This window comes from Choristoneura fumiferana, chromosome 29 (genome assembly GCF_025370935.1).
Source record: "Choristoneura fumiferana chromosome 29, NRCan_CFum_1, whole genome shotgun sequence".
In the NCBI taxonomy this organism is placed as follows: Eukaryota; Metazoa; Arthropoda; class Insecta; order Lepidoptera; family Tortricidae; genus Choristoneura; species Choristoneura fumiferana.
In genome coordinates, this window is record NC_133500.1 from 3,757,653 (window position 1) to 3,901,831 (window position 144,179).

The 144,179-nt window shown below is 39.4% G+C and overlaps 3 protein-coding genes across 6 annotated transcripts in view; all 3 read right to left on the reverse strand.

The window, feature by feature from the left end:
- Nucleotides 1-8,935: 8,935 nt before the first annotated feature.
- On the reverse strand, nucleotides 8,936-15,999 carry LOC141444143 (uncharacterized). The gene is made up of 5 exons (XM_074109584.1): nucleotides 15,901-15,999; nucleotides 14,341-14,508; nucleotides 11,169-11,309; nucleotides 10,755-10,831; nucleotides 8,936-9,026 (listed from the first exon to the last, which is right to left on the reverse strand). The coding sequence occupies exons 1-5, from the start codon at nucleotides 15,952-15,954 to the stop codon at nucleotides 8,942-8,944; spliced, it is 525 nt and encodes a 174-aa protein (XP_073965685.1). The 5' UTR covers nucleotides 15,955-15,999; the 3' UTR covers nucleotides 8,936-8,941.
- Nucleotides 16,000-52,552: 36,553 nt separating this feature from the next.
- On the reverse strand, nucleotides 52,553-108,963 carry LOC141444063 (uncharacterized). Its single transcript, XM_074109498.1, has 6 exons — nucleotides 108,459-108,963; nucleotides 105,848-108,135; nucleotides 55,994-56,152; nucleotides 54,691-54,834; nucleotides 53,750-53,829; nucleotides 52,553-52,634 (listed from the first exon to the last, which is right to left on the reverse strand). The coding sequence occupies exons 1-6, from the start codon at nucleotides 108,961-108,963 to the stop codon at nucleotides 52,553-52,555; spliced, it is 3,258 nt and encodes a 1,085-aa protein (XP_073965599.1).
- A 20,168-nt stretch (nucleotides 108,964-129,131) lies between these two features.
- The window catches only part of sns (nephrin adhesion molecule sticks and stones), a 382,036-nt gene continuing 366,988 nt past the window's right edge, over nucleotides 129,132-144,179 (reverse strand). For 2 of the 4 annotated variants that reach the window (XM_074109579.1, XM_074109580.1), the window contains exons 21-29: nucleotides 143,766-143,874; nucleotides 143,280-143,449; nucleotides 141,707-141,877; nucleotides 139,073-139,269; nucleotides 137,865-138,030; nucleotides 137,253-137,374; nucleotides 136,320-136,443; nucleotides 135,402-135,511; nucleotides 129,133-133,747 (exon numbers count right to left, since the gene is read on the reverse strand). In XM_074109579.1, coding sequence (XP_073965680.1) covers nucleotides 133,490-133,747; nucleotides 135,402-135,511; nucleotides 136,320-136,443; nucleotides 137,253-137,374; nucleotides 137,865-138,030; nucleotides 139,073-139,269; nucleotides 141,707-141,877; nucleotides 143,280-143,449; nucleotides 143,766-143,874 — 1,427 coding nt within the window. In that variant the 3' untranslated portion in view covers nucleotides 129,133-133,489. Of the gene's footprint in view, nucleotides 133,748-135,401; nucleotides 135,512-136,319; nucleotides 136,444-137,252; nucleotides 137,375-137,864; nucleotides 138,031-139,072; nucleotides 139,270-141,706; nucleotides 141,878-142,375; nucleotides 142,541-143,279; nucleotides 143,450-143,765; nucleotides 143,875-144,179 lie in introns of all 4 variants that reach the window. The other 2 variants (XM_074109582.1, XM_074109581.1) reach the window with 2 other exon arrangements.

Genomic DNA, 144,179 nt, shown 5'->3' on the forward strand with positions numbered 1-144,179 from the left:
TTTTGAATTAGACCTTTTGGGGTTCACTTACATCCTGTGTGAATATCTGACGAGCTGGAATTAATTGCTGTTTTTTTGTATTTGCTACCCCTTCTAACTATAGGTATGGCATGGTGTGGCCACCCCCACCACGCAGGTCGGCAGACAAACACTTTCAGTATCAGAGACATGCTGGGGCTGGGGCATACTTGAGATGTTAACTTAAATTAAGCATTTCCACGTATTTTTTTTATATCTTTAAAAATCCATAGACGCTTCCCCCACCTCTGGAACGGGAGACATCATACTGGTATAACCTTTTATTCTTGCTATCAACTAATCTACTAAATCTAATAGGTCTCCACGACGCTCGAGTAAATCCCCAATTAGCATGATGGCTCCCCTACTATTAACAGAAATCAGAATAGCATGATATAGGGCGAGATGTAGGGCTAAGTGGAACCCATATACCTAACTACTTAGGTACAATCAGCCAAATAATAAAGCCAAGTTGATAATCGTTTGCATTTCATAAAACAATAATGCCAATAGACGTGTCTGTCAACTTGAAAGTTCGACTTTAGCGACATGTTCATTTGATAGGAACTTGTTTAAAAATTGATAGACCAATTATTTGGCTGATGTGTACCTATTTAAAGCCATCTCTATACTTCATCATCCCAGCCTATATACGTCCCACTGCTGGGCACAGGCCTCCTAACAGAACAAGAGGGCTTGGGCCATAGTTCCCACGCGGGCCCAGTGCGGATTGGAAACTTCACACGCACCATTGAATTGCTTCGCAGGTTTGTGTAGGTGATCTCTATACTTATAATATATTTTTCCTGGCAGCCGCCTGTAAGAGCCACGCCGCAGCGCCGGGCACACTCGACCCACTTCCCTCCGAATAAGTATTCCCAATAAATATTTAAGTCGAGCCCAAGCTGGCCAGCCCTTTGAAAGCCTTCTAGAAACGTAATTAAATTGATTTAGAAAGGACCGAGTCCTAGATGGGTTTAGTTTTTCGGTAAAAAAAGTCTCAGCAGGTCTGGGGGGCGGTCAATATCGCCGATTTAGGTTAAGAAAACTAAATTCAAATGTATGGAAAATTTGGCAAAATTAATGCAAGACTTTTATCTATCAGGATGTGTAGGTTATAGAGCAAAGTTAAATTTTATCCACTCTCCCCCCTCTCCGGGGTGAGCTTCACCCCCCACCCCTCGAATATGTCCCGGACCGCGGTATTTTCTATTTTAAAAGAAAACCGTACACGATACATAAAAAGTGTGTATGAACGAAATAATCCTAGATAAATTTACTATAAACCTTTCATACATACAAAAGCGATACCACTTACAGTTTCAGCGCAATCTGGCACCAAATACGAACATTTTTATTAATTTATCCAGTTTTTTTTGTTAATCGTTTAGTTTTTTCAATTATTTCACACTTTACCGCCAAGATATGTATGACTAAAGTAAAGAATAGGATATGCTCTTTATAAAAAGGTATAATTCATTTCTACACTCATTCATTTGACGCTGCTATGCTATTTTGAAAATTCACCATCATCAGCTACTCTCGTCGATTAATTTGAACTTTGAAAGAGCTGGGCGGTGGTCGCCGCCGCGCGGTCAGTGCGCTTGTTCCCTTGTTCCCCACTTCCCCACCCCTACCCCGCCCGCTCTGCACGGCCACAGTAAAAGAGACCAAGTAGGTTAACTACGAACAAAAGTATATCGCGCGGCTTAAATGTGTGCGCTTCGCGAAATGATCACCTTTTACGTTCGCGTACTCGTACTTACGTATTTTAGGGTTCCGTACCCAAAGAGTGCCAACGGAACCCTATTACTGAGACTCCGCTGTCTGTCTGTCTGTCTGTCTGTCTGTCCGTCCGTCTGTCACAGGGCTCTATCTTTTGAGCCGTAATAGCTAGGCACTTAAAATTTTCAGAAATTATGTATTACTGTGGCCACTATTTTAACAACAAATACTAAAAATAGAATAAAATGAATATTTAAGGGAGGCTCCCATACAACAAACGTGATTTATTTGGAGTTTTTTGATTTTACGATGTTCCACGACGTGCAAAAATTGTAGAGGCCAGAGTTGCGTGAACGTATTCGAATGCGACATTGAAGAAGATTAGAATAATGCTGTTTTTTGAAGTAAATGTTATAATAGTTAATAAATAAATAATAATATTGTTAGTAAATACTTCTAAAAAATAAACGTAAGTTTAAAATAAGCTGGTTTTATTTGCAATTGGCAATCTCTCTCAGGCCCAGTAGCTGTAGGTAGCGAATTTTCAATAGGAAAGAAGTAATCTAAACAATAAATTCATCAAAGAACTCTCCAGACCACACTTGGACACACCATTCACCACGTATCATACTTAGTTCCATTTCGGGGTACATTTTTGGAGCTTTTTAAGGTTCCGTACCTCAAAAATAAAAACTGAACCATTATAGGATCACTCGTGTATCTGTGTCTGTCCGTCCGTATGTCATAGCCAATTTGCTCCGAAACTACTTGACCGATTGAATTGAAATTTGGTTCACCTATGTAAATTGATGACCCAAACGCACCATTGAATTGCTTCGCAGGTTTGTGTAGGTGATCTCTATACTTATAATATATTTTTCCTGGCAGCCGCCTGTAAGAGCCACGCCGCAGCGCCGGGCACACTCGACCCACTTCCCTCCGAGTAAGTATTCCCAATAAATATTTAAGTCGAGCCCAAGCTGGCCAGCCCTTTGAAAGCCTTCTAGAAACGTAATTAAATTGATTTAGAAAGGACCGAGTCCTAGATGGGTTTAGTTTTTCGGTAAAAAAAGTCTCAGCAGGTCTGGGGGGCGGTCAATATCGCCGATTGGAGCCGAGTAACTTAGCCGACGGCGGAGGAGCCTTCAGGAGGGTTATAAGTAATAATCTTCTTCTTCGCCGAAAAGGTGTCCGCTCACCGGGTGTTTCAAGTACAGGAACTATAATTATAATTATCCTTAGTAGGTAATTCTTTATTAACATTACAAATGAATTGAATTGAATTGAATTGAAAATTGTCTGTCTGTTGACGCTTAAACTGCCCTTATGTCTAAGTCTTAGATAATTAAAGACGTCTAAGTAAATCTTGATTACTAAAGATAAGATTTGAATGAAAGGTTTGAAGATCGGTACTTTGAAAGCCTGGGAAGGACATAAGAAAGAAAGAAATAAAGAAAGAAAGAAGACATTTATTCACTAACACAGAAGACACACATATACAGCAAAATTAACACAAATAAAATAGAAATAAAATAAATTACAGAAAAAAAACACATGAAAATAGTAAATACAATAACACAATGTTGTGTGTCCCCGCGAAAGTGAAACGGCCGCTGACTCAGCATTATGCTGAAGCGTTAGACGCCTGCAGCGCTAATTTTCTGCCAGAACCGTACGTAAGATAGTTTTCACACCTCTCCTTCAGAAAAGTAACTTTTCCTCCCTGACGAGAGGGAGCAAAGTGCAACATTTCTGTTCAAGGCTTTTCTAAGCGTTTTATTGCAAATGCCATTTTTTTAAGTTGATAATTGTAAAGCCACGCCATTTTCTATGCTGGTTGTTCTTTAATAATATTTAGATTTTTCTTTTTCAAGTTTCTTAATGCTCGGTGTGAAAAGTTGTATGAGCCACTCGGGAGCAAAATTATTTTCATCTTGGGCGTTAACACTTGAATCCCTCATTACGCTCAGGATTCTACTTTAGAATCCCTCGCTACGCTCAGGATTCTATTGCAGAATCCTTCGCTACATTCTGGATTCAATGTACGCCCTCGCCGTAAATACACCATTTTGCTCCCTTGTGACACAAATAACTATTTCATCCCGGAAAATTGCATAGTTCCCGCGGGATAGCGATTAGTGAACGTAGCCGATGGAGTCGCGGGCAAAAGCTAGACTTAGTGAACGTAGCCGATGAATACATGCCATCCTACGTAAGTTCAACCTATTAAACCGTGAATTGTTGGAAGTACGTTTTTTTTGGTAACGCCAGAGACAATTTTGGTAACGCAGGAGGAGGTTTGGGGGGGGGGGGTCTAACAGAACAGGGCGACACATAATATGTACCTATACCTGCCAATGTATAATTCAATCCATGTTCCATCCATCCATGCAGTGAATAAATGAAATGAAACTCGGACCGCTTCGTCATCGTAGTGTTCGGAGCGTTTAACAACAAGAGCGACGAGACAAAGGGCGGCTGCGGCTGTTAGCGACTCAGCGGAACAAGGCCGGTATATAATTGAACCGCGCGTAAATAAGGGACACTTATAAACAAAAAATAATGAAAGCAGAAGGAGGCATAATAAATAAATAGGGGGAAAGAAATAAAGTAATTTGTCTTCGCCTGCTCGCTGCGCGCCGCGCCCCGCGCCCGCTGCGGACTTAGGACATTTTTGCTGCGACTATTTTATTAACCGCCGACGCAAAAGAGAGGTCAAAGTCAAAGTCAAAATATCTTTATTCAATTTAGGCTATAACAAGCACTTATGGAAAAACCTCTGCTGAGAAGAATCCAAGAATCCGGCAAGAAATTCAACGAGGTGTTATAAGTTTGACCGCTATGTGTGTCTGTCTGTGGCACCGTAGCTCTTAAACGGGTGGACAGATTTGAATGCGGTTTTTTGATTTTAAATCAGGTTTTCTAGCGATGGTTCTTAGACATGTTTTATCAAAATCAGTTCAGACGTTTTTGAGATATTGAACTTTGAAGTGGCAAAGGCGGGAGTTTCCCAACTTGTTATTGGTTAGGTTAGTTTATAATATCTCTAGTGTTTCCCAGCGGTTTCGCGCGCGTAAATCATTTTTAAACGAAAATATCGGGATTTTAGTAAATTCCCAAGGGAATTCCCAAAAGTTAGATAAGTACCTAGACGTGTTCAGTACCTACCTAGACGAATTGCACTAAACTTGACGTTGCACTGCCAAATAGGTACGAGTATCTTGACTTTAAACCCAGCGGTTGAGATTTTAAGATTATTTTATCCCTATCCCGTGAAAGTATCAGGATAAAAGTAGACTATATTATTTCAGGTGTCCAGCTATCTAAGTAGGTAAATACTAAATTTCATTTTAATCCGTGAATCCGAACCATGGTGTTAGTGAAGCACTTAAAATTATACTGTTAATAATAGTTATTTGTGTCACAAGGGAGCAAAATGGTGTATTTACGGCGAGGGCGTAGGTACATTGAATTCAGAATGTAGCGAAGGATTCTCTCAGGATTGTAAAGAATAATCCTAAGCGTAATGAGGGATTCAAGTGTTAACGCCCAAGATGAAAATAATTTTGCTCCCGAGTGGCTCATACAACTTTTCACACCGAGCATTAAGAAACGAAAAAAAAACAAATTCTTAATATTATTAAAGAACAACCAGCATAGAAAATGGCGTGGCTTTACAATTATCAACTTCAAAAATGGCATTTGCAATAAAATACTTAGAAAAGCCTTGAACAGAAAAGTTGCACTTTGCTCCCTCTCGTCAGGGAGGAAACGTTACTTTTCTGAAGGAGAGGTGTGAAAAATAAAATCCATCTTGCTCGCTAATCCTGCCGTGAAGCAGGAGTGCTTGCACTGTTGTGTTTCGGCGTGGAGAGTAAGACAGCTGGTCAAATTACTGGCACTTGAGGTATCCCATCTTAGGCCTCTAGGTTGGCAACGCATCTGCAATACCCCTGGTGTTGCAAATGTTTATGGGCGGTGGTGATCTCTTACCATCAGGAGACTCCCTTGCCATCCAGTCGAATGAAAAAAAAACTAAATTCAGAATAATACATACTTACCTACTTCATCATCCCAGCCTATATACGTCACACTGCTGGGCACAGGCCTCCTCTCAGAATGAGAGGGCTTGGGCAGTAGTTCCCACGCGGGCCCAGTGCGTATTGGGAACTTCACACACACCGTTGAATTGCTTCGCAGGTTTGTGCAGGTTTCCTCACGCTGTTTACCTTCACCGTAAAGCTCGTGGTAAATTTCAAATGAAATTCCGCACATGAATTTCGAAAAACTCAGAGGTGCGAGCCGGGGTTTGAACCCGCGATCCTCTGCTTGCTGCTTGCTGCTCTGAGGCCATAAGGTCAAACCACTCGGCCCACTTGCTCGTTTGCCGTCCAGTCGAATAAAAAAAACTAAATTCATAATAATACATACTTACTTACTCACTTTATAAAATAATAATTACAAATAGATACATCAAATTTAAACACATATATTAATACATACCGAATAATACCAATACAATACATGTAAACAATAACACTAGCTGGCACAGGCCTCTTCTCAGAATGAGAGGGCTTGGGCCGTAGTTCCCACACTAAGAGCTATTTATTGTGCACAAGCGTTTTTGCAGGCGGTTTCTCGGCGGAGCGGGTATGCGGCGAGCACGCTGCGGTACCTCTGCGATTATTCGCCGCCTGCGAGCCGTCGCGGTGCCGTCGCGTGGACGCGGCCATTAAGCCACGTACGGTCAAATACGCTCCGCGTCACTGCGGCGGCACGCTGGCGGTAAATAATCGCGGAGGTACCTACCGCAGAAAGAAGCCGCTAGAAACCGCCGGCAAAAACGCCAGCGTGTACGCTAGTGTGTCTTACTACACTCTTACCATAGAATTGCTTCGCAGGTGCAAAGGTGCAGGTTTCATTGCGATGTTTTACTTCATCGTAAACCTCGTAGTTATTTAAATTCGCACTACTATTTCTCTTATTTAGTTTTGACGGAAGAAGCCCCGTAATGGCCCAAGTCCGCAGTCGCCGCGCGCCCGAATACCAGTAACAAATGACTCAAGACGGCCATTGTGAAAATATTAATTAATTCTGCTAAAATTGGGGCACACACTGTTGGTTTGCATTAACTCCGGCGGCCCTCCCCCCCCTCCCCTCCGCTCCGCCGCGCTGCTACCCCTGCAACTACAACGTGGTTTTAATTAACCTCCGACGCAAAAAGAGGGGTGTTATAAGTTTGACCGCTATGTGTGTCATTGTGTGTGTCTGTCTGTGGCACCTTAGCTCTTAAACGGGTGAACCGATTTGAACGCGGTTTTTTTGTTGCGGGAAAACAGGTTTCCACAGGGTTAGTTCTTAGACATGTTTCATCAAAATCGGTTAGGCCGTTCTTGAGATATTGAACTTTGAAGTGACAAAGTCGGGGCTTTCTAATTTTTTGTTGGTCAGGTTGGGTTATTTTTAGGGTTATTTGTACTGAGCAGAGGCGAATTAAGGTATAACCTAGCCAACAAAAAGTTGGAAAGCCCCGACTTTGTCACTTCAAATTACAATATCTCAAGAACGGCCAAACCGATTTTGATGAAACAGTCTAAGAACCATCGCTAGGAAACCTGATTTCAAATAAAAAAACAGCATTCAAATCGGTCCACCCGTTTAAGAGCTACTGTGTGTGCACACAGACACACATAGCGGTCAAACTTATAACACCCCTCTTTTTGCGTCGGGGGTTAAAAAAACACGTTCATCGCAACACATCCTCGCACGCACGTCTCTAGTGGAAACGGAGGCTTAGCGGAGAAGCAAGATAAAAGCAGATTTTGATATGGACCTCCGTAGAGTAATGGTGAGTCGACACTGGAATCAGTCAACTATTTATTTTGATATGGACCTCCGCAGAGTTACGGTGAGGCGACACACTGGAATCAGTCAACTATTTATAGTTACGGTAAGGCGACACACTGGAATCAGTCAACTATTTATAGTTACGGTGAGGCGACACACTGGAATCAGTCAACTATTTATAGTTACGTAAGGCGACACACTGGAATCAGTCAACTATTTATAGTTACGGTGAGGCGACACACTGGAATCAGTCAACTATTTATAGTTACGGTAAGGCGACACACTGGAATCAGTCAACTATTTATAGTTACGGTGAGGCGACACACTGGAATCAGTCAACTATTTATAGTTACGGTAAGGCGACACACTGGAATCAGTCAACTATTTATAGTTACGGTGAGGCGACACACTGGAATCAGTCAACTATTTATTTTGATATGGACCTCCGCAGAGTTACGGTGAGGCGACACACTGGAATCAGTCAACTATTTATAGTTACGGTAAGGCGACACACTGGAATCAGTCAACTATTTATAGTTACGGTGAGGCGACACACTGGAATCAGTCAACTATTTATAGTTACGGTAAGGCGACACACTGGAATCAGTCAACTATTTATAGTTACGGTGAGGCGACACACTGGAATCAGTCAACTATTTATAGTTACGGTAAGGCGACACACTGGAATCAGTCAACTATTTATAGTTACGGTGAGGCGACACACTGGAATCAGTCAACTATTTATTTTGATATGGACCTCCGCAGAGTTACGGTGAGGCGACACACTGGAATCAGTCAACTATTTATAGTTACGGTAAGGCGACACACTGGAATCAGTCAACTATTTATAGTTACGGTGAGGCGACACACTGGAATCAGTCAACTATTTATAGTTACGGTAAGGCGACACACTGGAATCAGTCAACTATTTATAGTTACGGTGAGGCGACACACTGGAATCAGTCAACTATTTATAGTTACGGTAAGGCGACACACTGGAATCAGTCAACTATTTATAGTTACGGTGAGGCGACACACTGGAATCAGTCAACTATTTATTTTGATATGGACCTCCGCAGAGTTACGGTGAGGCGACACACTGGAATCAGTCAACTATTTATTTTGATATGGACCTCCGCAGAGTTACGGTGAGGCGACACACTGGAATCAGTCAACTATTTATAGTTACGGTAAGGCGACACACTGGAATCAGTCAACTATTTATAGTTACGGTGAGGCGACACACTGGAATCAGTCAACTATTTATTTTTATAAGGTTTATAAGCTTTACAGTGTAGTGTAACTTTTTGGAATAAGGAAAAAAAATGTATTGTGTGTTGGTCTTGACAGTTCATTTCGTTTCGAGGATGTCGCACATGATGGTCGTGCAGAGCGCGATGCCCTTGCTGGTGCCGAACTCCAGGTTGTACTCGTATCTGAAATCAGCAAAATAAAGTCACATGTCTAGTTTAATCATCATCAGCTGGAAGACGTCCACTGCTGAACAAGGTCTCCCACCTTAGAACGCCACAATGAACGACTTGCCAACCAACGGTTCGTCTTCCGGTTCGCGGTCGCCACTCGAGGACTTCTCTCCCCCAACGGTTATCTGTCCTTCGAGCGATGTGGCCCGCCCATTGCCACTTCAACTTGCACTTTTACAGCCATGTCGGTGACTTCAGTTCTTTGACGAATTTCCGTATTCCGGATTCTATCGCGCAAAGAAACTCCAAGCATAGCTCTCTTCTCTATATACGTAGGCGGGATGATAAGTAACTGGCCTTTGCAATTTAAAATTAAAAAAATTAAAAAAAAACTATACTATTTTTTAAAAGCGTGTCTCTGGCTATCTGCGTTCTAAATTTGAATTGGGTGGTGTGACAATTTAATCGATTTGTTGTCATTTGAAAATATATTCTGTCGATTGATTTCAAAATGGATAGATTTGAACAACGAGCGGTAATTAAGTTTCTGTTTATGAAGAGGATGAAGGGGACAGAAATTTATGAAGAGTTAAACAATGTGTTGGGTGAATGTGCTCTATCTTATGCCGCGGTAAAAAACTGGGTGGCCGAATTTAAACGCGGCCGTACATGTGTCCAAGATGAAGTCCGCACCGGACGTCCTAAAAGTGTTACGACTCCAGAAATGGTGACCAAAGTGCATGATTTGGTTTTGGCCGATCGACGATTGAAGTTATCTAAAATAGCTGACACTATAGGTATCTCGAAAGAACGGGTACATCATATCCTAAGTGAAGAATTGCATATGAAGAAGTTATCCGCCCGTTGGGTGCCGCGATTGCTTACGCAAGATCAAAAAAAGGATTCGGGAGCAAAACTCGAAAGATTGTTTGAACCGTTTTTGAGCGTAATAAAGCTGATTTTTTGCGTCGATTTGTAACAACTGATGAAACATGGGTTCACCATTACACACCAGAATCAAAAATACAATCAAAGCAATGGACCGAATCTGGGTGTTCGGCTCCTAAAAAAGCTATGGCTGTAAAATCAGCGGGGAAGGTGATGGCTTCAGTTTTTTGGGATGCTAGTGGATTTTGATGATAGATTACCTTCCTAAAGGTCAAACAATTACTGGAGAATATTACGCTAATCTTTTAGATAAACTGCATCAATGCATTCAGGAAAAACGACCAAGTTTAGCGAAAAAAAAATCATCTTCCATCAAGATAACGCTCGAGTTCACACGTGTGTTAAAGCTATGGCAAAAATCAACGAATTAAGTTTGATTTGCTGCCACACCCACCTTATTCGCCTGATCTAGCACCATCAGACTTCCATCTGTTCCCTAAGCTGAAAACTTTTTTGGGTGGACAGAAATTTGCCACAAATGATGAAGTTATAGCCGCTGTAGAGGAGTATTTTGCAGGCCTTGAGAAAAGTCATTTTATGGAGGGCATTAAAGCTTTAGAACGAAGATGGAATAAATGCATAGAACTACACGGAGACTATGTCGAAAAATAAAATCAGATTTATCACGAAAACATTAGTATTTTTTCATAAGGCTAGTTACTTATCATCCCGCCCTCGTACTTAGCTCGTTTCGTTTGTAGCTCGCAACTTGCAAGTAAAAGTAGGTAAATGTTTTTATCAAATTAGTTTTTATTATCAATATGCAGAACGAAGTCTATGATTTCAACTCACTTGCCTGGCGTCACCATCACCTTGCTGAGGATCCACGCGAAGTCCTGAAGGTTGATGTTGTCAGTCACGTAGGAACCCTGCCACAATAAACACGTGGGAAAATTTTTCGGAGTTTGGATTTCTAAAATTATTTTATGAACTAGGACTTTTGCGGCAAAGGAAAATATCGCGAGGGAAAATGCACACCTTCACCCGCGAAATTATCCAGTGGTGTGTGAAGTTTCCAATTCGCAATAGGCCCGTGTGTGCATTTGCACACATATCCTGTCCTACTTTCTACAATATTATATAAGTAGGTATGTGAAAGTTTGTGAAGATATTTTGTCTTTGATTTGAAAGGAACTGGAAAGGTTCCGCCAGTGGCGTCCTGCGGCCTGCGCCTGCTACGAGGATGAGGATGGTGTGGGTGCTCACGGGCTGCGCGTAGCAGTCGTTGTCGAGGGTGAGGTGCAGGACGCGCACGAGCTGGTAGGTGAGCGGGCTGCGGCAGTCCAGGCGCGCCAGCTCGAACGACAGCGCGCGCCGCGGGGACAGCTGGTAGATGCGGAAGTTCATCTGAGGACAACAAACAGTGCTGTTCATTGGGAACACGATAACAGAGCGCGCATTGTTATTTTTAACATATTATCTTGTAATATAAGAGCATAGAATTTTACTGGACTTAGGGCTAATATCTCACTATTTCTCCTAAGATTACCCACTAACAGGATTTTAGACGCTTTTCAGGATTATGACCGGATTTCGGATTTAGAGCATAGGTAATACGCGAGCCTCTACCACCGACGCGGACGCCTCAATGTGACCACGACCGCTCTGCCAAGAGCGACACGACAAAGATGAAGAAGAATACGCGAGGGTGTCAACAAGGGTGCCGCCGTACTGCTTACATATTGTACAGTCACGTCTAAAAGTATGTATACACAAAAAAAAATGAAAAATATGTAGCCACACATTTTCATCATAAATATGTATCTATTACTGACACCAAAAAATTGTATTCATTAAACTGTTTCAGTATTATGTAATCACAAAATGCTTCAGAAAGTTGCATACTTAAATAAATTCCATTTAAATGTATCCACCTCGTAGGCAAAAATAAGTATACATGAATGGGTTCCATATACATATAACCACACCAATTTGGCAAATATTTGTATACGCCGTTTGATTCATAAATATGTATCCAGACTGCAACAACAAACCTTGTCTGACTGGCATAGAATCGTAAGTTGTATATTTAACTGATTTGACAATTCACGAAAACAGTGCGGACTTGTCACTGCATACGTCTATCTCACGATTATTCTATGACGCACTTGACAGTCCTTAGATTGAATTGACTGGTAAATATTGAGTATTTCAGTTTAGGGTCATTCTCAGAAAGGTGCACTAAGCATTTTTTTGTTTTTATTTTAATTATATTGTTAATTGTTAGTGGTAGAGCCCCACTGTAGCCAGTTCTTTCTTTCTCGGTTTCGACGTGATACCGGAACAGACAGAGTTACTTTCAATTCATCACTCCATAGTATAAAACAAAGTCGCTTTTTTTGTCTGTACGCTTAGATCTTTCAAACTACGCAACGGATTTTGATGCGGTTTTCACAAATAAGTAGTGTGATTCACGGTGTCTATGTATACCGTAACCGTGTTGTGCCGGAACGGGTCACCAGTATATAATATTATTTTAATGGAGTATGGATTCGTAGTATGTATGTCCCTGCCCGCATGCAGGTTACGAAAGAGACAGACATGTAATCTTAACAAAACAATAATTCTTCAAAACGAATCAAAATATCAAATCGTGTTTACATATTTATGAATCAAACGGCGTATACAAATATTTGCCAAATTGGTGTGGTTATATGTATATGGAACCCATTCATGTATACTTATTTTTGCCTACGAGGTGGATACATTTAAATGGAATTTATTTAAGTATGCAACTTTCTGAAGCATTTTGTGATTACATAATACTGAAAAACTTTAATGAATACAATTTTTTGGTGTCAGTAATAGATAAATATTTTTGATACAATGTATGACTACATATTTATGCAACCTTGTTTTTGTATACATATTTTAGACGTGACTGTACAGTCAAGAGGACGTTGAAGTTTTCACTTGCTTCTTAAGCTCTCGACTGTACATAGGCAGGATACTTTTCCCGTCCTCTGTACTTCTACTAGACCTCTCCTTGACCATCGGCTGTTCACAAGGTTGTCATTGTCAGCTGAAAGACGTCCACTGCTGGATATACCTACGCCTCTCCAAAAGAAAGTCCGATGACTAGTCTCGCGCTGCCCGCCTCCATCAGTTGTCCATCGTATCTTCGTTGTCTTCAGTGGGTTATTCCCACCTGTTAACACCAATTTGATATCAGTGGTAACAGGTGGGAATTAAAATTCCCATCTGTTAAATACCACCACTAAACTAATTGGTGGTAACAACTTGGATTTTTTTCCCCAGTGGTTACCACCAATTTCTTTAGTCGGTATGAGATGGAAAAAAACAATAAGTTACCACCACATTCATTTTAATTTTCAGCAGTTTATTGTCAACATATTAAAAAACCGGCCAAGATTTAAGCGGGTCGGACATGCCCAAGATAGGGTTCCGTAGCCATTACGAAAAAAATCAAGTAATATTATGTGCGTTATAACACAATTAAAACACTTACTACAGTCTTAAAATCTATTACCAAAAATATGATGCGAGTTAAAAAAAAAACAACTTCTGTTACGTGTTTGGTTGGAGTGCCCCCTCTATAAATATTTATTTTTGTAATTTAACTACAAAACTAAATAGCGGCTTTGACAAGACATCTGTACTCCAAATTTCATTGATATACATCTTGTAGTTTTCAAGTAAAACGCCTGTGACATACGGACGGACGGACAGACAGACAGACAGACGGACTTGACGAAACTATAAGGGTTCAGTTTTTGCCATTTTGGCTCCGGAATCCTAAAAAGGTTCTATTCTATTCAATATTTATGGAGTTATTTTATCTTTCTATCTCTGTTTTATATTTTAAGTAATTGGTGGTATTTAACTACTCGGTTTTTTTCCAGTAGTTACCACGTACTTTAACTAGTGGTAAAAGATGGGAAAATAAATCCCAGCTGTTACCGCTGGTAAAAATTGGTGGTAACAGGTGGGAATAACCCTCTTCAGTCCATTGTATCCGTCAGCCTACTTTGTTAGTGAGTTTAGCCTCACGTGTGCCTCTCTTGTTCTGGAGCGATCGCGAATCGGAAGACGAAGCGTTGGCAGCCCTCCCACTGGACGGACGACATCGTGAGAGTTACGGGCAATGCAAGATGCAAGTGGCGAGTCGTTCATTGTTGCATTCTAAGAGCCTCGCCACATCACCACGACGCGGCGTCGCAATGCGATACGGCGCGGTGCCAGCAGCGCCGAGCGTTCGACACACCCTATTATCCGAATCTTATGGCGCACCATGACGGCAACGTGCCGCACTCCGGTGCCACGCCATGGTAATACGGCCAGGCCCTAAAGTGGAGGTGTTCAGCAGTGGCCGTCTTCCGGCTGATGATGGTGTTATTGTGTACTCGCAGGTACTGACCAGCACGGGCCCGACGGCGCGGCGCACCGTGAAGTTGGCCCGGATGACGCTGGTGCGGCGGTCGAGCCGCCGCGCCGCCGCCTCGTACAGCACGGGCTCGCTCGCGTCCAACGTCTCCGCTGGCAGAGGACACTTGCCCACCGATATTAGCTTCACTTTGTATTTTTTCTGAAAACAAACACGGTCTTTCCTCGAAAATCTTAAACACAGCTCAAATAGCGCACAGGTTCGTTGAACCGTGTTCGTAAACCGTTATAGCTAGACAGTTGAAATTTTCACAGATGATGTATTTCTGTTGCTGCGATAACAACAGATCCTAAAAACAGAATAATATTAATATTTAAGAGAGAGAGAGAGAGAGAGAGAGAGAGAGAGAGAAACATTTATTTACACATATTCGATACACATAAAAATACATTAGATGGAGAGAAAAAAAATAACATCGAATAGTATAAAGTGTGTGTGTATTTAAGGGGGGCTCCCATACAAAAAACGTGTTTTTTTTGGCATTTTTTGCTTGATATTAAAAACGGCAACAGCTTAAACTTACGCTTAAAATATTCACAGAATATTGAGTTGTTATATTCAATTTAAAAATAAATAATTAAATTGAAATAAAATAAATATTTAAGGAGGCTCCCAGACAACAAAAGTTATTTTGTCGTTTTTTGTCTAATGCTGTATAGATAATGGTATCGTGCGCGAGTCCGACTCGCACTTGGCCGGTTTTTATTATAACAAGCTTTTATTTAGTTTCACCTGTCCCGTTGTCGGTCTGTCTGTCTGTCTTTCTGTCTGTCTGTCTGTCTGTCTGTAGTCAAATCTTGCAAGTTAATTTTGATCTACTTTCAGATTGACTTGAAATTTGTAATACTTATGTAAATCGCTTGACAATACAATAATATAGTAGTGACATCCTGGTAGTCCAGCCAGGATCGTCTCCGCAGGATGGAACTCTGCAGCATCGACTTGAAATTTGGTATGCAAATGTAGTTTGGGTGACAATGCAAGTACAGTCAACAAAAAGTACAGTCAGCAAAAAAAGCTTGTATTAAAATTGTTTTAATTAATTGTAAAACAATTCTAGAGAACGAAATATGACAGGTAATGGTGGATCAACGATGACAGATGAAGTCCTTGCAGGGAATCATGGTTTAACTAAACAAAATCCACTGAGCGCTTTAAGCGATCTGTCATGCACATGTCGGCATGTCTGACATGACATGACATGGCGTAGTTGGAAAATTTGGAATGAACTGGCAGCTGGGTCGTTTGGGCATGAGCTGTGGTGATCATTTAGCATACTGAAAATATGTTTTTTTGTCAGCTTTTGTATTCAAGGTACTTATAGTTCAGGAAATATTAATTGGTAACCTGTCATGAAATTAGTGAAGCTTACAGATGATCATTACATTAGAATTTTCTGGACTATACCTACCTATCTTAAGATTAATTTAGAACATTTCAACGGATGGTTGATAAGCTTCACTGAATACGAAAAAGGATTTTCATAGAATTTTTTTATTCAAAAGCTAGTCAAATTAAATTAAATTATCGTACCGCCTCCAAAAAGTTCAGAGCGCACAATAAAGCGAAGCACACTCCGGGCTTCATCGCTGCGCGCGCGCCGCCGCCGGACGAGGGACGACTGGCGACGCGTGAGATGCTAAATATCTGATAGTGCGACAATTATTGGATGTTGCAAACGTAAGTACTGTCGAACAGATTGAACCATGTATCAGGGTGGAACCTTTGGGCCGTGTTTGTGCCACTAATCCCTAAATCATTGTGAAATTGATTAATTTATAAAGATTCCGCCAGAACGACTGGTACCAGTTGAATCAGTTTGTACGACTGTACACAGAGTAGGTATTTATCATCATAAACTAGCCGACTCCGTCTGCGTAGAATTCGTTCATCACTCCCTCACATCCCGCGGTAACTATATGCCATTTACCGGAATCAAAACCCGTCCCGAGAATGCAAACTATCTGTACCGAGTTTCATCTAAATCGGTTCAGCGGTTTAAGCGTGATTAGGTAACAAACAAACAGACTCAGAAACAAACTTTTGCATTTGTAATATTAGTGGGACGTAAGGTAGGACGTAAGTACACTGAGCATTACACATAATTTTTTGAGTTAATTTAAAAGAAAAAGGGAGGAAGATAAGGTTTTTAAGATTCCGTATCTCAGTCGGCAAGAGCTGAACCCTTATGGTAGAGGTCCCTAAAGTGGTCCAGTTGGACCCCCAGGGGTTTACGGGAGACCACACGGGGGTCCACGTTGGCATAAAAAAGGGGGTTTTAGGAATAAATACATACATATACTAGAAATCCAGCAGCAGGGGGTCTACCGAAAACACTAAAACTTTGAAAGTGATACGAGGAAAAAAGTTTAAGAACCTCTGCCTTGTAAGATCACCTTTCATCGCTCGTCTGCCAAGACTCTAACTCAATGAACACGCGTATAACCTGAAACGATTTTGTCCCGTTCGGTGTTGAGACCCCTGGTCTGTGGGGTCCTAGCGCCAAACATGAAATTTTGTGTGAACCTTCACAGCTTGTGGTTGTTGTGCTGTAATTAAGCTCACAGCAGTGTGAAGCTGTGAGCGTTTACAGCACATCACAACCAATAAGAAAGTTCTGAAAATCCTATTTTTTTGTCTATTTGTTTATGTCAGTAACCAGTCTAAAAAGACTCCACAGTGTGTTAATTTTTCTGGTATTTTTTGGTGGGAACTAGATACCTGATTGCAGTATTGCTATTGTTCCTAATTTAAAGCAACGGTATTTTACGGATGGAAATTAACCGCGAATCGTTAAACGGTGGAGCAGGCCGAGGCAGTCCGCAAGTATTCAAAATGTTTCATCTTTTCCACATCGGCATTAACAAATATTTCTTTTGTAAAATTCCTGAATCGAAATTGTAAACTTGTTTGACAGATTTTTTCATCGTTGTTTGGCATTTTGTCGGTATCCCAAATGAAATAAAATAATTTACTGGCCGTTTATACAAAGGTCACGGTCTCGAGTTATAAAGAGTTGACGTCCCTCGAAACATCTGTTTAAAAAGTTTCCAACAAGACCATAAAGTTTCAGGTTGGCGCAGATATTTGAATTTCGAACATCTAAATTTGGAACACGACTCGACGGTTCGTTTGCGAGTATCTAAGTAGTAAAATAATTATTTGGGCACGGAATTGAATTTTTAGATAACTTCGAAAGAAAATGAACTTTCTAGTATTTGTTTTTGACTCGGGCACCATTGCAGTCATTAATCGAGTCGGTCCCTGACAGGCCAAGCAATGGGTATTGTTGCTAACCGTAAGCGACCGGTTGCCAAAAACAAAAAAGTTGAAGTTAGATGTTTACAATACCTTAATTTTAGTGGTAACAATGACAAGTCAATATATTAACTGCTTTCAGAAAAAGTGTATGGTACATTAGGTACAGCTGACCGACCAAATCTCTATTTTTGTATTTAGTTTTAAATTTCAATGTTCTGACCGAAATCATATTACCTACTTACTTATAATAAATTTGCGGTAGTAAAAACTTTTTTCTTAAAACATATTTTCGCCGATGAAACGTTTCTTTCTGCTACAAAACTTAAACAATTAAAAAAATCAGTCTCAAATTCTGAGTCATTCCATCATTCATTCACCTATATTAAATATAATGACCCGGATAACTCACGTCTTAAATCGAGTTTTAGCTCGACATGTTTCGGGCTAATCCGTAGCCCTTCGTCTTCGGAGCAACGCGACTCAGCGGCTACTGCAACACGCGCACTGCGCGCCGCCGCTCTGCTCGCGCGACTACCCGACGAAACTGACACCGGCACACAACTACCCGCGTTTTCATCATCATTACAACTGTCAAATGTAGGGTAGCACACAACACTAACAACATCGCTCTGTAAAGGTACGTTCACACACACCGATGACGCAGCACGAGTATTTAACACCGTTTTCCAACTCGGAGGTACCTCCAACCACTATCCCGGTTGAAATTCGGTCGACGACTAATCTCGATGGCTTCACGCACTTTCCGCGGAATGAAAAATTTCTCTCTCGCAAGTACAGATACCTTATCAAATCTGATATAGTGCGTCGAATCCGAGTTCATTGAGTGCTCGGCCACAGCAGACCCCTTGTCGTCCTGTTTCCTCATACTGCGTATGTGCTCCGATACCCTTGTGGAAACGTTTCGTCCAGTCTCTCCAATATAGCTCTTGCCACAGGCACAGGGAATCATATATACCCCGGGGCCACTCAGGGGCTCCTTATCCTTCGGCGAACGTACCAACTGTCTGAGCTGCATATGAGGACGGAAATCGACTTGATGCTATATCTTCGGCGTAACAAGTGTCCGATTTTATCCGTCACCCCTTTTATAAACGGTAAATATACCGGAACCCTCTCAGCTCCCACCGGTCTTTGACGAGTCGACACGTTCACCACACGGTTGCACTGCCTCCAGTTGTACCCATTGCTTTCCAAAACCCGTCTCACGTGACTCAGTTCACGATCCACAAATTTTGGATCACAAATATTCAAGGCTCGATTTATCAACGTTCTAGGCAAAGAAGACAAATGACAAGGATGGTGGTGTGAATCTGCCCTCAAGTATCGATCCGTATGAGTTGGCTTACGATAAACTGTAGTTTCCAATTTACCACAGGGTCCCCGCATAACCAAAACATCTAAAAACGGCAACTGCCCATCATTCTCAATCTCCACCGTGAACTTAACCTTATCGTGCAAAGTGTTAAGGTAGTCCGAAAACTGCGACAAACTATCCCTGGACACAATCGCAAAAACGTCATCCACGTACCGCCACCAATATCTGGGAACAACGGGAGCGTTGTTTAAAGCTCTTCCCTCCAACCACTCCATAAAAATATTGGCGGTGACCGGAGCAATCGGTGAACCCATGCATGGCCACTCCATCAACTTGCAAAAAGTAATCACCGCGCCAAACCAAATAGCCGCTCTTCAAACACAACTCAATTCCCTCCATATACGCGGTAGGTAAATCAGTGACACAAAATAGGTCAGATATTATCTTTAAAGTCTCATCTACCGGCACATTGGTGAAAAGAGAAGTAACGTCAAAGCTAACCATCAGTTCATCCTCACGCATATGGACATCATTCAACAAGGCAACGAAGTGTTTTGAATCTCTAATAAAACTCGACGACTTCCCCGTAAACCCCAATAGCACAGACGACAGGTAACGGGCTAGCTTATACGTCGGCGAATCAATTTGACTCACTATGGGTCTCAGAGGCCAATTCGTTTTGTGTATTTTTGGCAAGCCATAGATTTTCGGCGTAGTAGGGTTCTGTGGACGCAGCTTTGCAACTAAATTCTTGTCGGGTAGACGCTGCAAAAACTTGTTTACCTTGGTCGTCACTCTGGCAGTTGGATTATAAGCCACTTTTTTGTAAGTACCCTCAACAGCAAGTAACTGACACATTTTGTCCTGATATACCAAAGTGTCGACGATAACCGTTGCATTACCCTTATCCGCTGGTAACACCAACACATCCGAATTATTACGCAACTCACGCAACGCCCTCAGCTCCCCGCATGGTATGTTGGATTTCGGTAGACGAGCCCTACGTAATAAAGAAGCGATGTCTTGTCTCATACACTCAGCATCCACGGAAGGAATCCTGTTCCGCATGATGACATTTTCCAGGCTAGTAATAATCATCTCGGTAGGTATTCGACCCGGAGTAGGAGCAAAATTAAGTCCCCGTGCTAATGCACGCTTAGCCAAACCATCCACACTCCTTGAAGATAAATTTATGACATTATCAGTGCCCGTTATCTCAGAAACAACATTCTCCACTGATAGTTTCCCGTTGATTAAACCTGATAATTTTTCCTATGCCTACTCGAACTAACTCGATTTAAGACGTGAGTTATCCGGGTCATTATATTTAATATGAGTGAGTCTCACGGTAGTTTTCATGTTCAAAATTCATTCACCTGTTCATTCAGTAAATTGTCGACCGATTAAATTCGTCCAGCACTGATTTGACGTTTGACTAATGACTCTAGTTGTCACTGGAAGCAAATTGTTTTTTAAATACACCGGAAGCTGGGGTTGGCATTTGGGCTTTTTACAAGGGCCTTTATTGTGTAATTTGTTCGATTTGCGGTCGAAATGTTATGCTAGTGATCGCAATTATGAAATTGTCTATTTAATATCAGTGCTTATTATAAATTGATTGGAAAGCAAGTATGTCTTTTGGCTAAGCCTGATCTAAATCTGTTTTGTCATTTATTACTATGTGCAGTGCAGTACGGGTTTCTAAGATTAAAAAACACGACGTACCAAACGTACTCTCTTTCTCATAATAAAAAAAATCTCACATATTGTACATAATTCTTAAAGTCCTTTATTTTCCAATACTGTTGAACAGCTTGCAACGTTACTTTTTGTAGCATGAGTGCACCAAAAGGAAATTTCGCAACTCATTAAAACTTCAAATATTTTCATTAAAATTTAAATCGCAAAAAATATTTCGGGACGTCAAAAAACTCGACTCAAACAACGCCAACATGGCGGCGAAAAATGGCTGCCATTTTACTTTTCCCGCGCATTAGTTACGCTCAAAATGCAGGTGTAAGAATACTTATATAATTTCAAACTCCACTTAGAGATTCAGAGCGAGGCAGAACTTTTCAACAATTTTCTTTGCATTACAGATTTTTTATATAACCATCTCGGGGGATTTTGCGCACAAAACTTGTTCCTTACGCATGTATAATTTCCACTCATTTCGGTAACTTGATACTTTTGTTTTTTCTTCACTAACAATCAAGAGGCAGAACCTTTGCCTTGTTTTCTTTTTTTTAAGTTCGTTACGTTTGAGCCAATCAAGTACAGGCCCGTTGATTGTAAGTCTTTGTAAGTTTCCTTTTCTGTTTATTGTGTTGGTGCGCCTGGAGCGGGAGCAAAATAGTTAAGTTGTAGGTAAAGGAAGCTAGGATAGTGCTCACCGCTGTTGCAGCGCAGCGGGCCGGGGCGAAGTTCATTGGAATTATGTTTTGCTGAGTGCTTAGTTGGGGAATTTAGTCGACAACTTGTACCTATACCTCCCTGCTATCGCAAGGCGAATTAGTTTAAAGAACATTCTATTTAGACTAACATTTTAGACATTTCTCCTGTCCGTAGACGGAGCTTAATGAGTCATAACTCGCACATGAGTATTGCAAAGTGTAGGCTGAGCTGTCTTGCTGCGAAATCGTCAATCTCTTCAACAATACAATACAATACAATAACTCTTTATTGCAGACCAACACAGTAAGCAGTACAGAAAACACAGGTATATACATTCAATGAGTGTTATGAAAACCTTACATATCTACAAGTACAGATCGTGTCAAGAGAGTCATCATCATCACGTCAGCCGAAAGACGTGGTCCACTGCTGGACATAGGCCTCCCCCAAGGCTCTCCACTCAGACCGGTCTTGTGCTTTCCGCATCCACCGCGATCCCGCGATCGAGTGTAGATCGCTTCAAGATAGTGGAGACTTGTAATTTGTTAAACGAAACTAATCTTTCTCTTCTAAGTTCCCGCACTGTTGAAGAGTGGTCCTTGTCGTCGTGCCTTATTGTGAACCTTTGACGACTGTCTTGGGAAAATAGTGTAATGGTTACCCCTTGCCTTGCACACCGCAACTGGAGTCCGGTCCAGAGCTCGTGGAGTAAGCCCACTCTCACATCAGCTCGTGGAGTACTGCCCACTCTCACATCAGGTCGTGTTGCTGCTGCCCACTCTCACATATGGTCGTGGAGCTGCTGCCCACTCTCACATCTGGTCGTGGAGCTGCTGCCCACTCTCACATCAGCTCGTGGAGCTGCTGCCCACTCTCACATCAGGTCGTGTTATCGTGTTGCTGCTGCCCACTCTCACATCAGGTCCTTTAGGCGCCTTTTACGACAACCACGGGGAGAGATGGGTCCCTCCTGTTCTGTAATTTGCTCAACCTGGGGCCTTGCTGGGCTCGTATTTATGACTTTTTCGTAATGTATCTGCGAAATCAGTAAAGGAATTCTGTATCTCACCGCGAAGCAAACAAACCGTCAGTTATGTAAAATGAGTATGAGTATGAGGATAGTTTTATTTTTCAAAAATGACAAGAGGTTAACCGCGTCAACGTTTGATAGCGGGGGCCCGAGACGTTACGTCTATACATGTATAACCTAATCAACAAAAACTTGTAAAACCCCGACATTGACACTTTAAAGTTCAATATCTCAAAAACATTTCAGAGCTAAGGTGCCACAGACAGACTCACATAGCGGTCAAACTTATAACACCCCTTTTTTGCGTCGGGGGTTACACACTAAGTCACACGGAAATTTAACGGGCCATATTTTAATTATTTGTTTCACCCTGAACTTGGCAGCATAATCTAAAGCGCTCAGTTTTTTTATGCGATAAACGACGCACATCAATTTTGCGTCAGATAATCTTTTTACCAAACATTGCCTTACGCTACGCGGCGAGCGCAGCCGAGCGGCAAGCGCATACATTATTTGATACAAAATTGATGTGCGTCAAATGCATTGCGTTTGACGCAGGTTTTATCGCATAAAACAACCGAGCGCTTAATAAGATAATACTCGTATATATTCTTACTTTCATCTTTTTGTATTTTTTTTAAAGTTATTTTTGTTAGCTCTTCAAGATCGAAAATACAAACTGAGACATGACAATGAAATGAAATGAGACAATTTTTCCTATGGATACATATCTCAGTTGCTTATTTCTACTATGCTACTTAAGCAGCAGCAGTACTAGCGACATCTATGTTTCGTCGGCAGACGTCACACTCTTTCGGAACTAACCGCTCACCCAGACAAGAGAGGTCGCTACTAAGCAATCAAATTATGATTGGTTTTTTGGAGTCATTGTATTATTTTTTTTGCTGAGGACCTGGGTTCGATTCCCAGTGCTGGTCTCTTTTTCTCAATCCATCCACGTCTCAGTTTGTATTTTCGATATAGTTTCACGGGATACCCGTAAAAGTAACAAATTTGGAGATGAAATAAAAAATACAAAAATACTCCAAAAAACCAATCATAGCTCTACAAGAATCCAACGAGGCTTGAATTGCGGGCTCTTGTCTTGGCGGGGCTTGTGTCTTGTGTCTTGCCAAGTTTATTGTTAAAAAAAAAGAAAACCGCGTACATTAATATTATATTTTTCTTGGTATCTAGCTTATTCCTATGAGAAGCGACCCTTGCCAGCCGCTACCAAACACTAGGACTCGTTTAGTGTTGGTGTTGTCTCGTCCTGATTTCAGGTAAACATGTTGCGCGGAGCGAGTTGCGGTATCGGCGTTGTTGGATTATTAGTTCTGCCAAGTTGAAGCACGTCCAAGTTCCAGCCATGGACTGACTCCCTGGTTAGCGCGATCTCATAATGCGGTGATAGCACAAAGTCTAGCAATCACGAGTCGGGTTTTATATAAACTGTTATGAGAGTCAAGCGAGTCTGCTGGTCGGGAACTAGAGTGGTACTTACTTCGTTCAGACATGGATTATACGCTAATTCTAGCGTGAATTCAATTCATCATTCTAGTCGCAATGGATTGGAGAATATAAGATCCCATCAAAACATAAATGTGAAATGAGAGCCAAGTTCAATATTATGATTTATGCCTTGTTTGTTGACTTTAACGACAAAGAAGTGAGATCTAAATGGGTGCCAAGTGCCAAAGTGCCAAGTTCAATGTTCAGTCCTGAAATTTATTTATAACAATATAAAATATTTTATAACAACTTAAAATATCATTTCTTCTTATAACTTAGGATAATATATTGAAGCCTAAGGTCTGACTTGGCTAGTTCTCATTTAAGAATTATTATTAAGTACCTACTAAAACAGTCACGGAAGAGCCTTGTTCGTTGGCTAGTTTCTAGAACTTACAGCTTTAAAACTTGCGAAGGCTATAATATAATATAATTCGTCATAATACTGGTAATGACCGCGATAGTCTAAAATATTGCGTCTAGACTATCAGTCCGTCAGTCCGAGAGTAAATTCTCTCATCATTCTAACCAGAATGTTAGACGGAACGCCAGTATACACGTATAGTCGACGTCTTAGAGAGGGTGATAGAAACAGGAAACATCATTAATTAACACACAGACAAACAACACAGAGCTCAAAGAACAACAAAAATTAACACAAATATTAATATAAAATTAGCGTTAGTAATAATAATATTTTTTGAATTTAGAACCTCGTGTGTTGAGAATAAATTAAGCTAGCTAAGATGAGGGCACTACAGAAATCTGTAGCAAAACTCTATTTAAGGGAAGCGAGGCGGCCTTATCGCTTCAGATCGATCTCTATATTTAATGTTTATATTAGAATCCTGTTTACCTACCTGCAGAAGAATTATCAATGTTATTCGGAAGTCAACTCGGCCTCGTACAAAAGCAACAACAAACTTGAAAATCGCTCGCGAGCTTTAATCGGGAGCCCGATAAAGCGAAGGATAAATAAACTCCGATTAATTCCGGAGTTATAAAAATTGATTCGTCGAAATTGAAATGGACGGCGATGAAACTTTATCGAGGTCTTTTATAGGGGACGGACTGGCAGGTGCCACGCATTGTCCTTAGGACTCGGTTTATTATTTAAAAAAGCGATAAAGTTAGTTTGAATTTGTTTTGACTTTGTGACGGTCGTTTTGAGTAGACAACTAAAGCTGATTGAAGAAAAATTACGTTAACATTAAAGTCTCAACTTTCTCATTTGACATACTCGTTTTGTTTGTGGTTTTTAGCTTATTTTTGTACTTACAAAGAATTAATTTATTCCCTTTCAAACTTTTTTTGATACTTAAGTTGAGAGTCGTCGAAACTTTCCGCCGAATAAGGTAAAACCTGTGACCAAAGAGTACGACGTAATTATTGCAATCGGATTTACGTCCAGATGAAATGATCGACCATTCGTCTGACCAGATAAATGGTGCATGGTTAGGCACTTATTAACTACGAAAGTTGAGGTCCCGTTCGATCCCCGCCGGCGCTGACTCATAATATCTGCATACATTGTACAAGTATATGGCAGTCATTAAATCATCAACAACAAAGATTATCGAAAAATATGAACGGTTATAGGTACAACTACCCTACTTTACTACCTTGTCGCTGTTATGGCATGGCATACTGCGACACGATACTAACTGTATACAAGAGTATACAGTCAAAGTAAAAGATATCTTTACACTTTAGTACCTACCTTGTCGCAGTATACCATCTGACAATTTTACACAAAAGTTCAAACATGAAGTGACAGCGAAAAGGTATTAAAGTAGGGTAGTTGAACCTTACTGGGGGAGCGCGTCGCGTTTTATGTATGCCTGCCGCTTGGCTCAACTGAGTTGAGATTTCAGGGGGGCTGCTATATACGAAATTCGAAAATCGAAGTTCGTATCGTACGGTCCCTTTCACTCTCGTATTAAATAATACTAGCGTCAGTAGGACGGTACGCTACGATCATAGATTTTCGAATTTCGTAGTATTATCCCCTCTGTTCGGGACCATTCGCCGAACGCGACGTGTTCGCGCGTTCCGCCATTGAAGATGAGACGCACGTTTGCTTTGAAACCTTTTATATTTATTTAAGTGCGCGAATGTCATAGACATGTAGTAAAAGGTCGTTGAACGAAGTAGACTGTTGTGTGCTAGCAGAGGGCGACGGCCGCGTGATAAAGACAAAGCCGGCGGCGACAATCAGCGGGCGATTGGCGGCGGGGGCGGGCGCGGGGGCGGCGCAGCGCGGCCAATCAAACTGATGCATTTGGAAAAACCGTTAGCTAATTAAATTTTGAAATAAGAACAGTTATTCGGCATACAGATGAATCTGGTGACGCCAGGACCAACCAACTCGATTAAGTATTAATAAGGTTAGTGTTTTTTTTTTCGTTGTGTGAGATGTGGGTTAGCCCAGTCTCCAAAAATGTTCATTTTATAACCTAACCAACATACATAGAAATCTAAAAGTTTAAAGGTGGTTTTCCACCGGCAAGGCGAGACGAGACGAGGCGAGACGAGAATTGAAATTTGTATGGCAGTGAAGTAGGTTGAGGGAGATCGAGGAGTTCAAGTAAAATCACTCATAGTATCAGAGATGTTGTATTCTCGATAGTCTAAGTATAAGCACGGACTTAAAGATTAATTACACATAATATTTATTAGCTAATTAGTGCTTACTAGCTATTACTCAATTACGTGCGTCACATGTTGTAGGGAGTAATGTTAAATTGCGGTTATTGTGTGAATTTATAGCCGTATAGCACAGCAGCGGCCGCGGCGGCTCGCGGCGGGCGCGCGAGAATGCATACAAATTTCAATTCTCGTCTCGCCTCGTCTCGTCTCGCCTCGCCGGGGAAAATCACTATAATATATGTCTTAAAAGCAGCTGAACCGATTTTTTCCCAGTTATGAACCACTGGAAGGAAACTTTCACGTTGAAAAAACCGCATCGAAATCTGCCCATCCGCTTCAGAGCTATGATGTCACAGACAGACATTATACTCGTATAGCGTTAAATTTATGACACACTTCTTTTTGAGTTTGTTTTAAAAAGAATAGGCCGAAAGTAACTTGGCATTTTTTTTTCAACTGATGGTAAGTATCAGTTATCCTTCATACTTATTACCTACTCGGAGACACTACAGCACAGCACCCGCAAGAAACGGTACACTCGCCCAGCACCAATGTCGTCGCCTGTAGGAAAATCCAGCCACCGGTCGATTCCAAATTTTCACTTTGTTTTAATTTCGCAGCAGAGCTCAGGGGACGTCACTTTTTCTTCCAAAAGCATCCGTCTCGCTCACACCGTGGCGCAATTTGTAAACCGCGCAAATATATTCGTCCCGTGATTTACACCGTTTAATATAGTGCCGTGTTTTTGCCCGTGCCTGACGTATGACGGACATTAAATTTGCATCTCTCATCGTGCGCGGTGTTGGTGTATTACATGATAAATTGGGCTTTTTAAGTTGGACGCTTTCAGACCGACGCGTAATTTGGGAGGAGTCCACTAAGTATTCTGATTTGTCATAATTTGTTCTTAAAAAGTTGTTGCTAGCATATTTTTGATAGTGTCAATAATATGCTAGCAACAATGCAGCCTTACCCGGCTCTAAAGTAAAATTATTACGCTGTGGGACGGGCGCAGGCTGAAAATCAGCGCTGCAAGTTTCGTTTGCTCGCAGCTTATGCTGAGCCTGAGCCCATTGCCACCTGCTTATGTGTTTTTTAAAAAAAAATTATAACCTGTCTTATTTTCAGTGGCAATAAATGATTTTATTATTATAATCATTAGTTACTTTACAAACTACTTCCATCTATTTTCCATCTATTGTCCGCCATCCAACCCGCTATAGACGCTATTCCAGCATGTGTCAACGGGGGCAGGCTGAAACCAGCGCTGGAAGCTTCTGCGTAGGCGCAGCATTAGCTGCGTCTGCTCCTTTTGCCGCAGGGCAGACTACTTATAAAGTTAAACAATTTTTTTACTCTTATTTTTAATCTGTGCTATTGTATTTTTATTTTGTATTGTTTTATTGTTACTGTTGGCAAATAAATATTTTCTCTCTTTCTTTTCTTTCTTTCTTTACTTTCCGCTGGCGTTCGTGTCGGCAGACTGGGTGTGTGTGTGTATCTTTATGTATACTTACTCGTATGGGTCTAGTTTTGAATGGGTCCCGCTGAAAAACAGCATTGCGACAGCAAAGCGTGCAATAAATATCTGATACGACTCTATTTCTAGGGCCGGAAGGACGTGTCAGATATTTTTTGCAGGCTCGGCTGTGACAGATATTATTTACTTAGGGGACTGTACAAGCAGACTAGCACTGCCTGCTGAAATATTCCAGATTAGGTTAAAGCACCAAGTAAAGTTCCATCTATCGTGTCTATCGCTTTGGTGTAGCAAAGAACAGTCATGTTTAAACTTTCCAAATTCCATTGTTTCTCGGATTGCTACGGTTACTTTATTTCATCATTATCATCATCATATCAGCCGTGGGGTGTGCACTGTTAGACACAGGCCTCCCCCATAGACCTCCAGTTGCTTTGGTTGGCAGCGGCCTGCATCCACCGACAGACGTCCTCTGCGCTTGCCAACCCGCGGTCGCCATTCGAGCACTTTCCATACTTTGTCTGCTTTACTTGGCAAAATCAGTTTGTGCTGGGTGTTACCACGGTGTGACGGCGGGCCGAGCGCTCGCGTTTTTTTGTCGGCCAATAAAAAACAATTGGGCCCGATGCAGCGCAAAATCAACCCCTTGTTTGTTTTACGAATTTCATGAGAGGACTACGCAGTTCCCGGCTCTTGTAAAAACGGCTATTTCAATTCGTGCTTTACCGACGGAGAGAAGTGGCTTGTTATGGTTTTAAGCTTCGGCCTCGGCTCGGTTAAGTTTATGCTGCTGTAGTTTCGTAGCTCTGGATTGGTGAATAGATTTGGACGTGGTCTTTGATTTTTAACCGACTTCCAAAAAAGGAGGAGGTTCTATGTTCCAATGTTTGTATTTTAGTTGAAAGATTGCTACCACTATCTTGCTCGCTAATCCAGCCGTGTAGTGTTTCGGCGTGTAGAGTAAGACAGCCGGTGAAATTACTGGCACTTGAGGTATCCCATCTTAGGCCTCTAGGTTGGCAACGCATCTGCAATCCCCTGGTGTTGCAGGTGTTTATGGGCGGTGGTGATCTCTTACCACCAGGAGACGTACTTGCTCGTTTGCCATCCATTCTAATAAAAAAAATAAGCAAAGTTTGAAGTACAAATAATTATTAAAATTTACCTCGTTGGAGGCCTGCTAATGCTTCGTCTTCCGGTTCGTGGTCGCCACTTGAGGACTTTTCTCCCCCAACGTTTATCCACTAGGTGAATTGGCGACATCATAAAAGTGGGTGACATTATTTACCGGCACGGATAATACCGACATGGAAATACCGACCCGATATTTCGTGTACACGCCCATACAAACTGGTGTCAAACTGACAAGAGTTTCTGTGGGCGTGTCACAAAATATCATGTCGGTATTGTACTTCCGGTAAATAGTGTCACCCATAAAAGTTGCTGGCAACGGGTGTTCTAAGGGAGAGGCTTTTGTTCAGCGGTGGGATACCTTCCGGCTGATGATGATAATCATCATCATCAACATCATCCCAGCCTATACACGTCCCACTGCTGGGCACAGGCCTCCTCTCGGAAAGAGAGGGTTTGGGCCGTAGTTCCCACGCGGGCCCAGTGCGGATTGGGAACTTCACACACACCATTGAATTGCTTCGCAGGTTTGTGCAGGTTTCCTCACAATGTTTTCCTTCACCGTAAAGCTCGTGGTAAATTTCATATGTGATTTCGCACATGATGATGATAATAATGATGATTAAAATTTAGAAAATGTGTCTGTTGAAATTCGTAAGTTTACGCTATCAAAATACAATGGAGTGAAAACTTAAAAGGTACTTCCCGTTGATATATGTTGGTAAGAGGGGGCAAACTAGAATGAAGGCACCTGATGGGAAGCAATAAGCACTAGAGGGGTACCGCAGGTGCTTTGCCGCTTTTTGCCAGATTTTTAAGCTCCTTTTACAAAGATCCCTAAGTTGTACCGCTCCGGGTATGACATCCCAGGAAGCTGGTTATAGATCCTGTAAAAACTATCGATCTTTGAAACTGCAATGCGGGAATCGAAGCCAAGTAATAAAACTGTAGAACGGCTTGTTGGCGGAAATATGATATGATATTTGTTATAACAAACGACGCGTCCAACAGATCGGCGGAGGGCGCGCGGCGCGCGGCGCGCGGCGGGCTTCGCGGACCCTACCACGGTAAATTAAATGAAAAGTTTATTCGAGACACACACAAATAATACAAAAGGGGTAGAAATACAAAATAATATAAAATACATACATCACCATGTCACCGGAAAGCATCCACTGCTGGACATGTTCCCCCCCAAGGCTCTCCACTCAGACCGATCTTGTGCTTTCTGCATCCACCGCGATCCCGCGAAAATACATAGGTACCTATTTTCCATATTTATGTAAATAACATAAAAAATTACGAGTGTGCACGAAATGCTCCCGGCTCGGCATAAATGCGAGAGACTGGATTACACGTACACGCACACACACACACACACACAAACAAAAAATTGTCCACATTTATAATATTACTAGTGCTTCCCCTTTGGGTTCGTGAATTATTAGATCCAACAGTCGAATTGAGCAGTCGGTAGAGTATGAGATTCTAAATCTCAGGGTCGTGCGTTCGTGACCCACGTTGGGCGAGAAATAAAAAATCACCCCCACTTTAAGTCAATCTATGGGAGGGAGGTACCCTAAAAAAATGATTTTTGTTTTTTTATTTTACCACACCAGCGTGACTGATAATGTATATTCATGCCAAATTACAGCTTTTTAGTACTAACGGTCTCTGAGCATAGCCGCGGACATACAGATAGACAGTCAGACGGACAGACATGGCGAAACTATAAGGGTTCCTAGTTGACTACGAAATCCTAAAAAGGCGTGTGGTTACAAAAGAAAAATAAAACACAAAAGAAAATTATATACAATTATTTCAGTCAGCCAGCACTGCTCTTGCAGAGTTCTAGACCACTAGATTTATTTTCTTCCTTTTAGTTTTTAAGGCAGACGGGTTTTTGAATTTTTTAATTTAATGTTTTATTTTATTTTCAATAAATTACCAAATATCGGCTTAGTCCTTGCCAAAATAGTAGAGCCAATGACAGGAAATAACAATAGAGTATCAATCATTTAAATTTAGAATTTTGTTTTTCAGCAAGCTGCCAGTTGCGCGCCGCGGAGGTTTGCCATGTTACAATTTTTTAAATTTGAAAATTTATATAAAATGTTGCAATAAATAAATTCTGAATATTCAGGGATTGAAAATACAAACTGAAATACAGATGCAATACCGCTACACCACTGGTGGTCAGTCTGGTGACCATCAGTGGTGTAGCGGTATAGCACGTGGTACGTATTACCGAGGACCTGGGTTCGATTCCCAGTGATGGTCTTATTTTTCTGTTTTTTCTGTGCATCTGTATTTCAGTTTGTATTTTCAATTTAGGTTTTTATGGGATGACCGTAAAAGTAAAAATTTTGGGATTGAAATAAAAAATACAAAAAGATACCAAAAAACCAATCTTAATTCAGGGATTTTTCTAATTTCCCCTGGGAATTCCCAGAAAATGTATTGTGGCCTTCATTGACGTTGCATGTCGAGTTCCGCAACACTAGTAGCGCGCCCCGGCTGCGGCCATTACTCGCCGGCTTACGAGCCGATGGATAAATGATTGCATCTGGAGATCCTCGCGACTCAAATATCAGTTAGCTGGAGAGGCCAGGGGTTGGACCCTGTGTTCAGAAGAGGTTTCAAACAAGTCATAAACCCATTTTGATGAAACATGTCTAAGAAACATAGCTAGAAAAAAAATATTTCAAATAAAAAAAACCGCATTCAAATCGGTCCACCCGTTTAAGAGCTACGGTGCCACAGACGGACACACAGACACACGTAGCGGTCTTAAACTTATAACACCCCTCTTTTTGCGTCGGGGGTTAAAAAAGCAATACAATAAAATAACTCTTTAATTGCATATCATAAGAAACAGATCAGAGCAATACGAGTAGTGCAAAGATAGTAGTCGACACGCAAGGAGAACCTAAAATCATATTTCCCTCTCGCTCGTTTGAGAAAAATGTGAGCAAGAGTAGACACGACTCTATTGTTAACGGTGTAAAAGCGTGTTCAGATATTTTTGATCTTGCTCAGAAGTTTACAAACGATCGACTGCACGCGAAGAATCGCGATGGAAGTTACTCGTAATTTGTTTTATTTCATTGACACGGATTTCCACAAAGTAACGCCTGATTCAATAAATTATTACTACTTACTACTAAATACTTTGAAGTTGGCTGATTTTTCCATGTTGCCACGAATATACATTTACTTCCTTTCTTTCAATGATCGGGCTTAAGGTATATGAGAAATGGGCCACAAATTCTTCACAGAGAAAGTAGTAACACCTAAAATACACCATGATAGTAGAAGATCCGAACTTGAAAAGATCTTTACTGGTCTGATAATAGAATTAAATGTATTTTATAATAAATTTAGTATATTAAGTAGAAATGGTTTTGCTAAAAAAATCCTGGACATGCTATTTTTTAAAATATTTTTTAATGATTTTTAATTAAATGCAGACAACCCTACACACAATAAAGCAGCGCTTACGTTGATATACAATTTGTTCTATTATCTAATCAAGTGAAAGTAATTGGCATCGACATAACTGTTTAAATTTATACCTGGCAACCCAGTAGTTCGTCCAGGTAAACAATAGCAAACCCAACGTCTACATAATTCTATAGATTTTATACTTATATAAAACTTTCTTCTCGATGATGCAACAAAAAAATATTAAAAAGTTTTTTTTTTTAGTTAAATAATTAAAAATATTATGTCTAGATTTTTTTTAGCAAATACATTTCTAATATATTCTCTATTATACGTACTAAATTTATTATAAAATAGGTTTCATTCTGTTATCACACCGGTGAAGAACTTTTCAAGTTGGGATCTTAGACCAGGATCTTATCAAAGGGTCATGAAACAGGCTCCGCGTCATAAATCGCGCTGCAGCCGCTCATTAGGGCATGTCCCGGATCTAATCAGGGGCCGGCATTAGCTGGATCGCCACTCGTTCGCCGTAGGGATGTTGCGGATGCTGAAGTTTTGACATCCACTGATGCGGATGCGGGTTTTACAAGTCTCACATCTGCGAATGTGGATGTAAGACTTGTTAAATAAAAAAAACATGAAATATTGCTTTTTAGGTATTTTTAGGGTTCCGTACCTCGAAAGGAAAAAACGGAACCCTTATAGGATCACTTTGTTGTGCGTCCGTCCGTCTGTCAAGACCCTTTTTTTCAGGAACGCGAGGAGGTATCAAGCTGAAATTTATATCAAATACTCAGGTTTACTGTCCCTTGGAGCTGTGAAAAAATCAAACTTCTAAGCCAACGAAATCAAAAGATACAGCCGCAAATTTCCGCAAATTTTCGAAACTCGCAAGGGAATCAAAACCTACAGGGGTACTTCCCTTGAACTCAGAATCTTGAAATATGGTACAAAGCACGTCTTATAGCACAGATAAAGGAAAAATTGCGAAAAGCATAAATTTTTAGTTACATCATATAATAAAAATATTTGTATTAAATATAATGACCCGGATAACTCACGTCTTAAATCGAGTTTAGCTCGACATGTTTCGGGCTAATCCGTAGCCCTTCGCTCCGAAGACGAAGGGCTACGGATTAGCCCGAAACATGTCGAACTAAACTCGATTTAAGACGCGAGTTATCCGGGTCATTATATTTAATATGAGTGAGTCTCACGGTAGTTTCATGTTCAAAAATATTTGTGCGCGACTCGCACTTGGCCGGTTTTTAGTTGCAGATGCGGATATCGGCAACACCCCCGGTTCGCCGGATGACGGACACGGGATATTGCCCAGATCCCTCATGCCCGATATTGCCGGTGAAAAATGGCGGGTGTTTATTTGGCGGTTTAAGAGGCGTGGGAATGTGTGAGATGTTTCAGCCACAACGTATCGGCTTCGTCGGGAGTAGATTGAAGTGTATGAATTAAGTGCGTAAGGCTCGCAATGTAATGCAACTTGCACGATTTTTCTTGTGGGTCTAAACCGGGACTCAAGTCGTCTTTTATGACACTCACAGGGACGGCCGTCCTATTCCATAACCAGCGCAGCACCAGCTTCGATCAATCACCAGTCTTCAAAACCTCAAAACCAATTGGAATGTTCCTAAAACGAACCATTAAGCATGCGCCCGCGCCGCGTCACTCACTGCGAATTTATCGCGTCGACAATAGACAGCTTACCGACGCTAAAACAGAATTGGACTACACTGTGTTTGGTTAAAATAAAAGTTGCATTCACGCGCTGTTGTAGGCCTGTGACACAAAAGGGTCAATGGATTTGGTGCAAAGAACATCTGTTATTGGAGTTTTATACTAAGTACTAGTTTTTATTTACCTGTGGCTTCGGGATTGCATGGACCATTTGAAATCTGACAGTTGAAAATTTAGCAATTTTAGGAATTGCCAAAAATCACTATTGCGCAAAGAACACCCGAGCAAAATATCATGTCGTTTTGACATGAAATTTTTGTGATATTGTAATGCCTTTATCTCAATCCCGTGAGAGTACCGGAATAAAAAAAAATATAACATTAAATTGAACCGACTACAAAAAAACATGAAAATAATTTTCTACCAGTTTGAAGTCGGTGCCTCAGCAGGAGTGGACCTATAGTCGTCTACCTCACCTACATACTATAACTATATATATTGGGCTTAAATCACTCCTGCTGGCTCGTGCTGAGGCATCGACTTCAAACAAGTAGAAAATTATTTTTATGGTATTTTGTAGTCGGTTTAATTTTTTGTTAAGTATTAATTTTTTTTCACGCTTTTTAGTGTAAATAATGTAAGATACAATAGTTTCATGTCAACTGCTGGTCATCTTTCACAAAAGATTGTTTTTCCCGATGCAGAGACGTTCATTACCAGGACGGTGCTTCACCACCCGTTCCATTTCACCATATTATTATGCATTACGATGAGCATAAATTGCTTAACAACTGTATTAAAGTAATTGAAATTCAACCCTTGAAGTACTAGTTAGGTACTGAGTACCCGTAGTAACTCCGATGATCAACTGTGGTCTTCATAATCAGTTCCACTTCACCAAATGATGATTTTCAAAAGCTAATGCACGAGTTAATACCAAATATATCCAAATTACCATAGGTGTCCCTACAATAATTGAAGAGTTCCCTCGATTTCCCTAGGATCCAATCATCAGATCCTGATTTAGTGCTTATGGGACCTATTTGAAGGTAATACGAACGAAAAAAAATTTTTTTACAAGTCTGTTCTCAAATGACGGAGTTGTGAGGTAACAAACATAAAAAAAATAATGATGACAAAAAAATACAACCGAATAGATAACCTCCTCCTTTTTTTCAAGTCGGTCAAAAGTAAGCTATTCATACCTTTTATTCAAATCTGTCCAGCTGTTTGAAAATAAACTAGTAAGAAACGAACACACTAATTTCTTTTTCACTTCTCATGCTCGTAAAGTTCGTGTTTATTGTGGATCTAGGCGACATATAATACTCGGCTCGAGTGGCTATATGAACGTCTCGGGTAAAATGGCTTGTTTTATGCTCTTGTTATACAATCTACTATTATAATTATTTGTGGGTTTCATATAGATAGGTAGTAGGCGTAACAGCATCTTGATTCCCACCGGGTTGCCTACATTTTTTACGTGATATCTGTAGGTGATGACACGTGTGGCAAAGCTTGTGTACACTAAATACGAAGTGTAACAACCGAAGACTTATCCCGGCACCGGTTCAAACAGCCTGGAGCGGCAAACGACCCGCTCTCGGATGATAGATTCCGTAGTATTTTCCATCTAAATAATACTGATAGAACTATTTCTGCCTTGTTTGCTCTTTTTATTTACGTTTTGGAATAGAAAAGGATGTTTTTTATAATAGTGGCGAAAACACGTGAACCAAAATGCTCACTCAAAGCTACTGTCATCCTAATCATGGCTTGTGTTTCCATAAAATCAAACTGACGCTCGACTTCGATTTTCAAATTTCGTAGTAGCCCTGCAGGACTCAAACAGTGCCCTCGGAAGTAAATAAAGTGAGTTGCACAGTTGACTCGATCCGTAACGAGGTTACGGGCAACCAGCCGCGGCGGAAAACTCCGGCAACCTTATTTTTCGCTTTGTCGCGGAGGTCCTACGCTGGTCCCGAGTTGTACTTTGAAGGGCAACCAATTAAAACTAAATTATACATTAGAAAGTACAGTCGAACATAGGTACTTTAAAACTGGTTGTGATGTGTGTTTTTCTAAATTCCACTTTTTCTGTGCCCAGTCTAAAAGTTACACATGCTATTTAGGCCTATCTATATGTTACGTGTGCATAATCTGACCACTATCAACACACACTGATTGCGTCTTTAGGCACTGAGGAATCTTGGACGAAAATACGTTGCGTAGGTTCCCAAAGGACAGCGTTTGAGAAACTCCGCAACGTCATTTCGTCCACCCGAGTTGGATTCGACAATTGACCTCCTTCTCGGAGTTGGACTGCTGCATGCTATAACAAAATACACAGGATAATATTTGTATTCTTGCTATTAAGTGTGGGCCATAATTCCTTGGGACTTTTTATGTAGATGTATGCTCCAATTCAATAGAATCTGACAATCCTGTAGACACTTCCAGCCTACTAATATAAACACCGGGCTGCCTAAGGCTTTGTGATGTGACTATTATTCTTTTTTGATTCCTTTTAGATAATAATCAAGTATGCCCACGATAGGGTGTCTTAAATATGTAGAAAATGGACAGATTCTATTGAATTGTACTTTAAGTGTAAGTGTGAAGCCGGAACTAAGATCACTCTGCGGCTGTAAATTCGACTCCGGCACTTATGCACCTTTATGTGCCCTTTCAATATGGTTAAAAGCTTTCGCGCATTCGGTCTCGTTTTCTCATATTTTTGTTACGTAATGCTGAGAAAGATGCAAGAATAAATGCTGTCAGATGCGTAAAGTGCTAAATAAACGTACGAGAGAGCCGTTAGAGGGGCTGGTTCAATCATTTCCCCAAAATCTTTATTTCCTAGTAGGTAAATTTCCATTCGCGTTTATTCCCAAATGCTTTTCTTCCCAATATAATTTTTTACTGAAGCTTATTTTCACAATCGCGTTTTTTCCCAAATTAAATTGATACAGAAGCATAGGTAAGTACATTTAGGTTATGTTAAGTTAGCATCGGCCCGAAGGAACAAAGTCACACAAAAGTAGGAGCTCCGCGCAAGCGCAGCTCCTTTGACACTGTTGTTTCTGTGTCGATTAAAATTGGGAAAAAACGCGATTGTGAAAACAAGCTTCAGTAAAAAAGCATATTATTATTGGGAAAAAGGCATTTGGGAAAAGAAGCTAATGTAAAATCTTCTTCTAGGAAACAACGATTTTAGGCAAATGATCTAACCAGTCTCCGTTCATGCAACTCGTTCACTATTTCCAATTCCCCTCACTCCCGAGTGTCCCGTCTGTCAGCATGTTCTAGTCTTGAGCATACGTTCCGGTCTAGTGTCTACTTCCGGTATTCGCGTGGCATTGTTTTACGATTACGACCGCCCGCGGGCGGGGCAAGACTACTTTTTGTCTGTTACATAATAATATGTATACCATAAACACTTGTCCCCCACCAAATTTTATATTTGCCAACTGTTTGACTAGATGTATAAGTGTATAACTTATTTACTATTACTACCCGTTACTCGCGACTCCGTCCGCGCAGAATTCGTTTATCGCTATCCCGAGGGGATAAAAACTATCCTATGTCCTTCCCCGGGACTTAAACTATCTGTATACCGAATTTCATCTAAATCGGTTCAATGGTTTAGACGTGATGAAGTAACAAGCAGACTTACAAACTTTCGCGTTTATAATATTAGTGGGATTATATAGTCATCATCATCATACCTACTTATCACCTGTAGGACGTCCACTGTTAGACGTGGGCTCCTTGTAAAGTGACAATGGAATGTTTTGTTCGTTTCTTACCGGTTTCTTCTCAACAGAAGTTGTTTCGGGTTGAGTTCGGACTCGTGGTGAATTTTTCCAAGATCGTAAGATTATAAATTACATTTATTTATTTCCTCTTGAAAATAAACAGTCATAATTTATCGGCAGTAAACCGCAGAGTGAATTAGCACCAAGATACTTTTACTTTGACTTTGGCCCAAAACACGATGCTCTATTGTCGGTTACGAACTTTTAAAATTTCAAAGGACTTTCTCTCAACTGTGACTACGACAAAGCGCCTGCTTCTATGTGTGTGTAAAACTTAAATCTAACGTGAAACTTTAGTTCAGCAATAAACCTTGCATTTGCATGCAGCCGACGAGTTGGGCGACCGGTCGGCCGACCGCGGTAATCGGCCAACAACTCGCTCAGCACACGGAGAAGTTCTAAGACAAATCCGATTTCACGGTATGCACTTTGATGCCTTTGGTACAACAGGTTTATTACCATCAGTGGATCTATATGTCGGCGGCCGATCGTAAAATCCGCCAGATCACGAAATTCCTATATAGGCATATAGTGAAATGGCGCCATTTAATGATATGCCTCAAAGTTGACCAGGCATATCACGATGTGCCTGAGAAACAATACGGCAGATCGATTAGAGCAACGCATTCATCGATATTCCTAGCTCTATACACACATCAGCATATCGTGAAAAAAAGAAAAAAAAGGTACGAAGAGCGAAGCGAGGAGTGGTTAGTATGAATTGTGACCACAACGCACGAGTCGAGCGAGCGAAGCGAGCATGCCACAGCAGCGGCCAGCGAAGTGCCAGAAAAACGATATGGCGGCGTTTCATTAATGCCTAGGAATTTCATAATATATCTAAACTGGCCAAATCATGAAATGGCGCCATTTCACGATATGCCTAGAAATGTCATGATCTGGCGATATACACCAAGTTAGTTACGCAGTCGTTTATTGATAGCGTAGCGACTAATACAAAGGTGAACCATAAACAATAACTTTGCTCACCCGCGATCTTACGATAGCTACTTCTATGCTACAAATGCGTGAACATGCAGCTCCTCCAACCCTTAGAGTCCACTTCGTGCTGTCTTCAGTATCGTGTCTTTGTTTCACGGTGGGGGGTAGTATTCGCATGGTATGTTTTGAGCCACTGTTGGCGGTAGCACCACTGCGCTTGCAACTACGCTGGGCGCCTTCAAAGTGTACCTTTGTGGAGTTAGCGCTGCAATAACAGTGGCTTAAATAGGTACCTCTCGCAAACAACACGTGTAGTCACCCGCTGCCTCGACTGCTGACGAGTCGTGTTACAGACTTGTTAGACCAAATGTTAGACCCATTCGATGTGCAGCGGTGATTGCATTGTTTTGGTGATTCAGGGTATTCTAGTTAGAGGGGAAATGCAGCGAGCGTTCTGGGGATTAAAGTGGTAAGGAGAACGGGAGCCTCGGACGTAGCCAAGCGGAATAGATCGTAACTGGCAATGGGCAGACCAGCACGGCTGTTGAGGCCGAAAACTTCTCGAATGGAAATTTTGGAACAGTAAAAGATGGACGAATGACCTGGTTAAAGCCGCGGGTCCATGATGGATTCTGGCCGCTTCCAACCGAAACTACTGGAGATAAATAAATTGAATAAGCTCATAGTTAATTTTAAATTATAATATAATAATAATATTTATTTCAACCAACATAGGATCATAGTGTTAGTAATACTTAAAGCTTTAATCTAGTGTTAGTGACGCTACACCTTAGTCAGTACATGAGCCATACTGCAATGATTCATGTACTGTGATAGTCGAACCTCTGCGCGAAAGTAGTTAGGATGCTAAACTAAAAAATTAAAATAAGCTAAAATAACTAAATAAATAAATGTTTTGTTCTATTTTTCGAAATAAATTCCCTATTTACTTAATTAATTGCTCTTCTCTACCACTCAAAGGTTGACTGGCCCCCTTCAGATTTTTTACGTGTACCTTTTTGTACAATAAAGAATATAAACAAACAAACAAAATGTTGTTAAGTTAATAACAGAATGAAAGTTGTGATTTTGTTATTTGGGGGTTGTTTGAAGCGAGTTCCTCCCCACCTGCAATATACTGCTCTTCATACAACGCCAACAGTAACATTCCGAAATAAGAATAAGAATAAGAATAATTTTTATTTCTCTAAAAATGACCACTATTACAATATACCAGATATATCTGGTGAGTACCAAACTAGGCTGAGCCTGTATCTTGGCACTCAACTGAGTCGGTTTACAAATTTACCAATTTTCTTTGTTACACTATGGCTTATAGGTTTTAAACTTACTTACAAAAATGTAAATAACAACCAAACTGCCAAACCAAATGTTTCAAGCCGATGAAACCACAGGTAAAGACAGATCCTTAGTCATTGAATCTCCTAACGTCCAAGAACAGCGGTTTGTGGTGCTCGTTACACTGACGCTGTGACCAGCCTCTTGATTGACAGTGGGTGGCGGGCTGGTGACATCATTACGAGATCAATACGGTAGATAATAACAACAGTCAATAGGGAATATACAAAGGACAATTTGTTTACATAACCTAACGAACTCGAGATTGGTTTTTGGAGTCTTTTTATATTTTTTATTTCAACTCCAAATTTTGTTACTTTTACCTACGAGTTTTACGGTCATCCCGTAAAATCCACATCGAAAATACCTACATACAGTGTCGCTGCTTAAGTGAGTAAATAAGAAACAAACTATCTGATGTGGTGCATAGGAGAAATTCGTGTCTGTACTCCTGTCCAGTGGTGGTGTAGCGGTATAGCACGCAACACGGAATTCTGAGGACCTGGGTTCGATTCCCAGCGCTGGTCTCTTTTTCTGGTTTTCAGTTTGTATTTTCTAAAGAACTTGGAAAAAAGTTCGATATTTTATAACCTTACCGACAAAAAGTTGGAAAATCCCCGACATTATCACTCAAAGTTCAATATCTCAAAAACGGCTGAACCGATTCTGATAAAACATGCCTAAGAACTATCACTAGAAACCCTGCTTTCAAATAAAAACCGCATTCAAATCGGTTCACCCGTTTAAGAGTTACGGTGCCACAGACAGACACACAGGCACACATAGCGGTCAAACTTATAACACTCCTGTTTTTGGGTCGGAGGTTAAAAATGGCTTTACCAATTTTAATGAAACATAGCTAAGGACCATCGCAAAGAAGCTCGCTTTCGTGTAAAAAACATCACATCGAAATTGGTTCCACTGTCTGGGAGCTACGATGCCAGACAGAGAAATACATTAATCGAGAGACAGACAGACATCCATTGTTGTAAAACTTATAACACTCCTCTTTTTACCCGACTGCCCAAATGAGGGTTATGTTTTTGCGTCTGGAGTCAAAAACTTTAACTTACTTACGCATAGCGAGCGTGTTGAAAAATAAGTTAACTTAAATTTAAAATATAATGTCGCATCTACACTAACCTCGTGCTAGGCAGCCGTGTGCAGCCAGCCTTACCCTGGAGCCTAACAAGCCTCCTTCAATTAAGTAATCTAGACCGTCTCCCGGGCCCGCCCTAATCCGGCTCAGCCGATCCGTCTTTACTGAATTCCAACACACTGCCTGCGCCTAATGTAAATGTTTTTCAATTCCAGTCTAGTGCTCAAAATAGTAATCAAATCGTGACAGTGTCAGTGCGATAGAATCAGGAATTGCTGAAGAACCTAATGACATCGACATAGCTCGAAGAATATGCAAGTTGAAGTGGTAAGAACAGATGACCTAGAATATTTGGGCGTGAAAGGCACCGGACCGGAAGAAGTGTTGGCAGGCCTCCCGCTAGGTGGACTCACGACATCTCGAGAGTAGCGGGCAACCGGTGGATGCAAGTGGTAAGTTGTCGTGCATTGTGGCGTTCTGAGGGAGAAGCGTATGTCCACTAGTAGACGTGTTACGGCTGATTGATACTTGTACATTTTAAGTAACATTGAAGATCTGTTTTGAAAAAACCTCGTTTAGTTTCTTTTCAACAGAGGTTTTCCGAATCGGTGGTAGATTTTTTGACATTCATAAGTGCTTGTATACTGAGCTGCAAAAAAATTGCCCTCAAATTTTGAGGTTTTTTTCAAAACAGATACTTATTCGCTCGTTGAAGTGGCAATGGGCGGGCCATATAGCACGGAGAACGGATGGCCGTTGGGGCCGAAAAGTTCTAGAGTGGAGGCCGCGGATCGGCAAGCGCAGCGTAGGACGTCCACCTACAAGATGGACGGATGACCTGGTTAAAGCCGCGGGTTCACGGTGGATGCAGGCCGCTGCCAACCGAAGCAACTGGAGGTCTGTGGGGGAGGCCTATGTCCAACAGTGGACGTCCTACGGCTGAGATGATGATGACTTATTCAATGGTACTGTAAATTTTGTGCCGCTGAGTATAATTTATTTTTTTGCTTTAGCTTGTCTTGGCTATGGCAGCAGCACATTATAGGTCAAATGATTTTGTACTTAACAGCATTGACTATTTTTAGACGACATTTTGAAATGTAAAGCATTTAGAATAACCTCTGCCCGTGATTAAGTTTAGTATGTACGCCGCAGCAAGATGACCGACATTTTTGCTGTTTTTGAACAAAGACATAATTTAATACAACATAATGTGGGCGATGAGTTGGTATTCAGTTCTCGTCGCTGAGAAAAAAGGTATTCTATTCTTGCAAACGGTGCGCGCCACCGTAGGTTCGCTGGAAGAGATAGCACAGCCCTTTTTTATGCATGAGGGTCTCCTGATTGGAAGCAATCACCGCCGCTTATAGACACCTGCAACACGAGGGGTATCACAGGTGCGTTTCTGGCGCTTTAAGAGATTGATAGGCTCGTTTTTTAAAGACTAGAGGTTGTACGGTCAGCATCAAAAGTAGCTGGTTACTTTTTTACTCTGTCACATTAACAAGTTTGTCAATCTTGTATGGCGCTAAGTACGTGGTTGTAAAACGACAAAGTACAAAAGTAACCAGCTACTTTTGATGCTGACTGTACCGCTTCGGGAACGCGGTCCCAGCTGGTTCCATAGTTTAGTCGTGCGTGGGGAAAAGTTCTGTTTAAAGCGGACGGTGCTAGATTGCCATCCATCAAGGTGATGATGAAATGATAAGTAAACGATGTTTTAATGTTGAGCCTTAACCTCTTCACCGCCACAGTCGTCCAGTCTTGACAGCCAATAGAATGCCTCACAGGCCACGGTCATCTATATGTCGGCGGCCGATCGTAAAATCCGCCAGATCATGAAATTCCTAGGCCGCAAAATTTCATTTCGCGTTTTTTCACGAATTTTATTTTTACAAGCCTGTTTTTTTCATGAAGCTTATTTTCACATTCGCATTCTTTTTGTGTCGCATTTTTCCCCAGTCGCGTTTTTCCCCAATCCCAATCGGTACAGAAACAGTCTATCCTGGGTGGTTTTGGCCCTTCGGGCCGATGCAAAACTAACATAACCTAAACCTACCTATGAGCCTGGTTTTCTGGTTTAGTATTGGGATACATAAGACTCGATGGGAAACAGAAGCTAGGTGATACCAGGGCTCCATCGACACTGTTTCTGTGTCGATTGGGATTGGGGAAAAATGAGACTGGAAAAAACTGCGACACAGAAAAAACGCGAATGTGAAAATAAGCTTCATTAAAAAAGCAGACTTGTAAATATTATAAAAAAAGCGAAGTTAAAATTTGCTACAAAGAAAAAACCGGCCAAGAGCGTGTCGGACATGCCCAAAATAGGGTTCCGTAACCATTACGAAAAAATTAAGTAATATTTTTCTAAGGATTTCGTATTTTATACGGAATCTTCCAAGTTTAGGTATATTTCATACCTTAGGCTGCTATTTACTCATAAACTACTAATAATTCTCAAGCAAACTTGGCCGCTATAAATTTCCTTGAAAGTTTGATATACTTACTACAATCTTGTATTGTTTAAAATTTTTCCACCCACCGGTTTTGATTTTAGAGGGGGGGGGACGCTCGATTTTACTGAAAATTTGCACTTTAAAGTTGAATATTTCACAAACACATCACTGAATCAAAAAATCGTCTTAGCAAACCCCTAATGGTTTTAAAAGACCTATCCAACGATATCCCACACTATAAGGTTGGATGAGAAAAAAAAAATACCCCCACTTTATGTCTATGGGAGGTACACTAAAAAAAATTTTTTTTTACTTTTAATTGTGCCATTTTATCGGCATAGTTTACATATATATCCGTGCAAAATTACAGCTTTCTAGCATTGATAGTCCCTGGGCAAAACCGCGGACGGACAGACAGACAGACAGACAGACATGGCGAAACTATACTTATTGCACTTATTGCAAATAAATTAATTATGAATTATAAGGGTTCCGTTTTTGCCATTTTGGCTCCGGAACCCTAAAAAACGATAATAGGAAAATAATCTAACAAACCCGGTTCATTTACCTAGCCTCGCTCCACTCAGCTGTTTCCACCAGAGCGGTGCTGAGCGAGGATAGGTAAATGAAGCGTTTCGATTGGTTCATGAAAAACAAGTGAAAAGCACATTCCTCGCAACACATCCTCGCACATCTCTGATGGAAACACAGCCATAAGTACTTGTGATGAAAGTACACAGCCACGAAGCAGCTGCAGTCAACACTCCAAAAATATTCGTATTCCTGTAAATTTGGAAAGGGATAAATTCTTTTTTGTCACATCCAGCGGCGCGCGGCGCACGGTCTGCATAAAAAGGTGTTCGTGTCGAGACGTCGCCTGCAGCTCGTAGCGTCGGCAGCCGAAGGACACACATAATAATTAGCTGTTTTCTCAAATAATACGGACAAAAAGATTAATATTTACGTAGGAAATAGGTTTTTAGTTGAGTGTACACTCGCACCAACTGAATCGTGACCCACTGCGGAACCTTTTAGTAGAACAAGTCATAGTGACATCGCATTGCTTGACAAGGGACTTCATTATGACACTTACTGTGAGAACGTTCTATAGTGGGTCAGGACTCAAATGGTTCGACTGTACATTAAGATTGTATAAAAAGTAGGCTGTTTTTCTTTCTTTTTTTCAAACAAGTGCATTAACCGCGTCATTTTGCCCCAGTCGTAGGGACGTGTTGATAATTATAACATTGTTTACAGAGATTTTGACCAGGTTCCCACATCAAGAGTAAGGTAACTTAGACCTTCTAGAAATTGAATGAAGTCTAAATCGAAATGGGTTATTATTTTGACTTGATATACACTTAAGGTCTCCACACAGTGTCATACCATGGCCGTAATAGCAAAGTGTCAGGCGAAAATATATTCTTTGTATCGAAAAGTATGAGACTGTGGGCACAGTCAGCACGTTCAGTAACCAACCGCCGCCGTCGCGTGTCATGTCTGCGTTTGACATTCCGTTTGACACTCCGTCGGACACGTTCCTAACGGTCATGGCATGATATGTAATGTGTCAGACGACCGGATGGCCAAGTGGTTAGAGAAGCTGAATACGAAGCTTTGAGGTCAGTGAGTAAGTATGTTTATCCGTTGCCAAGTATCCATAGTATCCATAGTACAAGCTTTTTATTTATTTATTGTATTTGAAAGTACGTAGACACAAATACTATGTAACAATATTTTGTATTTGTTCTTAGTTCCACTTTTGCTGCGCACGCTCCTCCTGATAATTCGCGCCTAGCGAAGCGTCACTTTTAATCTCAATATTGAGATGAGGACAATATGAAGCTAGTAGGGCTCGGAGCTGCGCGGGCGGCTGCGTTTGAGGAGATGGGATTATGCTTTGACGTGGATCGGGAGTAATATGGCAGAGAGCGAAAGACGATAGGTACTCGTATATGGACTCGTTTTGCAGGTGGTAGGACCTTGTGCAAGGTCCGCCTGGATTGCTACCGCCATCTTGCTCGCTAATACTGCCGTGAAGCAGCAGTGCTTGCACTGTTGTGTTTCGGCGTGGAGAGTAAGACAGTTGGTGAAATTACTGGCACTTGAGGTATCCCATCTTAGGCCTCTAGGTTGGTAACGCATCTGCAATACTCCTGGTGTTGCAGATGTTTATGGGCGGTGGTGATCTATAACTATCAGGAGACCCACCTAAAGCACGTTCCAGACGGTGTTTCTGTTGAAAGCAGCGTCCCAACAGAGGTGACCCTCTCCATCATCATCATCAGCATAATGTACCTACGTCGTACTTGTGGGTCACAGACCTTTCAGAATCGCTTAAAGAGTCGCGGCCAAATAGGCTAGGATTTCGAAAATACAAACAGACATGGATGCACAGAAAAACCAGAAAAAGAGACCATCGCTGGCAATCGAAACCAGGTCCTCAGCATTCCGTGCTGCGTGCCATACCCCTACACTACTCTGGACAGGAGTACAGACACGAATTTCTCCTATGCACACATATCTCAAGTTGCTTTTTTTCTACTACACTACTTAAGTTTCTTTTTTTCTGGTTTTTCCGTGCATCCATGTCTCAATTTGTATTTTCGATATGGTTTACAGGATGACCGTAAAAGTAACAAATTTGGAATTGAAATAAAAAATACAAAAAGACTCCAAATAACCAATCATAATGGGCTAGTATTTCCTAAATGTCCAACTGGCCTAGTCCACTGTCCTCCGCAGAGCACCCAATTAGCAGCTGATAATGCGCGCGCGCCTGAGCGATCGCCGCCATCCGTCAGCTTCGGTATCTCGCACGTTATTGCCCCTCGTTAATAGAAACCTAAGTCGAGGCTGTGGCGCGCACTGTTCCCACTACACTACACTACACGGACGGACGAGACAGTCAATACTAGTGGCTAAGTTATGATATGAGCCTAAACCTAAAATTGCTAAAAGTGGCTCCGAGCGGTAACGTTTCGTGTGCTCTGCCTAACCCATTTGGGAATACAGGCGTGATGTTTGTGTGTGTGTGTGTGTGTGTAAGTTATGAGCTGTAGATTGTGCGAGCCTGTCTTTCACGTATTCAAGCCATGGGGTTAGAAGACGGCTATTTTGAAAATAAAACCTAAATCAATATAATAAAATGTACCCACTACAGTTCTGTAGTGGATTCATGTCTACCCGCATATTGTTCAAAGTCAGAATGTAATGTTTGTCATTTTTTTTTTCTGAACCCATTATTTATGGATCAATTGTTCAGAATTGTTTTAAAACAAATCTAATAATAAAACAGTCTATCTCACACGACACTGAAAAAAAAGAAAGAAAAAAGTTCTCGCTCTCATTGGTACCATCAGCCAAATAAGTGGTCTATCAATTTGTAAACAAGTTCCTATCAAATGAATATGTCGCTAAAGTCAGTTCAAGCTGACAGACACCTCTATTGGCATTATTATTTAATGACATGCAAACGATTATCAATCTCATGAAGATTTAGTAAAAAGCCGGGACTTCAACCAAACCGCCGAATTTAATGGATTATGCGAGCGAAGCCGCGGGTGAAGTCTTGATTTGCTCCTCTGCTTACTGCTCAGGTCAAGTTTTACCATTTTATTTTGATAACATTTTATTGCCATGTCCTCGGTACCGCTCTGCTTTCAGAGCATGACATGCGTGCATGTGAGCTAACTTTGGGGGCGGCAGGTGTGAGCTTGCTTACGGAATCCAAAAGCATGGTTACTTGACTGGTTGTCACGCCATTGGCTTGTTATTTATTTATTAACTTTGGCACACAAAACAAATTGTAAGCATGCAGTACAGTAATGAGAATAATTATGGCAAGAGATCATTTACAATTCAAACTATGTGTACACATCATGAAAAGAGTGATACAATTAAAACTAGACACTAGAGACTTAGTTGACAGATGCGCAAACGTATCCCCTCCACAGCCGCCCAGAGCTTTTTTTATGTGCGTTAACTTAAAGATATAGTTAGTGTTTAGTTTTGTAACTAAGGGACCCCATACAACCCTGTATTTTTTTTGTAATTAATTATTTTATTTTGAAAAAAAAAACTTTCTGCCAAGTTTCTTGCGGCCCATTGCGGCCTATTTACTGAATAAATGATATATGATTCATTTGGTAAAATAAGGTAGCGTGGAAACAGTCACGAGTAGTCACCGCGATTCCGCGCTCCCACCTCGTCGCCGGCGCCCGTTGCCATGGCGACGGCACTATCCCGGATACGGGAAGCCCGGGAACTGAACGCAATAAGGAACTGCAGCTAAAGTAATATGCAGACTGACAAGGGCATGCCGATAAGGAAATCATTGTTTGTTTGTTTAACTCTTTATTGTACAAAAAGGTTACAAGAAATAAAGTGTTAAGTACCTACAATGGCGGACTTAACCCTGAAGGGATTTCTGCTAGTCAACCTTTGAGTGGTAGAGAAGAGCAATCAAAAATAAGGATCGACAAATAGAGCAAAACATTTGATTGTATTTATGCCATGTATAATGTGGTTATTAAGGTTTTTAACTATATATTTATCTTAAAACTAATTGGTAACGGTGAACCCACGATCCTCTGCTTGAGCCACCACTGCCAACCAGTAGGCCACCACGGTTTCCACCGGTCTGATTGCACTTATTTGCCAATTATAGTATGCGGTCGTTGTTGTCGCTCCCGAGTCGGTCGCACAAGCCAACGATGATGGGACACCGTATCATACCTTGACCGTGAAAGGAACGTATGAGGCACGGAATCACAGAATATAATAATATAATACTTAGTGACGGAATGTAACGCGACACGGACTGCAAGATGTCAACGGCGTGTCATACCCATAAGATGCGTAGCGGCACCGTTTTTGCCGCTCCATGCATAGATAGATAGATAAAAAACTTTATGACAATTCTACATAAACAAACGATTCAAATTGTTACATATTTAAATTAAGTTGTCACGGCACAGCCGCGAAAAGGCGCCGACTCATTGTGCTGCGACATTGCTGTCACAGCGCTGATATTCTGCCGGAACCAGTATGCATGGCACGCGACGGCGGCCCCTAGACCTACAATAACATTGTGAAGTACATTTTATCGTACAATAAGACTGAAAGGAGCTCTGAATCCAAAAGATCAATTTATTGCACAATAATACGTACCTACTGCAGAATGTTGTCTTGTTCAAAATATTGCGCAATACTAATGGAAAATGCAATGGAAAAAATATGGTGCAATAAAAATTAAACTCGCTGAAACTTTCAATTAATCATTGCCCAATCTTCAATATTAACCCTAAACGGTTAATAATATTGCACAATTCACAATATAATTGATCATCTAGAGGCCGCCTAAGAACGTGCTAGTGGGCATAGTCTCATACGAGAGAGAGAGAGAGAGACAAACATTTATTTACACATATTCGATACACATAAAAAACACATAAGATGGAAAGAATAAAAAAATAACATCGAATAGTATAAAGTGGGCCCCACTCAGCATACTGTTTCGGCAAGCCGCAGCACTGTTTTTCAGTGAGACCCATTTAAAAACTAAAACATATAAATATACTTACAAACACTATCGTATGACGACACGAACGCCAGCGAAAAGAAGTTCGCAAAAAAACTTTCAATCCGGAAGCATGTATGGTAACACTCGATCAGTTTAACCATTTTCAAAACAGTTAAACCATTAAACCTCAATAAGTCAGGCCAGGATGGTCTGACACGTTCCTATTACGGTCATGGTATGATACGGTCTAGTGGGTCGAGACCTTTAAATGCTTACCGTCTCATGTCTCTCGGTGTAAACTGCCCCTAAACACAAACTATCTAAAAAGTGCATAATAAAGTCAAACAGTACACGCTGAGCTAACTGGAGAACAAACAGACGAAGCATTCATACGGCGGTAGTAAGCCGCGTTAATGCGGGGCTGGATTTAAACGGGGTGGCGGCGTTACCACGGGCCGACGAGGGTAGAGCGAGTGCGTTGAACCATCTCACTCATCATGGACAGCCGAAAGACCACTGCTAGAGAGAAGCTTCTGTCGAAGAACGCTACAGTGACTGGTTCTGCGCTGTCTGCATCCAACGGACAACGGAGACAGTTTAAGAGCGTTTATACCTGCTGAGCTGGCAACGTTGCATTTTTTTTAGTTTTTCTCGATTATTCCATAAAAATTGAATGAAAATTAATAATGTTGTCTGATAGAACACTTTTAATATGTAAGTTAATGTGTCTACTCCAATAATTATTGGTTATTGACTTTTATTTTCTTTAAAAACCGGTCATAAACATTAATTCGTTTCATCGAGAAAAACTATCACAAATGCAACGTTGCCAGCTCAGCAGGGGGCCTACCACGCTCTCTTAATACGATTCAGTTTAGGCTCTAAACTGAACTGCATCGCTATTTCGTACCACGACGTTACTTTTGCGATTCAGTTCAAAAGTGTCAAATTTAGCGATTCAGTATAAGTTACTCATTCTGTCGATTCTTTTGGAATTTTAAGTGTTTTACTTGGAATATTTTTAAATTTCAAGAACTTTTAAACTTTTATTCAAGTTTTATAACTTTTCACTACACATTTTGCTTCTTAACTCCTCATTGATAAAACTAATTTTTCAGTGAGAAAAGACACTCGTGGATTAGTGACAGCGTAAACATTTTATTTGTAATCAACACAATGGTTGCTAAGGACACGGAATGACATAGAGTTAGGGTTTTCCAAAATAAAGAGGTTTTAGTATACAATATTTGGTTTGCATATAGCGGCATCCCTTTCGCGACTTAGCGTTTCAGTTTCGGACCAGAGACAATATCGGTCTTTCATTCACTTGTAAACCATTGAGACTCAGCTCTGAGAAATAAACGTCGTGGTACCAATTTCGACGATTCAGTTTAGGTGACTAAATTGAACTGCTCTGCGTTTGGATCGTTTATGAAAAGATCATGGTAGGCCCCCAGCATGCTCCAAGCTGCTGCTGAGCAGAGCGGCGGCGCGCAGTGCGCGTGTTGCTGCAGCCGCTGAGTCGCGTTGCTCCGAAGATGAAGGGCTACGGATTAGCCCGAAACATGTCAAGCTAAACTCGATTTAAGACGTGAGTTATCCGGGACAGTATCAATTAATATGAATGCGCTTTTTGATGTTTTGCTAAAAATTACATACATAACATAATACGTTTTGTTGCCTCTCAAGCAAAATATCGTGGGTTCAAGCCCGGGTTCGCATATCTGAGTTTTTCGGAATTCCTGTACAAAATTACGTTTGACGAGCTTGTTATATGAAGTTCCCGAACCAAATTGGGTGGGGGTGAAGTACAGCCCAAACCCTCTTAGTCTATGAGGAGGCCTGCGCTCACTAGCGGGAAATGTATAACGTCGTGAAAACTCGAAAGCAACTCGACCCAGCAACCACCAACAAGGGTACCGCTTATGGTAAAACGAAAACTTTTTAATAGGTACCTGAAACTTTTCAGCCATATTTCAGAGTGTTTCAAAAACTCTGGAGTCGACCGAATTGTTCGGGATGTATTTTTGTTTCATCCCGTTTTATGCTACTTGACGAGATTTCCGATGTCGGGTTTGGCGCGGTCACATATTTGACAACGTTCTATTTATATTGTTACCAGATTTTAGGCTGAGTTTCCACCAGAGATGTGCAAGGATGTAATGAGGGCTATCGCGTATGAATTCGCCGCTAGAGGCGCTAGTGTAGCGTGAGGTCTCCGAAATGTTAGATCTCATATTTTTTGGGTGAGCTACGCGGGTTTTTATAATTAGAATAATTTTGTGAATATTTTGCATTATCTGAAATTAATTATGGCAATTATCAAAAAAAAAAAAAATCAAAATATCTTTATTTCATATTCATAAGTAAGTAGATTTACAGTAGGTACCTGGGGCGTCCCTTTAGGCTAAAAAGTCTGTGTTAGAACGCTCCGCTCCTCCAACATTTTTAACACGTATTACTTATTGACAATATTATATTACAAGTAACAGTATTTTATAATATCTAATTAATATAGAGAGTAACAAATAAATAAATAAGCCTCGTAGATGTACACATATTAGGTCATCTATCCTGTGTGTGTGTGTGTGTGTGCGTTAATAAATTGCATTTTTTCAATTTGCAGATTGCAATTGCCGTTTTTAATCACCAGTTTGGATCAAAATGTGAACACCTTTAATCATATACGAATACAACTAGTTAACTTTTTACAACTAAAGCACTGCAACAAATTTATTAAAATTTCGAATGGAAAAAAGCTTGAACTTCATAGCAGAAACTACGAGTAGAATATACCAGGGAATATTTATAATATATTAAATTATGTATAAATATAAATCGAATTAGTATTATGTAGCAAATTACGTATTAATAATTTTGTACTTACAAAGGAAACAAAATTATGACTTCATCTTATTACTTCTTTTATTCATGATCATCATTATTACGACTTCACTAAAAATGTTTAGAACTCCTGCTCCTGTGACCTTCTGGAGTCCAATGTTATCCTGAATGGACTATAGGCGATGTGTAATTTGTAAGGAATATAGTTTTAATGGTTGACTCCTTCGACCCGCGTCGACAGACACAGCATAACTCCTCTCTTCGTGTGAAGCTGGAAGTCATAAATGCGCCTGAAATAGTATAAACAATAAGCCAATTATTGATTTTAATCAACGGACTTTAAAAAAAGCAGTACTTAGGTCTCCATGAGTTGTTTTTTATGTATGTTCAAATTTCTCAAGAACGGTCGAACCGATTTGAAAAATTCTCATTTTGTTTAGAAGAGTATACTTGGTGGGCCCTGTAACAGGAGCAACAAAATTAAACGACAGCTTCCACTCCTCATCTTTAGCTAATTTAGTTCTAAAACTTTTGGAATAAACTTGTAGGTTTATGATATTTATTATAGTTTAAAGTTTAATTAGACGGGCTATGTATTGCGAAATCCGTCATTTTGTCACGTAACAGGCGACGTCATTTTAGGCTATTGGATGCCGTACATTGCAAAATAGGAAATAAATAGAAATAGAAAACGTTTATTCGCATTTCGCAAATTACATAAACACAAAATAAACAAGTATAAAGTAAATATTAATGAAAGTATTTGCGAAATCGCGAAACGGTCTTAGCAAAAACCAAAAACCCATTTAATTTGTTTGGAGTAAACATAATGATAAAATTACTTAATTTTTGAAAGTTGCAGAACTAAAGTAGTTCCATTTGAGTAGCAGAACCTGTGTTTTAATTTTTTGCTCCTGTTACAGGGCCCACCAGAAGGTGCCATAGTCATAAAGTTAGGATCCGCCAATGTTTTTGTACACATACATAGGCACAGATCGATTCCCAAGAGCTGGCATGAATGAACTGAATATCTGAATGAAAGTATCTATTTGAATACACATTCACACAAATGTCATGCATCTATCATTTTCCTACAAAAATGTCTTAGTGACATTACTTTCGTTCAATCCATTCGTTGCTCTCGTGAATCAACCTGTACAAATATAACATACTATGCAAAAACTTTGAAGTAAGAGTAAATATAAATTAATCCATACTAACATGATAACATCGAAGAGTTTGTACGTGTTAATCCCAAGGACTACTAAACCAATCCAATGCTATTTTTTTTTGAAGATACGTAACTAGAAGGTCACGTAGGTTAGATTCGTCCCCGAAAAGAACAAAGTTCACGCGGGACGTCACAAAGTTGCGAGCGGCAGATAGTTTCGGAAACATCACTTACGTCCCGGCCGGCAGCGTGGCGATTTTACGCGGATTGTGCAAAAAATCATCCATGTTCAGATGATTTATGACCATGAGACCCTGCAATATGCAAAACAGGAGTTATTTACGTTGCATCAGATCTAAAGAGATTAGGATCCAGAGAATCGAGCTCTGTAGATACGTCACTGCGAGATGTGGTGGCAACGGCGTGGTTGCTTACATGTCTATCGGGAAACGAAGCTACTACGCAGTGCGAGAAAGAGGAGCGAGGAAGTAGAGCGGAGAAACAAGCGCGAGCGGGACAGCAGGAAAGCTCCGCGAATGGAAAAACAGTCCGCAACTCCGCTCTGCATTATCCCCCCTAATGCACAGACAGCCTTAGGCTGTGCGTTGTTTACCAGTCAATCAATCATCATCATCATGTCAGCCGAAAGACGTCCACTGCTGGACATAGGCTCCCCAAGGCTCTCCACTCAGACCGGTCTTGTGCTTTCCGCATCCACCGCGATCCCGCGATCTTAACCAAGTCGTCGCTCCATCTTGTTGGAGGCCTACCGACAGCTCATCTCCAGGTCCGCGGACGCCATTCGAGAACCTTCTGACCCCATCGGCCATCAGTCCTGCGAGCAATGTGCCCCGCCACTGCCACTTTAGTTTCGCAATCAATACTCCAATACCAATAGCAGTCAATCAATACTTTGTGTCAATCACCTAAATCTAACCTAACTAAGGCTGCGTTTCCAACTAAGATATGCGAAGATGCGACCTGAGGAATGTGTTTATAATGATTCATGATTCATGAACCAATAGAAAAGCTTCATTCATCTATCCTCGCTCACCGCAACTCTAGTCGAAACGCTCAGCGGAGCGAGAATAGATTATGCTACGAACCCTCGCACTTCTCTGGTTGAATCGCAGCTTGCACCTAACCTTACCAATGTGTATGCAGCAGCAACTTACAGGTAGCATGCAGCAGTTCCGATCGTATTTAAAGCGTATCTGCTTCCACAGCAACGATATGACGGGGTTCTTGCACGACAAATTAGACACTATGTGGTCTGGCATCCTCTTGTTTTTAACCAATTTGTAAACGCGTATTGTCGTCTGGAACAAGTTAAAAGTTAAGTTTATTTTGCAAATATACCATAGATGACTCTTTTACTGTCTTCCGACCCAAACTTCTACCAGCACTTTCCCATCCATCCCACCACCATCATTGCCAATTCTTTTTGGCCGCAAATACTTGACAAAAAAAGCAGACCATTAAGTTAAAATAGTTTAAAATTTTACTTTAAGGCAAACCTTGGCTTATCGTTGATACCTGGTAATTCGGTGATACTACTTTATTATCTTACACAGATCTCACTATGAGGAATTGCAAGCTACAAAATTGATGCTTGGTTAGCAGCGTTTTAGTTTGCATTTCACCACTGTGAGCTCAGCGTAAGATTATAACACAGTATCACTGAATTATCAAGTATCACCAAGGTTGCCTACATTTCTGACACCGAGTTTCCTGAATGTTCAGTCAACCAATTTGATTCTAGGCTACCACATAACCTGGTCATTGTAACATTTTACGTCATCCAATATGTTTACGCAAAACGTAACATCGTAGGTCGGGTCGTGTAGAAGTCACTTCACGGGAATGTGTGATGGACCCTTAAATCATTTTTATTGTTTTTGACAGCCTATGTATGTCAATGGACCGGTCACTCATTCGACCGGGCAGTCATTCAAAGTCACTGAGAGACGTTGCACGTCCGTAACGGTCTCGGGGTCAGAGCGGAGCTCTCAGTGTCAAATCGTGTCATTAAGTAATCTAAGGTCATCTCAATCATATTTATAGATATAAACAGTTGTACGGTATCAGTAACGCGAAATATAGTGGTGAACGTAATCGCAGTTTGATTTCATCGTCATAACCTCAACCCTTCACAAGACACCGGCGGCAGCAAGTTCAGGAGGCGGCAGCTGTCCAGACCGATCCCAGGGGCTCGGGAGAGGGTCTGCCTTCACATCGGCATCATCAGCGACGACCAAGGCGCGGCCTGCACATCGAACCCGCGAGGCCAGCGGTTTGGTCTAAGTATTAACGTAAGCGAAGCAGGGTGCGCACGCACATCATAATCAAATCAACCCACCGGCAGTTCTCAGGGCGAGAATTGCCACCACAATAAGTATTGCTATAGACAAAGCAAAATTATTTACTATGGCAAGGTTCAATAGTGGCCTAGAAATCAAATTGGTTGACTGTACCTACCAGCAAGGGCAAGGTCTTCTTCACAACGGTCAGGTTCATTTCGATGGTCCTCCTGTTCCTGACGCTCACCACCCTCACGGCGTGCTGGATCGGGACTGCTTCGTAATCCTCTTTCGGAAGGTGGCAATCTTCTACTGACGTTAACTCGTGATTGGGTAGCTGTGAAAACGTTCATATTTTTTTGATTTCTAATAAAACGGGACAGTCAATATGTAACATGGCAAACCTCCGCGGTGCGCAACTGGCCGCATGCAGAAAAACAAAATTCTAAATTCTAAATTATTGAGACTCTTTTGTTTTTTTCCGTCATTGGCAAGGCACTATTTGGCAAGGCGTAAGCCGAAATTTAGTTTTCTTTAGAAATAAATAATAATTTTACTCGGTGATATCTAAACATTTCACTAAGCTACTTGTGATACTTAAGGGTTGCCTCTATTGCAGGTATTGTAAGTATTATTTGAACTAAAAGACTTTATTTGCTCCTCCGCGACCTTTAAGCCAATTTCCATTGATATGGACCTCCGCAAAGTAACGCCTGATTCAATAAATATTATTTTCTCTATTTCTAACACGTATTTCTATATTTTGCAAAACCTTATCCAAGTCTCGTTTAGCTTTCTATCGCTGGTCCGACACTAAAACGAGACTTGGATGAGCGCTGCAAGCAAACAGTAAGCAGCCGGGTGTTTTATTCCAGCCCTTCCTTTTTCCTGGTGATTCTTCTTATCTCCGCTTCCACTCCGCTCCGCTGCCTCGGAGCAGATCGCCCGGCGCGGCTGGACGCTATTAACCTCAACACCCAGCGCTGTTTCCCTACCTGTCCTTCAAGTCTCAGGCCAGTGTTTTTTGACAAACTTTTGTACAAGAGCAGTGCTGACTGAAATAATTGTATATATTTTTCTTTTGTATTGTATTTTTATTTCGTAACCACTTGCCTTTTTACAAAGGCTAGCTGGCTACAAATATTACAATAAATATGCTTACTTGTAGCAATATGTTTTACATGTAATTTATAGGAGCAAGGAATTTCCACTCGAGATGGCACAGGTCCAAGGCTGCATTTCCACCAGAGATGTGCGAGTATATACTGTTGCTAGGAGAGTATTTTCCATGAACCAATAAAAACGCTTCATTAACCTATCCTCGAACAGCGCCGCTCTGGTGGAAACAGCTGAGCGGAGCGAGGCTGTAAATGAAGCGTTTCTATTGGTTCATGAAAAACGCATTCCTCGCAACACATCCTCGCTCGTCTCAGGCTAGTTACTACGACACTCGAAACTCGAAGTTCGTGTCGTGCGGTCCCTCTGACACTTATACTATTTAATACGAGAGCGAGAGGGACCGCACGACACGAACTTCGAGTTTAGACGTAGCCCTGCTGGTTCAAACGCAGCCTAAGCCAGTGTAACCAATTATATATACATGAGTGAATAAAACTATATAATAAAAGCCATGGTAGTATTAGTATTTATTGGACTTATCACAAGGTTCGTTCAATAGAGTGTGTAAAGTTTCCAATCCAAACATTGAGCCAACGTGGGAACTACACCCCGAGCTGTCTCTTTCTAAGAGGCCTGCGTCCACCACATGAGGAGAAATACGTACCTAGACTACAAATAAATGCAAATGTCAGTATGTCCGTCCGACCCTCTTCTTCGAACTCTGACGTTGAAGAAAGATGGCTGCATCTTAATAATAAAAATAATGTTTATTTGTCAGAGAGAGTGTACAGAAATGGTCTTAAGCTATGAATACATTATGGATCTCCTCATTGTAATAAACTTACTAAATAAACTTAATAACTTATAGTAGGTACTTAAATATCATGCTTCACATCTTAATCCTATAGGAACTCGTTTATACTATAAAAAAAATTTCAGATAACCATGCTCGAAACATTTTTCGAAATACTTTTTAAGTCATGCTCTTGAATCTGTTTCGAAGTTTACATACATATATTGTGGTGGCCGAGTGGTTTGACATATGGCCTCTCAAACAGGGGGTCGTGGGTTCAAACCCCGGCTCGCACCTCTGAGTTTTTCGAAATTCATGTGCGAAGCAATTCAATGGTATGTGTGAAGTTCCCAATCCGCACTGGGCCCGCGTGGGAACTACTGCCCAAGCCCTCTCATTCTGAGGGGAGGCCTGTGCCCTGCAGTGGTACGTATATAGGCTGGGATGATGATACACATCACGCAGCTGTTTTTAGATGTCTTTGCCACCTTTAAACGGAAAGTCTGAAAGATTACATAGAACTTACATGGAACGCTGTCTTACCTTAGCAAGCGCCGAATCGCAACCAGCTGCATAGAAAACAACGATAAAATAAACTATTACGTGTGTTTTCCTCTTCATCGCAAACTACGTTATGATTAGTGAAGGCTGGCAAACGATGAACATCACTGATAACTAGGACATGATCATTGTGAACTGATGTAGTTAAAAACAAATCAAGCAGTTTTTAATTCATTTTTCCAATTATTTGGTTTTGCTAAACTATTATAATTATACTGTTGAGATTTTAACGGTATACCTTAACCTATATCCTCAGTCGCCTCTTACGACATCCACGGGAGAAATGGAACTCTAAAATCTCTTTCAGAAAAGAGAGGAGTTGTATGTCAATAGTCAAAGAAACAACAATTTAAAACACGCCGAAGACAGTTCCCTTTATATTGGCTAACAACTAGGGATGGGATCCGACCGCGGCTGTCGATATATCCATATTTTAATTGAGCTTCAAGTCTGCCAAGCATTAAGGATTGAGGTATGCATGCAGATTGTGATTTTAAACATGATCCAAAATTAGTGTTTCTAGCTTAGTTAATGCTGGACAATAATCGTTCAATAAGAAAAATAATTAAAATTAATAATGCGTTGACTGTTCAAATCTACATCAGATCGTATCCACCACGATGAGAAGTAACGCCCAGACCGGCAAGAAAAATGGTATATTACGAATAATGTTACGTTACGTGTAATGTCTACGATTATGACGATTACGATTGACCATTTAAAAAAAAAGAAAAGATTCAAATCTATTGTCAAGAAAACATTAATATGTAAGACGTATTATAAAATTAATGATTATATCATGGACAGTGATATTTGGAAATAATTCCGATCCGCATTTGCAATCCCTCATTCCAAATAGCGCATTTACTGTGTTAAAAACGAAGTTGTGTTAAATAGTTGTGATGTATAAATATCATTTAATAGTATTGTAAATCTGTTTAAAAGAATATGCCTTGTTGAGTTTCTTGCCGGATTTTTCTCAACAGAGGTTTTCCGAACCGGTGGTAGATTTTTTTGATATTCATAAGTGCTTGTTATAGCCTAAATTGAATAAAGATATTTTGACTTTGACTTTGACTGAATTTTTGTAAGCTACAATTTTTGTTTCATAAATTTTTCTCCCAAAATCGTAAATTAATAAAATTGTGGTTAGGTTAGGTTTATTTCTAAAATAAACTGCACAGTTAATTGATTAAAAAAACAAAATTGTGGTAAAAAATAGGTACAATTACGACAAAAAATACATTATAACTTAAAACAATTTATGCGAGCCGATATGTACCCCGTATCGATACAATGAATCGACTCATCGACAACCCTGAGAGTCGCCGCGGGGCGCAACACTCGGGATTATGATAGAAAATCTTGCAACAATAAATTGTGGTTCCGGCGTTAGGGTGCGGACATACCGACATATGGCAGAGTTTACTAGAAAAAAAGCCGTGATAGCTTAGCTGTTTGTTCTATTTGTAGGTACTAAGTATTCCATGTTCTTTTTATTATTCTTTCCTTCTAATGTAGTTTTCTGTGTATCGAATACGTGTAAACGTATATATATGTATCTCTCTCTTTCTATCTCTGAAGAAAATCTGATATGTGTGAAGTTCCCAATCAGCACCGAGCTCGCGTGGGAAGTACAGTGGCGGAATGAAAACGTTGACTGGTTTTCGAATAAATACATTTACACGTTGCAAGCACATGCTACCTTTTTGAATGACTTTACGATGGAATATGTTATAGTCGGTCGATAAAGCAGATACTGATAAATAACTTATACTGAGCAAGCAAAAGCAGACCTTAAGGTGGCCCTTTAATTCCAAGACTATACAAGCATCGAGCGATGGAAAAAGCTATGCTTGGAGTTTCTTTGCGCAATAGAACAGATGTTTGCTGAAGAACCAAAGTCACCGATATAGCTCGAAGAATATTATGCAAGTTGAAGTGGCAAGGAGCGGGCCACATCGCTCGAAGGACAGATAACCGTTGGGGGAGAAAATTCCTCGAGTGGCGACCACGAACCGGAAGACGAAGCGTTGGCAGGCCTCCCACCTGGTGGACTGGCGAAATCGTCAGAGTTACAGGCTTATAGAGTGGGTGCAAGTGGCAAGTTTATTCATTGTGGCGTTGTAAGGGAGAGAGCCTTTGTTCAACAGAGGACGTCTTCCGGTTGATGACGTGTGAAATAATATGATATTTTGTAAAGATCAAAAAGGGATGATCATTTTCCTTGTGTGTTTGTCCGTGCTTCCTCCGTAATGAACTCACAGTCAAGTGAGCACCGCCCTTACAGGTTCAGTACAATCGCGAGCATTCTAAAAGGTTCGAATTCAATAGCAGCGACAAAAGAGGAGGAAAAGGCTTTATTTGTAGTTTCAATAACAAACGAACTACTTAACTGTACTGGGCGTGTATACGCGATGGACAGGGAGCTGAGATCTAAATTTATACACGCATAAATAGATACAAGGTAAAAGTCATCCGGAATTATAACCATTCAGCCAGTTATATTTATAATATTTATTAGTTTTAGTTCTGTAATTGTTTTTTTATAATATTAGTTAAGTAAATATTTGTTTTTCGCTGATAAATTACATTTAAGTTTTTAACTAGTACATAACATTCAGCTAGTTGTCTGGCAGGCTCAATTATCTACGCGATAATAATTAAGGACTGCAAAAATTCTAACCAAACTTAAAGTACCTAATCAAAAATAATTATGATTTTCAAACAAAACGTAAGTTAGGCGTTTTGTTTTGTGCTTTGACGCAATTCTAACTTCATTATCATGTACAGTCACGTCTAAAAATATGTATACAAAAACAAGGTTGCATAAATATGTAGTCATACATTGTATCAAAAATATTTATCTATTACTGACACCAAAAAATTGTATTCATTAAACTTTTTCAGTATTATGTAATCACAAAATGCTTCAGAAAGTTGCATACTTAAATAAATTCCATTTAAATGTATCCACCTCGTAGGCAAAATAAGTATACATGAATGGGTTCCATATACATATAACCACACCAATTTGGCAAATATTTGTATACGCCGTTTGATTCATAAATATGTAAACACGATTTGATATTTTGATTCGTTTTGAAGAATTACTGTTTTGTTAAGATTACATGTCTGTCTCTTTCGTAACCTGCATGCGGGCAGGGACATACATACTACGAATCCATACTCCATTAAAATAATATTATATACTGGTGACCCGTTCCGGCACAACACGGTTACGGTATACATAGACACCGTGAATCACACATTTATTTGTGAAAACCGCATCAAAATCCGTTGCGTAGTTTGAAAGATCTAAGCGTACAGACAAAAAAAGCGACTTTGTTTTATACTATGGAGTGATGAATTGAAAGTAACTCTGTCTGTTCTGGTATCACGTCGAAACCGACTGGTTTCGACTGTCAAGGGGCTGAACATAGGGTACTTAGTTTTTATCTCCAAAAGCAACCCTTAAGGGGAGAAAATGGGGGATGAACTGACTGGAGTGAGCTGGATGAAATTTGGTATGGATATATTGAATTTTTTATACACCATCAAGATCACCAAATACTTGGAAACGTCCAGAGTGGTCATTAATATCGACTAAACCAAAGCGATCATTGTTCGGGTCATCCACTGAGGACAGATCCACTGAAGCATCTATAATTTGCAACAACAAACCACTAACAATTAACAATATAATTAAAATAAAAACAAAAAAATGCTTAGTGCACCTTTCTGAGAATGACCCTAAACTGAAATACTCAATATTTACAAGTCAATTCAATCTAAGGACTGTCAAGTGCGTCATAGAATAATCGTGAGATAGACGTATGCAGTGACAAGTCCGCACTGTTTTCGTGAATTGTCAAATCAGTTAAATATACAACTTACGATTCTATGCCAGTCAGACAAGGTTTGTTGTTGCAGTCTGGATACATATTTATGAATCAAACGGCGTATACAAATATTTGCCAAATTGGTGTGGTTATATGTATATGGAACCCATTCATGTATACTTATTTTTGCCTATGAGGTGGATACTTCTAAATGGAATTTATTTAAGTATGCAACTTTCTGAAGCATTTTGTGATTACATAATACTGAAACAGTTTAATGAATACAATTTTTTGGTGTCAGTAATAGATACATATTTATGATGAAAATGTGTGGCTACATATTTTAAATTTTTTTTGTGTATACATACTTTTAGACGTGACTGTACACCCTCACCATCCTTCACCCTCCTTCTATCTGTATCATTCCTGTCAACTATCATCCTTAAATAGTGCAGTTACCGCTACATTAGCACCATGCACCATCGAATAAAAACCTCCACCTAAGAACGCTACAATGAACAACAACTAGTCGGCTGCTTCCACCTTCTTTGAAAATTCTTCTTCTTCGTTCAAAAATTTAAACTTGTTATTTTTAGTTTGCTTGCCAAGATTTGTTGATTTTGAATTAATTTTATTGATTATGTATTTTGATATATTTGGTCTTCAGTTACTAAAATAAAATGGTTCTTTATTGAATACCGCAAATAAACAATTCGAAAAAATGTTCGATGAAAACGATCTTTTCAGGCTTTTATCTGAGACCTGATTGTTATCACACACACATCGAATCACATTTTTTTTTCACAACTTCTTTCAGTCACGAGTTACAAGAAGAGGATATATAGAAATGATGAATGCGGTTTAATGTTTATTAATTGCATACATGTAGTACAGTAAAAATCAGATGGTATGATATATTAAAATAAGATCGTACATGCTACCCAAGTAGGGTGTTACAATGTCTTAAATCCAAAATTTGGGTAAGCATAATATCGTTGCAATGCGAATCATTAAAATTCCGGAATAAATTGCATTGCATAGAATAATAACATTGGTGAAAACAATAAAATACAAAATGAAAACATTGCGGTTGTGAACTTCAGTGCGTTAGATAATTAAGGCCTCTGGTCCTAATAATTTTGTACATTATTTTACTAGTTTTTTTATGCTCTCTATCTTTCAATAAGCCTGTCGGTAACGATTTTTTGATGTTGATCATAAAAAAAATAGTTATAATAGTTTTAAATTATTTATTAATAGAATTGAGTCGCGGTCTCCCGCGCTACGAATGGATTTATCGAAGTAACTCGATACCCACCCACACAATATATTTATTTTTGATTCATATTGTGAAGAATAAGAAATCATGGAAATGTACGTAAATACAGAACAATTGGGAATAGACACTACATTCTTTTTCAGTTATGCTGATTTGAACAGGTTCCGAAATAACATTCTATTGTTTGTTTTATGTACAATGATAAATAAAAGTATCAGTAAATATTTCAAAAACTCCACATTAAAAGTACTAAGCCGTTATTATTATTATTGCTCTTCAATAATTATATTCAGAGGACCGAATGGTCAAGTGGTTACCTGACTACGAAGCTTGAGGTCTCGGGTACGATTCCCGGCCGGGGCAGATGTATACTTATACTTTCCATAGTACAAGCTTTGATTAGTTTGGGACTAGGTCAATTGGCGTCCAGTGTCCCATGATATTTACTTATTTATTTATTTGAAGAAATATATTTACATAACCCCGCAGACGGCAAATTTTTTATCGGCCGATAGTTTAGTTGGGCTTTTTAATCAGTTAAGAAGTCTGCAAGTGCGAAAAACTTCAATGACGCTTACAGTTTAACATACAGACAATGGTGTCAAACTGAAAACACTTCTCCGTTGGCGTCAGAGGTAAAAAAGCTCAGACGTGACAGCCCGGGTTCTAACCCAAGACAAAGATCAAACCACAACTCAAGGCTACTACGTCTAATTTAAGCCCATAAATCATCATCATCATATCAGCCGTAGGACGTCCACTGTTGGACATTAGGTCTCCCCCATAGACTTCCAGTTGCTTCGGTCGGGAGCGGCCTGCATCGACCGTCCGAGCAACTAATTAAAGTTTTATTTATTTGTCTGGTTTTTTATTCCCTTGAGTGTCCTCGTACCTACGCCCTTCTCGGCTTCGCTTTGTTTAGACTTGAAGAAATGAAAGTCTCTTAAATATCGCGCGACCTTTGCCGACCCTCAGGGTCGAGGACTGACCTTTCCAATGCTGCAGCAGTTTACCACTATTAAGTATAAATATCGCGGTCCGATGATCTCTTCGAGGATCACTCAACCAAACCATTGGGTACTGCTCATTATTCGTTGAGCACATGTTTATAGGTAAACCGTCCAAGTGCGAGTCGGGCTCACGCAATGACGGTTCTGCACTAATTTGTAGGTACGTCCGGATGAGTAGCTATATCTACTTCGTTACGACTAATACAATAAAAAAATCCGGTGTTAGCAGGGTACTGCTTCTAAGAGAAATGTCAGCCGTGTTGAATCATTTTATGTTGGTTGATTTGAACTCCATTAATAGGGATGGATGACAACTGGGTTAAAAATATATCAATCCACTTAGTCCGTCAGCTAGATTATGGGAAAACATGGGAAGACGGACGGACTGAACAGTTTTTTTAGTCGTCTAGCCTATTTTAAATTTTACTTTTTGTTGTTGTGATCTTTTACTGTTCTTGAGATTCACCCGTGTCCAGACGGTTGGGCGGGTACTCACAGTGCATTAATTTGGTTACTTTTTGTCATCATTCAGGTCCCTAAAAATTGTTTATATAGGATACCGCGGCCTTCGCTTCAGTATCAAATCTGTCTTTGAATTAAATCAACTGAGACATAAACACAATCAGTAAAGTAAGGCAGGTACACTAGTGCTTGTTACCTTGATAACACCACCGACTGGTTCGTTATTATCGGACATACCTCGACCACTAATAATCATCATCATCATCGTCTCAACCGTGGCACGGCCATTAAACGGGTGCGTTTTAAGTCCTAATTATCGGAAGTCCGAAAATGTTTCTCATACCATTTTACATCATGACGATCACTCTTCATTTTTTAAATACTAACGATTGAAACTCATAATCATCGGAATTCATAATAATCACTAATCATACACCTTGTTCATGCTAATATTGGTTTTCATATAGTTTCTTATACTAACGATTGAAACTCCTAATCATCCTAATTCATAACGCCAATTATTCATAACTTTGTTAATACTAATATTTGTTTTCATATATTTCTTAATCATAAGTGTTATTTATCCGCATTATTGACGTGCAGGGACTTGGAAAATGTTCGATGGTGCGAAATTATGTATTTAAGGAAGGACTCCGTGAGGTACGACGACGAGCGAAGCAAGGAGGAGTGTTAGGTAGAACTGTGACCTTACAGCGCGAGAGCCGAGCGAGCGAAGCGAGCGTGCCGCGGCAGCGGCCGGCGAAGTGCCAGGACCGAACATATTTTTCACCGTTATGAAAAACAATATTATGAGTTCAAATGTTTTCTTATTAATGCCATTATTAATAAGAAAATTATGATATTCGTCTGTTATGAAGGAAATTTTTCAGAAAAACAACATTATGAGTTGAGATGGTGTTCTTAGTACCTAATGACGTTATGAGTAAAAAAAATATGAACACTGTCTGTTATGAGTTCCGATGTTAGTAATAAAAATGTATGAACAAAAAAGTATGAGGAAAAAAATTATGAAGAGTGATTATTATGACCACAGAAGGGTAGTAAAATAAAAAATAGGAATAAGAATTTTATGATAGTCAATATGGACCCCTATTAAACATGGGCCTCCTCCATCTTAATTATTGTTCTGTGCTAAGTACACGCAATAAAGGCTTTCTTAATATTTTTATCTTCAAGAGTGTTCCTGTTCCGTATGCCTGTTCCAGACATTTTTAATTTATAGCCGATGCTATTAGGAATAGCTGTGTGACAGGCTTAGTGGAATCAGGGCAATGGAGCGCGCGCCTAATGTTCTCAGTATAACGCCATTACAGGAGCCTCTCGCGCGCAGCGGAGACCGCCGCAGCAGGCAGCAGGCCAGGGCTTGACCCTCAACAATACACTACAAGTCTTTATCGAACACCAACATAAGCAGTACAGAAAACACAAATATATAGAGATTTTCTAAGGTACGAAATAGGCCTTATCGCTTCAGAGCGATCTCCTCCAGGCAATCTTTACAATAGTCAGATGTAAGGAAAAGATTTCAGCAGGTGGTGCAATTTACAGTATATTGTAGCAATATTCAGGAATACATGAAAAAAAAAATAAGTTTACAATACATCACGTTTCCACCGCGAGCAGAACGGACTAATTAAGGAATTAGTTTTACACTCCACAGTAAGCTGTGTACCTACCTAGTATACTCAGCGGCACAAAATTTGAACCACTCTCCATACAAAATTACCTATTACCACAGAATAAGTAATAGTACAAGTATTATTACTGCATATATTCGAGGGCTAGATTTTTTGCCGCTCAGTATATGATATATATCCACCAACAAATATTTGAGCGGAAAGGACAAAACGAAAAAAACTAATTAAAATGAACTCTCTCTCAGTTATGGAGACCGGAGTGGTGTCCTTACGAAGTCCGTTCAACTACGTTTTTTGCAGGTGGTAGGACCTTGTGCAAGGTCCGCCCGGATTGCTACCACCATCTTGCTCGCTAATCCTGCCGTGAAGCAGCAGTGCTTGCACTGTTGTGTTTCGGCGTGGAGAGTAAGACAGCCGGTGAAATAACTAGCACTTGAGGTATCCCATTTCAGGGGTCTAGGTTGGCAACGCATCTGCAATACCCCTGGTGTTGCAGATGTTTATGGGCGGTGGTGATCTCTTACCATCAGGAGACCCACTTGCTCGTTTGCTATCCAGTCAAATAAAAAAAAAACTAACAATGGTAAATTACTACCTGAAAAACTACCTGATGAAACCTACACAAATCAGCGAAGGAATTCAATGATTCATCGACGTAAGTTTTCAATTTTAGACGACCAGATGGCCATTTGGTTAGAGAACCTAACTACGAAGCTTGATGTCCCGGGTTCGATTCCCAGGAGATATATTTGTATGAATAATACGAATCTTTGTTATTGGGTCTTGGATGTTTAACTATATATTTAAGTATGTATTTGTCTATATGTATAAGTATGTTTATCCGTTGCCTGGTATATTCATTACAAGATTTGCTTACTTTGGGATTAGGTGAATTGGTGTCCCGTGATACTTTTATTTTTAATTTAATGTAGTTTATTTTTATAACACATCAAAATAACTAATCAAACCAAAATTTTACAAAACAAAATTACAAATAAAAAATACCCTGGAGATCGCCCACTTGGGGCATCAGCACCAGGACGGAGGCCGCATTGCCCCTCTGCACCGCCAAACTTAGGCGCTGGGCAAAGAAGGTACCAGCCCTATGGTCGCCTGAGACGCCGAAGAGCTTGTCCCGTGATTTATTTATTATTTAATCAATTCAATCCGTACCTTCTGGACCCGCCTGGTAACAACGGCCCAAGCCTTCTCATATTAAGAAGAGGCCTGTGCCATTAGTGGCCTCATAGGCTGGGATGAAACGAGCACCAACACTCAATTGGTTAATCCTACTTCCAGGCAAGCAGAGCTCGGACCTGGCCCTCACAAAGTGCAAAACTCGAATTTCGTATGTTGCCGTCCCACAGACGCTTATGTCATTTAATACGCGAGTGAAAGGGACGGTGCGATACGAACTTCGATTTGCGAGTTTCTTAGCAGCCCATCTGCTGTGTTGTCTCCGCTGGGCCATTACCCTTGATTTATTAGATTCCTATCCATTAAGGGCCGTGGGCTGCGAGCGGCCGAATCGAATTAAAAAACCCTCCGACTCGTTTTATATCGAAAAGTGGCTTCAAGACGCGGTGCTGTAGATAAGTAAAACATAAGAAATTAAGATGTACTAGTTTTAAAACGTCGTTTCTCACCTGAAATTTCGGAATGAATGAATTGTGCCTTCTGAAACTGTTCTCTGAAATGGTTGTCTGGAAGAGATCGCTTTGTCTACCGTGAATGTATGTGTGGTATATAATTTTTTTTGTACTGATTTGTGGTGTGCAAATAAAGAATATTTGTATTTGTACCTATTCTCTAAATGAAAAAGTGCACATTTTGGAAAAATGAGCATTTTGAGACTATTCCATTCCATATCTTTTTGTATGTAAACAATAATCAAACGTTTAGTAGATATTACAGCAGAACGCGTTGTGTGGCGACGATTCTCGAGTACTTAAATACTCATTAGCAAGAGGAGCGAGTCGCAAACGCACGTACCTAGAGTATAACAAATGTTTATTTTACTTGCTATGCGATTTTGCGCGGGATGAATTTAAACGGAATCAAATCTTTAGCCTCCTGAGTCCTCGCGTACTTTATAAAGGACCAATTAACACTAAGAATAACGGCCGAATGTACTTTATAAAGTACAAATTGTTCATTGAATAAAGAATTCTAAGAATTTTGAAATAATATTCAAAATAACAAAGCAGGTCAACCACGTCTGGTCTTAAGCACTAAGTTTGTTAAAAGATGTCAGGACTCACAGGAGGCTTCAATGTGCAGTTTGAATGAGAAATGCAAGTACAGTCAAGGGCATAAATATACATAATTAATCTTCATCTTCGTTATTCATCAGTATTAAAAAAATAAACTCATTTATGTATGACTAAATCATAATAAAGATAGCCATAATCCCATAACAGGGTGTCCAGCGCCATCTAGCTATTATCAAGTAATCTCAGGGCCGGTGTAAATAATGCACGGGGTAACCGGCCGCTAATGAATGGTTTAACTGCGGTTCAACCGGGCTTCCGCTGAGGAAATTGCTTTTGTCTAAGCGGAAAAGGTCATGTTTGTTTAGAAAAATAGTTGCATACATTTGTTACAGGATGACTATAGTTGTAAACGAGCGGCTAGAAACGAATAACAGCCGCTTGATACGGGTAGATACCCGACTTGAGCATCGAAGAAAATTAAATAACCTAAGCATAAAAATTTCATTTTTAATACAAGCTTTTTTGCTGACTGTACTTTTTGTCGACTTTACTTGCATTGTCACCCAAACTACATTTCCATACCAAATTTCAAGTCAATGCTATTAACCGTTTAAGAGTTCTGTCCTGCTGGAAGTTGGTCGAATTTAACTTGCAAGTTTTACTACAGACAGACAGACAACGGGACAGGTGAATCTAAATAAAAGCTTGTTAAAAGACCGACTTCGAAACTGCAACTATAAAGAGAGAAATACATAAAAGTTTTTTTTTAATATATAATTTGTACAAGTATAATAACTTGAATGTGAAAAGATAACACGCAAACATACATTCACATTTACAATATTAGTAAGGACTAGCTGTTGCCCACGACTTCGGCGCTTAATTCAACTATCGCACGGCCGCAGAAACTAAACCTACAACTTTCCGGGATAAAAGGTACCCTATGTCCTTCCTAGGGTCTTAAACCATTATCGGGTCAAATTAGTCCAAAAATAGCAAATTGGTATAACATCTCTGTACAAAATTCCAACACAGTCGGTTCCAGTAACCAAAAAACATAAGTACATTATGCATTTATATTACTAGTAAGCATTCTGCGATCGGGCTGCATAGATTACCGTCCCTTTTACCGTCCCCCGGCGATCTACTTACTGTAACAGGCGACGATCACACGGTACCGGTACACGCTCATTGGCGGGCTGGCCTAGTCCAAGAGATAGCGCCGCGTGCTTCGTATTAACTCCAATATTGTTGTATTACCGTCCCCTTTGCCGTCCCTCGGCGATATACTTACTGTAACAGGCGACGTGATCGCACGCTACCTGTACGCGCTCATTGGCGGGCTACCCTAGTCCAAGAGATAGCGTGCTTCATATTAACTTGAATTTTGTTGGGACTTCTCCACAGTACGATTTACAAGCCACTTTTGCTCAAAACTGTAAAAGTCCTCCATATCGGTTTCGATAATGGCGACCCTGACTTAAAAAATAGCCAAAAGTCATCTGCGCGTGAAATTGTTTTAAGTAGACAAACGCTTGCGCTGATATAAATCCACTCTCCCGTCCATACTATAAAACAAAATAAAATAATAATAATAACAGCATTACATAAAAGAAAAACATTTATTCACATTTATGCAGACACATGCATGGTGGTGTATGTGTGTGTCTGTGTGGTGTATGTTTGCAGATAGATGTGTACCAAGAGAAGAAAGAATTATCTGGCAAGAAGTAGAGCCTCTGAAGCAGTACACATTGAACATCGATCAATGTATGGAAACATTTGTTAATCACAATTAAAACGTTCCAAAAATCATTTACAAGGGTGTTCATTCACACGAACTCAACCAGCTGCTGAAACATTGCAAAAGAGTTTGAGAAAAAAATTGAAAAGTAAATATTATGAAGAGAGCCAGCTCTTGGCCTATAAAGGTCTCGTATGATGCGTGCGCTATCCGAGTTATAAAAGAAAGGTTGCGTCAACAGAATCGCCGAATGGCCGGCGCGGGCCGCATCAAAATTTGATGGCGGCGGTAATAATACTTTGTTACCTAGGGCCCGGCAAAAGGCCAGGTAGCCCGGGCGTGGGGGCTACTACGAAATTCGAAAATCGAAGTTAGCGGAACGGCTAGATACGAATTTCGAATTTTGCACTTTGTAGTATAGAGCCATCTATCACTTATGCGCTGGACTGACCAAGTGAAGGCCGCTGTAGGAAACGGCGTATCTAATGCGCCAGACAGTCTGCCAACAGAAGGGTATGGCGGGAGATCGTACGGGGAGCTGTGTCCGCCTCTACTACCGACGAGGACGCCCCAATGTGACCACGACCGCTCTGCCGAGAGCGACAGAACAAAGAAGAAGAAGTATAGAGCCAGGCCATCGTCCCTGTCGACGAAGCGATTAGCTCTGGACTATTTTCTGCAGCCTTTTCTTTCTTTAGACACATCCCGAGCCATCTCTGAGAAGCTTGTGCCCAGCAGTGGGAAAAGACCGATGGTGACGATTCATCCACTGATACATAAGCCTCCCCTACAGATCTCCACTTGCTTCCGTTAGGAGCGACTTGCTACACCATGAACCCGAGCTTTAGACTGCTTTGCCACCAGAGATGCGCGAGAATGCGTTGCGAAGAATGTGTTTGTCATGGACCAACAGAAAAGCCTCATTTACCTAACCTTGGTACACTGAGTTGTATCCACTAGAGCTGCGCAAAGCAGGGATAAGTAAAGGAAGCGTTTTTACAAGCTTTTATAATCTTTCATTCACAAAAATCTAACCCCCGTGGCATGGTGCCCAAGAGGCTGGCAGCATTCCCTCGTTAAATGGCGATGGCGATTCGTTGAGTTGAGAGAGATAGCTGCCAGCCCTTTGGTCTCCAGTAGTGTCGACCAGGCGCTTTTGAACTTCTTTAATTAATTTTTGGGGGGTAAGGGGGAGAACGGCGACAACATCAGTCCGGCCCCAATTGTCATCCTCACCTGCACTAAGCAACGCGAACGCGACTAAGCAACACTATGATTGCTCGATATTTTTATGGTACGGTTTTAAGGTGTATTAAATATGATTTTAATGTAAACTTTGTTTTCACGCCCGTAATAACAGACTTTGAAAGCCACACTTAAAAACCTCACGCAACAGTGGCGCCATCTAGAAAGACAAAAAACGATAGCCCTCATTCGCTTGGCTATGTCGTTGACCCTCGTTCTTCTACGTATCTCTTCATTTCTGATTCGATCCCGTAGAGAAACCCCAAGCATAGCTCTCTCCATAGCTCGCTGAGCAACTCTGAGGCTATTTATAAGGCATATAGAGAAGCATACATACCCGATGATTAAACATAAAATCCGTTTTCCTTTGATATTCGCATTACCATCGAATTCCCGAATATATGAGTACTAACACAATGACGACCCGCCCCCTCGGGAGGGGGGTGTAAGGGTATGTACACATTATTAATAAAGGCGCGCCAGGTCAAAAGTTAATCAATGCTTTTTACGTTAAAAGCTGTGTTTGCTTACTGTCCCTGGGTGCGTGCCCTGAGGGACAAAAGGTAGCGATTAGCGATTTTATACGCTGCTGTGGAATAGTTTTTAAATAAAAAAAAAAATAAGACATTTATTCACATTGACAAAGACACGCAAATATAACAAAATAACAATAAACAGCCAACACAAACATATTCATTTGATTTCTTAAATCAACCAAGCCAAGCTAAAGTGCTAGAAAGATAAGGCTGTCATAGTCGTGTTTTATTAATGTGGGTTACCGGAAAGCGCGACTGTACATATGAATTTTCGATTTTTTATTTTTGCTCCCGAAGGAACGAAAGTATGTTGTATATGTAAGGCGTGTATATGAATTTGAGGTAAGAAGTTATATGTTGTGTAAGTGAGTTTGTGAATGAATTAAGAAGAGTTAGAAATAAGATAAAGAAATGGTTAAAAATAAAGATAAGCTTAACGCTAGGAATAAGGATTAGGAATAGATTAGGATTTATAAAGATAAGCATAAGGGTAAAGGAAATGACGACAATAAATAAGGATAACATTGAAGATAACAAAAATGATAATTATACCAATTAGGATAACGATTAGGATAAAGATTAGGAATAGGATATAGTTAGGATTAGGATTAAAATAGGGTTAAAGATAAAAAAGGGTTAAAAATAATTATGTTTGTTTGTTTGTTTGTTTGTTTATACTCTTTATTGTACAAAAAGGAAAAATAAAAAGGTTACATAAATTAAAGTAAAGTGTTAAGTACAAAGGCGGACTTATCCCTGCAGGGATCTCTGCCAGTCAACCTTTGAGTGGTAGAGGATTAATAAAAAACAAGGATCGACAAATAGAGCAAAACATTTGAATAAATGATGATGATAAATTTACGGATAATGACTTCAGGTTATCCTTATAATAAAATGTATTAAAAAATTGGGATTATGAAAAAGATAAGGATAACGATAAGGCTAAGGGAAAGAAAATATAGGACAAAGATATCTATAAGGTTTATGATAAAAATTTGAATTAGTATAAATATAAGTATTATGATAAAGATAAAGATAGGATAAGGATTTACTCATCATTAAAACGCGCCCGCTACCGCTCTATGCGCGCGCCACGGGGGTGAAGCCACGCGTTGCTTTAATCCCGATATTGTATAATATGACATCCGTCCGCGCGGGAGTTTGCTTAGCATCGATAGCTTTGGGATCATCATCATCATCATAATCAAAGGCCTTAGAACGCCACACTGGACGACCACTCGCCACTTCGCAGCGTCGCAGCTCCGGGATCACTGTAAGGTAAATGCCCTCGTGCAGGCGATGTCACAGTATAGTATTACAAGAGATAAATTTAACATTTGTCATCATCAATCAGATTTGTCTGATTGACAAAACTAAAAGTACGTGTCCATATATTTTCTGATACTGAAACTGACAGAATAAATAAAATATAGTTTTTACCCAGGAATGTAGGTACCCTTTTACACATAAATGCAAAGTTTCGTGCCAATATCATATTAAATAGACCAGTGCCCAGCAGTGGACCAGGATAGGCTGGAGGCGATTGAACTGTTCGTAAAGCAAGTCCCGCAGAGAGTGTTGTAACCCGTTTTTTCGCAAACCCGTGCAAGTCTCCGGTTGTTTGTTGCCGTTATTTAATATTCGGAAACGTATTTACGTGTGTTTGTTCGCGTTGATTGTGTGCGCGTTCACGCGGTGGGCTGCGCAGAGCCCGCTGCGGAGGCAGTACGGCAGTCGAGGCTTTCAAAGTCAAAGTATATCTTTATTCAATTTAGGCTATAAAAAGTACTTTATCATACATCACTCACATCATCGTCGATGTCGATGATACTGCAATAATATAACCTATAATGGCTAATACCGCGTACCAACAATATAATTTTTTTTCAGGACAAATTTAAAATATCTTTGTGTTTGTATACACCAGCTGCGAAATGACAAATTTGCTAGTTTTGGCGATTACTCGGCATTAGCCATTGTTGGTGGGTGGTGCTAGATTGGTTGAATAACATAATATCTATCTCGTGTTTATATTGTGATAATTTTTGTCTTCATCGATTGAGGGATGACTTCGCCTTTGTACAATATTTTACATGTATCTCAATTTTTGTCCAATAAAGAGTTTACATACATATGTACAACTCTCGGCGAATAGACTAAACGCGGCGTATATAATAGAGAAGAATAGAAGAATAGAAATAACTTTTTTTTATGGAATAGGGGACAATCGAGCAAACGTATCGCCTGATGGTAAGCGATTACCGTTGCCCATGGACACCCATGGCCATGGCAATGAACAGAAGAGTCACAAAACCTGACTACGAAACTTGAGGTCCCGGGTTCGATTCCCGGCCAGGGCAGATATTTGTATGAATAATACGAATGTTTGTTCTCGGGTCTTGGCTGTTTAATATGCATTTAAGTATATATTTATCTATATAAGTATGTTTATCCGTTGCCTAGTATCCATAGCACAAGCTTTGCTTACTTTGGGACTAGGTCAATTGGTGTCATGTCAAGTGTCCTGTGATAATTTTATTTATTTTTATTTATTTAACACAAAATGGTATAACAGGATTTAAAAAATATATTCTTAGAGGTAGTTGACAACAAAGGTAATCATTTAGTATAAACAATAGGTAGATAGTTTACAAATAAAAATGTTTCGAAGAGGAGTTGTAGGAATGTGTACCTAATTATTTATGTGATTTAAAGAAAAAACCATTTTGTAAAGATACTTCAAGCTAAATTTTTGTCAGCTTGTCGTACTGTATCCTGACTATGCGCTGCGGGCACGCAATATGCGGGCTACGTGAACCTACTACGAGATTTTTGCTTTGTGTTTTTTACGCGTTACCCAAGAATGGGGTAAACACGGCACAAATAATACGTTGACGTAAGTGACACGCCGAGATCACGGCAGACGGATTCACCCCATATTAGGCTCGTTGGATGTCAGTCAAAGTAAAAAAAACTAAAAAGGCCACAAGGTCGCAACGCACTTGTGACTCTTCTGGTGTTGCAGGTGTCTATGGGCGACATCGGTTCGGTTCGAAATCGATTCAGTCTTTTGAAAGCTACGACGCCACAGACATACAGACAGACATTGGCATCAAATTTTATAACACCCCTCTTTTTGCGTCAGTTGTTAAAAACTAAAACCAAAGTTCTTATGTAATACTTTGAGACAACGAATTCTTTCGAAGCCGGATTTTAGTTTTTGAACTTATTTTATCTGTTTTTCCTATTGTTGATTTAAAATGTACTATCGATAAAAGTGTATACTTTGTACCATCATTGATTGCTTTGTGCGTCCACCTCTTATTTGAAAACTGCTTCACTGTCCCATTTAATTGGATGCTTTAATTAATCGTTCACATTATTATAATTTGTGTTTACCGGGTGACAGTAAAATAATTAAAGTTTCAGTTTTTATTTCGTGCATGTTTCTTACTATTTATGGGTGGCTGTAATGCCTCGATAATTAGTGCCTTATTAATTTGAAACCCTTCTTAAAGGCTCAGTTATTTTTATAGTTAAATACCTTCCTTTTTTTATATTCCGTTTTTAGGTGTAAAAGTTGATATGGATAATGAGAAAAATATGAATTGTAGATATTTATTGGAATTGGTGCATTCATCCTGGCTGGACCACCAGGAGTCGCTTCCAAATGATTGTATTGTCATCAGATTTACATAAGCGCGCCAAATTTGAAGTCAACTGGAAGTGGGTCAAAATTCAGTTACAAGATTTGACCCGTACATACCTACATAGCAAGTTACATAAAAGCTTCTGAAAAACCACGATGCAGCGCGGGGGGCGCCACCGCCGTGAACGCGCCTCACCTTCACCGATGAAAAAGATCTCCCGAAAAGATCTAAACTAGTCGACCCATTTCTAACTTATAATCGTGAGTTGAACTGTTTAATTTTAATATTACGGTTGTTAAAATGCAGCGTTGTGACAGACAGACAAGCGGCCAGCGTTGTGAGATTAATAGAGTTCTTTTTGCCACCCTTCGAGTGCGGAACCTTAAAAATTAAACTCTTGGCGCAATAGCTTGGGTTCAGTGGTTTCTTATAAAATGTCCCGAAATGGGGGCAAGTTAATGTTTGTACAGGATTGTTCTTTGTTAAAATATTTTAGAAGAAAGGATCCCCTTTGGTATCAAAAGCTGCGGCCGAATAAATATGTTAGAAATAACGAAGATACCTGGATGTCGTTATAAGCAATTTTACCTTTTGCAAAGGTTGGTTGAGATTTGATCAACCTTTTTTACTGGGACAAACTTTATTCTCAACATCTTATGAAGGTTAGAAATACGGTACACTAATTTTATTTCCTTCCTTTTTACAAATTTAGTGATAGATAACACTAAATTGGACGTATTAACTATAAACAATTTGCTTACCCACGACCTTATTCATGCAGCTCCCCTCCCCCTCCACACTGTAAGAACACACACAAAACACAAAAACCATCTATCACCAACACCAAACTATGCTTCGTTTCAAACTCAACCAAAGTTCACTTTCAAGAGCAACAGAACCATTCACCGTAGCTATCGCAAGCAAAGCAATTGTTTAATAGTTTATTGATATGCTCCGTAAAGTATCGCCTGACTCAATAACAATTTATTGAATCAGGCGTTACTTTGCGGAGGTCCATATCAATGAACTAAAATAATTTCCTTGCTCACCCGCGACCTTACGATAGCTAAGCTTATGCAAAATATGCGTGTTCATGCAGTTCCTCCACCTCCACACTGTAAGAACACACACAAAATCACACAAACCCATCTATCACCATCACCACACTGCACTGACGCGTTTCGAACTCAACCAGAGAGAGAGAGAGAGAGAGATCAGTTGTTAGATGTAAAAAATAATAACAACAACAATAATAATATATAACCCCACTTCATCAGTCTCAGGACATTACACAAAATTAAGATATAATATATAAAACCCACTAATATAAATTAAATTGTATTTTTACATTACATTAAATTTCTTCAGACTGCATTAAATTAGATTTTATTAAATTACATTAAATTCAATCAAATTATGTTAAATTAAATGTCATTAGATAGGTAGGTACACTATATTATTATGTGCTCATACGCCATGTGCGTACACCATAAATTGTTTGTTTGTGTTTTTTTAGCTGTATTATGAACACAAAACTATCGTGAGGCTCACTCATATTTAACGAAATAGATCCGGAAAACTTATGTCCTAATTCGAGTTTAACTCGACATTTTTCGGGCTAATTCGTACCCTTCTTCCCAGAGCAACGCGACTCGACGCGAAACATGTTGAGCGAAACTCGATTTAAAAGACGTGAGTTATCCGGATTTATTTCATCAAATATTATAGTAGTTGTTCAAAAATAAATATTTACTATTTTATTCAATAAACTACTAAATTGTTGTACCTACGCCCTAAAATTGCTAAAAGTGGCTCCGACCGAAGCGATAACGTTTTGTGTGCTCTACCTACCCCATTTGGGAATACAGGCGTGATGTTTGTGTGTGTGTTTTGTGTGTACCTACGTCCTAAATTGTATCATCCAGAAAATCCGAAAAATTGGTTCAAGTTTGTCAATTTCCACGGCACCTTTACGCTGGCTGCTACGGCCGTTTGGGCCTAAGCCAAAAATTGACTCGTGAATCTCTTTACAAACAAAAAAAGGGTGACCCGAGAATATAACCTTTGAAGGGGGTCCCACCCCCACCGGGAAAGGATACGGTCTAAATACCCAATTACTTTGATTTAACTTGGAGTATGTCGCTAATTTAGGGTTTAATTTTGTCTACTGCCTTTTTAGTGATTTATAATCAGCAATCGGATTTAAAATTGGCAATATTGTCTTAAAATTTTACAGCTGTTTGTTTGATTTATGATTCAGAAGTTATTTTACAGATGTCCGTATAACTTACAACGGTATACGCGCTTCTCATTTCAAAATATTTGAGTCCGTGTACAACTGAAGCTGAAAAATCACGCGAGGAGCACAAACCGGTGTTTCCATCGTTAAAAATAAACCTTTTCAGCGTTAACTACTGTACAGTTTTAATCTTTTAACTTGTATTCCGGAACTGCAGCTTTGCGAAAAACTCGATATTCATCACCACAGAATAAGTAAGAGGATAGAAACGGCGGGTTTATTTTCAACCAGATACATTTTATTTTGTTGTAACAATATGGGTATCAAATGAAAGCTATATTTAGCCAGTCGTGGTCGTGTCTTAGGCTTGCGTAACATTCCCATTCTCCTTGTATTAGTCTGTGTCGCAAACGAGTTGCCAACGAAACGACGGAGTTCTTCCAAATATCAGACAAAAGATCTGTTTGTCGTCGGGTAAATGGACTCGATACACCGGTTGTTACATTATTGTTTACTTTGCTGAGTTCAATTCAATGTATCACTAAATGACGAAGGTGACGATACGAGGTGTTAATGGTTAAACTGAAAACTTCAGACACCACAAGCCACAACAGAAACTGTCTTTTTTATTTAAAACTAGCTGTTGTGCATTTGAAATTAAAACATACTACATACTTACATCCAAAAAATAACATCGGAGTTATTTTAATTGGTACCTACCTAAATAAGAAGAAACTACAAGAAGTGAGTGGTTTGTATATGGTGCCACAATTAAAAAAAAACTAAAATGTTTCATAGTAGGACCCTCTTCACGTTAGTTCGACTCGCACTTGTCCGGTTTTTTAGTACATAGGTAGGTACCATACATACATCCATCATTATGGGCTGAAAAAGGATTTGAATTTTGTATCTGTTGTATTCTAAATATACAGCAAAACTTACTACTTATACTATAAACGGCCGTTTTGAAGTAAATCCTGACGCATTGCAAAACTATGAAGTTTTTGAATATAATCAATCCATTCTAATATGTATTATAAAAATGAGAAAGTGTGTGTGTGTGTTTGTTTGTTTATACTCTTTATTGTACAAAAAGGAAACCGGTAATTAGACAGGTGCACAATAATATGAGAATGAGTGACTACTTAACAATTTTCTTTTCTTAAGTCTAAAAACCTTGAAGTACCTAAATGAGAACATGCAATGTACGAGGAAAGAATCTTGTTTTATTTAGCAAAGATGTTTCTTCGAGATTAACGATCCGCGAAGTTTTTAAAGTTTAAAAATTCTTAATTGCGAGAGTAATCTATCATGGGACAGGGATGGTTCGAGTTTGAATAATTACCCTTTCGCTTTGTTGTTGGAAATGTATAAATTGTATTATTTCTTTATTTAAGGAGAGCAAACAGAAGTAAGTGTAAACATTATTTTCTTATAAAATAGTTTTAGAGACTAACATGCACTTTCTTCCTACCCAGCTCCCACTAAAACATGTAAGTGGTACTCTTATTTATATCTGGATTACTACACTGTACCTGACACAAAACCACTCAACATAGGATCACGTACAATTTATTTTTAAATTCCTGCCTAGAATTATTGAAAATATCAGCCGATATGAACAGCTTGTATGTAAGTAGTACAAAACACAGGTAGGAACAGTGTAGGTGTGCAAAGGCGCGCGCACGCCCGCCTTGCTGGACGAGGTGGGGACAGCGAACAAGGATTTATCTACACCCATATAGTAAATCCTCAATTATGCGTTCAAAAACCATAGGTAATGACCAGCATTACGACATTGGATTCTATTATGAACACGGCTGTATCATAATGGTCATTACGATACAGAAATCTGTATCGTAATGAGATTTCATACATCAATACAGCACTTAGGGGCGGCGCGACAACGTACAGCAGCACGTCGTCGCGCGCGCAGCGGGCGCAGCTCGTGGGGCAGACATACCTACCTAGTTCTGCAGGTCATTCTCAATGGTTCTTGAACACATGATAGAGGATTATATATATGTATATAGATAAAATATTGTATGCAACTGTACGTAATTAGGCCTTAAAACACTCATGTGACCCTATTATGAAACTCGGCTACGCCTCGTTTCACTAACCCACACTCGTGTTTTAAGGACCCCTATTACGATACAATTGCATAAAATACTATATTGTACATAAAAACACTTGAAAATAACAGAACACAGAATAGTAAGATGCGTGAGATAAATATACGTCATTTCAGTAAACATTTTAGACTTTAACACGATGCAGTCAGTGAACCTCGGAGTCTTCATTGACATCTCGATGAATGGCGTTCTACCTGTGCGTTTCCTTCAACACTTCCTGCCACGTACAGTGAAATTGTGAGCAACTTCCGTGAGCACTGTTTCCGGACAACTAAGCATTGACATCGGGGCTTTCCTGAAAAGGCTTTACTTTTATAAAAGGCCGGCAACGGACCAATGACTCTCCTTGAGTTGTTGGTGTTCATGGGCGATGGTGATCATTTACCATCAGATGACCCCATTGACGACTCCCTCTCATAATAAAAAAATAGTGAAATATTTAACCGCCCAACTTAAATTGAGTTTAGCTAGACATGTTTCGGGCCAATTCGTAGCTCTTCCTCTCGGAGTGTGCGACACCCATACACTTGTTAGTGTCGCCGTCGTTGTCCGAACTGGACATAAATGAAAACTCCGGATGAAAACACAACAACGATTTACTCCACAAATCACAGTACAATATCAGAAGGAGAAAGTTTGTAATTTAGCAACAAAAGTCCAGAAAAGCACATAGAATAGAATAGTCCAACAAGCACAATCACAACAGTAATGTTTTACGTAAGTATAAAGCAATAAGCGCGGCACTTTAAACACGTACATAAACGACATGCGCTCCGCTACGTAAAGGCTTAAGTACTGGCGCGGGCGCTCGGTTCGAGTCGCTAGGCGGTGCAGTTGCATCGCACGCGCCGGGTGCGTGATGCGCAATTATCTACTAATAAATTTAGGTTCGCTTGTCCGCGTTACATACAAAATAAAATAAGATAAACATTTTTAGTTATTTGCTTCTATTTATATAATACTAAGTTTTAGAATTATTAAGTTTTTAATTTTTAAGTATTAAGGTAGTTCAAATACTTGGGGAGTTTAAGTATTTGGGTAGTTCGTTATTCTAAGCATATATTTTAGTTATTAAATATTAAGTGTACACTACACACTCTTGTCAGTTTGACATCAGTTTGTATGGGCGTGTACACGAAATGTCGGGTCGGTATTTCCATGTCGGTATTATCCGTGCCAGTAAATAGTGTCACCCGCGGGCCGCGGGAACTAAGCAATTTTATGGAACAAAAACTATCCTATGTCCTTCCCCGGAACTCGAATTCCATTCGTCTCTGTTGAGAGCATGCATCTCTTTTTATTTGCCTCTATTTCGAGGGCCATCCCACATAAGCACTATAATATCTGTTATAAAGTTAGGACTCCACTAGCAGTCTAAGCTAAGCCGTGGACGGACAGACTAGGGCAGAGTTTAGACTCAAAAATCGTGCAATTTGCATTACATTGCGAAGCCCGATTGACCACTACAAACTCGTTGGCTTTCATCCATCATCCCAGCCTATATACGTCCCACTGCTCGGTATGCCTTCTCTCAGAACAAGAGGGCTTGGGCCGTAGTTCCCACGCGGGCCCAGTGCGGATTGGGAACTTCACACGCACCATTGACTTGCTTCGCAGGTTTGTGTAGGTTTCCTTACGATGTTTTTCCTTCACCGCAAAGCTCGTGGTAAATTTCAAATGTAATTCCGCACATGAATTTCGAAAAACTCAGTGGTGCGAGCCGGGGTTTGAACCCACGACCCTCTGCTTGAGAGGCGATAGGTCAAACCACTAGGCCACCACGTATAAACTGATACACATACAAACTCTTGGCTTAACGGCCTCGCAATGTGCAATTTGCATGATTTTTCTTGCAAGTCTAAACTCGCCTAAGGAAACACTAGAATACAGCTAAACCGGTCATTAGCTCTGGCACAACTAGAATTATCAAAGCAAGTACACCAGCAAGTTGTATAGTAGCAGCAGTTTAGCGACATTAGGCGATGCGTGCTTGTTAATAGCTCTATATGGTGGAATACGTTGGTAACGTTTGACTTGGATATACATACTATAACATTCTAAGTATCTACCTACTCAAATAGCATTGGGAGTTTTTAGCCACAATAATAATTGTTTTGTAAGTTAGCTAATTTATTGAATCAGGCGTTACTTTGCGGAGGTCCAAATCAATGAACTAAAAGAATTTCCTTACTCCACCACTGCCACACTACACTGACGCGTGACGCGTAGTGTGGTGGTGGTGATAGATGGGTTTGTGTGATTTGTGTGTGTTCTTACAGTGTGGAGGTGGAGGAACTGCATGAACACGCATATTTTGCATAAGCTTAGCTATCGTAAGGTCGCGGGTGAGCAAGGAAATTCCTTTAGTTCATTGTAAGTTAGCTGCTGAGATTTCGGGATTACGATTACGACTACACTTGATTATTAATGACTCCCTAGCAATGAATTTTCCTCGCATATTACAAACTCCAGAATTTAATTACCTAGATCCAGTTATGTATACACCAAATTTCGGTTCCGTCTAGCTAATACTAACATAAAATCCAAACACACACATGACCACACATTTTTATTAGCAAGGTTAAATAGGATGACAATAAATGGTTTTCGATACACGGAAAATGAGATCGGTCAGGACAAGGAAAACGTGAAACAGTTGAGTCGATCAAAACTAATTGGCAATCAAGCTAATTAATTAAAATCAACTTAACCGGTCTGCAATGAGGGCTATCGTTCACTCACTAGATGGCGCACTGTTGCGTGAGGTTTTTAAGTATGGCTTTCAAAGTCTGTTACCTTAAAACCGTACCATAAAAATATCGAGCATGCCACAGTGTTGCATAGTCCCCGACCCCGTTTTGTTCGGAAAAAAGGGAGGACAAAGGTTTCCGAAAGACAAAACTGTCTCAAAATACAGACATTTATTGCCCCGGAACGCATATTTGCCATAATTAATTTCAGATATTGCAAAATATTCACAAAATTATTCTAATTATAAATAAACCCGCGTAGCTCACCCAAAAACTATGAGATTTGACATTTCGGAGATCTCACGCTACACTAGCGCCTCTAGTGGCGAATTCATACGTGATAAGTAGCCCTCATTAGTAAAACACGAAAGCATAGATGGAAAAAGCAGTGGTAGTTTAGTGTGTTCTCAATCAGTAAATCGTGTTCAACCCGGGCTCACTCCTCTGAAATTAGGAATTTACGCGGATAGTTAATTTGAAATACCACAAGTTTCATCATCATCGTCATCATATTAGCTGTAGGACGTCCACTGTTGGACGTAGACCTCCCCCATAGACTACCAGCTGCTTCGATTGGAAGCAGCCTGCATCCACCGTGAACCCGCGGCTTTAACCAGGTCATTCTGTCCATCGTCCGTCTGCTCCTTTTTTTTGTAGTTCCAGACCAACTTTTGTATGCTATTACATAAAAAAAATTTTGGTGGACGTCCTACGCTGCGATTGCTAATTCGCGATGCGACCCAAGCTCTATAGTGATGGATATATCGTAAACCAACCTGCACAAGCCTGTGAAGTATCCATGCCATATTATAGAGCTAATTCACAGGCTAAAGTGTCTATGGTGGCCATAGAGTCTATGGCGCATGTGAATAGCTCAGTCCGAACTGGGCAACGAGATAACTGGAGCCCAATCCCTCTCGTTCTCAAAGAAACCCTGTACCTGAGATGATGTAAGTAAGCGGCCCATCGCTCTCAGGTACCAGGCGCCCAGAAAAGAGCAGAGTCCACTCAATTATACTAATAATGAAGCCGCAAAGACATCCGTATATCATCCATGCAACTCACCCATTATCGGGCGAACCTTCCCATTGTGTTAAAACTCATTAGTTCCGCACAATGCCGCCAGGGGCGGGCTATTAGGGCCTATGTAAAGTCTTGGAACCGCGCCAGTATAAAATCGGTTCAGTTTTATTGGAATGGGTGAATTTTCAGAGGAATTATAGCTGGCACTCAATAGGAGATATCAGTTGGGGACAGCGAAAGGTATGGAGTGGACTATCGAACCATAATAAAGTACTTTTCTGCACACCTGCGGCACCTGGGGAAATGACGAACTTTCTATAGATATAATGACCCGCGGAACGAGGAACTTACCAAGAAAGTGCATTGTAAATATTATTTATGTTTGACGACAAAGTCAAATTTTAAATTAGTCGCTAAGGGGTTCAGCAAATAAGCTAAAAATAATAATTGGCAAATAGATAATTACCAGGTTCCTAATTTATACCAATGAACTGAGCCGCCTGTTAAAGTTTACAAAAATAAAATACAAATGTGTAAATTAGTTAAAAATAAATTAAGAATCGGTCAATTGCGAGATGGATCCACATCAAATCTCCCTAAAAAATCAAATTGATAAGGTTTACGTATTGGTTTAAGTTCATAAAATACAGTCGCAAACATACGGTTCTTCTATGGGATTCAATTTTTTTTATTTTCGTTCTATCTAGTATTCATTGAAATATTTTAAACTTAAACTATATAGCTAAATTAATTAAAAGCAATATGTTTCTTGTATAATTTATTGAATCAGGCGTTACTTTGCGGAGGTCCATATCAATGAACCAGGGGTATTGCAGATGCGTTGCCAACCTAGAGGCCTAAGATGGGATACCTCAAGTGACAGTAATTTCACCGGCTGTCTTACTCTCCACGCCGAAACACAACAGTGCAAGCACTGCTGCTTGATTAGCGAGCAAGATGGCGGTAGCAATCCGGGCGGACCTTGCACCTGCCTGTGTATGGAGACCCCCTTGGTTTTAAATTCAATTTTATTATTTTTATTTGTTGAAGCAGCGGCAATAGAAACATACATAACGCATTTGTCTACTAATAACGATTCTCGAGATATCGAGCCAAAACAGACAAACGAACAGCCAAGCGACAATAACAGGGTTCTGTTTGGCACCCTTCAAATACGGAACCCTAAAAACTGTCACAGCTAATTATTTAACGTATGAAACAACCAGCGTCTCTACACCTCCCCAGTCCCATTGTTTAAAGTGTACGTAATTAAAATCCGTGCCTGCGATATTAGTTCTCACCTGTCCCCCCCCGGGAGGTGGGGGGGGCAATAAACCGATTTTGAAGGTGATCCTAGTTTTTTGAAGCGTAAATTCGGTTTGGTGTAATTTGCGCTTATGGGATATTGGATAGTTTGGAATGTTTATTGAATGTATGTATGTGTGAGGCAGTGTGTATCCACAGCATATCCATGTAATACCTTTAAACGAGCAATTCTTGTATATATTTCGGGGATCTCGGAAACTGCTCCAACGATTTCGATGAAATTTGGTATATCTAGGCATTTTCGGGGATGAAATCTATCTATCTATATATACTCAGCGGCACAAAATTTGGTCCACTCTACATACAAAATTACCTATTACTGCATACATTTGAGGGCCAGATTTTTGCCGCTCGGAATCGCACAAGAATTGCTCATTAAAAGGTTTTTTTTTTCTTCAATTTTTTTTTTCGAGGCTTAAGTGCACTAGTGTGACTACGCCAGCCTCATTGAAAGACTCGATGTCCACATTCATCAAACACTCCTATTGCGATGTCCAGATTATCTGGCTACAAAGGAGTGCTTGATGAACCTGTAAATTCGTACTGCATCTTCCGATACCGGACAACTCAAAACAACATTCACCGCACCATTGAACAGGTCCAAATCACTCAACCACCTCTCGCGGATATCCTTCGTCAATACACACTCCACCAAAAATGTATTAAGTCCTCATTAAAAGGTATTAGATTGTTGAAAATTCACTGCGTTAACTATAATATCAAATCACTGGTCAGTGTTGCCATATATTATTATGCATGCTTCCGGTTTGTACCAAAACTTTGCAGCGAATGAGACTTTCCACTGGCGTTCATGTTTTTGTGTCACGTTTTAAAATGAGTCCCACTGAAAATCAGCATCGCGAGTTGCCGCAACACTATGCTGAAAGGGGCCCGATTTATAATATTCGATGTTCTTTGAAAATACTATCCTTCTCAATTTATATTACGAGTACCTAAGAGAAAATAGACAACAGAAACACAAAAAGAAAAATAAATAAAAAATAGAGAAAAAGACGCCATGATGTTTCATTGGTAAAATGCCAATGCAAGTATAATTATTTATAGCATTCCTAGATAAAAAATGGTTTTCAGATGGAAACGCAAACGTAGGTATAGTTTTGATTTAATTTGACCGAAAAAACTCAAGTGGCCCTTATTTTCTTTTGACTAATATATTTTACTCTGCCTATCGAATATGTGTCAACAAGGTTCCCCTTGTTTACGTATATTTTTTAAGTCATAATTATATTTTGCATAATCTGTTTACGCATAATAGTATTTGTGCTGAAACTGTCTTCACGTAATTAATTATATTACGCAGAATTCTTTTACGAATAAACAATATAAGCTGAATGAGCTTTACGCATAACTTGCGATTTCCGAATATTTTTTAGGCAGAAAATGACTTGCGCATAAAGTTAGTTACCAATGTTTTTTATTACCTAAGCTTACTAACCTAATCCATTATCTACTTCTCTGGAAATTAGTAACTAGTTACAGGGACATGACTGTGACAAAGTTGACGAAGCTCCGCATCGCGGGGCTTCTGTTTTTCATCTGAGAGACATAGGTAACTAAGGTAACGGCGCCTATTACGGGGTATCGAAATCGACGGCCATCACCGCGGCAATTTAAAATACGCATTTTATAACCAAACCGATAGATTTCTTAAAAAAATATGTTTTACAAGATAAAAGCTTATTTAGTCGACTCATGTATCTATTAGCGCTAGTGTATGTGAATGAGTCAAACATCTCGCAATTCGTGATTTTTCCGAAATGGCACCGACGGAAGAGGATTTGCCATACTAACGCGTGACACCACATACAAGCAGACTCGAATCTTATTTAGTGTTTTATAAAATATTTATGGCAATTGAACTAATGTTATGGTTTTAAATGGCTTTTATAATTTTTTGTACAAGTTCTGAATACTTTTTGTACATTTTTGGGCCGGAAATACGATTAAAATGGAAAATAAAATACAGCGGCGATAGGCGCCATTTTTAACTGTTGATTGTAATACCGTAGTATATCACGGTAATAGTTAAAGTGGTAGTTTTGGTTCTTCAAGCTTTATTTTTGGTATAAATTATCGTTTATATAATTTGTTACAGTTATTCCAATCTTGATCTATTCACGCTTTTAAAAAACTATTTCCGTGGTATGAAAAGTATTAACAAACTCTTAAATTTTAGCAAAAACTTCAATACTGAATTTATAGTTTCTATAGAAACCGTTATTTTGCCAAGTTGTTTAAATATTGCGATGAAATTTTATATTTACTTACCAGTTATGTAATTTTGGTTATATGCCAAGGATGTAATAAGTATATTTGATTTGTAATTCAAACACAACTCTATCCTATAGTTTTTATAGGTCGGAATTAGATTTTGCAATACTCCAAATTAAGCCAATTAACGATGGTATGATCGCATAACCCTCGGTAATAGAATGTTTGGGAATCTATTACCGACCCATTCAATTGTCTTTGGGTCGGTAATAGGTTCTTAAAGAAGTCCCTATTACCGAGTGACATTTTATTTTTCTGTTAAAATGATTCACATTTGGGGTACCGTAAGTGCAGATTTTTTTGATAAAGTTGTGACTTTTACTCAGCATGCATACATCAAACTATAACTGGTGGCATGAGCATAATAAAATACAATGGGCTGGATACACTATTCGAATCATACTTTAGTTTTTTATTTAAATTTTCTCAAAAAATATTTGATGTACAATATATTATACAGAACCAAAACCATTACCCTTTTTTAATCCCTCGGTATTAAGTTCCAAAACATGTGTCGGGTTCCTTTTACCGATGGTAGAAAATTGCCGTTTTTTTATACCCTCGGTAATAGAAGCTCAATTCGCGGTAATGGAATCACAGCCTGTCCATTACCACGGTAATAGAAGATTTGGGTATTTTGATTTCAATAATTATTTTATCAAATACTAATAACTAAAACGAGCCCAAAAAGTAAAGACACTGAAAGTTCAATAAACGCTCTTAAATATTAAAAATATTCTCGTTTGTTAAGGAGCTTTGATACCCTTAATTTTGGGACTCATTTGAAAACTTCCTTAAGTACCACGGTAATAGGCGCCGTTACCTTAACGAACCTAAAGGGGGGTAGATTGTGTTTGTTTTTTAATGCGGGGGCTTCGCCCCCCGAGCCCCTTTTTATGCTCATGCCTCTTTTACTGGTGGGTGTTCGTTCCGTTTCAAATACAATTCTAACCTAACCTAATTAACTTACCTATTTTTCTAATCATAATTATATTGTTTTACTATTTACCGTTACTTACACTAATCAAGAAACAGTACTTAATTTATTTTCGGCCATAGATTTGGACAGGATATCGGGCTATAATATAACAATATTATGCATACTAAAATTAGGCCATGTTAATAATAATAACAATAATATCATTTATTTAATGTTACTGGGACACATATTATGTTAGTAGTTGTTGCTTAGTTTCTAAAGATTAGTAGGGTAATATTATGCTAATAATGATATTCGGGTAAACAATCATATGTAAAGAATTATGCCGAACTAAATTTCGGCAAGTTTTAGATTCGGCGTAAATAAATTATGCGAAACCTATTATTCGTAATAAGTTTCGGAAATTAAAAAGTATGCCAAATTGATGTCACCCGTGTCAACAAATGTATCTGTCTCGCTCTCCCTCTCTCTCTCATTGGCTGCTCTCGCTGTAAGTGCTTCTAGTATCTCCTAATTAGTTTTGTTAAACTTTCTGCAACCCAATTGAGTCCAAAGTCAATATACGAATGTTTGTGAAATAAACTTCCTAATTTGCCATCTATTAAGTCAAGTAAATTCCAATACGACTGTTGGACGTCGAATTTTGAAGTTTCCTGTAATTTGCACCAACTTCCTACGAGTTACTGCCATCTATTAGAGAATATGTGCCAACAGGATATAAATTAAATATTTTATTTAATAAATCGTCTCTAGGTACTCTGAAAAAATCTCGTAAGTATCTAACATCAATATGTCAACAAAATTGAATCTTGAAATAATATTTGTAAAGTCCACTCAGAAAAATTATCTATTTTGGGGTACGAGTTTTTTTACAAACTTTTATTTAGTTTCACCTGTCCCGTTGTCTGTGTGTCTGTCTGTCTGTAGTCAAATCTTGCAAGTTAAATTTGATCAACTTCCAGGAGTCAGATTGACTTGAAATTTGGAATACTTATATAAATCGCGTGACAATACAATAATCTAGTAGTGTTATCCTGGTAGTCCAGCCAGGATCGTCTCCGCAGGACAGAACTCTTCAACGGTTAATAGCATCGACTTGAGATTCGGTATGCAAATGTAGTTTGGGTGACAATGCATCACAGTCAACAAAAAGTACAGTCAGCAAAAAAGCTTTTAAGTATTAAAAATTAAATTTATATGGTTAGGTTATTTAAAGTAGCGACGAAATATTGATTGATGAGATGGAAGAATGAGCTAGTTAAGGCCGCAAGCTCACGGTGGATGGACTGGAGATCTTGGGGACGCTACAGCGGAGTCCTACGGGCTGATATGACGATTAGATAAGATAAGATAAGATTTATTTATTTCCTTATGAAAAAATACATTATAAATACATGTAAGGTAATTTATAAGAAATTCACAATAGGATCGTCAAATAATTATATACAAAAAATAATAATAGTAAAATGATAATAGCAAATTACAATAAAATGTCAGTTAAAATAGAGTTAAAATGTCAAATTAGAATTAAATTTTAAAATAATAACAATAATTAAGGATAAAAACATTAAAGTTAAAATTACAATTATTATTTAAAACATTAAAGTAAAAACATTAAAGTTAAAATTACAAATTAAAATTTAATAAATTGGAACGATCTATCAAATAAACAATTAAAAAATAATTAAAAATGTCAATGCATTAGAATAAAATGTAAAATAAAAAAAAATGGCCACAAGAACCATGCCAATGATTAAAAAAAAACAAAAGAAAAAAATAAAGTCACAGAAAGTGAAAAGTGTCAAATACAAACAAATATACTAAAACAGAAAAATAAAAATAATAACCTAACCAACAAAAAGTTGGAAAACCCCCGACTTTGTCACTTCAAAGTTCAATATCTCATAAACGGCTAAACCGATTTTGATAAAACATGTCTAAGAACCATCGCTAGAAAACCTTATTTCAAATAAAAAAAAACGCATTCAAATCGGTAAACCCGTTTAAGAACTACGGTGCCACAGTCAGACACACATAGCGGTAAAACTTATAACACCACTCTTATTGCGTCGGGGGTTCAAAAGGAAAGCATTTAGTGCCAAGATTGAATAATAGTAGATTGATAACCAAGGGTGGAAAGTGCCCCATTTCACCCGAGATATTTCTGGCGCTCGAACGAAGTGAGAGCGCCAATAGTTCGAGGGGAAATGGGTAATTTCACCCGAGTTAGGCACTCTACTTTTCATTTCGACTGCGAGGAAAGTAAAATACTACAAAAAAATGAGAATAATAATAAATTGCATTTACTTATATCCAACCACCAACGGTACCTTTTCGAGTGGCCACTTGCCACGGCCGACTATGAATAAAAATCGAGTTGGTCACGACCAAGGAGAAGAAGTTTGACCTTTATTACTTATTTATATATTCCATCTCTTTCTTTCACATTTCACGGATGACTTTCATCTCTTTCTTAACCTAACTAAAAAAAGAGATGGAATATGTACGTGACGTAATAAAGATCACACTTATGTTCGGCGTTCAACCTCTAGTGTTGTATATAAACTCCTTAGTCACGACGTGCATCTAGATGGCCATGCCGAAACGTGAAAAAAAAGTGTCATTGACGTAACTCAATTATCTTACGCCACGGGGCTAATGGAACAATTAAAAAAAAATCTTTTCACCCTAGAGATGAAAACGCAATTTTCCACCCGGCTATCTACCCATGAAAATTAAACTTTCCGAACAGGAGAGATGCAAAAATATTTTCGCATTTGACTTTTGACTGAAATGTTACAGTGTCACGCCACTCTTTTGTTCTCTGAATTTCGCATGACGTAATAACACGATATTTCGGTTACAGAAGCTACCGATTACCCCGGATAGAACCCATCGGCTGTCATTATTAATTCAATACTATTCTGATTACGCTAAGTATATCCGGGGGTAGTGCTACCCGGAGTACCCGGGTATAGCCAGCCGTAGGCTAATATACATTTTATATGCCATCGCGTGAGGGCAATTTACCCGGTTTATCCGGCTAAGTATAAACATGAGGCGCAAGTCAAGGAAGAAAGAAGCAAAGGTTTGCAGGTGGTAGGACCTTGTGCAAGGTCCGCCCGGATTGCTACCACCATCGCTTGCTCGCTAATCCTGTCGTGAATCAGCAGTGCTTGTACTGCTGTGTTTCGGCGTGGAGAGTAAGACAGCCGGTGAATTATTACTGGCACTTGAGGTATCCCATGTTAGGCCTCTAGGTTGGCAACGCATCTGCAATACCCCTGGTGTTGCAGATGTTTATGGGCGGTGATGATCTCTTACCATCAGGGGCCCACTTGCTCGTTTTCCATCCAGTCGAATAAAAAAAAGCAGAGCTCTTTTAGTCGTTAGTCGGTCAACCGTCAAAAAGAACTTTTGCCAGCAGTGTTTCCAGACAACTATGACTGTTTTTCGAAATTCATGTGCGAAATTACATTTGAAATTTACTAGCTTTGCGGTGAAGGAAAACATCGTTAGGCCTGCACAAACCTGCGAAGTAAATCAATGGTGTGTGTGAAGTTCTCAATCTGCACTGCTCAACTACGGCCCAAGCCCTCTCATTCTGAGAGGAGGCCTGTGCCCAGCAGTGGGACGTATAAAGGCTGGGATGATGATGGGATGATGATTTCTTAAAAGGCTGATAACGGACCAATGACTCTGCTTGAGTTGTTGATACTCATGGCCGGTGGTGATCATTTCCCATCAGATGACCCACTCGCTCGTTTTCCTCCCTCTCACAATAAATAAAAAAAAAACAAGAGCGAGTCGGACTCGCGCTCGAAGGTTTCCGTACCATCTATACAACATTCATTGGACAAAAACGGCAAAAAAATAATTTTAATTAGTTTATTCTGTTTTAGTATTTTTTGTTATAGCGGCCACAGTTATACATAATCTGTGAAAGTTTCAACTGTCTAGCTATCACAGTTCATGAGATACAAGCCTGGTAACAGACGGACGGACAGCGAAGTCTTAGTAATAGGGTTTCCGTTTTTACCCTTTGGCTACGGAACCCTAAAAACTACCGTGTACAAGCTATCGCGTGGGCAAAGAAGCCGTATAGTCTAACGCGCTGACACTCGCAATAGCATTCATCATCTCATCCCCCTCGCGCTCGTAGAATCCTGCAAAGGAAACGCAGGAGCAGCATGCAGCCGCCAACCAACCAGCGGCGAAAGTTATTGAGCATGATGATGGCTTCACTCCAGTGGTGAATCAGGAACACCGTTCTTGCAGCGTCGTCCTGTATATAAAGCTGCAGCAGAGCTACTACGAAACTCTAAACTCGAAGTTCGTGTCGTGCGGTCCCTCTGACACTTATGCTATTTAATACGAGAGCGAGAGGAATTATAAGATACGAACTTAGAGTTTCGAGTTTCGTAGTAGCCCTGCAGTACCGATGGTGGACATCTACATAATCCCTTCGTGATCCGTTAATCGCGTTGGTGAACCTACGCTGCGCATGCGCCCACAGTCTCCATTCGAGAACTTTCCGGCCCCAAAGGCCATCTACTCTCCGTGCTATTATGGCCTGCCCATTGCCACTGGCGCTTTATAACTAAGGCATTTCAATTTTTGTATTTTTTGAAGTCGCTGCCGCCCCCCTCTCGCGCCCGCCTTTGACCCCGACCCGCGCTCTCTTATTAAAACTTGCGCTCTTTGCCAGATTCAACAGACAAACATACGCCTGGATAGTATGCTTCATGTTAAGTCTCCAACTTTGCGAGAAAACTTAGAATAAACCGGTTATTACATTGGAAAGAGCCGGAAGTTGCCTTTTGCTTCCGCTATACCGCAGAATACATTATTTATTTCGATCACAGCATAGCACTAATAATTTTTTGGTAAAATTTTCATTTTTAATACAAGATTTTTTGCTGACTGACCTTTTTGTTGACTACCTTATATTGTCACCCAAACTACATTTGCATAAGTACCAAACTTCAAGTCTGAAAAGTGGTCGAATTTAATTTGCAAGATTTGATTACAGACAGACAGACAGACAACGGGACAGGTAATAATAATGATTTATTAAAGAATTAGCAGCACAAGATAACAAAATACAATGTTTTACAAAAATCTATGCTACACGTTTGCCTGCACTAGGCTTACTAGAGAACTCTGTATATTAAAATAAAAAAATATTATCTATGCTTAACAGTCCAAATAAATATTATGATTATGAAAGAAATCCAAACAAAATTAAAAAGTAACAATAATATGATTAATAACTCAAATGAGTTGAGAACACACGTTCACGATTGAAATAAACTCTGTCAGTACAATTTTAAGTGGGTCAAAGCCGATCCGAAGTTTGCTGACTAAGATAATACCTACATTATTTGTGCCTAACGTGAAGTGCCTAACGTGAAGAAATTGCATAATGATTCTAAACTTATGTAGATATTTCATAATTTATGTATTTAGGTGAGCAATGTGGCCATTGTCTATTTTATATACTGGAAAATTTACAAAATACTATATTGAAATTTAAATTATTAATTAGGGGGCTGTTTGGGTTTTTCACAGGTGAAACTAAATAAAAGCTTGTATAAAACAAAATAAATGCTCTGTGATACTAAGATAGAATGTTGAAAGTATAAACAAAATAAATAATACAATTTACATAAAAACTACCGGTGGATGCAAGTGGCGAGCTGTCGTTCATTGTGGCGTTCTAAGGGGGAGGCCTTTGTCCAGCAGTGGACGTCTTCCGGCTGATGATGATGATGATGACATAAAGGCTATTAACTACTTGGGGTTTTTATCCCTAGTGACAGAGCATCATACCTTCTGGCTAGAAGTTGGAGCGCAGGAATAATATAATTGCTGGTGCTAGGCTGGCATTTAGAGTCTAAAGGAGCGGCCATAATATAGCACGAAGAATATGGCCGTTGGGACCGAAAAGATCTCGAATGGAAACTGTGGAAGCGCAGCTCACTAACGACATGGCCGAATGACCTGGTTAAAGCCGCGGTTTCACAGTGGATGCAGACCTATTTCAACCCAAGCAACTGAAGGTTTATGGGGGAGGGTTATATCCAACAGTGGATGTGCTACGGCAGATATAATTGATGATGAAGAAATAGCTGGGATGGGTATGTCATCATCATCATCAGCAGCCTATAGCAGTCCACTGCTGGACATAGGCCTCCCCCAAAGAACGCCATTGCGCCCTGTCCTCGGCTAGACGCATCCAGCTCCTGCCAACAGCCTTTCGCAAATCGTCACTCCACCTGGCCCGAGGGCGTCCCACACTACGTTTGCCAAGACGCGGTCTCCACTCAAAAACTCGTTTACTCCAGCGGTTGTCGGTTCTTCGACAGATATGACCAGCCCACTGCCACCTTGATGGTTATGTATGTAACTGTTATCATGAAGTGTGGGCCGGCCATATCAGCCGAAGAACCGATAATTGCTATGGTAAACGAGTTCTTGAGTAGAGACCGCGAATTGGCAAGCTTGAAGATGGGTGCCCTCAGACTAGGGTGGAAAGATGATCTTCGCAAGGTGGCTGGCAAGAACTGGATGAGAGTTATGCTCACTGGCGTGCAATTGGAGAGGCCGTGGACTAAGATAGGCTGATAATGATGATGATGAATCTATAACATTCTGACGCATCACTTCACAACACATTACAAGTACACAAACCCAGCTTTAGCGCTCCGCCAACGGCCCGCAGTAAGAATAGAAACTACTCGAACTAAACCTTTTTAAAAACGCCGGCTATAATACATCAACTTAATACGCAAAGCTAGCATGCGGGACCTTTGTGCAGATCATCCGGTTTATACCGGTATGATCCGGTTCCAGCAAACGGCTAAAATACCGACGATTGTAGCCCCTTTGGGCTTAAAGAGTTCCGTTGGAATAGATTTGTTTGGCTGCCCCGGAATAGCATTGTAATATAGGGATGATTGTACGTGGTGGTCAATAACACGATAGCTGTAGTTGTGCGTAAAAGAGAACCTCTTTATTCACTCAAACTTAGCTTATATACACTATGATTGTCGCTGATACAAGCAATATGCGTTTATGTAGCAGTAAACTATTGTATTACTGCTAAACACTGAAAGTGGCCAATTGCCATACTACAGCATTATTCATTTCATGAATTTTCATTTCATTTCGATGCAATGCATGACATGAAAAATTGATCTCAGTTCCGTTCCGTTGCTGATCGCTGCAAGCATGCGACCTTCAGGGAGAATGTTAAGGGTTTTTTTTGAGTTATTTTGGTTTTAATCTTTTTACTAGCCTGACCTTGTTTTTTAGAAAATAGCTGAGATAGTCTATTGGTTTGCCTTATCGTCCATGATACTGCAATACCGCGTACCCAACAATGGCTACGCCGCCGCGTATCTCACTGAAGACAAATTTTGCAGGAGAGCGTTAAAATTATAATAAGTTTGTGTTTATTGTTTGTGGCTATTGTAATCATGGATGGGCAAAGTAATTGTTTTTAGTTAATTAAATGGAATTCCCATAAATCACGCGGAAAGTAGAGTATCAAAATGCCAACTGTCTTCCTTGTCACGTCGAACGGTGGTTGTTTTCCTCCATTACCTTGTAGTTTCTTCACCCTATCTAACCGCTAAGCCATCACGTCCGATATATTTAAATCGTGCCGGATACCCCGTGATCCGGGTCGCATCCGGTGATCCGGTCATGTCACCGGGGTCACTGGTAAAGGTCAAAGGTCAACTTGCGCGGCCGTTGAACTTGTTTTGAAAGTGTTACGTTTTTGTTTGTTTAGGTTGGGGTAAATAAAAACAATTCAAAGGTCACAGTACATCCTAGCAGATTTTGATTAGTCTGTTATGTCTAGCTACTGGGCAAAGGTCAATCCTTTTTCTTTTCACCTGTCTGGGTCTTTAAAAAAGCCTGGCTGCCGATAACACACTGTATAATCTTTGCTCAGAGGGTAGACACCCATTGTATATTTATATATCCTATTCTATGAGTTTAAAATGCCAAAACTAATGACGCTGTTAATTTCTGTGGCCCAAAAATCTGGTGTCCAAATTAATAGCGCCCGCGTTCCGCAATTAGGGATCGAGACAATGTGCTATTACTGGATGATGCGCGGGCCAAGGGGGCGTGGATACGGCACTTTAGTTTCTGCGCAAAGACCGAATTCAACTTCATATATCAACTTCGTATTTTTTAGAAGACCCGACGGCCTAGTAGTAGTCAGTTTCTCTAACCACTAGGCCATCGGTCGTCCAAAAACCTAAAACTAAAAACTAGCACTAAAACTATGTTACTTGGTGACACGGCAGGATACCAAAAAGGGTCTCCACTCAGCATGTGAAAATTTATTGCCACCAAAAAAACACTTGTTTTTATTCGACTGGATGGAAAAACGAGCAAGTGGGTCTCCTGATGGTAAGAGATCACCACCGCCCAAAAACATCTGCAACACCAGGGGTATTGCAGATGCGTTGCCAACCTAGAGGCCTAAGATGGGATACCTCAAGATTGGCACTTGACAATTTCACCGGCTGTCTTACTCTCCACGCCGAAACACAACAGTGCAAGCACTGCTGCTTCACGGCAGGATTAGCGAGCAAGATGGTACGAGTAGTAGCAATCCGGGCGGACCTTGCACAAGGTCCTACCACCTGCAACTAAAATAACATACTTACTGCTTGTGGCATAAGCGGATTGTACGCAGCGAGCCGCGAGGCCTCGGCGCTAGTTAAATGATAATTACCTTCTCCACCATTCCCGCATCAGGATTCTCCCCAAAACCCTATATTTCTCCAGACCAGTCATCCGCAGCGCCGCCTTATTCTTTGCGCCATAAGGTCGATTATCGTTTAATACCCTTCATTGTTTAGAATTCCATTGTGGGCCTTTTGGAGTTATTTATGTACTTAGTTAATAGAGGACTTGTCTTGAATTTTACTCGCTCCTTTGTCTTCGGCTGTGTTTATGACGTGATGGATGGGGCGCAATATGGCCTTGGCTTTTCTTTTATTGCGGCCATATCTTACCGAATAAAAAACGCACGCTATACATTTTGATGAACTAAATATAAATTATACAACAAGAGCATAAAACGAGCCATTTTACCCGAGACGTTCATATATTCTACACTCTACTTTTCACTTCGATGTCGAGGAAATTAAGTAGCAACAGTGGAAACAATTGTTCATTTACTATGTACAGTCACCGCGTCAACCTGTCAACCTGCTAAACATAATCAGGTGTCCATAGCAACTATCCCTTCTTTCGCAGACAGAAATTTTATAGAGTTTCGTTTCGCAGAAATGTTTCAATAATAATATTTGGTCCTTGCATTTTTACTTCGATTATTATTGTTTCAACTGCTATTTACTTCAATGAATCATATATAGCTATAAGCCGAGTTTAGACTTGTAAGAAAAATCGCGCAAGTTGCATTACATTGCGAGGCCGTAAAGCCAACGAGTTTGTAGTGGTCAATCGAGCGTCGCAATGTAATACAACTTGCATGTTTTTTCTTGCAAGTCTAAACTCGACTTTATACATAGCTTTCAACAAGTGTGATAAGGCCCTTACGAATTCTACGCGGACGAAGTTGAGAGCAACAGCTAGTTAATAAGATAAATCTATGTGTGTGTCCAACTAGCGCCTCGTCGGCCAAACAGGTTCGTATCGTCAGCGCGCGCGGCGATTGAATCCGCTTATGCGTCGCAAAATGGTTCACGCTGTATTTGACAAAAAACACACGTAAATACATTGCAGACGGGCACGACTGAATAAAACCAGAATTATTATTAAAAAAATATATATTGCTTGTACTTAATACATTACATTCAATTAATGCTAAAGTTATCTAGTATGGATTATGCACTTTATTAACACCATCTAAGAAATGTAAAACCCATTGCTACCCTCGTTTATGCATATAAATAGTTTATTGATTGATTGATGTACAGTCAACTACAAGAAGATTAGTATGGCCAAAGTTACAAAAACAATGTATGCGACTTATTGCATGACTTAACATTAAGGCCGTGTATACATAATTTAGGGGAAATAAGTGGGGAGTAAAAGTGCCCTTAACAGGGTTAACTTGAACTGCTCGAACTAGCGAACTGAACTCTTTTACTGATCTACTAACATATATACTAGAAGATTTCTAAGGAAATGAGACGGTGGCGTGGCTTATCTGAATCGATGAACTAAAAGAATTTCCTTGCTCACCCGCGACCTTACGATAGCTAAGCTTATGCAAAATATGCGTGTTCATGCAGTTCCTCCACCTCCACACTGTAAGAACACGCATATTTTGCATAAGCTTAGCTATCATAAGGTCGCGGGTGAGCAAGGAAATTCTTTTAGTTCATTGATATGGACCTCCGCAAAGTAACGCCTGATTCAATAAATTATTTATCTGAATCGATCGCGCGTGAGATAGATACGAGTACTGTGCCCTTAGTGTAAGTTTTCGGTTACAAAATACGTCTCGATCGCGTTCGCGTTAAAATCTCAATTTGTATGCAAACACGAACAGCGCCTCTAGCGGAACGTTTGTGAAGTTCGTGTTTCCATACAAATTGAGATTTTAACGCGAACGCGATCGAGACGTATTTTGTAACCGAAAACTTACACTAAGGGCACTGCTGCATTCCAAATCAATCGACACGATCCAGATAAATCATGTGCCATGGCACACATAGCAATATTAGGAACTTCGGTCATATCGATATCTTTGTAGTTCACCGTATGGTACAGATAGCGCGCGAGTTGAATGCAGTCGGGGCCTGAGGTGAAGAGCGGGAGAACCCCCCGCTATACACGCCTCGCCTCAGTCGCCTTTTGTGTAGTGCTGTCATTGATATACGTAGAGTCATTTACGATGACGCGTGCCGTGGTTCTTATTACAATGTCATTAATGTCTAATTTTGACAAAATCACGCGTCTTCGTGGAGTATAGTGCACCCCGTATTATTGTTTTTAATGATGACTGATCCATCAAGTTCTCTTTCTTACAAGCTGCTTTTATTTGGTTTCACCTGTCCCATTGTCTGTCTGTCTGTAATCAAATCTTGCAAGTTAAATTCGACCAACTTTCAGTGGTTGGATTGACTTGAAATTTAATATACTTATGTAGATTGCGTCATCCTGGTAGTCCGGCCAGGATCGTCTCCACAGGACGGAACTCTTCAACGGCTAATGGCATCGCCTTGAAATTTGATATGCGAATGTAGTTTGGGTGACAATACAAGTACAGTCAGCAAAAAAAAAACTTGTGTTAAAAATGAAATTTTTACCTAAAACTTTTATTTTTGTTGACGGTTTAATCGAGTCACATCCATCGTGTTGAGTCACGATGCGACCACGATGGATGAAACAAATAAAAATTCAATTGCTAAGGTTCTTCTTATATAGGTACTCTACATAACTATGTGTTTAAAGCGCGAAAGTTAAAAAAATAATAAAATGTGAAAAATTAAAATAACATTTCTTTTACAAATTTATCGATTTAACTTCTGTATTTGTATTGGGCTCCACAGAAAACCAGCGTTACTGCACATAATGTGTTCTAGTGCTAGTTTTAGTCTTAGTTTTAGGTGGTACTTATGGAGCCAAAATAAATCTTTCTTTCTTTCTGTATGTCGATAAATTCGTCATCATTAATTCAAGGTCACAACACTATCGCATTCCGGAGCTCTGTATTCAACTCGCGCGCTGTCTGTACAACTGCTGCCACACGCCGCGTCCCCGCCCGGACTCCCCGGCCGTCCGGTTCCCCGGAATGACGTATCCCCGGCTCGCAGCCGTAAATTCGGCCGGCGCCGGAATGAGCCGCGCCGTAATTTACGGCAATAGAGTGCTAACCTTTCTGCGCGCGTCACCAGAAACGCTGCAACGATACTGTTAACAACGTACAGTCAAGGAAACTGAATCGTGTACCGTGGGACCTTTTCATAATCAGTTTCGCTATGATTTCTTTGGCAGATGTATAGCACGTCAGCATTTGCAGGTGGTAGGACCTTGTGCAAGGTCCGCCCGGATTGCTACCACCATCTTGCTCGCTAATCCTGCCGTGAAGCAGCAGTGCTTGCACTGTTGTTTCGGCGTGGAGAGTAAGACAGCCGGTGAAATTACTGGCACTTGAAATATCCCATCTTAGGCCTTTAGGTTGGCAACGCATCTGAAATAACTCTGGTGTTGCAGATGCTTATGGGCGGTGGTGATCTCTTACCATCAGGAGACCCACTTGCTCGTTTGTCATACAGTCAAAAAAATTTAGCTAGCTAATATACCTACAAAATAATTATATTGAATCAGGCGTTACTTCGCGGAGGTCCATATCAATGAACTAAAACAATAACTTTGTTCACCCGCGACCTTATGATAGCTAAGTTTATGCAACAAATGCGTGTACAAAATTATTCTGTACAGCGACCACTAAAACATTCCCAAAGAATCCTAGGCTTGTCATAAAACCTATATTTTAGAGCCCAGACAATTACACAAACACTCTTAACTACTCCGCCAATCTCAAAACGCGTTGACCCATAAAATGATTACACTAAAGCCGACGCGAACTTAGACTATTTCTCTCTTAGGCTCCGTGCACAGTGGCGTTTCGGAGCTTCGTTTTTGCAGCGATACTTCGCAGCGTGACGTCACGTATCCCCACTCCTGAACTTTGCTACGCTTCATCAAAATTCAAATTCAAATCATTTATTCAGTAAATAGGCCGCAATGGGCACTTTTACACGTCATTTTTCAAACTACCAGCGCTTTCGGAAAGACCATCATTGTCAAGAAGAATGCGCCGCAAGAAACTTGGCAGAAAGTCATTTTTTCATAATAATATAATTACAAATAAAATATTAAATATAATGAGCCGGATATGTTAAAAATAAAGTTGTGTTAAATACTTGTGATGTATACATATCATTTAATAATATTGTAAATCTGTTTAAAAAAAAAAAATATACCTCGTTGAGTTTCTTGCCGGATTCTTCTCAGCAGAGGTTTTTTCCGAACCGGTGGTAGATTTTTTTTTTGACATTCATAAGTGCTTGTTATAGCCTAAATTGAATAAAGATATTTTGACTTTGACTTTGACTTTGATAACTCACGTCTTAAATCGAGTTTAGCTCGACATATTTCTCTGAAGACGAAGGGCTACGGATTAGCCCGAAACATGTCTAGCTAAAATCGATTTAAGACGTGAGTTATCCGGGTCATTATATTTAATATGAGTGAGTCTCACGGTAGTTTCATGTTCAAAATTACAAATAAAATACTTAAAAAATACAGTATACAATTACAGAAAAAAATATAAAAAATAAAAATAATAATAATACAGGGATGTATGGGGTCCCTTAGTTACAAAACTAAACACTAACTATAATCTACTTTCAGTGGAAGTGTAGAATGCTTCCACCGTCATAAATTTTAAAATTATAATAATAATAATTTAGTTCTGAAATATACATTAAGCTTTTGGATTCCGAAGGAAAGCTCACATCTGCCGCCCCCAAATCATCTTTGTTATTTTTGTTAGATTTACAAAAAACTACATATTCATATTTTCTCATAATCTAGCTGACGGTCTATAATAATATTTTTTTTTTACCCAAGGATCTACCCAATTGCAATAAAAATAAATCAAACCAATAATTTGTACATAAAATATATTTTTTTTTAAATAATTTTGTTAAAAAAAATCTGATGGCAAATCAGGCTGTTTCCATCAGAGATGTGCGAGGATGCGAGGAATGTGCTTTTCATGAAGCGATAGAAATGCTTCATTGATCTATCCTCGCTCAGCGCAGCTCTAGTGGAACAGCTCGGCGGAGCAAGGTGTAAGGCACAACGGCAAGGCGCACATGGTGGAAACACAGTCTTTAAACTGGCGAAGTCAAACTCTTAACCATCTGCTGAAATGTTCTAGATTAATTTTAAAAAGCCGAGGTGGCCTAGTGGTTTGAGAAGCCGTGGTGGCCTAGTGGTTTGACCTATCGCCTCTCAAGCAGAGGGTCGTGGGTTCGAACCCTGGCTCGCACCTCTGAGTTTTTCGAAATAAAATTCATGTGCAGAATTACATTTGAAATTTACCACGAGCTCTGCAGTGAAGGAAAACATCATAAGGAAACCTGTACAAACCTGCGAAGCGATTCAATGGTGCGTGCGAAGTTCCCAATCCGCATTGGGCCCGCGTGGGAACTATGGCCCAAGCCCTCTTGTTCTGAGAGGAGGCCTGTGCCCAGCAGTGGGACGTATATAGGCTGGGATGAATTTTAAAAGAGCTGTACATAGCTTCGCATCAATGAGAACGCACCCTAAGCTCACCTCAAAGCTTGTTTCTTAAAGCTTCGGCCGGAAAAACGAAAAAAAAAACGTAGTATAAAGTACTTGTTTATTGCAAACACGTAACGAATTTCTGCAAATTTGCAATTCAGACGAAAAGCGTAATTTTATAACTCCGGCGCAGGTGTGCTGTTTACATTTTAAATTCCATTTTTGAATATTTTCAGGGATCGTTTGGTGATTCTGTTAATTGGTTTAGGAATTCACTTTGTTCAGGACAACCTCTAGTATCCTTTTTGTGTATCGTATCTTTTCTATACATACCTGTCTCGCTCTCACTCACTCTCTCTGGTATAGGTATTTGTGCGAGAATATCAATGTTCAATACGCACGCACTACTGAGGGGCTAACTATGAAATCCGAAAATCGAAGTTCGTATCGTACCGTTCTTCTCACTCTCGTATTAAATGATATTAGCGTGAACGGGACAAAGATACGAATTTCGAATTTTGCACTTCGTAGTATAAAGCCTGTATAAAAACTGTAAAAGCGAAAGGCGAATAGTTTTTTGAATCAAACTAAAAGAACCCTTAGTCCAACTAACGTGATTGCACGTTTAAAAAAAACGGATATTTTTTTAATTGTGTTTTTGGCAAAGGCGAAACGCCTTTGCCGTAGTTGATTTGAAATTCGAATACGCGGTGTAGCATTACAAAGGTTTTTTAACGACTTTTAAAAATGTTCACGTTCTGTTTTTAAATTACGAAGGGCTTCAGAGGCGAACCAGCGCAGCTTGATGTCGAGATTATTCCTTTATCTTTACGAAGTGTCTACAATACAAATATCTTTCTCACGCTCAAAGCAAGCGTATATAAGTCATATTTATACTGTAAGTAGGCTGTATAATATAAAATGACGATTTACTGTCCTTTGGTGCAAATGTAAAATGGACAACTTGAAATTATACGTCAAAGCAGAAAAATTACAATTTGAAATAAGTACATTAACAAGGAAAATTTACCATCTTTAATATCGTCGAAAATGGAACCTTGTCCTATGGTAAAATTGACAAATTTGATGTATGCCAAAAACAAACGACCGCCTGTATTTGTTTTGGGCCTACATTATTAAGTTAAGACTTGATTAAGACAACATTCACTTATTGCTTGTTTGATTTTGCTCCTAATTTATAATGGACAATATTTCATTTGGGTTTAATTAATTCACAACAAAAATAATTTTGCTTGTAACTATGGAAATATTTTTCAGCACAATTACACTTTGACTTTCTTCAAGTGGACGATTTTCCATTTGCACCGAATGACAGTAAATCGAAATGTCTCCTTATGGTCATGTGCCCAGCTTTTTTTTATTCATGACCAAGGCAATAGACGCTTACAGCTATCAAAATTAGAAATCTTTAAAAAAGTTTTGACTGTTTTTTTTTTAAATAAACATTATATAAGAAACTTTACAGAAAAATTCATGGTGAAGTTACAATTATTTGCGAATAACGGGAAATTCATATTAAAAATGCCAGATCTATTGATTTACGTGAACAAAGCCGAAAACTAATGAAATTAGCTTCCACAAAATACCGCAGCTATTGCAGAATTCACTGCATCAATAGAAATTAACATAGTAATAGTTTTAGGCGTTCGAGAAACGAGTTGGTTAAATAGAAGCTTATCATGCAGTTTAGCGAAAACACTAAACTTGCCGGAATGCTTGTTAGTTAACAACTCTAAATAACCACAATAGAAGTTAGAATTTGCTAACGCTTTTATTAGCGGTTTCGTATTATCCTGTCCAATATGGAGGAAGCCTGTACACACCTGAGAAGTAATTGGAGTAGCTGACTTAAAAAAAAAAACAAAAACCCTACTGCATTTAGATTTATCTAGATTGAAGAAAACAAGTCTAGTTGGTCTAGACTAGAACTTTGTTAAGTAACTTAAAGTTTAACTTAAAATCCTAAGTAATGGGTTTCCGACTGTTGAACTCGACAATGTCTTACAATATCCTAGGTTTTCTTAACAAGATATCCCTTTCAAATGGTTAAAGTACATCTCGTAGGTAAATATTTCAAAACACAATTCGCATGTACTTATTTGATTATGTCATAGGTATACAATACAATAACTCTTTATTGCACACCGATTCATAGTAAGAAGTACAGAAAATACAGGAAAGAGGCGCCCAGACGGGCTATACTTTTGATGAATTATGTGGCTACAACATTGCAGACTATATCCCGGCAATACAAAAAACATTTTAATGCAGCATATGGCTGGAAAATGTATATCTCTCATTATTTTGTCTCTACATGGGCTTCAAAAAAAAGCTTCATAAAAAAGCCGTGGTGGCCTAGTGGTTTGACCTATCGCCTCTCAAACAGAGGGTCGTGGGTTCAAACCCCGGCTCGCACCTCTGAGTTTTTCCAAATTCATGTGCGGAATTACATTTGAAATTTACCACGAGCTTTGCGGTGAAGGAAAACATCGTGAGGAAACCTGCACAAACCTGCGAAGCAATTCAATGGTGCGTGTGAAGTTCCCAATCCGCACTGGGCCCGCGTGGGAACTATAGCCCAAGCCCTCTTGCTCTGAGAGGAGGCCTGTGCCCAGCAGTGGGACGTATATAGGCTGGGATGATGATGATGATGGGCTTCATACATGGCTAGTATGGCTGACGAACTCATACGCGTTGCAGCAGCTTACATTGCTTTAAAAACAAAGTCAAAACAAAAAAAAAACAAGAAAAATGTGTATTCGACCTTATTTCAATAAACGTGATACGTTAGATATTTCCGTGTGGAAATAAGACTCGACGAACAATTATTTAAAAACTTTATATAATTGGCCTTGACATCTTTTGCAGATGATCTAAGTAGCATCGCGACGACACTTGCGCTCGTGACTAAATAGGCCGATTCGGGACAGGATCCCCCGGCCGCACACGCGACAAGTGTACTCCCCCCAGGTGGTCGGGGGTTGATGGCCTGCTCGAGACGCCTCGTGCGCTTTTCCTTAAGCATGTGAAACCAGTCGTCATCATGTAGTGCTCGACCTTTATGAACAAGGCCCCGCCACTTACTACGATCTTCAGCTAGCTCCTCCCATTGGTTGCTAGGGATTTTAAATGCAACCATGTCGCGCTTGGCAGAATCTTTGAAACGCAACATAGGTCGGCCAACGGGCCTCTTTGCGTCTGCGACCTCTCCTAGCAGAATTTGCCGAGGCAAACGAGTCTGCTCCATGCGGTGCACGTGTCCCAGCCACCGTAGCCGCCTCTGTTTGAGTGTAGCCGTAATGCTGGGAAGCTGTGCCACGCCTAGAACAGACTCGTTTGTCGCGCGGTCCCTCCATGTAATGCCCAGTATGCTTCGAAGACAGCGCATATGGAATGAATTTAGTCGACGCTCCTGTTTTGAATATGTCGTCCAGGATTCAGCCCCGTACAGGAGTGTGCTCAAGACACACGCTTGGTAAACAAGCATCTTCGTGTTTACCGTAAGATGCTTGTTTTCCCAAGCTCGTGCACGAAGCCTCCCGAACGTAGTGGCCGCCTTGCCGATGCGGGAGTCGATTTCTGCATCAAGTGAGAGATTGCTCGACACTTGCGAACCCAAATAGCAAAACCTGCTAACCACCTCCAATGGAGCATCGCCAAGCAAGATGGTTGGAGGTTGTGGGCAACCCTGCGCTAATACGACGGTCTTCTTAGCATTAATAGACATCGAGAAGAGATCACATGCTCTGGCAAACTTGTCCATTAGGCTCTGAAGCTGTGCTTGGTCGTGGGCGATGAAAACAGCGTCATCCGCAAAGAGAAGACTGTCTACAAACAGGTCCTCTCTGCGACGCTTAGACTTGAGCAAGGAAATGTTGTATAACCTACCATCGGAACGGGTATGTAGGTGTATGCCCTGTTGCTCTTCGCCAAAAGCAACCTTCAAAAGTACAGAAAAAAATATACCAAAGAGAGTGGGTGCCAGAACGCAACCTTGTCGAACACCCCTGCGCACTGCAAAAGGCGCAGACGTATCGCCATTGTGCAACACGGTGGCCTCCATACCCTCATGGAATGACTGCACAATCTTCAGGAGTTTTGGAGGACATCCGATTCTCACAAGAATCGAGTACAACCCCTCCCTGCTCACGGTGTCAAAAGCTTTGTTCAGATCAACAAATGCGATAACTAGGGGGGTCTGCTGCTCCCTACACTTTTCTTGTAGCTGTCGAAGAGAGAAAATCATGTCGACAGTTGACCGTTGGGATCGAAATCCGCATTGTGCCTCAGGATATACGCGGTCGGCAAGCCTCTGCAGCTTACCTAAGATGGCTCTTGCGAAGGCTTTACCGACGATGCTAAGTAGAGATATTCCGCGGTAACAATTACAGTCACCGCGATCGCCTTTACCTTTATACAAAGTGACGATGTTGGCATCCCGCATATCCTGAGGAACGTAGCCCGCATCCCAACATTTGGCCAGGAGGTTATGGAGGACAGGAAGGAGGCAATTGATTTTGACAATCTCGGCGCAGACCTCGTCCTTACCCGGACTCTTCCCCAGCTTGAGCTGCTTGACGGCGAGGTCTAGTTCCTCTACTGTGGGTGCGCCATCTAACTCGTGCAGAGTCGCCAGGTTTGGAACAAGATCCACTGCTTCTGGCTTAATGTCCACAGGGCACGAGAAGAGGCCGGTGTAGTGTTCCACCCATCTCGTCATCTGACGACTGCTATTTGCTATAATAGAGCCATCAACTTCTTTAAGAGGTGCCGTTTTCTTCGGAATGGGTCCGAGAGCTCTTTTAATGCCTTCATAAACTCCGCCAATGTCTCCCGTGTTTGCGCACGCTTGGATACCTTGGCATAGTTCTGTCCAGTACGCGTTTGCATAGAAGCGAGAGCTACGCTGGACTGACGCCTTTGCCTTGTTGAGGTCCTCGCGTGTCTTGACACATGGGTTGTGACGGAAGTTTAGGGCAGCTTGGCGTTTTATGTCAATGAGCGGCCGCAAGTGTTCCTGGTTTTCCAGAAACCAGTCCAGTTTTTTAAATTTCTGGTACCCGAAAGCGTTACCCGCGGTATCGGTGAGAAGTGATTTTAACCCCTCCCACTCAGCCCGCGGAGACGCCGAGCCATCCCAGGCCGCAACTTCAGCTCGGACCATGGCCCCAAACGACTCCACTACCTCTGGATCACGGGTTTTAACCAGATTAATCTTTTTTCGGCCCATAGGCTTAGACGAGTGGACCCGCTTAGGGACAAGTCGGACCCTGGCAGCAACAAGGCTGTGGTCAGTGTCACAATCAGCACTGTGAAACGTTCGCGTGTGAAGCGTTTCACGCAGATCCCTCCTCCTTGTAAGGACAAGGTCCAACTGGTGCCAATGCTTTGATCGGGGTGCATCCAAGAGACTTTCCGCATCAATTTGCCTTTGAAGAAAGTATTGGTAACACACAACTGGTGTCTAGAGCAAAACTCCAATAATCGTTGCCCATTTTCGTTTTGCTTACCAACGCCGTGAGTACCAAGGCAATCCGACCAGGCAGATGTATCCTGGCCGACGCGGGCATTGAAGTCACCCAAAATGTGCAGTCTGTCAGTCGAGTGCACCCTGCGCACTGTTTCTTCGAGTTGATCGTAGAACTGGTCCTTGGTCTCTGGTTTTGAGTTGAGCGTCGGTGCGTAAGCGGAAATAAGAGTAACAAAGCCGCTTTTGGTATTAAGACGCAAGACCATTATGCGCTCTGACACTCCCACAGGTGTCTCTAGCGCATTGAGTAGGTGGTTACGAACAGCGAATCCTACGCCGTGCTCACGAGTCTCCGAGGATTTCTTGCCCTTCCAGAAAAAAGTGTAGTCGGCTTCACGAATGGACCCTTCTTCCTCGATTCTAGTCTCCTGTAAGGCCGCGATATCAATGTTGAGCCTTTTAAGTTCAACGCTGATAGAAATAGTTTTGCGCAGGTCTTCTGCGCAATCAGAGCTTCCACAGGTGTTCGGGAAGCCTGTCCTCATAGTGCGGACATTCCATGTCGCGAAGCGCATGTATGTAGGGTTAGCTCTAGATTTTTTGTTTTTTGTTGTTTGAGCAGGTGATTTGATTTACAGCGTCAACGTCTAGCTGTCAGGCCCGTGCTCCGTTCACCCAGGCGGAACAAGTTAACGCTGAGGCGGATCAGTACCTTAGTGGTCGGGGGCTGCCCAACTTAAAGCAGGCGGTAACTGATCAGTGGACCTGCGATGGATCCTCCTACTGTCGAGAGTGACCCCTGGCGTTGGCACTTACGCCTATTTGTGCGAACTTATAACCGGTAACTGCCACTCTCCGTGTTGTTTCCCACCTGAGGCAGGCGGGCGAAGTGACCTCTCCGCGGATGCTACTACGCCTGGGACAGACGACTTTATGGCAACACGGGCTTGCCCAGAACCCATGCCACCCTCTCCTCCTCCCCGGCAGGACCCACAGGAGTGACAAGTCAGTACGTGTGGTGCCGGTTTGGCCGCAGGTGCCTGGCTAGCTAGAGCCTAAGCGGAGGCACCGTTCCGGGTTTGTTACAGTATTCCTTCTAATTCTGGAGACTAGGTGTAATTGTCTCGGTGCAGAGGTTGTGAGAGTTACAGCGGACGCTACTGCCCATCCTTCACATATATCCCTCAATCGCCTCTTACGAAACCCACGGGAAGAGATGGGGTGGTGGTATTCTTGGTCGCCGCCATCACACGGCCAAAAACTTTACACGAATATCAAAGAGTGACTTTGAACTCATTATCCACAAAATTGGACCAACGTTTCAAAGAAACAAAACAGAAACAAACACGAACATAGCTATGCTACTTGAACGAATCGCGGCAAACTTCACGTAGCATAAGAAAGGGACGCACTTGTGTCTACATAGATTTATACTACATAGATAGATTTTGCAGGTGGTAGGACCTTGTGCAAGGTCCGCCCGGATTGCTACCACCATCTTGCTCGCTAATCCTGCCGTGAAGCAGCAGTGCTTGCACTGTTGTGTTTCGGCGTGGAGAGTAAGACAGCCGGTGAAATAACTGGCACTTGAGGTATCCCATCTTAGGCCTCTAGGTTGGCAACGCATCTGCAATACCCCTGGTGTTGCAGATGTTTATGGGCGGTGGTGATCTCTTACCATCAGGAGACCCACTTGCTCGTTTGCCATCCAGTCAAATAAAAAATAAAATAAAAAAAGAGATTTATATATTTGCATATTTATTTTTTGTGTATTTTTCCGCAAAAGACCTATTATGGTTTTATGTAGAACTGGCTGTTGCCCGCGACTCCATCCGTTTAGATTCGTTTATCGTTATCCCGTAGAAACAATGCAATTTTCCAGAATAAAACTATCAAAACTATCCTATGTCCTTCCCGGGACTCAAACTATGTCTATACCGAATTTAATTTTAATCGGTTCAGCCGTTTAGACGTGAGGAGGTAACAAACAAACAAACAGACTTTCAATTGCATTTATAATATTAGCGGGAGGATCCACCGTAGGTACATAGACATAACTTTATTTCGACACGAAACTTAAAATAATACACAATTTACAAAAAAAAACCTAGCAACCTGTCACTATTGTATCGTTTTTGTCAAACTACATCATCCCAGCCTATATACGTCCCACTGCTGGGCACAGGCCTCCTCTCAGAACAAGAGGGCTTGGGCCATAGTTCCCACGCGGGCCCAGTGCGGATTGGGAACTTCACACGCACCATTGAATTGCTTCGCAGGTTTGCAGGTTTCCTCACGATGTTTTCCTTCACCGCAAAGCTCGTGGTAAATTTCAAATGTAATTCCGCACATGAATTTCGAAAAACTCAGAGGTGCGAGCCGGGGTTTGAACCCACGACCTTCTGTTTGAGAGGCGATAGGTCAAATGACTAGGCCACCATGGCTCTTTAAACAAACAAACTTTTTGGTCAAACTCTTTAGTCAAACTTAAAACCTAAAATTGCTAAAAGTGGCTCCGAAGCGGTAACGTTTCGTTTGCTCTGCTTACCCCATTTAGGAATACAGGCGTGATGTTTGTGTGTGTACTTACAGAAAGAACAACATGACAAATTGATGGTGAGAAAAGTGTAGCTTCTACGCGTAACCATAGTTACTCTCTGCCATCCAAATCCCATCAAACACAGTTAATAATGCTAAGCCAAAATTAACGATTAAGTCCAGACTTATCAGAAGAATTACGCTCATTCGGTTTCGTGATAACTTGGCGCGATTTATGGGGCTCCATGCCGAATATATTAGACGAGAAAAGTGGCCTGATTTATTTGGTGGTTTGTTTAAAATGGGCGAGCGGGAGATGGGGGGGAAATTATTGCTGTGATTCTGGCTGTAAGTTTTTGCTAAAATATATATTATACTCGCCTTTGCTTGACGTTGCGCAACGTAGAACGTTCACCAACAACAACAGTGAAATTATGGACTCGTAACTTCTGTCAGCAGTCTTTTCAGACAACTATGACGTCGGAGCTTTCAAGGAATGGGCTTATACTTGCTTTAAAGGCAGGCAACAGACCAAGCACTCTCCTTGAGTAGTTGGGACTCATATTAGTAGGATATTTAGGGGCTGTATCATCCATCCATCCATCCATCCATCCATCTGTTTCATCGGTTAAATGTGATGCCGTCTCTATTTGTTTTGTTCGAATAGACGGAGACGGCATCACATTTAACCGTCAGTTAACACTAATCAATGGATGGTGAAACAGCCCCTTAATATAGTTAAATAGTTCTTGTTTTTTCAGTCGGCTCCCTTGCTAGACTTCCAGGCAACGCCAGGGCGCGATTGGTTGGCTCGGCGCGGCGCTTCCTTGCAAAATGGCGTCTGCCTACTACAGCCTTACTGAGCCAATGTCTCTATAGCAGGGGTTCTCAAACTTTTTCAGTTTGTGGCTTAGTATTTCGTCACGGTGTCCTTGCAGCTAGGAAGACTAGCTAGTTGAAAATAAAACCGACCAGGTGCGAGTCGGATTCGCGCACGAAGGGTTCCGAACCATTATCTATATGTTAGATATTAGCAAAAAACGGCAAAAAAAAAACAGTATTGTTGGTAGGTATGGGAGCCCCCTTTAATAATTATTTTATTTTAACTATTTATTTTTAATGTTAATATACATAACTAAATATTCTGTGAATATTTCAAGCGTATACCTGTTGCCGTTATTAATATCGAGCAAAAAGCGGCACCAAAATCACGTTTGTTGTATGGGAGCCCCCCTTAAATATTTATTTTATTCTGTTTTTAGTATTTGTTGTTATAGCGGCCACAGTTATTAATTTGTGAAAGCTTCAAGCGTCTTACAATAACGGCTCAAGAGATAGAGCCCTGTGACAGACGGACGGACTACAGACAGACAGCGGAGTTTCAGTAATAGGGTTTCGTTGGCACCCTTTGAGCACGGAACCCTAAAAAGAAATGATGATTTTCAGCAGATTGCCTAAGTTTCCGCCCGACACGGCGCCCTTGAGTACATACGCGCACAGTTTAGGAACCCCTGCTCTATAGGAAGGAACTCATTGTAACCTGCCTGTGAAGAATTCGTTTACTGTTTAGCTTTAGAGTGAAGGAAAACTTTAGGAAACTGCGAAAAAAATCAATGGTTCGTTGTTTGCGCGTGGGAACTTCGGACCAAGCCCTCTAATTCGGAGAGGAGGCCTGTACCCTACAGAGGGTGGCATATTTTAAGACGGTCAGTATGAGCAAGTCTGACACTACAAGACATAGGTGCGAAGATCTGTAATTAGGAACCTGTTATCAGTTTTAGTGACAAGGAAAATTGTATATGTCGGCGGCAGATCGTAAAATCCGCCGAATCACGAAATTCCTAGGCATATCGTGAAATGCCGCCATTTCATGATTTGGGCAGTTGAGCCAGATCATGAAATTCCTAGGCATATCATGAAACGCCGCCATATCGGTTCGTTGTATATAATTTTTTATTTTTTTCGGCATGTATCACGATGAGCCCGGTATAGAGCTAGGAATATCGACGAATGCGTTGCTCTAATCGATCTGCCGTATTGTTTCTCAGGCACATTGTGATTATGCCTGGCCAACTTTTTGGCATACCATGAAATGGCGCCATTTCATGATATGCCTAGGAATTTCGTGATCTGGCGGATTTGACGATCGGCCGCCGACATAATATACATAGATTTAAAAAGTTGTACTGGGTTCTGGAATCGAACCCGAAAAATAAAACTTACAAAATCATAAAGCAGTATTATTCTTCGAGTTCGTATAGTCATCTGCATAAATATCTCAGAGGAGCGTGGAAAATATCTGACGCGTGGAAAGATATCTGTAGGACTACCGGCCCTAGAAATAGAATCGTATCAGATTATGTACCCTTTGTTGGGTCAGATATTGGTGGCAGTGAAATCCACGGTGGAGACAGTACACGGAAATGAGAAATACCTAGTTCTAAACGTCGCAAAGAAACAGGTAAATCCGTTTTCCATCCGTAAAATGGAGTCGCAGCGAAGGCGACAAAACGACTCGTTTTAGACGAACGAGTATTAGAGCTATTTGAAACACCGAGAATGTTCGCTTTTGTTATTAAGGAAGTTTCTTTATGAGCACCAGAAAGACCAGGAAACTTTGAGGCATGATACAAGTTGTATTTAATTATAATTTAAACACAATATTGGAGCGTGGAGTAAATTCAATATTTTTGTGACCTGTATTGTTACTAACTTGATATGGATAATCTCCGAAATAAAAGAATATTATTATTATTACTCTGTTAGTTTTAATTTACAAATTAAGCTTTCTTATTCTTTAAGCCTGTTCATAGCTCTTATTCGTATTGTTTTAACTCAAATATCTATCAACATTGTTTTGGTTTTATTTCGCGTGTTGTCTGCTAATGTCACTTCTTATTGTTATTTTTCCTAACCTTAATGTGTCATTGCTGTTATAAATAAATTATTTTCTCTCTCTCTCTCTCTCTCTCTCTCTTTCTTTCTTTCTTTCTTTCTTTCTTTCTTACTTTGACTAGCTGCAATGTTCGCAATTTTGTCTGTCGTGATAAAAAAAACGGTCAAGTACGGGTCGGGCCACCGGGAGTATACTCATAAGCTAAAGCTTGTTATGCAAATCTCGAGTAATCGAACTCTCCTCTCCTTCCCTCTTCTCCGCACCCCTTCCGTTGATTGACCCACTTCCAATTTGTTGTGATTCACTTTTAACAATTAAATGCTTTATTGAATCAGGCGTTACTTTGCGGAGGCCCATTTCAATGAACTAATAGAATTGATTTGCTCACCCGCGACCTAAATAGAGTAGAAATGGAGTAGAGGTAGGTCGAGGGTGAGCAAAGAAATTGTTTTAGTTCAATTAAATTTAACTTTATTCATTTTAATTTGTTGTTTTCTTACAATGAGGTTTTCTGTGGCGGGCTAGTTGGCGCTAGTATTGTGTATGCGTTCGACAACTTTGACATTTGCGTCAGGCTTTTATTGGTTAAATAGGTTACTTTGCTCCTCACTGGGTAACTATGCTCTTCAAGTCTAAGTCAAAGTCAAAATATCATTATTCAATTTAGACTATAATAAGCACTTATGAATGTCAAAAAAAAATCTACCACCGGTTCGGAAAAACCACTGTTGAGATGAATCCGGCAAGAAACTCAACGAGGTATATATTTTTTTAAACAGATTTACAATATTATTAAAAATGATAATCTACGAGTATACATCACAAGTATTTAACACAACTTTATTTTTAACACAGTAGGATCGCTATTTGAAGGGATCGCTAATGCGTATCGGAATTATTTCCAAATATCGCTGTCCATGATAATAAATAAATAAATAATATTAATAATGAATATCACGGGACAATTCACACCAATTGACCTAGTCCCAAAGTAAGCTTAGCAAAGCTGTGCCATGTAATGATAATATTTTTGGCCACCCTACCAGGATACGGGGTAAACCCCAAGGAAAACCAGAAATTAGTAACGTAATTTATTCAATTCCGTTTTCAACGACGGAGTCACTTATCGTACCTTAGCAGTAGGGCAACTTAATTATGTAGTGGGTACAATAATTTTTACCCAAGGGTGGGTAGTTGGTGTCGAGGTTTGGCTGATCACGTTTATGGTATCTTTTTAAATCCCTAAAGTTATTAAAGTCGGCTTATCTTTCGCTGGCTCGTTCCCGCAGCGTTACTCAGGTAAGCAGATACGGATGGGTACTAAGCAACGGATAAATATTAGTTATTTATGTGGCTGGTGCATAATGCCTAATTATGTATAGCCGCATACATAACTTTATCTACATGCATATCATAAGTTTTCTATAATATGTTCAGATATGGCTTGTATTTTGACTTTGACTTTGACTTTGACTTTGACTTTGACTTTGAATTTGACTTTGACTTTGACTTGACTTTGACTTTGACTTTGACTTTGACTTTGACTTTGACTGACTTTGACTTTGACTTTGACTTTGACTTTGACTTTGACTTTGACTTTGACTTTGAATAATAATTATTATCTACATGCATGTCATAAGTTTTCTACAATATGTACAGATATGCATTGTTAAAAAAAGTATTACCGATACTTTAATGTAAACATTAAGATGCACTGTACTTTAATGTGAACATTAAGATGCACCCGCAGATACCAGGTTTCTTAATAAAGGCCATTTGATAGTCGTTTCTGAACATATAATACGGAAGTTATGATATGCATGTAGATAAAAATATATAGATAGATACAGTCTGAGCTTGGAAGGTCTCTCATATCTATTCAGCCTCTCCATCACGTCCTTGTATTCTAGTATCACAGCCGCAGTAGTATTATGAATGAAATTAAATCCAGAAACATAGTTACCCAACTTTTACCCAAACACCGGGTAACTAGTTCCTAAATTAAAAGCAATGACCGATGACCGTTGATTGTAAATACCAATTCAATACAAAACGAGGCTTAATTGATAATTAAATGATTGAGAAGAGTTATTCAGCTTTTAATTGATGGAACGGTCAAAACAATTTGAATTAATTTTACATCGGTGACTGGAGAAAATAATTCATGTGCGAAATTTTATTTGAAAATTACAAGCTTTACGGCGAACGACAATATCGTGAAGAGACGCACACACTTGTTAAAAAGGTACAGCAGATAAATAAATAAATTAAAATTGGGTATGATATCGAATATTTTAAAAAAAGTATCAAAACTATACAAATTAAAATCATACCTGATTTCGCATGTGTTTTATTTAAAAAAAACTATTAGGCTGCAATCTAAACAATTGCCTCGTCTAACTCTTTATTTAAAAGACTGGCCGCAGACTTCGAAAGCCGTCAAATTGAAATTCGAAATTTAAAAATAATGTTGTTTGTCATTTGTTCCTTTTCACATTTGAACCCATTCTAGCCGTCAATTCGAACGTGGTTAAACTTTGTGATTTGTGATTTGTTTATGTTAAATGTTCTTGTTAAAAAAAAACTAAGTTAGTTAGGTTGTCATTGGAGTCATCGGTGCATTGTAAAGCTGCACTACAAAGCCAGGCAGATACGTTTGTGCGAATTGCACCAGAAATTATTCATAGTTAAAGTTCTAGGGCGGAGTTGGGGCATAGTTGGCGAGCTCAGACGTGCCGCCTCGTAAAACCCAGGGTTAAAGACAGTTAGATTGTAAAGAAAAAGTGGTGTGTAGTGGTTCGACCTATGGCATCTCAAGCAGAAGATCGTGGGTCGTTTTATAAATTATATGTGCAATTACATTTGAAATTTACCACGAGCTTTTCGGCGAAGGAGAACATCGAAATGAAACCTGCACACAGATGTGACGAAATTCAATCGAATTCATTTAGTTATTCAACCAATTAAAAATGTGATGCAAATGTCAAAGTTGTCGAACGAACCTCACGATTTTAGCACTAACTAGTCTGTCGCAGAAATCCTAATTAAGAGGAATGAAGTAATATTTTTCTTTTGATAAAATAACTTACTGCCAAGTTTTTACGGCGTGAGCCAACTTTTGGAGGCGTCAGGCGTGAGCTTGCCTTCGAATCCAAAAACTTAGTGGTTACTTGACCTGAAATATACATTTCTCTATTTATTTTTTTAATTTCTGACGGTAGAAGAATTCTACAGTTCCACTGAACGTAGATATATCTACAACTATAACTAATGTTAGTTTTCTGTAACTATAGTTACAGGTTTAGTTTTAGTTTTGTATCTGAGGGACCCCATACATCCCCGTATTATTATTGTTCTTTTCATGTTATTTTTTCAATTTTATACTGTAGTTTTCAAGTTTAGTATTTTATTTGTAGTTATTTTATTTTGAAAAAATTACTTGCTACCAAGTTTCTTGCGGCGCATTCTTCTTGGCAACGATGGTCTTTTCGAAAGCGCTGGTAATTAAAAAAAATTACGTGTAAAAGTGCCCATTGCGGCCTATTTACTGTATTAATGATTTTGATTCTTTTTTGCGCATTTTTCTTGTAAATTTTTCCAAAAGCGCTGGTAACTACTATAAAAATACACGTAAAAGATCCCTTTGCGGGTTACTTACTGAATAAACGTTTTAATATATTTTTTCCCTCCGACGGAACATGCTTTACACCTCCATTTTATGCTGGGGCTTAAAATGGCGGGTGTGAGTGCCCTCTAAGAGTTTAAATCAAATTGCATATCTTGCTCAGTTTTAAATTTCAAATTCATACTTGTCTGCAGTTTTGGCTTGATCCTGTAATTGGCAAGTTACACTTCAAGTCCTCTCGAGATTCAGCTTAATTATGGCACCGGGTTTTATTTCTTTACACTGGCTTATGTTAAGTGGATTCTGGCATACGATCATCTTGGTTCGCTTTATATGATTATGAAATTAAGAGAATCATTAAAACTTTGTTTCTTTTTGAAACATACACTTTGAAATGAAAGAATGATGGGCAAAAATGTATGGTATCCAGCCCAATCACCAATAGAATTAGAACGTATGTAGGGTAGGCGTATTGGTCCCACTATTTGCTGTAATTCTTATTACGACTAGACTAGACTAGACTGTGAAGGCTGGGAGAATCGAGATGTTTTATGATGAAATGCTTAAGTTTGTACAGACCCGGAATGAAAATAAACGTAAATAATGGTAATAAACGTTGTGTGTGTGAATACTTGAAGGCTGATAAGTCTTCTCCGGGGTTTTTGAAGTTTGTCCCCGTATAAGAAAATGAAGCTTATGTAACTAGCTTTCACGTGGTATACCTACATGAGAATTGTATTGGTTATATGCACCAATTTGCCCATCCAACGATACTATCCGACGCAGAAATGAAATAGTTTATTTTGCTTTAGAACTAAGGTCATCGACATAGCTCAGGGAATAAGCAGCTTGCAAATTGAAAAATTGGCGCAAACTGTATGGCGGATGCCGTCGAATGCCGATTGCCGTCTTGACTTATATTTTGCTTATGCAAATTGGAATTTGCTCAAGTATGACCGAGCGTGTAGCCGGACCTTTAGTTTATCGTAAATTCTGAATCCTATTACAAAAAGCACATAAAGAACGACTAGCTGTCTCACTATGGAAGGGTCGGAGCTATTTTTAAACCGATCTATTTGTAGCGACCGCAGCTATTTTCTTTAGAAATGTTTATAATTTATTTTATCAAACATCTGAGAGGAATCAGAGAGCGGTGGAGTTCAATCGTGTTTAAGCCCTTCACCGCTACGACCCGCGTCGCAGAAGGAGGCGGCGTTGTCACTTTGAATATTTTAATTATTTATTTATTTAATGAAATAAAACATGTCTCTACCCTCTGGAGAAAGATGATGATGAGATAATAATACTGTTAACCTATGTACAAAGCCTCATACCAAACAAATATACAAAACAAATCCTGCTGGAATGATATTCTTCCTCCTATCCAAGGAGCGTCTAGTGGGTACACCTTCAAGCGTAAGCTGAAGGAATAATTATTGACGCTCCAAAAATCCATTTACTGAACCAGCACTTTGAGTATGCCCAGCCTGTTTGTTTTTGAGCAACTTATTTGTCCCTTGTATTTACTTATGGCTTGTTGTAATTTATTAATTTATTTCTTGTTTACTTAGAATTAAATCTATATTATTTCTTAATTTTATTTACACATGGATAAGTTTAGTATACTTATGCATCATTCCGTGGGTCACAGATAGACGGTTCTGACAGAATATCAGCGCTGCAGGCGTCTAACGCCTCAGCATTATGCTGAGTCAGCGGCCGTTTCACTTTTGCAGGGACACACAAAATCGTTTTATTTTCATTTTTGTATTTTTTTGTTGTTTTATGTGTCTTTGTGAATGTGAACAAATCTCTTCTTTCTTTCTTATGAAAAAAATCTTAAGGAGGAACTGTACTTGGGATTTAGATCATTGTCCTGAGAGTGGAAAGGAAACGTTGTAGGTATATTAAGTTTGAAATTTACTTAAATCGTTTTTGAACTATATAAAAACTAGTGTTCACCTGCGGCTTTGCGCGCGTTAATCATTAGCTGATTCAGCAGCTGAATTGAAATTCTGGAATTTCACGAAATTCCCGTAGGAATATCGGGATACCAAGTAGCTTATGTGTTATTCCAGACGACCAGCTATCTTTTTACCAAATTTTATCCAAACCCATCCTGCCATTCTAGCGTGAAGAAGTATCCCATACCCCGGAATTTCAGTTCAATTGCTGGATCTAATGCTTTACGGTAAACTACTTATAGTTTATTATAAAAGAAAGTGGACAATCTGTGGCGCTGCGCTACGGCGGGGATCCTTCAGCGAATATTTCGTTTATCGCAAGCATCGGCTGTAAAAAGCTGACCCGCCGCTCATATTGTTTCACATAAAGAACTTGCGGGACCCGAACATAGCCAGCTGGAGCGACAGCAAATACAAAACGTACATGACTTTGTTTGTTTGTGAAAAAAAAGTAAAACCGACTCCAAAAAAATTAAAAAAATAACAACAAATGGAACCGAGCTGGCTTCAGCATCCGATCAGTTCGAAAGAATCATTAACTTAAAGCTTGTTCTTAGTCACTTATATAGTTATATTAATCATGATCGTTTATAGACGAGCGAGCATTACTTAGCTTTGACGAGTTCCGTCGGCCATCTGCGGTCTTCTTCATCAGGTCCAGGTTACCAAACGATACTTTCTGAATGTAAATGCTCATCTTAATGCTAAAAATGCCAAAATCGCCATAGGTGTGCCTATAAAATTTGAGGTTTGCCTCCGATTTCCCTAGGATCTGACACTTCCTACCGGCCCTAGAAATTGAGATATTTACACACGCTTGTTGTGTCAGATATTGCTGGTGACTGTACATAATAAGGTTTTGTTATTATAAGCTAGCTAGCCGTCTAGAAAATTCAAGGTATTATTTCTGTCGAAATGTAGCCCTAGGTCATTATTTGAGCGTTTCAACAGTCTCATTTTTGTGGACACTTCTGTAAAAATGGATGAAGATTCTGATACAGTTTTTTTGTTATCTGGTAGAAATACAGGAACTCTCTGGTAGAAAACGACATCAAAATCTATAGCCAATTGGTAAAAAATTGTGACCAGAACAATGAGACTGTGCTTTGCTTGAATAATGACCCTAGGTTTAGGTGGTACAGTTGGAAGAACGTGTCAGATATTTTTGCACGCTCCGCTGTCGCAGATATTAATGCTGGTGACTGTACGTTGTTTGTCAGTCAGTAAATAGTAGGTATAGTTTAGAAAGAAGATGTTTTTTCTGCGCATCGTACAAACCTTTCAGCAAAGATAGGGTCTGTTGAAATATCGACAAATCGCGATCCCGCATTGAACCTAGCTAGCGGAAACCGGTCTCATGTGAAATTATAATAACAAACAGATATACTACTGCTATACTATGTATGCTAATATGTTTCGCTGTCGTAAGCTTGTGATATTATTTAAAGCCAAATAGTTGTCAATACTCCGCAGTCGAGTATTGAGATATTTAGTTATGTTTATGTCAAACACTTGCATTCACCGGTTGCCCGAAATCATCAGCCCATCTAGTGGAAGGCCTGCCAACGCTTCGTCTTCCGGTTCGTGGTCGCCACTCGAGGACTTTTCTCCCCCAACGTTTATCTGTTCTTCGAGCGATGTGACCCATTTATTGCCACTTCAGCTTGTGCCGATCACAATGCGGCTATTTTACATATAAGCGTTTGATAAAAATCGGTTCAGCCGTTTTTCAGATATTGAACTTTGAAATAAGCTATGTCGGAGGTTTTATAAGTTTTATAAGTTAGTTAGATTAGGTTATAAAATATAGCGCTCTACTTTAGGTCCCATTTTTATCCAGATGCCAAGTACTTAATCCATCAAATACTGGATGCAACTCTAAAAATTCTGAGAGCAAACCTGTGTTCTAGCAAGCATCCATCACCCCTAAAACCAAAAGGTGGCCGTTGTGAAGTAAATAAATCTCTATAATAATAAATTTAGTATGGCCTCGAGAGCGTAGCAGGCGCGTAGCAACGTAGAGGCTTCGTAGCGTAGCACCTCGTAGCACCCGCTACGAAGAAACGGTTTGTAAACTTACATTAAAAGAAAAGGTACAGTTGAACCAACTGAATCATGTACATACCAGGGAACCTTTGTGCTATTAAATGTCATGTTGACAACCCACACTTTTGGAACGGTTGGATGACATCTGGCAGGCGGTTGGTAAACTGTGGATGAGACTAGCACAGGAACGGGCAGTGGCTTGAAAATGAAGAGGGCTTTACCCAGCAGTGGGTGGATGTGGGCTGATTTGATTGTTTGATACTTTTTATTATCATCATCAGCCCGAAGACGTCCACTGCTGGACAAAGGCCTCCCCCTTAGAACGCCACAATGAACGACAACTCGCCACTTGCATCCACCGGTTTCCCGCTACTCTCACGATGTCGTATTTGATTTTTGGATTGTCGATGACGTCTTTTTATTATACAAAAAGGAAATACAAAAAGTTACACAATAAAAAGATAGCTAAGTACAAAGGCGTACTTATCCCTGAAGGGATCTCTGCCAGTCAAGCTTTGAGTTGTTATTTGTTTGAGTGAGAATTTGTCAAATATCGTATCAATACAGGGAGTCACTGGTTTTAAATCCAAGGTTCGATTCTACTCACATAACTGAGCTACTTTTGTTCTGCAACTTTAAAAGATATTATGATCACTGCTAATTTCAATTTTTTCATACAGATAAGTAAGAGAGAGGTAAGTTTCAATTTACTTATACAATACAATACAAAATTGACAGAAGATTGATAAATGTTTATCTAAGAGATGTCAAATAAATGTCAAAAATTAATTAAAGGCCCCCGTACTGAGACAGCGAATATGAACACCGCCATGATCGATACATTGATTCAACGATTAAACTTTAAGGATTAATAAAATTTATTGATCCTGAAAATTGATTTTAGATAATAATTATCTAAGATCAAGTTATTTGAAAATGTTACAAAACAAAAGTAGCTAAGTTATCCGAGTAGAATCGAACCATGAATTTACAGATAACATTTAATTATAAATGTAGGAATATTTCCAAGAACATATTTTTTCTGATATTTTGAAATTGAATCTCAAAACCAGACTTGCACAAGGAATACTCGTACCAGTAAATTAGTTCTAACTTTACAACCGTTTCAATATCGCCCGGGGGCACAATTTATCAATTTCGTATTGTTTGTCTGAAGCAATACTTGGATTTTTCTGTTTTAACTGTATTTTTGCGTTACAGTTAATGCATGGACCTGTTCATAAATTATTTTGTATATTAATTTTGTTTTAATTTTAAACTAATTTTGATTTTTAATGACCTGCCCTTTTTTTTAAACTTTTTACTAACATTTTGTAATGGATATCTGACATAATAAATATTCTATTTATTTTACATTCGATAAAGTTTCTACTCGTGTATGTACAGTCAACAACAGAGAGACCGCTACGGTTAAAATTACTAAAATATGTATACATGACTTTATTGATTAAAAATTAAGGTCGAGTAAACATATTTTTGTTGCTTTGGCCGTATCGACATCTTTGCAGTTGACTGTACATACACGAGTAGAAACTTTATAGAATACAGAATAAAATAGAACATTTTTTATTATGTCAGATAACTAAGATCCATTTCAACATGTTAGTCAAAAGTTTCCAAAAAAATGTTATAGGTCATTGTTATTAAAAATGTTAGGTTAGGTTAGGGTTGGTCATTTAAAACATCGTACATACTTATATGTAAAAATATGCAAGTGTCCTAATAAATTCTAAATAGTCCCTCAGTTAGATCATCACAAAATATTGGACACGTAATTTTTCTAACCCCCGACGCAAAAAGAGGGGTGTTATAAGTTTGACCGCTATGTGTGTATGTCTGTGTGTCTGTCTATCTGTCTGTGGCACCGTAGCTCTTAAACGTCTAGACCGATTTGAATGCGGTTTTTTTATTTGAAACCAGGCTTTCTAGCGATGGTTCTTAGACATGTGTCATCAAAATCGGTTTAGCCGTTTTTGAGATATTAAACTTTGAAGTGACAAAGTAGGGGTTTTTCAACTTTTTGTTGGTTAGGTTATATTTTTTGTCAAGTAAAAAAAAAATGATGAAGACATACATCGTGTAATTTTTGTTTGACTAACAAAAGAAAAATTACGTGTTCAGTATTTACTGTTCTCTAAGCAACATCGCCCGCTTAGCCACTTCGACTCGCATTTCATCGAGCTATGTCGATGATTTTATTACTAAAATGAATGTAATGAAATAAACCTTAAGCGGCAATTATACCGCGTCGTTCACCTAATGCGGTCGCCGAACTTGTTTCAAACTACTTCGGCGAACGACTACCGCCTTTACATTAGTCTGTCCGTCTACTGCGGCGGCCATATTAAGGCGGTGGCAGCAGCAGGGCTACTACGAAACTCGAAACTCGAAGTTCGTGTCGTGCGGTCCCTCTGACACTTATACTATTTAATACGAGAGCGAGAGGGACGGTACGATACGAACTTCGAGTTTCGTAGTAGCCCTGCTATCGCTCGCCGAATGCGGCCGACTACTGGTCTTTACACTTTTGCGGTCGCCGCATGCAGCATGCGGCGAACGACTCAGTGTAATGAGGGCTATCGCGAATGAATTCGCCACTAGAGGCGCTAGTGTAGCGTGAGTTTCCGATTTGTCAAATCTCATAGTTTTTAAGTGAGCTAAGCGGGTATTCTAATTAGAATAATTTTGTGAATATTTTGTAATATTTGAAATTAATTATGGTAAATATGAGTTCCGGGGCAAAGAATGTCTGTGTTTTAGACAGTTTTGTCTTTCGGAAACCTTTGTCCTCGAACAAAACGGGGACTAGGCAACACTGTGGCATGCTGATATTTTATGGTAGGGTTTTAAGGTGTATTAAATATAATTTTAATCTAAACTTTGTTTTCACGCCCGTAATAGTGACTTTAAAGTCATACTTAAAAACCTCACGCAACAGTGCGCCATCTAGTGAGACAAAGAGTCCTCATTGCCGAAATATTACACAGCTACAGTAAACCACTCATAGTCAAATCGTAGATGTGAATGTCCACTGATATTGAGCAACGCGCCGACCTGAGTGGGCTCTTGTTTAGAGAACCTCAATATGTAGTCGAACTCGGCGAGTGTGGTGTGAAATGAAAGACTAAGAGATTTATTGATATTTCATATTGGCTTTTACCCGAGACTGCTCGCGCAGTTTAGTGTGTATTTAAGTATGTATCTATCTATATAATTATATTTATCCGTTGCTTAGTACCCATAACACAAGCTTTGCTAAGCTTACTTTGGGACTAGGTCAATTGGTGTGAATTGTCCCTTGATATTTATTTATTTATATATTTTATTTATTTAACGCGACTGACTGCTGGAAACAGTTTGCAAATTACAACAGTGCTGTGACGTTCACGAGCAAACACTTCAACGAGTAGACGAGCTCGAGTATGAGCTCGCCGCCTCCCACGAATTTGTTCGCCAACTACAGGAACAGATTGAACGCCAAGAAGCCGAGAACACCCAACGGCTGTATGACGAAATAATCCCAGCACCAAACGTCTCCTCAACACGACCGGCAATAGGTTCTTCTGGGTCACCGGTTGTAATAGATTTGACTAAGGACACTTCTTTTGAGTCTAGATCAGTGCATTTTCAAAGTCATAATAAATTTAAAAAATATCTTAAGTTAAACAGGTTCATAAGAAACAGAAAGAAAGAAATGATTTATTGTCTCAAAATAAAAAAAAAACAGTTAAAAAAGAAAACATACACTAAACATATCAGTAAAAAATTAGATTAAGTTAAATAAAAGCATGTAAAAAGTAACTACTATTCTGTTGGTTACACTGCGGTAAACTGAAAAAACTAAGCTACAATTTATTCCGCTACCGCTCTTCCCTCCCACCCTCCGCTCGACAAGCTCTGGGTTTGACGTTTGCCCTGTGTTTAGCATATTAGGTTTAGATCTAGCCCCTGCCTGCATACCAACGACGCAACAGCGAACTACCAAACTTAACTGCATTTCTGCATAATTAAGGATATTTTAGGGTACCGAAATAGCTTAAGTAATTTGACTAACAGAACCAAACTACCAAACTTATACTAAACTAAATATTTGTACGGTTGCTTGCAACCTAATACATTTGTGCTAAACTTATTTCAAGATTATTTTACTTACTGTATTCTTAAAAATAAATGTTATTGAATTTGAATACAGTTTGCTGGCGCGCGCACACACACACACACACACACACACACACACACATAATTAATTATATTTGCTTCACTCATAGATATTAGTGATTGAGACTCGTATGTTATTTGTTGTGAATCCATACCTACTGTATCTATATTGTCATAAACGAATGTTCTAGTTACTATTATTACCTACTGTGGTAACCTATTATTCGCCATGTATGTAATATCTTAGTTAAGTGTACAATTGTTGTTAATTAAGGCTGGTTGGTTTCCTGAATAAATAAATAAAAAACTATAATAGTACATTGTGTCTTAAAGGCGGTAAATAAGGAATTACGAACGAGAGTCTATTAGAAGCCCAAGGTCGAAGAGTGAGGGTTTTAATGAGTCGATGTTCGTAATTCTAGTACTGCCCGTGCAACATACAATGTTTTTCATCACATTTGCGAGTAAAATTTTATATTTGTAAAAGAAAAAATAATTGTTCCAAATATTGGCGATACCTTAGGCTGCGCTCTTGGTAGGTATCGTTGGATAGGTCTTTTAAAATTATTACAGGGTTGCTAAAACGGTTTTTCGATTCAGTGATTTGTTTGCATAATATTCAACTTTAAAGTGCAAATTTTCATTAAAATCGAGCGTCCCCCCCCCCTTCTAAAATCTAAACCGGTGGGTGGAAAAATTTGAAAAAAATCACAATGGTAGTAAATATGTCAAAATTTCAAGGAAAACTATAACGGCTAAGTTTGCTTGAGAATTATTAGTAGTTTAAGAGTAAAAATAGCAGCCTTAAGGTATAAAATATACCTAAATTTGGAAGATTCCGTATAAAATACGAAATTAGAAAAATATTACTTACTTATTTTTTTGTTAATGACTACGGAACCCTATTTTCGGCGTGTCCGACACGCACTTGGCCGGTTTTAAAAGAATATAAAAGTCTATCACGAATAAGTAATTATTACAGTAGACACATTAAATGATATATTAAGAACACTTCTAACACACCACATTTTTAATTTTCATTCAATTTTTATGGAATAATCGAGAAAAACTGTCAAAAATGCAACGTTGCCAGCTCAGCAGGTATAAACGCTCTTCAAAACGATATTATTGCTTTTGGAATCAAACTGTACTCGTAATACACTATCATTCTCTCATTCAATTCATTCGTGATCGTTCTTGTGAATCGAGCTATAGAAAGGTTACGGGTTAGGTAGGGGTACGATTTAAGCAGCAAGGGGTTCTGCCCTGAAAAAAATATTTTTATTTAAAAAGTAAATGGCCATTTAAATCGTCCCCTTTAGTGTAAGAGCAAATAAAATAAGTCTTTCTTAACATATACGTCTTTAATTCAATTATGCTGATTACATGATGAGCTTTACGTAATATCAAAGTCACATTTGGAATTATCGAGCAATTTACAACCTTACGTTCTTAACAAGTGAGTACAATTTACAATGAATCAAGATGATTGTTTAATTTTAAAATTTAGCAACAACAGAGACATTATTAATAAGGTTAAATTTTCAAATATTAAATAAAATATGTGCTCTAATTGAACTGAAAATAGGATCCGAAATAAATTGTCATAGAACGCAAATGTTTTGAATTCAAACTTTTGAAGACATCTTCACAAGTTTACCGAGTTGGAAAAGGGTTAATTAATTTAGTTGTTTAAAATAGGTACTTGTAAAGATTAATGAATTAAACTTAATGAGTTTTAACATTTACTTGGACTTTGAAAATAAAACACGTTTTCTTATTAATAATTGACTGAGATGACAATTAAAAAGTTTTCTTAAAAAGATTGACGATTCCTTTAACCATTTTGACATTTGAATATTTATCGTAACCTTTTAATTTTTGAATAAATTAAAGAAAGGTTGACATGTTTTATTTTCAAAGTACGTATTTTAAACTATTTATTTAATTTAACTGTATTGACAATATGTTTTGAACGTTTTGATTAGCACTTAAATCTACGGATGACAAGCTCTTGAGTTTATAAACAAAAAGTTAAATCAGTCTTTTGACAATATTATTCGAAAAAAAAGGTAAAAAAAGTCTAGTAACATTAAATCGCATGAACTGTAACAAGTGTCCTTTGCTAAATAAACACTTTTTATTTTTTTATTTATTTATTAATATATGCAACATAACGAAAACTAATTTGCCAAAACTATAGTTCGTTTTTTTAGCATTAGAAAAAGGGTAAACAATCTTGAAGTTTTTTTAATGAAGAACGTTTTAAAAAAAACTAACTTTTACTTACGATACCAAAAGCATGTAAATGATCATAATGCCCTTGCTTATTGTTAAATATTTGCTGTCATTTATTTTTCAAAAGTATTTTTCGATGAAAAGAAATGTCAAGATCGCTTACTTTCTTTCTAATGCTAAAAAAACGAAGTATATTCAATAATTCAGAATTATAATAACTATTTAGAAAATATTAAGCTTTTTTAAAATTTAGTTATCCGGTCTTGTTTTTGATAGCGATGTTAACAAAACATGCAGCTATTTGTTATTCCATGCACGTCATTTTGCATGAATTATGCATGCATGTAAGTAAAGTTGTTTCGGGTTGTTGGCCTTTAGGTACTGTAGATATCACTAAACAATGTTAAAACAAGCACCTATAGAAATTTAAAGTAGATCCCACGAGAAGATTGAAACACTGGTTTTCAAAATTAGTTACCTTATTAAATATTTATGCAAATTCTGTTTTTTTTTGCGATTTTTATTTAATTACTGATTTTAAGTAATAAAATTATAGAGAAAAATCTATGAAAACCCAACCTTAGACGGATCATCAGAGTGGGTATGTTACTATTAAACATTTTATTGTATTATTTTATTGAAATACGAACAGCGCCTCTAGCGGAACGTATGCGATGTTCGTGTTTCCATAAAAATTGAGATTTTAACGCGAACGCGATCGAGACGTATTTTGTAACCGAAAACTTACACTAAGGGTACCGGTGACGGTACGGAATCGCAGTGACGCATCGTATGCGCATCGCTTTTTTCGCATGCCCTCCACACCGCTGCTCAAAATACGCATACGACTTTTGGTGGATAGTATGCGGTAAACTCTTGACGTTTACGGCACGTCACTGCGATTCCGCACCATTTGTTTATTTTAAGCAGCGGTGTGGAGAGAATGCAATAAAAACGGTGCGCATACGATGCGTCACTGCTATTCCGTACCGTCGTGGTTTTTTAAGCAGCGATGTGGCCGCTCTTTAATGCGTGTTTCTGTGTGTCTGTCCGTGGCATCGTAGCTCCTAAGTGTACCCGTCTAACGGGACTTTTTGTTTATACTTTTTTCCAATTTCGTTGAAACTTACAGATCATGAGGGGGGCTGATATTTATAATTTCTCCAAGTTTACATTAACCAGAGCATTATCTTATATATAAATGGTCTGTCATTGATTAAGCGAGCGTGAAGCCTCTCCGATTCAGATTAGGTAATTTTGTATGTTTGTAACGTCTAGTAAAATTAAGTGGGCAGGTTCGATAATTAAAACACAGCACAACGTCTTTTGTGGCTGAATAGATCGATGCGAGAGCGAAATTTTCATCCACAGACCTGCCTGACAAGGAAAGTTTGCGGAAGTTGGTGTTGAACCACCTTGGTGTCGTTTTTGTCTCTTGCCTGAAATAAGTATATTGTATTATATTACAATAGGATTAGGCAATCAGTTTTCATTTTTAATATCCTGTTTTTAGTTAGTACAGGTTAACAACCTCGGTAACAATATCAGATTTAAACATGGGATCTACTTTCAAATAATCCTGTAAATACAAAGTCATTTTTAATCATCCAAATTTTGATATGTTATTAATTAAATTTAAATAAATCAAAATTATTTAAAAAAAAACACCCTAAATTGTAATCGTTTGCACAAGCCAATAGTATTTTAGTTTTTTTTAATCTCAGATTTTCATTTCCTTATTTACTATTTTGAAATATTTCACATTTTCATTCGTAATTTTATCGTCTCTTCAAAGTTTGGATGGTAAAAAAATACCTTGTGTTCTAGGAAAGAATGGTCAAGCCCAAAAGAAACCGAACGAGATACCTTATTGCAGTAAAAAAACAAAACTAAGACAGTTTGTCATGTTTTAAATGATTAAGAGTGACAATGCACTAAATTATTCACTCAAAAGTTGCCACTCATGAGTTGCCACTTAAGAGTTGTCTCTCATGAGTTGCCACATATAATGTGAGCCGCAGGAGGCTAAGCTTCAATGTGTCTAAAGCTTACTAAGTAATTTAATCGAAATAACCTTCAAAAACGTAAACAGCTTCATAATTCAGTCTTGCTTTGTATAAAAACCCCTGAAATTTCATAACTCGTAAATGTCAAGCGAATTGATGAAAAAGATTAATTTAATTAATTTACTAAATAATGATGCACTCTTACATTCTAAGAACTTCGTATTCCATTAATTAATCTAAGTTTTGGCATTAGTTTTAAGTGATATTTTATTTTCAAAATGGCGTAAAAGTATAAGGCACAATTTAATTATTTACTAATTATATTTATACTTAAGTTCTTCTTGGGACGTACGACACAGCTACAATTTTTTTTCTAGCTAGAAATACTATTTATAAGTTTTAAAAAATACCACAGATCTAACAATTTGTAGTTATTTCGTTATTTGCTTTTAACGCAAATGAAATTTTTGACAAATATTTGCTTCTTTTTACACTGCACGCTCATCAAAATATTGTTAAAAAAAGTTTTACTTCAATAAACATTTTTTTTGAGCTTCAAAATCTACTAATCACTAGATCTATGGCAGGTTATCCATGTTTGGCACTTTTCAATAAAAAAAAATGTTATGTTTTTAATGACACAAAAAGAAAAATATAAACATTGGAACATAGATCCTCCTCCTTTTTTGAAGTCGGTTAAAAAAATAAAGTGTAAGTAATTTCTAAACCTATTGTAAAACTGCGAAAATAACATTAACTGCGTGATATGTTTTTAATATTTGGATTGTAACTGTTCATACATAAAAAAATGCAAATAAAATGGAAAATAAAACAAAAGCGTTCATAATTAGTTTTTTATTTAAATCCGAAATGTAACAGTAAATATTGTTCTGTATAAGAAATCGTATTTTTCAGTGGATGGATTTCCAATTTGATTTTTTCAATCAAAATACAAAATTAAGATTAATAAAAATCATTTCATGACAACGTTTTTAATTGTTACAACTTCGAAAAAATATAAGATATAAAATAAAAATAATCAAGTAGCTTAATAACTTAAAAATAAAAATTAGTAAAAAACTTTGGTATCTGTATTAAAACCGATTAAATTTTGGAGTAGAAAAGCTATTAATGTAATAGAAAAAATTAAAAATAATTTATTTACAGTATTCTAAGCGGGACATAAATTAAAATTAAACAATAAAACTTACATTTATTGTCAGTTCGCGATTTGAGTATTATTTTTATTTACATTTGGCGAAGATATGGAAAACTAAATCTAGTTAAAAATGTACATTTGAACGTTACAAGAATGAAAATTTGGCAGTAACACATAGTTAAGTAATACATAGTCATTATTGAAATTTATCATAATCGCACAAAACAACAATATGGATTACAAAAGACAATACAAAATGAAAATACAATCCATGAATTTTCTAATTTGAATTGATTCATCAATTTTGGTCCTAAATAAGAAACAGATAATTTTCATTTTACTATAACAATAAATGCACTATTCCAGAGTTGAACAATTCTAAAAACAATCGACGATCACACCGCCGGGCAAATTCAGAATTTCCCATAAATTTCATAAACAGATCAAGAAGAATCTACAATTAACAATAATTAACAAGAATATTTATTAAAACTTAAAAGAGATCCATCAAAGGGAATCGTTTCAATTAAGCCAACATTACGAAATTAAATCTTTAAATACTATTAAATCATTACGATTTGGACAAAGAAGTATTTTCAATAATTCGCTTAAGAATGGACGTTAATTAAATTACAATAATATTGATAGTAATTAAGTCAGTCGAATCATCAAGGGGCTTACTCCCGAAAATGATGCAGTCATTAACGGAAACTCATTTCAAAGTCAGCCATCCATTTGTAAAATTAATATCTGTTCAAAAACATTTGTACACATTGAGGGACAAACACATAAATGAACATCGCAACTACCATAAAAACAATTTTTAAAATTGACAAATTATGTTTCGTATAATTATATCTACAAACAATGGCATGACTTTAAAACATTCCGCACCTAGTTACAATGTACATAAATAGGTAATTCAACGCTTATTTATAACAAATCTTTTCCAAGTTAAAAACACCATGGTATTTTTTTTAGTTCATGTTTGTTCAGTCAAGGGCAAAGATATCGACACGGGCAAAGTTGCAAAAATATGTATACACGGCCTTAATATTAAGTGCATAAAGTCGTGTATACATATTTTTGCAACTTTGGCCGTGTCGATATCTTTGCCCTTGACTGTTCTATCTCATTAGAAACTGCCTTAATATCTTGGATCCTGTGTAACTTTCCTTTAATCCCATTTTGTAGCCAGCTCCAGAATGGGACCGATTGTCCCATCTCATAGCCAATGGGAATTTAGCTTTGAAACGAGTCTAAAGAGTAACGTTTAAAATATAAAATCACGGACTACCTATGACTTGTATCTCAACGTGAAATTATTTTTTGCCAAAATAATTAAAGCAGTTCATTCTACAATTTTATTATTAAGTACATTTATTTTCTACGGGAAGTAGGTACCGCGTTTGCTTTTAGTAAGAAATCAGCATTAAGATCACGTGAATTCATTTATCCATCTCTTTTTTTCACTGTACTATGTCGTTAAATAATTTTGAATCAACGAATGGTACATTTAGGCGTATAATTTACTGTTGGAATTTTGATGAAATTGACTTCATTAATGCCTGTCATATTACATGTATCGAATAATGTCGACTTCAATTAAAAACTACTGAATTGTTTTTAAAGAGGTGTTCAGTCAAACTGACTCAAACACGTCTTGTATTATTGTTAGCCAGTGAGCACAAAAACTTTAAAACAATCGTGTTTAGCGACTAGTAAAATTATTATTTCAGAGCACATTATGCCGTGATACTGACAGATTGTCACCAATGGCATCCTTGGTTTATAAACGTAACCTTTATAATAGTCACCGGTAGTGCATGTGTAAGTCCTTTTTGCACTACATCTAGTTCTTTAGATAGACTAGGGCTCTATGAATAAAGAAAATTATAATCTTCTTCTTATATTTTGAAGTAAATGCCCTAAAAGACAATCAAATCCTTTAAAGCTATATGATTTTAACAATGTCATTAACAATATCGTCCAGTATTACCGCAAGGGCACACAAGACCTATATTCATGATCCCCGACCTCACGGAGATCTTAGAAGTTAGAGACATAGGTATTTACAGTTTTTTTTATCAATCGTGCCCCATATTCCTTAATAACCAAAGGCTCCGTATACCTTAACGGCACTGGTTATTCTGATTCATTCACTTCAAATATTAAACAAAAGCTCATATTTTTCCTTATTCATACCATCCAAGGCATAAACCCTGCGGATGATCAACAGTTAGATAACACAGGATCCAATGAATAGAAGTAGTAATAGCTCTACCTATATTTGGCGCATTTAGTACACTTACCTCCAGCCTCCCATACACCCCCGTAATAACCGCGGACAACGCTCACTTATCACAATGAATAATTTTAAATCTATCTACATTAACTACACTTATGTACACACTAACACATTACACCACATGCGTTTCACTTCGTTTGTTATAAGATTCGTCTATAGTCACGTTTTGTTTTTTGTTTTCTTTCCTTATTGTGCCGTATTGAGGCACATCTGAGGTTAGGTTCTGGACTGTCAGGATTTGACTGGAGTTGCTGTTCTGCGGGGTGCTTGTTGAGATGGGGCTCCCGTACTGGTTCCCGTACTTGTGTCTTGAAGGGTCCTTGAGGATGGACTGTGGCTGCTTCGGGATGGGCGTTTGCGAAAGCTGGTGCTGGAACAAAGTTGGTTGGTTAGTTTTCACGTTGGTATTAGCGCTTTGCATAGGAATAAGGGAAAAATATAGTAGTGAAATAGAAGTGGTCTGATTCAGTCAGATCTTAGAGAGAAAAAAACATCTGTATCCCTGACACTTAAGTAAACAAATAGGTTTTTTTTCATAGGACTTCGATGTCAGGGATATTGGAAAAAAAAACATGATGATTTTAAATAGTTCCTTGTTTTTCCAGCATTATCATCATGTCTGTGTATACATGTCCCACTACTGGGCACAAATCTCCTCTTAATTAGAACGAGGGACACAGCTTATTAAGTTCCGAGAGATTGAAAAATGCGTGTAAATGTGTTTTTGACCCACAATTTATTTGTAGTCATCGCCTTTATATTATGTTCGTTATCTTCCCAAAGTTCACCGACCCACTGAGCCCAAAGTATTACAATAATCTTAAACAGGCCTAGTGTTGAATGTGAAGATTAATGCGCCCAATTCGCGAAAGGCTCAGGCTGTCAAATGGGCTTAGCTCTGTGTGCCGGATAAAAGCAGTCGTGTCTAAATTTGAAATTGTGTTTTGGAAATGGGAATTAATATGTTATTTGGTACTATCATCATCATCATTATGGACGACATTGTGAGACTGGCAACTGATGGATGCAGGGGCGAGTTGTCGTTCTAAGGGGGAGGTCTTTGTCCAGCAGTGGACGTCTTCCAGCTGATGATGATGATGATAATCACTTCAGCTTATAATACGTTCCACTTGCTTGGCCCAGGCAGCTAATCAATCAACTCATTTCATTAAATTTATGTGACATATAAATTTGACGCGAGATTTACGTAAATAACTATAATATTAGGAACTAAAAGAATTTCCTTGCTCACCCGCGACCTTACGATAGCTAAGCTTATGCAAAATATGCGTGTTCATGTGATGTTTCAGAATGCATGGAGATAATTAGATACAACAGTAGGTATGGGGTCTATTATTAATGAGCAGGTAAATTTAGTTTCATCTCCCTTGCTACGGCTTGGATCTAATTTCAGCAATGGTGGTTAATAAAACATGCCTCGACAGTAAATAAATAAAAATCAAGGTAGTTTTGAAGGACGGTTAAAATTTATTAATAATTTGTGGGTAGTTTTGTTTTGTTTCATAAAATATATGTGGGTACTTGGGGAGTTACAGTGACAAATTAAAACGGTGGTTGTGGTTCGTTAGTCTAACAACTGGTAGCATGGTGTACGGTTGTGTCACTGTGAGATGAGATTCATGTGCAAAATTACACAATTACCTGTGAAGTAATTCAATGGTATCGAAAATACAAACTGAGACATGGATGCACAGAAAAACCAGAAAAAGAGACCAGCGCTGGGAATCGAACCCAGGTCCTCAGCAATCCGTGCTGCGTGCGTATGGTTTCACGGGATACCCGTAAAAGTAACAAATTTGGAGTTGAAATAAAAAATACAAAAAGACTCCAAATAACCAATCATAATTCAATGGTATCTGTGAAGTACCCAATCCGCACTGGGCCCGCGAGGGAACTACGGCCCAAGCCCTCTCATTCTGAGAGGACGCCTGTGTCCAGCAGTGGGACGTATATAGGCTGGGATGATGATGACTCCATTTTAAACAAAACCTTGTTAAAAATACCTGGTTGCAGCCGGGATGCAGCACGGTGACGTCAGGGGGCGGCACGGCGGCCATCTTGTCGTGCCGCCGGCGCAGCGTGCCGCCCGCCGACTGCCGGTCCAGGGGAACTGCTGACAGAAATATAAGGTTAGACTTAGTCTACGCAAACCTCCTATGACAACTATACATATAGTTTCATACACACACGTGTCGGTGACGCTCAGGACATTACACAGATTGCATTCCAACTGCAATGAACTGCCCATCAGATGACCTTGTAAAGGTCTTTGATGGATGCCTATGTTCAGAACTGTTTTTCGGAATCGGTGGTAGTTTTTTTTTTACATTCATAACTAAGTGCTTGTTATAGCCTAAATTGAATAAAGATATTTTGACTTTAACCTTGACTTAGTGGGATGTTATGAAAGAGGAATCCACTCAGCATTCATCGGACCACGGCAGGTAACTCAACGCTGATATTACGTGGATCCTACTTTTTTTTTCTAGACTACCTCCAACATAATCGGAGCCTATGTTTACTACTTGTCCTCCATTCCAGTTCTCGCTTATGCTACATACTCGTACTTGCATTCTGTATACTTCTTCTTTCTTCCTTTCTTCATCTTTCTCTCTTATCGGGTCAGTGCCCTTCTAACTATTCTATCTACAGTTCCACCTTTGGTACAGATCTTAACATTTCTCATTAATTCTATTCTCTTTATCACTCCATTCTATCTTTCTAGCTGGCCTCTTTGTCGTTCGTCGTCTTTCACATTTAGTTATTTATTCTTATTGGGATGGGAGTGCTTTTGGGTTACAGTTTTTGTTTATTGGTACTTTAACATAAATATCAAGTTACAATGTCTTATAACTAAGTTATTGTCTATGATCCTACTTGGTTATGTAACTTCATTTTTTCCCGTAACCACAAGTCCTTACCATCCATCCCGTAGGAGGCCGGCGGGCCCGGCTGGTGGGCGGGTGAGCCCATTCCGTTCAGGAGGTGGCTCTGAAGAGGCGCCGCCACGTACTGCTGCGGCGGCGTCGGCGTGCGACCTGACTGCTGGAGGAGGAGGATAATGTTAGAAGCATTAGGAGAGGTTGCTCCACCGACATGACAGAAGTTCTTAGAGCGTTTTCGCATTATCCGATCCGATATCGGATATCGGAGCCGACACCGATATGTTTGCGGCACTATCGGACGCCCGTGGGCTATCGGACGGTAATGATTCTATGTGTGTTATGCGTGTATCTAAATTGTCTTTGTGTGCGCAGAGCCCGATGCGTGGCGGCCATTTTGAGCCGGCCGTATCGGAACGATTTTGTCGGAAATTATGTGAAAGCAGCACATGGTGTTGGCTATCGGGTGTCGTCCATCGTCGTTCGATACCGATATCGGATCGGATAACGTGAAAACGCTCTTAGGCTACCATGCGGCTAATCACGCGGTTTTAGTGCGCCTTTCTCAAGTGATATTTTGAAGAGAGATGCTAAAACCGCGCGGCTAATGCATGGCGCGTACTTACGACACGAAAAATTCAAAGCTTTTTTTAAATCATTTCTGGATACGGGTATGGAACCCAAGTAGGTATGTTTTAAGATTACACTAGGATGGATGTCGATACCTTAATATAATTGTTGTGGTAATCATTTAATAGATTCGGTGCTCATTTAATAAACCTAGTAATCATTTAATAGATTTGGAAATTTGGTGCTCACATAAACCTAGTAATCATTAAATAGATTTGGACATTTGGTGATCATGTAATTAATCTAGTAATCATTTAATAAATTTGGGCATTTGGTGCTCATGTAATTAATCTAGTAATCATTTAATAGATTTGTTACTCAGTTGGAGGCCGAAGTAGTTACCTGTTGTTGCAGGTACTCCCCGATGAGCGGCGGGTAGGAGAGGTAGCGGTCGGACGCCATGTTGTAGTAAGAGCCGTCGAGCGGCGGCATCGGCGACGGCGCGGGCGCATAGTTCGTCTTGCCTAAGCAGATAAATCATTTGGTACTAAACACACACACATAATTAAGATTATCTAGTAAATATAGGAACATAGAACCTCCTCCTTTTTTTAAATTAGCAGTCAAACTTTTTTTTTCACAGCTTACACATCCCGTAACATACACAGTGTTATTTTTTACCTTGGCTTTAAGAGAACATTCAACTTAACGATCAAAATGAAGTTAATTTCTCCAAGACACTAGTATTTTAGTGGCTTAACTGTTACTGTTTAAAAGATAATCAAGAATTATAACTAAATTATTATGTGCAGTAAAACAGTGTCAAAGGTCTTAAGTTATGACGTTTTTTGAACGTTCGTAACTAAAGCGTTTTTAATTCACACATATTAAGCAAAATAAGGAAAAGTCATTCGTCAAGTTCGTAAATTTTATAATTAACTTTGCCAATGATTGTGAAGTTGAAAACAAAAAAAAAACATATATTTAATCAAGAGTACCAAATCATCAACGTACCAGCACTCCGTCCAAGCGTGCTGTGTCCGGTCAAGTCCTTGTGCCTGTGGGGGTGCGGCAGCGTCCTGGCGTGGTCGCCCTCGTACACCGCGTAGTTGGGAGGGGGGTAGTCCAGCGGAGGGGGGATGACCAGACCCTGGTCGTCCATCAGGTACGCATCTGTTTGCTACAAGGAAAAAAAACGACGTTATAATTTATGTGTGAAAAGTAATCGTCTTCAGTCCACCTAATGATTTTTAGAAGCTTTTCTTTCTTTTCTTTCCCTGTTTATTTATTTATTTATTATCAAATCTTGGAATCTAAATTTTCAGTGGTCCGATTGATTTGAAATTTGGCATACTTATGTGAATCTAATGACAATACAATAATCTGGAAGTGAAATCCTGGTTGACTGGCCAGGACCGTCTCCACAGAACGGAACTCCTCAACGGTTAATGGTATCGACTTGAAATTTGGTACGGAAATGTATCATAAAAGTACAGGCAGCAAAAAAGTATTAAAAATGTAATTGAAAAAAAATTACTTAACAATTAATTGGTAATCTGAATTTGAAAAATATTAATGACAAACCCTAGTTTTTTCTGTTCCGTGGACAAACCAACCACTCTGGCCCATAAACTATCTCTATGCCAAAAATCACATCGATCCGTAGCTCCGTTTCGACGTCAAAGGAGAAGAAGAAGACGGCATTTATAATATTAGTATGGGTTATATCAAGTAAGCATTCTTATTTGATCTAAATATCTGCCTCAACCGGATAATGGGAGCATGGGATAATGGGACAACCCAAAAAAACCATTATGCCATCCGTTCAAACCCAAAGAGTAGTTAAAAGCTGACAAGGATTATAAAAAACCTCGCTATATAGCGGAAAATCAATAGAACTAATTTCTTGCACTGGTAACACTCAATTCAAATATCATCTGTTTTGCTGTCAAAGTTCAACGTTGTCTGCGCGTGGTATTTTAAAGTGTTATTTTGTGTTTTTGTGCGTTAAAATGCCAAAGATTATCCATAGCCTTGGAAGGAAAATAATTCACAATATATAAAAGAAATTGTCATAGAAAAAGTCTGAGGGATTAGAAAATATTCCTTTAAATAACATCACCGACACCTCAACATGACTGATAGGTATCGTATAGTAAGTGTAAAGAATGTTGCAAAATAAAACGTAGAAGTGCAGCCCTCGCGTCAGGAACATCACATACCTGGAGCATATGCCTGTTCGGCATCGACGGCACCTCAGGGATAGGCGGTGGCTGCCGCTCATCCATACCCTCATCTTGGGAGTACGTTTCTGACTTCTCTGACACCGAACTCAGGGTTTCCCCAGTCATGGTATCGTTGTAGGAAGAGGGCGCGTACATCTCTATCGTGGCGGATTTCGACGCTTGCCCGGCTTGCTCTGTGTGGAGAATAAAGGTTGAGGATTTGATATGTATAAAAGAGAGAGAGAACAATATATAGTAAAGATCGGGGGAGCGGCGTGGATCCAAAGATACTGGCATTTCCTCGCTGTACAGCAATGCCGATATTTTTTGCGAGGAAGCTGCCAGCTCTTCAGTATCCGTTCCAAAAACTTCCCTCAACTTCCCTCTGATTTCTTACAAATAAATTGGGAATAATTTTAAAGAAAGCGCACGTTCAAATATTTTGGAAGAAGCTTCCCCCAAATTTACAGAAAGATATAAATATCTTAGAAGAGACTGAAGTATTTCCAAATCAATAGGCAGATTTTTTTTTAATTTAAAATAGAATTTTCAGTAAATTTCGTAATCGGACTAATATTTTAAGCGATTATTTAAGATCCAATCATGTGAAAGAAAATCTGCATTATAACTTTATGAAGATTAAATAAATAAATAAATATCATGGGACACTTGACACCAATTGACCTAGTCCCAAACTAAGCAAAGCTTGTACTATGAACACTAGGCAACGGATAAACATACGTATATAGATAACATACATCAACAATAATAATGATTGAATTATTACTTTTAAGATATTGTACATTTCCGACATATTTTTTTTCCAATTTCCCTTTTCATTATTTACCCTAATATTATCAAAGCACGACTTTCTTGTTTTCTCCCATGGAACCTTTTGATGTTAAATGTAAATTTTTCCACGCGCATTGTAACCTTTTTCCCTCCCAAATTATCTAAGAAGACGCGTTAAATTTTAATGAGAATGCCTACGAAGCGGAATCAATATCGCGCAAATGAATGTTAATTTAAACTAATGTATGCGCAGGATATTAACGCCAGAGGATCGAGGGAAAAAATGGAGTAATAAATTCTGTTCTGGCAGTTTTATTGCACTAATTTGTAATCGACAGTTTCGGCGTTAGGGGTACGATTCTATAATAATAAATTGGCTGTTGCTGGCGATTTTGTCTGGACTCAAAACGTACCATCAGCCAAATAAGTGGTCTATCAATTTTTAAACAAGTTCCTATCAAACGAATATGTCTCTAAAGTCGAACTTTCAAGTTGACAAACACGTCTATTGGCATTGACATGCAAACTATTATCAACTTTAGGATGGTAGATCACATATTTGGCAGATGGTACAGTCAAGTGTAAAAATATGTACTTATTCTAAGTTTCAGAAATATGTACTACAGACTCTTATTCTGACGCAATAAGGCCGTAGTAACATATTTTTGAGTGGTTCGAATAGATACTTATTTTTGCACTTGACTGTACATACCAAATGTCATCCAAATCCGTCGGACCTTATTGCATTATTGAATAAACTTGCGTTTCCACCAGAGATGTGCAAGGATGCGTTGGGAGAAATGTGTTTGTCATGAACCAATAGAAATGCTTCATTTACCTGTCCTCGCCCCACCGAGCTGTTTCCACTAGAGATGCGCTGAGCGAGGCTGGTAAACGAAGCGTTTTTATTGGTCCATGACTAATATATTCCTCGCGACACATCCTCGGTCATCTCAGATAGAAACGGAGGCTAACAAAGATATTTGCAATTGCTTTATCTCGTTTATACATGTAAAAGAGCAACGGTATTTAATGATTAGCTGATGGACAGACACACATCTCAACTGGTGATAGAGACTTGAAATGTAACAGACATATTCACCGAGGATCATAGAGGTACAAGGGAGAGAATTAGCCAAATTTTCTATTTTTGCCACGGGAGAGAAGCCGAAGGATTAAGCTGGTTTATAATATCAGTGGGATTAATAAAGTAAGGGTGAGGGGAAGTCACCTATTGTTCTTTCATCGTGCCTCTCGCTTACACCCTACTCTCTTATTATTTTCTTTCACACAGATTTAGAAAAACGAAAGACACGTCCGATGTCGAACTCACGCCCTTTTGCTTGGCATAGGTCAAACCACAAACCACAGGGCTACCACCTTGCTACCACGGTGTCATATTTATGTGATCATTTTCACTTTTAATTAGTTATATTTAAACAAGTGACAAACGTGGCAACTTTATCTTTTTAATTACTCTTACCACAGTTTCTGATAAAATATGTTCTTTTCAAAGAAATTGACCGATAGCAACTGCTCGTAAAGCCACCATATTTGCCAATTATTTTAACAATAAACAATACATTTAAGAGAAACACAAAACATGCAGACATACAAGGTTGGTATTTAAAAATAATTTGGATTATTTCTGCAAGTAAGTACTTAGTTGGATTAATTTGGATTTCATGTTTTCGTGCATTGATAGGTGATCAAAAATAAAAAATTGCCACCAAGAAGCTTCACGGGGACATTCAGTCAAATTAACCCAACTATTTTTCGAAATCCTGATTTACTTCAATACTTAAAGAAAAAAACTAGCAAAACAAAAAAAAAACTCACCTTTGAGCCGTCTCGAACGGCGTTTAAAAACAAAGCAAGCAACCAAAGCGGCATTTATCAGAACCAGAACAGCGCCCGTGATCGAGACGTAAACAATAACGCTCTTGGACACGTCCGCTGTTTCCACGTATTCGGTGGTCACGACGTTAAGTTCGCCTACCTCGGAAGAAGCTTTAAAGAAAAAAAAACGGCAAATAAACAATAATATAAAAGCGGAACCGAAGGGTACGTTGTTCAGAGTTTATGCAGGCAGCGTTTTGATTTCAAAAGCCCATAGGCAAAGTATAATACAATACAAAAATAGTCATTATTGAGTACCACAAATCAGTACAATGAGTAGACATAGTTATACCAAAAGACAAAATGCAGGGAAGACAATAGACGTAAAAAACGTTAAAGTAAGTTGACGGCTTTAATCAATAATTTGTTAATTTCAAATAACCTGATCGACTAGAACAGCAACAATTCAATTATCACTCTTTTTTTTACTAGGTGAAGTAAACCATTTAGTACCTGAAGTAAACTCTAAGGTTGCTAGACTAGCTGAGTTCAAAAAATATTTGTATACCTTGATCTAATCAAGTGCCATCTACAAAAACTTTGAACGCATTTCCACTAAATCTAAAGGTACATCTAGACACAGAAACAACAATAAGATTAACATCACACCTCTGATCCTCTTATTCGTCCTCCGGTGGAGACAGAACCCAATCAGCAGTACATTCAAGAGTATCAATGCGGTACCAACAATTGTACCAGTAATTATGAAAACCCCTGGTACATTGTAAGAGTTGTACTCCTCGGAACTTGAATGAACTGATGATGGGACAAAGTCTGTTGTTGCGTGGAAAAGAATATTCAATTATTTTATTTCGTCTAATTATCATAAGTCTAAAGATCTAATCTAGGGTCTAATTTGAATAACAAGAGCAACATGTCACTGTTATGTGAAGATCCCAAAACATATGAGTACCTAATTACCATCGGAAACAAGACCATTTTGTGTGCCATATTTTACACTGATTCTTTAATCATCACTGAAAGTAATTGCTGCTCAAAATTGTATTTGAAATGCGATTCCCAAAGGGGAAAAGTGTGAAAATAATCTTTTTTCTCATCATTCGCTTAATACCTAAGTTCGCTTTATTTAAAGAGGCCGTTTGAACAACGAAAGCCTATTCTTTAATTATTTACTAAGATTTCTTTGTCAGAAACCCGACAAACGGAATCGCGGGTCTGTGAAGTAATTGGCATTTGTGTTATTTTTTTATCACCACTGTTTTGAGTCGACGCAAATGTTCTATGTCTATGCCCTTTCAGTGATTTAATTTCAATTCTGTAATGACAATTATGAAGTCATCATTCATCATCCCAGCTTGTATATGTCCCAACTGGCCTCCTGTCAGAATGATGGGCTGTGGTTCCCACGCATGCTGGATACGGATTGGGAGTGATTCATCTGGATTTGATTCTGTCGCACTAAAATTATTCCTGCCTTCTGCTGTATTACCTATACTATAATATAAGCTAAGATATTTAATACTTGTTCTAGTTTAATAACCAATTTACTTACTTAGTGTAGTGGCCTTAGTATCATCGGGTCTGTATTTGCTCTGTCCCATTTTGTTGATTGACATCACCGAGAAGACATAGTCTGTGTTCTTCTCTAGACCACCAATGGTGTACGAAGTGGCATTTTTTGGTAAAACATCTTCATATCGATAAACTTCATCATAAGGTTTACTGAAAATAATGAAATTATTTAAAAACTGCATAAAAAATCATCATAACCATCCCTACGTCTTGCTGCTCTCAGTGCCGACTGGGAATTTTTCACATACCATGGAATTTCTTCGCAGGTTTGTGCAGGTTTCCTTACCGTAAAGCTCGGATAAAATTTCGAATGTAATTTTGCACGTGATTGTCTTTTTATGCAAGAAAGGGAAAACGAAAATGCGGGTCACCTGATGGGAAGCTATCACCGCCGCCCACTCACATCGCACCGCGTTTTTAATACCGTTGACTTTACCATTGATATATCTCATGTAGGTATACTTACCGATATCTTATCCTATACCATGACGACAGTCCACCATCGAACCCTGGAACCCACTCCAGTGTCACCGAATTGTATGTGATGTTTGACACCGATATTGACATCACTTGGTCTGCGAACAAAAATAAGAAACGTGTAGAAATAACTTGTAGCAACAAATCAAAAAAACAAATCCTATAAGGGTTCCGTTTCCGCCAACTGAGGTACATACGGAACCGGAAAAACATTATATCACACAGCGAATCCTTATCTCAAAGGTAGACTGGTAGAGATCCATTCAGGGATAAGTCCATATTTGTACTTTGTTGTTTGTAACCTATTGTATTTTGTTGTCCTTTTTTTTTTACACAGAAATAGGCTTTTGTTTAACCACAATCACGCCTGATGGTAAGCGAAAATGTGGAATAAGATGGAGCA

What these genes read in the sequence shown, in the direction of transcription:
- LOC141444143 (XM_074109584.1), bottom strand. Translation starts at nt 15,954, where the DNA reads ATGAAGCCCGGAGTGTGCTTCGCTTTATTGTGCGCTCTGAACTTTTTG. An exon ending in CTCTGAACTTTTTGGAGGCG is followed by an intron (nt 14,509 to 15,900) that starts GTACGATAATTT and finishes GTTTGTTTTCAG; the next exon opens with AAAAAATACAAAGTGAAGCT. An exon ending in GCGCCGTCGGGCCCGTGCTG is followed by an intron (nt 11,310 to 14,340) that starts GTCAGTACCTGC and finishes TGTTGTCCTCAG; the next exon opens with ATGAACTTCCGCATCTACCA.
- LOC141444063 (XM_074109498.1), bottom strand. Translation starts at nt 108,963, where the DNA reads ATGAGGACAGGCTTCCCGAACACCTGTGGAAGCTCTGATTGCGCAGAA. An exon ending in CCTTGGTACTCACGGCGTTG is followed by an intron (nt 108,136 to 108,458) that starts GTAAGCAAAACG and finishes CCCGTGATCCAG; the next exon opens with AGGTAGTGGAGTCGTTTGGG. An exon ending in GGAACTGCTGCATGCTACCT is followed by an intron (nt 53,830 to 54,690) that starts GTAAGTTGCTGC and finishes TGCATATTGCAG; the next exon opens with GGTCTCATGGTCATAAATCA.